Source organism: Gopherus flavomarginatus, chromosome 9, assembly GCF_025201925.1.
Source record: "Gopherus flavomarginatus isolate rGopFla2 chromosome 9, rGopFla2.mat.asm, whole genome shotgun sequence".
In the NCBI taxonomy this organism is placed as follows: domain Eukaryota; kingdom Metazoa; phylum Chordata; order Testudines; family Testudinidae; genus Gopherus; species Gopherus flavomarginatus.
The window spans coordinates 13,331,456-13,475,634 of NC_066625.1; the positions used below are offsets into that span (position 1 = coordinate 13,331,456).

Sequence of the window (144,179 nt, forward strand, 5' to 3'; positions counted from 1 at the left end):
CATGATAAAATGCTTTGGAATGTAGCTAATAATGCCATATGGCTTCCAACGCAAAATGTCAGCGTCATCGCTCGAGACAAAGACTTTGGAGATAGCAATCCAAATCAGTTGCGTAGGCATGCAGAGTTCCTGTTAGGCCGCAGCTTGTACTTTAATTTCCTGGGGGCTGGCCCACTGTTCTTATGGTGCAGTGGCAGCGTAATGGCACATCATCACTCTGAGTAGCACACCCCTTCGTGACTCAGGGTGCAGTGTTGCCCGGAATCCTCATCCTTGGCACTGCTCTGGTGACCACTTCTTTAGCCCTTCAATGGACTGGCCCTCTCTGGGTCATCTGGTCATCTCCAGCCAGGTCTTATAAAAGTGAATCCCCTTCCGGAAAACTCAAAGTTCCAACATAAACAAAAGATCCTTTGCGTCTCCTGGGTTCAGCTCATAGTTCTTCTTGATAGTCTCTTCATTTCCCTGTTTCTTAGAGGCCTTAGCTCAGGACTTCCCTGTGGGCTGCTTCTATTCCCTGTTCCCCTTCCATAACACTGCCCCAGGAGTATCTCCTTGCAGGGCCGGCGCTTCCATTTAGGCTACCTAGGCGGTCGCCTAGAGCACCAGGATTTGGGAGGGCGGCATTTTGGCGGTGGGGGGTCCTTCCACGCTCTGGGTCAGCGGTGGCAATTCTGCAGCATGTCCTTCACTCGCTCCGGGACCCTCCACCAAAGTGCCCCGAAGACCAGGAGAACGGAAGGACCCCCCCGCCACAGAATTGTCACCAATGACTGGGAGCGCGGAAGGACCCCCGCCTAGGGCGCCAAAAACCCTGGCGCTGCACCTGCTTTCTTGGACACCTCGTCTTTTGTTCCAGGGGTCCACCACAGGGCTTAGCGCTACTCCTGTAACTCAGCTCTCCAGCCCCAAACTGCTAGGCCATCCCTGGCAGAAGAGTCCTACAGTCTCTCTCCACACTGAGTTCCCTCAGCCTGCTTATAAGGGCCAGATGCCTAATGGATAATTACCTTGATAGGTCTGCCCTCTTTGGCTGGGAGGCAATCACCCCAGAAGAGAAACATATCTCTAATTTCCCCCCCTTTCTCTTGTAGGTGATGGGAGAACCCCTCACAGGCAGATTTTCATTGTTCTTCCTGGGACCTTTTAGCCCACTCTCTGATAGCTGTCTTTCTGCTAGCTTCTGGGTTAGCCATTGGTTTCTTCAGTGGTCCCCAACCTTTTCCGGGTGGCAGGTACTGGACGACGAGCCATTGAGGACCATGGCTGACGGAGAAGCATCCGCCGAAAGGCCACCAAGAAGTGGCAACGTCAAGAGGCATCGCCACTGAAAATCAGCAGCATTTCGGCAGCGACACCTTTTGATGACGCTGCTTTTTGGTGGCATTTTGGCGGATGCTTGTCCGCTGGCCAGTACGTGGGTGCATATGGATGCCCCGGCTGGCGCCATGGTGCCCGCAGGCACCACGTTAAGAACCACTGCTGCACTTCTTCAGAAGATGGTAAGGTCAATGGGGGGCACGGTCAACAGGTGAGCTAATGTGTGCATCAATTTCCATTGCTTACTAACCCCCACCCAGGTCTGGCTGAATGAATGCCATACTCCAAACAACATGCAGACCTGACAGTCATTGTACTGTATCGGTGAGCCTTAGTTTTGTCATGAGCCAAGGTGAGAAACAGCCTAGCAAAGAGAAGAGTCAGAGCATGGATACACTTGCAGATATAGGGCGCTGGGAGTTAAACCAGCCTTCAGAGACCGCAGCAGGGAAAATGCTGCCGTGTGTTTACACTGTCAGAGTCAAGCGCACTGGTGTGGCCCCGTTAGCAGCTCTTGCAACACCACAGAGAGCAGTGCATTGTGGTAGCTATCCCAGCGTGCAAGTGGCTGCAACATTCTTTTCAAATGGGGGGAGGGGAGAGTGTAACGGGGAGTGTGTTGTGTATTTGTGGGGGGAGAAAGAGTGGGTTTTTGGGGTGCTGAGAGTGTGTCAGTATGCTGTCTTGTAAATTCAGAGAGCAGCAGACCCCTCTCTCCCTCCTGCCTCTTTCTCTCACACACACTCACAGCAACAACATTCCACACTAATGGTTGCTTTGTCCTGGAGCAGATAAGCATGCCGGGGATATCCACATTCCTACAGCCAAGTTCAAAACAATGAGAAGAGTGGCCACTTGACTTCAGGGAATTATGGGATGTATCCGGAGGCTGATCACAGTGCAGTAGTGCAACACCTTGTTCACACTGATGCCCGGGCATTTCAGCCAGAGCGCAGCAAGAGTTAGGCTTCTTGTGGATGTGGAGCACTCCAGCTGCAGAGTCCGGGTGCTCTTAGTGCCTTGCCAGCGTGGACAGGTCAGGATTTAGGCCGCCTGGGGCTGCTTTAATGCGCTCTAACTTACAAGTGTATCTAAGCCCTCAGATGCAGAAGTAAATGCTGTAATTATCAACAGTCAGTCTCGAGGGGAGTCAGTATGATGGGTTGGAATGATTCAGCCTTGTTCCTTTAATCGATGTGGTTTAACAAAGCACCAGATGTGGGCTGTCACTTCCCTCCTTTCAGGGGGCAGGGTACTTCCTTTTTTTTCAGTTTCAACAACAGCTTTCCAGGAGCTGGCCGATGAGGTTCCTTATTTGCTTCTTGGATTCCCCAGTGCTAACAAGGACATGTGTCCATGCTGCTGACAGGTTCTACTTGATAACAGAAAAACATCCAAAATATTTAATAAATTTCAATTAGCATTCCATTGTTTAACCGTGCAATTAAAACTATGATTAATGGTGATTACTTTTTTTAATTGCAATTAATTTTTTTGAGTTAATCGCGTCAGGTAATTACAATTGACAGCCCTAACTGTGATTTAAAAAAATTAATTGTGATTAATCGCAGTTTTAATCGCACTATTAAACAATAGAATACCAATTGAAATTTATTAAATATTTTGAATGGTTTTCTACATTTTCATATATATAGTGTACTCTGTGTTGTAATTAAAATCAAAGTGTATATTATTTTTTATTAAAAATATCACTGTAAAATGATGATAAACAAAAGAAATAGTATTTTTCAATTCACCTCATACAAGTTCTTTGTCATGAAGGTGCAGCTTACAAATGTAGATTTTTATTTATTTATTTTTGGTTACATAACTGCACTCAGAAACAAAACAGTGTAAAACTTCAGAGGCTACAAGTCCACTCAGTCCTACTTCTTGTTCAGCCAATCGCTACGACAAACAAGTTTGTTTACATTTACAGGAGATAATGCTGCCGCCTTCTTATTTACAATGTCACCAGAAAGTGAAAACAGGCATTTGCGTGGCACTGTTGTAGCTGGCATTGCAAGATATTTACGTGCCAGATATGCTAAACATTTGTATGCCCCTTCATGCTTCAGCCACTGTTCCAGAGGACATGCTTCCATGATGATGATGATGCTCGTTTAAAAAAAAAAAGAAGTGTTAATTAAATTTGTGACTGAACTCCTTGGGGGAGAATTGTATGTTCCCTGCTCTGTTTCACCCACATTCTGCCATATATTTCACGTTATAGCAGTCTCAGATGATGACCCTGCACGTTGTTCATTTTAAGCACACTTTCAAAGCAGATTTGACAAAACGCAAAGAAGGTACCAAGGTGAGATTTCTAAAGATAGCACTCAACTCACAGTTCAAGAATCTGAAGTGCCTTCCAAAATCTGAGAGGGATGAGGTATGGAGCATGCTTTCAGAAGTCTTAAAAGAGCAACACTCTGATGCAGAAACTACAGTATCTGAACCACCAAAAAAGAAAATCAACCTTCTGCTGATGGCATCTGACTCAGATAATGAAAATGAACATGCATCAGTCTGCACAGCTTTGGATTGTTATCAAGCAGAATCCATCATCTGCATGGATGCATGTCCCCTGCAATGGTGGTTGGAGCATGAAAGAACATATGAATCTTTAGCACATCTGGCACGTAAATATCTTGTGACACTGGCTACAACAGTGCCAGGAGAATGCCTGTTTTCACTTTCAGGTGACATTGTAAACAAGAAGTGGACAGCATTATCTCCTGCAAATGTAAACAAACTTGTTTGTCTGAGCGATTGGTTGAACAAGAAGTAGGACTGAGTGGACTTGTAGGCTCTAAAATTTTACATTGTTTTATTTTTGAATGCAGGTTTTTTTGTGCATAATTCTAAATTTGTAAGTGCATTTTTCATGATAAAGAGATTGCACTACAGTACTTGTAATGGGGGAATTGAAAAATCCTATTTCTTTTGTTTTTACAGTGCAAATACTTGTAATAAAAAATAAAGTGAGTACTGAACACTTTATATTTTATATTGTAATTGAAATCAATATATTTGAAAATGTAGAAAACATCCAAAATATTTAAATAAATGGTATTCTATTATTGTTAACAGTGTAATTAATCGCATGATTAATCACGATTAATTTTATTCGTGATTCTTTTTTTTTAAATCGCTTGACAGCCCTAATAGAAATACATGTAGCCCCTAAGAATATCCTTCCAGCTAAGCTTTGGGCACAGGCCTGGACGTTAGCCTGCCCTGTGGACTTGCTATGATACTCTAGGGACAAATCCTTCAGGCACACAGGACTCTGACCATAGCTGAGTCAATGCTGTTCTTTGGCTCAGGCAAAGCAGGATTTGGGGGAGCCAGCACAGAAGGTCCATATTCTTGCATGCCATGGCATGCTGCCCTTTGGGGGCTACTGGCATACTTGGATCCACTAGCCCTTCCTTTCACTCATGGAAGGTGGGGATGTAGGGCTGACTCCTGAGTTACTGCAACCTTGATGCTTCAGTAGCAGCCTTAGGGAAAATCCTGCCCCCACTGAACTCCCATTGACTTCAATGGGCCAGGATTTCACCTATGGAATGACCCGCTGTCACTCTGAGGATTTCCTCACTGGGTTATTCAGGAAGCACAGTGACCGTACAGTTTGCCTCATGCCCATGAAACATCCGCTGACTTCATGGGAGATCTGAAAAGCAGCAAGGACAGAGAGTCAGGATTAAGATCTGCCAAGAGGATTCCAAGAGGTGAATTTTTACTTTTAAACCCAGGATGCATTCAGCATTGCACAGAAGCTGCAGGGCAGGGCAGCGCTGAGAAAATCAGTAAGAATGCAGGCCGCTGAACTGAACGAGAAGAAATAGTCAGTACCGGATGAGGTCTGAAGTCACCATTAATAAATATCAATACAAAATGTCAGGGGACTGAGTCAATGAGTGTAATGAGGCTGGCTTAATCTGAGTGCTTTCATTTATTTGTGATAACAGAAAATTCCCTTTTGGAGGTAGCTTCCCTTTTCACTTGGGCTTCTGTGTCTTGGGTTTAGTTTGAGTTCAATTTTTGCAGGCTGCTGACTAAAAGGTGTAGGAAAGCATCATTAATCCTTTGCATTCCCCACCTTGTGCTACATCCTAGCCACTAACAGAGCACACATTTTCAGTGGCCCTTAGTCTGGCCCAGTATGTGTATGTCTCCAGAGCATGAACTCAGATATACTACAAAGGCAGCATCAGCACGTGCCCATATCCTGGCTATATATTTCTGTCCCTCTATCTCTGTCCAGACAATCTGCAGCTGTCTCATCTAGATACAGTAGGTGTTTATGCCATCACACCTGTGAGTACCCACCTCAGTTTATCTCAGCCAGGAGTACCAATACACACATGGTTGCCATCGCTGGCTTTTAGGTAGTACTGGTCTATGTGCATAGACTATGACACTGTACCCTGGCATGCCCCTCTGTGGCTTCTGTTGAGAGTCAATGTGATATTATGCAGATGAGCTGAATTTGGTCTTCAGCTCAGTCCCTGCCTCCCTGAGAGTCTGGGAGCACTGCAGAGGCAGCAAGCATAGCTCAAGGGGAGTGCCTTGCTCCATGTAGAAGTGGACAGCATGGGAACAGTGTTGATCCACTCTAGACAGAGCTACATCCAGCCCGCCTTACCTGGAGAGATGTGTGGTGTGTGTGAGGTATAAGAACCTATGTAGAACAGAATCCATGTAGGGCCTTTCCTTGGGGTAAATGGGGTGCTGGGGGAATCCCAGAGTTCATTCCCATTCCCTCAAAAAGAATCTGGAAAGGGATGATTGAATTTTGCCTGGAATCTCTGTCCCCAGCTTCTTGAATATTCACTCCAGGACAGTTGCAGGAGTAGCTGCTCCAGTGGCAGCTAACATGGCTAATCTAAAGCAGAGAGGGTTCTGGATTGATGGCTTCATCTGAGCTGCCAGTGTGTGTAAGTGATAAGCAGGCTGATGTTGTTTGTTGTTGAATCCTAAGCTGGCTAATATTTTAAATCATTCTGGCACTAGCAGGTTGGGCTGGCTGGTACGGCAAATCACTCAGTGGCACCACAAATGTGGACTGACTGATATATTAAACCCACTACTGCAGTAATAACCTGGGCTGGCTGGAACATGGAATCAAGTTTTCACCTATAACCTGGGTTGGTTGGTTTACTAAAACACTCTTGTAGAGGTCCCCTGGGCGGGCAGCTGATCTGAAGAATCCATGGGTACAAAGAGCCTGTCTCTCTCCTGCCATTTTCTAAGCTGGCTTGGATGACTTTTATAACCTTTTGTAGAACAGTTTATTTTTTTCACCTGTTTATTGTAGCACTGAAGAAGTTTGGCTGCAGGTTCTCACGATGTTGGCTTCATGCTCCCGCATGGCTTTGGCTATGGAGCAGTGCTGCACTCTCTTGCTAGAATGCATCACTGAAAGCAAAAATATTTAACAAATATAATAATGGTACCGCAACTATTTCTGGTTATGTTATCTGTTAGATGCCAAGTTACAAAGCCTTCCCAAAGCTATTCAGACCATTTTGCCCCAGGGTATGAGAAAGGGAGGATTGTTACAGCAACTTGGGACTTAGAGATTATTAATTTTTTTTTAATTGTGCTGAATTTTTTCCACTAAACATTTTTTTGAGGGGAGTGGAAATTGAGGGGACCTTTGTCACCCTTCTCCAACTAGTTCTGCTTCTTTCCTCCTCCAAACAGCCTCTTTCCAGATAATGTTGTATCCACATCAATGCTACACAGTACTAGCATTTAGCCACAGAGGGCAACATGGTCTTATATGTTTGAATGGTTCTGACATTCCAACCAGCAGAGGGCATGGTTGGAAGACAGACTGACACACATACCGCATTATTATAAAGTTTTGCTACTTTTCTCTTCTCTGGCCCAGTTTTTAAAGTCCTTTTTCTGGGATACTAGGGCCAGAAGTAGGGTAACCAGATGTTCCAATTTTATAGGGACAGTCTCGATTTTTGGGTCTTTTTCTTATATAGGCTCCTATTAGCCCCCCACCCCCTGTCCTGATTTTTCACATTTGCTGTCTGGTCTCTCTAGCCAGAAGTGACCTATTGCTACTTCCTTTTTCTCTCTGTCACAGAATGCTCCTGCCATCGTCTGTCTTGCAGGCAGCATTATCACTTCCATGTTCTATATCCTGCATCACTTACAGTAACCACCAGTTCCCCATCTGCATGCACCATTGGCATGCTTACTTTCACTTTCATCTCTGAAGCGCAGTGAGACATTGTGCCATGCAAACGGCTGGTTCGAATGTCTCAGAACTGTTCCCATAAGGATGTGCATTTGAACAGGAAGAGATTAAATTACTGGAATTGAGCAAAAGCAATTTCCCTGATAAGTGCTTGCCTTGTGTGCTGTACACTGTGGAACTTGTCCTCCTGCAGTCTCCTACTCGGAATGAATTGGTGATCGCCAGCACTGAGAAACCACTTCAGCTTTAGTTGAACAAGTTGATACACACTCAGGGTCTGTGTCTCCTCTCTCACTCCAACTCTCCCCTACTGGGCCAATTCTGCTCTCACTTTCATCGCTATACATCAGGAGTAACTCCGCTGAGGTTAGTGGATTAACAGTGGTGTAAATGAGATCAGAATAAGGCCTACTGACTTCAGAAGAGTTACTCCTGGTTTCCCTGCTGTAAGTGAGAGCAGAACAGGGCTCATTGATAGGGCTGGATTCTCAGCTGGTATAAAACAGTGTAGCGCCATCAAACTGAATGGAGCTATACCGTCTTACTCTAGCTGAGGATATGGCCCCTAGGTGTAATATTTCATACATACAAAACTGGTTCTGTTCACTAATGACAAGGGATCTGCACCACTATCTGAGTTTCACGTAGTGTGTTATATAGTTTGTTACAAAGCAGAGGAATACAAATATACAAGTATCCTAGAGGCACCAAGTAACATAATCATCTCCTATTGTTCCCCTTGGCTCTGTTCAGATATCGAGCTGGTTGTGCACCAGCCAAGAAGAATCCACACTGTCACCTCCATGTACTGATTTCCAACTGTAAGTGGATTATTTGGATGCAGCGATACTAGCCAGAGCAGGGATACTGTAACAATTCATGTACTGTGGGTGCTGAAAGCCATTGAACCCAACTGCAAACCCTGTATATGGTGGAAACCACTTCAAGCCAGGGGGTGCGGCAGTACCTCCGGCACCCCTAGTTCCAGCACCAGTGGCCACTAAAGCAGAAAAGCAGCCGTGACGATTAACTTTCCATTTTGTGATTTCCCCTTGAGCACTTTGTATGAATGAGATTCAAGACTCCAAACAGCGTGAGGTGAAAATGGACATGACCCGGGTGCAGCTAAGGGCAGAGCTCATTGGCAGTTATGTTAACAGACTGAAAATGTGGGTTATGTGTCCAATGTATCTAGACAAACCTCCCAGAAGCATCAGAGAAATCAAGCTGTTTTCCTTCCTCCTCCCCACGACCAGTCTAAACCTTTCTGTTCTCTCACTCTTGCATGCCACCAGTAGTCTGGTGAAGTCCTAGGTCTGCTTGTGCGACTGTTAGCTAACGGGAGGACGGGGCTCACAATCAGTCCAGGTCTCTGTGCTCATGGCGCTGTGCTTTTGAGAAGGACTGGGTGCTACTGGAATGCAGTGATGCTGAAATCATATAGGCCTTTAGCCTCCAAGCAGACCCATCTGGGTGGAGTCCTGGATTTACATGGATCCTCCCTGACTTTTGGTACAGGTGCAGGATCTGCCTGGGAAAGCCATTTGCAGAGGTGAGACCAAAGATTGTTACTTTCCTACTTTATCACCCATGCCTAATTTTCCTTTGCACTTTCATAGCCTACTTCATCTTGGCAACACTTGATGTACATGAATCCATCCTTATGACTCCTCATGGGAGGGAGCTGAGGGTTCTTGTCCCTGTTCTATGAAGGGAGATTTGCTCAAGGTTACCGGAGGGAGTCAGTGTCAGGGCTGGGATTAGAACTCAGGAATGCCCCAGCCTGTGTTCCACTCACTGCTGCAGTTCTCTCTGAAATGCATCCTTTGTCTATGGATGGAACTTAATAATCCAAGAAACAAGCATATTTTAAAAAGGGAAACCCCTGAGGTTTGGTCTGTGCAACAGGAAGACCACAGCGTAACTGTTATCAATTCAGTTAGCATTGGTGGGAGGAACTGCTTTTTATCCATCTGCTGATAAGGAAAAATGTAAGGGGGAGGGCTGCCTCTCTTCTGCTCATTGGGAAGCCAACGATGTCCTTTCCAGATGATATAATATTCCAGACAGTTTTGCTTGTATGCAGTTACTGTCTGCCTGAATTATGGATATTTCGGTTTGGCATTGCTGTACATGTATTTACTGTGAACTGTTTACTTGTGTAATGGAGTGAATACCTTTTAGAATCATGTACAGGCTTTCAGTTTAATACCTTTCTACTTGCATAGTCATGGTATTGATTTGGCCATTGCAGGATCGGGGCCTTAGAGACTCTCTCTCAGCTTCTTTGAGTTATTATTGCTAATATGTCCTCTTGGTTTCATGCAGGTGTAGCTCAGATTTCCCCTTTTGGGACAGCGGCTTTTGTAATTCCCAATAACAGACCAATGGAGTTTTATTTTGTAAAACAACTGCTCTCATCTCTTGCCAGTTGCAGCCTAGACAAGATTTTTATGGCCAGTAAAGCCTGAAAATAGAATTTCATAATAGAAGATGCTGACACAGCTGTAACTCTTTAACAGTGCAAATGGCTCCTCCATAATAAAAGGAAAGCAGCCAAAATCCCACAGAGGAAAGAGCCGATACCGGGGAGGAAAAGATGGCCTTTTGGTAGTTTCGGTCAGATATTTTCAAAATATCACCAGAAGGAAGAGACTCCTTGGCAGACAGATTCCTACAAAACCTTCAGCTTTTCTCGGCTTGAGTGTAACTGCCACACCGGCTAGCATTTCCAAAGGTGCTTAGCTCCCACTGACTTCATCACAAGGGCTTGGAGCTCAGCACTTCTGAAGACCAGGCTCATATTAGCTGTTACTAAGGCCGCTATTTAGCAATTAGAAAATATTTTCTGGGTTAAAAAGGTTTAAAATATTTTTTAATTAAATCTGACTACAAATGCTGATTGGCAATGGAAAGACAGAAACCATTGGTGTGAGGACAGCCTAGCACCAGAGCTGGTCCCACCTCCAGTGGAGCTAGTGGGAGCTTTGTGGAGCTTGCTAAAGTACCCCAAGCTGGTTATGCTCTCTGGGCTGATCCAGCATCTGTTGAAGTCATTGGATAGGCTCCCACTGACTTCAGTGGGCATTGGAGCAGAACCATAGGCAGCATGATAGCAGGGCCTCTTCTTGTGTGTTTAGATCCCTCCCTGCCTTTAAAGGTCCCATCATTGTGACTCAGGTCAGTAGGTGATTGTGTCTTTGCTGTCATGGGCCCTGCCATGTGGAACTTGCTCCCCCACCCCCCCTCCAACAACCACAGATCATTCCTCCCCACTTCTGCTGTTTCTGCTTTCACATTCCTGTACGGCAAGCATAGCTGCTCTGAAATCCATGGCATGATGAAGCCAGATCCTCAGCTGCTGTTCATCAGCATAGCATTGTTGGCTTTCATGGAGCTATGCTGATTGACTAAGGTTCTTTAAATCAGGACTGCTAACTCAGCTGAAATCTATGGAGTTAACACAGTGTAAATCAGGAGTGACGCCGGATGGAGTTAGGCTTGTGTAAAGTTAGTGTAAGTGAAAGAGGATCAGGGTCTTTTATTCCCAAAGCATTGACTGCTTTTGTTCCTATAGTTCTGACTTCTCCACCTCCCATTCTCTTCTTACGCTGGTCCCTTTGTCCACTCTCCTCACATGCACTTTTTGTTCTCCTCATTTGAAGTTTGCAGTGGGATTTTTACTATAAAGTTTTTTTGCATTGTGACAAGGCATGCTCCACAAATTATATTATTAGATTTAAATAATGATGACTGCTCTCAATCAATCTTCCACCCCTACCATCCCCCTTTCCTTTATGAGAGGGCTTGTTCTGATCATCTGCAACAGTCCCCATTATATTTGATTTTATTACAAGATATAAATTTCTTTCTGCAGCCCTGGAACACAGAGTGCAGAGAGGAGAGCAGAATTGCCTAGCAACCAGGAGAACAAAAAATTAAGAGAATCAATAAGCCTGGATGGAAAGCTAAACAGGGACTTTAAAACAAAATCTTTTGTTGTTGTTGTTCCTCCTCTGGTAATGATTTGCAATATCTCAGCTGTAGCATGGAGAGGTCATTATGTGCAATAGATGCTTCTGGGGGCAGGAAGGGCCGAGGGACTGGTCTGCATCAAAATTAAAGAATAGATGAAAACCCAGCAACCGGATACAGACTTGCATAATGCCCTCATCCTGCAAACACGCATATGAGTAATTCCACTGACTTTAATGGAACTATTCATGTATGCAAGTGTTTGCAGGCACGGGGCCAAGAGTCTACCTCAGGGCCAGTTCTGTTCTCATTTACACTGGTATAAATCCACAGTAATTCCACTGAAGTCAGTGGTTGTACTCCAGATTGACACCAATATAACTGGAAAAAGAATTTGGCTCTGAGTTTTAAGGAGGTGACAGGCTGTTTGACATATAAGTAGGGGGCCCAATTCTGTAGATAGTCCAGATAAAATCTGTAGTAGGATTACTTCACAGGAGTCAGAGCTGCAGGACTGGACCCTAGGTTAGCATGACAGCCAGGTTTTTCAAAGCTAGATAGAAAAAGCAACCTGTAATGTACAGAGGGTTGCTTCATTATATGAATTTTTTAAAACATCAGAAATTAATGCAGTTAAACTTAGTATATATCAGTAAAAATGGTAAAATAATTTAGGAAAATATTTTTCAGATTAAGGAGAAGTCCCATTGAAATCAAAGGCATTACTTACAGAAGTGAAGTTACACATGTGATTGAAGGATCAGGGTCATAACTTGGATTTAGTGATGGTTTTCTGTTGGGTTATTTGATCCGTGATCCTGAAAACATTTGCATACATGCTTAACTTTGGATGGAAGTCAAATCAATGGGATTCCTCATCATACAGTCAGACAGATAAGTAAGCCTTTGCACGATGAAAGCTTTGATTTTTCTTTTTAAGGGGATGGGGTGTAATTGAACAAGTGGATTCAAAAATTATTCTGGCACAGTAATTTCTAGGTGATGTATGATCTCGATGCAATTGACCAGCAGTTGGGGAGGAAGGATGAGCCAGTATTCACCTACGATGTGGGAGACCTAGCTTCATTTTGCTGCTGGACCACAGACTTACTGAGGGACCTTGGATAAGTCTGTTAGGGCCCAGCTCCCCATCAGTACAGTGGGGATTATAGCACTTCCCCACCTCACGGGGTGTTGTGGGGATATGTAAAAATTGGAAGGTACTCAGGTGCTAAGATGATGAAGAGATTTGCAAAGTGCTTTGAGACCCCTGCAAGGAAAGTGCTATTGAAATAAATCAGCTTTTTTTTTTTTCATTTGAATTTTATCAGTAAAGAAGGGGGAAAAGCAGGAGGGTCAGGGGAAAAGTGTGGACATCAGTCAAGTTGTTTTTTTACTGAGAGGGGTATATATTTTAATTTTACTAAACAAAAATACACTCAATGATCAACATCAAACAAAAATAAAGAAAACCCAAAATATCAACTCCCAAAACATCGGCTAAAATAAACACAAAAGAAGGCCCTGCTCATACTTAACTTTATGCACTGTGAGTCTTCCCCCTTGGTTTCATGCAAACTAAGGCCTCAGCCTTGCAAATGGATCTATCCAGGTCCCTCTGGGCACCCAGGCAGCGCTTCATTGCAATCAGAAAAGTGCCCAGACAGATTCATGTCACCGAGGGCCCCAGCCTGCAAACACTTGGGCAGGGGCTTAAGCTGTGGTCTCAGTGAAGCCAGTGGGGCTACTCGTCTCTGCAGGCTCGGGGTTAAAAGGTGGGAAGAAGGTTTTGTCCTGTCCTCCCCGCAGCGCGCCGCTCTCACGCCCAGGGGGTCCCGCGGGGCCCGGCTGCAGGAGGGAGGATTCGCCACTGGGGGTCGCGGGTGAACCAGGCTGGCCAGGAGAGGGCCAGGCTCGGGGCTCCTGCGAAAGGCAGCGCGTTCCCCGCCGCGGCGGGAGGAATGCGGAACCAGCCCCGTGCAAAGAGCTGCGGCTGCTGCTGCCCGGGCTGGAGGCTGCTCAGAGCCCAGTGAGGAGGATGGGGAAGCGGGAGCCCTAAGCGCCCTGCTGCCGCCCAGGGGGTCCGCCTTGCCCGTCTGAGCCGGGGCCAGATGAAGCAGCCCCCGGCGGCGAGGTAGCCTCTCCAGCGCCCCCAGCCCAGCCCCATGAAGCTCATCTAGCAGAGGAGGAGGAGAGAAGCCGGAGCCGAGCCCTTCTCACTCGCACCGTCCCCATGGCGAAGGAGAAGCCCAGGAAGGCTTTGCAGGAGCTGCTCCAGAGACCAGGCAACCAGCTGTGCGCGGACTGCTCCGCACCCGGTAAGGGCGGGGGACCGCGGGCTGGAACTAGCGAGCTCCCCAGCCGCTGCCCGGGGTGGGGGAGCGGCGTGGCTGGGGCAGGCACCGAGGGAGCAGGAGCCCTCGGCGGCCGCCGCCCTGTGGGGACCGGGCTGCACCTGCCGCCCGGGCAGGGCGGGGTCCCATCCAAGTTTGCCTGGGCCAGGTGGCCGCCCCGCTCGGGGAGAGCCAGGCGGGCTGGGCGCCCTGCTGCGGCGAGCTCAGCTGCCAGCCTGCAGCGGGCGCAGTGCTTGCCCCTAGCCGGGCTATTGCAAAACTGCGGGCTCTGGAGAAAGAGGAAACCGGCCGCTGGGCTCTCTGGAAGGCGGCCGCATGAGCAGGGTCCGAGCCCACCCTCGGCCGGGGGTTCCCAGCCCCCATTGGCGAGGCAGGGCAAGAGGAAGGTCTCCCGGTTGCTCAGCTGGGGGAGGTGATGAAGGCGATGCCCCAGGGGACAGTTTGAGGGGGGGGCGACCCAGGAGAGGGGTGAGCCCCCGATCCGGCAGCTGGCCGGCCAAGCTGTGCTCTAGACCCTAGTGGGGTGCCAGGGAAGAGAGGGTGCCCTGGAGTCCCAGCAGGGAGAGCCGGGGTACCTAGCCCCCCCAGCTCTCTGGGGCTGCCTTATGAATGCTGATGTCATCCCCGGCTACTTCAGCCGGTTTGTGTGTGAGAGCTGCAGTGCAGATCGAGCCCTACGCTCAGATGACAATGACACTGCCAGGGTGGGCAGGCAGGGGTGAGGTTTGCAGGCTTAGGGCTGGGCGATCTAGTCCGTGTCAGGCTGGGGGCTCTGCCTCCTTGCTCCTGTCGTTATTCCCTCCCTGCAAACTGTGTGGGGCTTTTGTTGCCAAGTAGCCAAGGTTCCCTTTCTCAGGGAATCAACAGACCTGGTGCTCCCAGTGCCTGGCTGTGCCACTTCCTGCCAGCCAACCTTTGACCACCACCACACAGGTGTTTCTTCATGCTGCGTAACTATACATGATAAAATGTCAGTTGTGCTCATTGCTGGGGGTGGAGGAGGGGATGGCCGAGGGAGCTTCTGAGCCAGACACACACCCTTCCTTGTCCTTTGAATGGAGAAGTCAGGGGGGCTGAGCCTGGTGGTTTGAATGCCTAGGGAAAAGTCCTGCAGAGTTTAATAGAAAATAACCTTCCGGGGGAGAGTGACAGAGAATGATACCCTCTTGCAGAAATTGGTAGATTGACTTTAAAATATTAAACCTGCAGAAGGGCTATTTTAAGCTATTACACTCTATAGGTTTTAGGACGTTGACAGAATGTTATTACCTTTCTGTAGCATCTCATTGATTTCCACCTTGTTAAATATCGGTAGGATCTGGGATGGATCATTAACCATGGATTTGTGTCCCTCATCTGCATTGAAGCTAAACTGGGATCCCCTAAAGATACTTTCAATCACATTGTACCTGGCTAGTGATGCCTAAGAACTGCTACTACTTTGTGTGTGTGGCTTTGCTGGCTGGTAGAACTCCACCTAGTCACTCCCACCTCTTGCAGTATAACCTTATTAACCCACTTCTTAGGCACCTTGGGTGCTTTCTGACACCTCGGTGACGATCTGCCGGAGCCCCTCGGCCTCACCTTGCTGTACATAGCTTGGCTCTGATTGCAGTAGGAGTCTCCCTAAAAACCTTCCTGAAGGAGAATTTTCAGGCTGGGACTGTTCAGATCGATAGCATAACTGTTAAGGGGGGAGTAATGCAAAGCCCACCCAACAAAATAGGGAGTAGTTACCCAGTATCATCATGATTAAGATGAAACTATGGCTCAATAAAATAGCTTATGTTGTGGTTAGGTTATTAGGGACTCCGAAGGTGGGTTTTAAAGCTATGAAGCCACAGTCTGCTGTTGGTCACACCTGGGTGCAGAGATGTGCTCAGTGGTATCGCATCTTGTAACAGAGGAAAAATTTGGGTCACTGTCTTGTGATGCAAGATGTATTATTATTGTAATTCAATTCCTTTTCAATGTGGTCTAACATAACCTTAACAGGCCGGTTTTCTCCTGCGTTGTACCCCTGCTCTACAGTCATTGACCCTTCCACTTTAGTTTTTTTAACCATGCACAGTAACTCTACTGTAGTATATGCTCAGACTGGGGTTCAGTGATGGTAAACCGACATGCATGTGCGTGTTATGGGTTATTTAGGACAATTAAAGATGAGAGAGAGAGAGAGACACACACACACACACACAGTGTGAATGTGTATTACATATCAAATCAGTGGACCAAATCTGGTTATTTGCATTGGGGTAAAGGAGAGTAGGATATAGGGCAGTGCTTTCCAATCTAGGCAAGGCAAGGAGCAGTGAGATGGGAACAGTTACATGACCCTTGACTTGCATTGCCCTATGCTACATCCTGCCACGTGCAGGTTAAATAGCGGGCGGTGTATTTCCCTGATCCTGCAGTGGCTCCCAATACCGCCAGTCATGTTTACAGGGCTGCAGGGGCAGGCATATCAGCTCAAGTTTCCCTTCTCATCCTGTCTCATTTAGCTCAGGCATGAGGCCACATATAGTCTACAGCAGTGGTTTTCAACCTGTGGTGCACGGACCCCTGGGGCCGCAGACTATGTCTGAGATTTCCACAGGGGTCTGCATCTCCATCTGAATTTTTTTTAGGGTTCTGCAATGAAAAATGGTTGAAAACCACTAGCTGAAAACCCACAGAGTCAATGGAGAGTAACCTTCCTTTTAGTGAGAGAACTGGGCAGGGATGGGGGAGAGAACACACAAACAACAAAATAGAAATAGGAAAGGAAAACAATAAAGAAAACAAGATGAGAATGGAAGAAGAGAGGAGAGAAAACAAACAGAAGACAGGAAGGCTGGTGCCAATTGGCAGATGGTGCAAGGGGACGGAGAGAATAGGCATTCAGCTGCCAGTCCAGTGCAATCAGGGATCTGGTGAAACTAAAGGCTGATATTCTCTAGCATGAAGTGTGCATGTGTCTCTAACAAGGGAGAATTCATGAGCTAGTGAGAATCGGCTCCAAGATGCAGCCATTTAGCTAAGAGATTCTAACAATAGGGTAAATAATAGAGCTGTTTGGAAAAACAAAACAAAATAGCTACTGTTTTCAAATTTTTTTCATTCCATTTGTGTAGAAAGCAGCTCACTTTTCGCTCTTTGAAATTTCCTGCAGAATCAAATCTTTTTTTAGAAATCGTGATTGTTTTTTAAAGTTACATTTTTGTCAATTTTAGAAAAACTCTCCCTTATCATTGATTATTTTTGTTGCGGTAATGCCCCAGAGCCTCAGTCATGGATCAGGACCCCATGGTGCTAGGTGCTGTAAAAACTCTGAACAAAGAGATGGCTCCTGCTCCAAAGAGCTTGCAATCTAACCTCTCCTAGTGGCTAAGCTGTGCAACCTAATGGCGCAGTGAAAAAAACAGTCCCCAGAATGGTAAATGAGGGTACAAAAGTAACCTGAAATAAGCACCCTTCTCTCCAGGATGTACTGGCAACTTGGTCCTCCTGGTCCACGTGCTCCCCCTGCCCTCCCCTGACCACTTAGGTTAACTGCCCCTCCCAAGTCTTATGGAGACCAAAACCAAGGTGAAGACCAAATACCTAAGATTGGAAAACAAACTAACAGGCTAATTTTTTTCATTTGCAGTTTTTATTGAGTGTTTTTTAAAAAAAGGTTTTAGTAAAAACCTAATTGTGGGGGGTTTCTTTTGGGGTGTGTGTGCGTGCACTCGCAAAAGTTCATTTTTGCAGAAAAAAGTAATTTTTGATTATAAGTGCTTTCTATCCAAGAATTCCAACCTGCTATAGCGAACAATGAGAGTGCATGTTATCCAAGTCTTTGAGACTGAATTATAATGTATAAACCATTGTAATAAAACCGTTATTCGGAACACACAGCCCTGGATATCACATGCTGCAGGACTCTTTGTTGGATTGTGTGTCTCACCTGGTGGAAGCCAGGTTGCAGCAAGTCTGTTTCACTGGACCAAGGTGTTTGTCATCCGGGAAGGCGGAGTGCGGTGTGCAGTCTGATGGCACAGTGAATAATCTCTCCTGGTGGCTGGCGTGCACTGTCTCCCAACATGTTAGAATGTTTTTTTTCCTTTTAGACTAAAGCGGCAGCACTTTAGCGTTGCAAGTGTAAACTAGCCCTAATATGGCAATTCAATTGGTTTTAAACCATTCTTTGTCTCCAGCAGTATCTTTCTGCACATGGGAGATGATGGTTGTCTGGGGCCATAGCAAGGCTTTGCATGTTTCTCTTCATATTCCATTCTTATCTGGTTTAGGGTTGCATTTCCGCTGGTTCATAATCTTTTTACATTATCAGGGATGAAGAAACATGGACCTGCAGGCAAAACTGCAAATGCCGCTGGAGTGATGCTACGGCTTAGAGCTTGTCAAGTGCATTTTTATGGGCTCCAGCCCATTCATTGTTAATTTTCTCTCATGCGCTCTCATCTTTCCCATTTGACTGGAACTATTGAAATAAACGGGCAAATGGGTAACTTCCACTTAAATATATACGAATTTCATCTAATTCTAGCAGGATTTGTGATAATGGGAAGGAAGACCAACAGAAATGATAGTGGGGTGGGACCATGTTATTATAGGGCCTGGTGCTGGGCACTCAATTCCCATTGGAGTTGAGGGTATTTAGTATCTTGCTGAACTATGCAACTCAGAACAACCTGAGGGTTGAGGAGAGCGCTTACAGCAGGAGCCATTACAACCGTAGCTCCCACATACCCAGGAACTGGGGCATCTTCCTGTGCTTAAATTGTTGCTCCAGTTAGGCAGAGCCATTTAATGCAATAAACACATGACATAAGGTTGACAAGAGGAAAATGTAAAGAAGTGCAAGAAACCCCTTGCCTTGTTTTGGGAGGAGGAGGGCATTGAAAGAGGTGGGCGGGGGGGTGGTTAAAATCAATCAGAAGGATGGGTAAGGAGCTAGCGGGCAGAGGCGGAGAGGAAAGTGTTCCCATTGCATTTGTGTTTTGCTTTAGACCATCTCTGCGGGGAGGGCTTTTTGAACTACAAGAATGCTTCATGTTGCAGGGGTTTGACTGTCCACCCCAATTTCATAACTCGCTAAGCTTGCAGCACTGCTGTGATCTGCAGATAACAAGCCGAGGGGGGCACTCAGGCCCCGAGTGCTGGATGCAAAGGGTTTGGCATATTTGTAAAAATGTCTGGGTAAAAGCTCCGCTGACAGGGAGTGGTTGTCTGCAGTGTGCATCCTCATGTGTAAAGAGAAAAGCCCCTTTCTACAACCCCAGCATTTTCTCCTAAAGTACAGTAGCCTGGAGAAGCAACAAAATCCTGACTCTGCACACAAATGTCTTCTGATTCTGGTATGAAATCAACCCTCTCCTGCAGCCCAACCCCCTTCCTCAGCCCGGAGTCCCCTCCTGCACCCAAACACTCTCCTGGAGCCTGCACCCCCCCAACACCCTGCCCCAGCCCTCTCCTGTACCCCAAACCCCGCATCCCACAACCCCAGCTGGAGCCCTCACCCCCTGACCCCAACTCCCTGCTCCAGCCCAGAGCCCTCTCCCACACCCCAAAGCCCTCATCCCTGGTTCCAACCCAGTGCCCGCATGCCCAACCAAAGCTCTCACCCCCGTTCTGCATCCCTGCCCCAGCTTGGTGAAAGTGAGTGACGGCGGGGGAGAGTGAGTGATGGAGGGAGCGGGGCTGGAGTGAGTGGGGGCGGGGCCTCAGAGAAGGGGCGGGACAGGGGTGTTTGGTTTTGTGTGATTAGAAAGTTGGCATTTGACATTTGTCTTGATCAGGCTAGCAACAATAATATAATGTGTTGGGTCTTTTTAAAGGCTGAGAAAATGTGTCACTGCTTGTTACTTGAGGCTTTGGGGTTCATGTATAACTCATGCTAAGAGGGTGAGAGTATGTGTTCCCATCTTGTGGCTGTTCCACATGGGTTTGGGTCTGCTACTGGTCCCAGCTAATGGAGTTAGTTCTTTAGCCGAAGTGGCAAAGGCTTATGCTTTCAGTTTGGAAGGTCTTAGATTCAAACTCCGCTTATGGGTACAGGTGCAGTTGGTTATATAACCACCATATTCCTGTTAACTTCCATCCCATCCCTGTTTTTTCCCTCTCTCCTCCTTCAAGTTTGATAAATTGTCTTGAGTCTTATGAGAGAACCAGGAAATCTGTGAGATTTTTTTTTTACGTGATTATTATTTCTTGAAGGACAGTTATGTGTTTTAGTAATGATTGGCTAAAGAGTGTTTATGCACTGTTTTCTTTTGGGATGTGACAGAGGTAGGGGCTGGGGAAGTTAATTTCTGACTCCACTCTGAATTTCCCATATGTCCTGGGTCCTTCTCTAGCCCTTATCTTCATTTTCTGTACTTTCAAAGATGAATGAAGCATAAAAATGCCATCTGAATATCTTGCTCCTAGGTTTAGTTTGTAAAGATAGGCATAACAGCAGATCTGTAGCTTTAAAACCAGTATAGTCGATCAGTAAACACCATAATTATCTGTAGTGTTTTGCAGTGGAAGTAGTCAGAAACTGGCATCTGTTTGTACTGTAGCAATGATACTTAAAGACCAGTGGCTTATTGCATTTGGGGCGATGTGTTCTATTTAATATTCCCCTGTCGATGTTGTTTTCCATGTTAAGGGAACAAAGCCATTTGGTTGGAACTTAGGAATGCCTGGAGGTTTTCTTTTATCAGGTTTTACTGCTATTTACTAAAGGGAGAAGCTTGATAATAATTGTTTTTTTAATAGCGGTCATGATGATGGTAAAACTAACAGCAAGAACTGATTCAGTCAAACTTATCTTGGGCAGACATAAAGCTGCAATAAATCAAAATGAATGGAGCAAAAAGTGCATGTGAGTGACAGTATTTGTTACTGGCTCAAAAGAGGCATGGCCCATAAGTCATCTGAGACACAATTATTTTCGAACTACCTAGATTTACATTAGGCAGCCTGAGCAATTGCGGTTTAACTACGGGGCACTTAAAAAGAACCTTCTCTTTCAAAGCATGGATTTAGTCAATGTGGTTAACTACAACTTGCTGCATAACTTCTTTACTTCGTTGGTGTCTCGTCTTTAAAACAGCTTCATGCAAGCGTGCGGAACTCACCCCTGCGGCGCCTCCTGTTGGTCGTCTCAGGGAATTAGCTCTCCAGCCTCCGGAGCGCCCTCTGCAGGTTGGTGTCCCACTGCCGCTTGGCCCCCTTGTCCCTCCCAGGACTTGAGTGCCCCATTATCTGGGATGCTGCCCCTAGCAGTACACCCCTCGGTCTCAGGGTCTCCCCTCCCCGTGGAACCCCCACCCCCACCTCACCTCAGTCATAGGCTACTGCCAGTCACCAACTAGCCCCCACTCCATGGGGCAGATTGCAGTATAAGCCACTCATCACAGGCAAAGGGGTTTTGGACCTGCTGCCTTTCTCTGCAACCCAGTACCTCTATGGGGCCTTGGACAAGGCCCTGCAGCCTGGGGAGTTGCCAGCCTGGAGCTCACCAGCCCCTCTGGCCTTTCCCCAGCCCTGCCTTGCTCTAGGTACCCTGAGCTTCCCAGCAACCAGGCCCCACCCCGAAGGGAGAGAGAGAGACTGTCTGCTCCTTGGTCCACTGCCCTCTTATAAGGGCCAGCTGCGGCCTGACTGGGGCGTGGCCCAGCTGTGGCTACTTCCCCAATCAGCCCAGCCTAAGGCTCCTAGCCCTCTCCAAGGGCTGGCTTTTAATCCCTTTCAGGCTGGGCGTGGGTGACCACCCTGCTACACTTCAGCTTCATGAGTGTAGTCATTTGCTTGGTCACATCAAATCCTGTGTCTGAAATCTGATCGTGGTCCATCAAGACAGCCAACTGCTGGGATGAAACCTGTGATGACCCCAAGGTCTGGGCATGTTTTAGGTTGCTGTATGTCTGAGCGGAGAATTTTTCAACATGTTACCCTGGGGAATAGTAATGAAGACAGTGAGGCTCTGAATGGTAGTTGTTGTTATAGCTTCCTTCATCCAAAAGTAGAGCAAAGCACATTACAAAATAATAGATGCAGAGCTGGGGACCAAACCTATAAACTGCAGGGAACTCTCTGACTCCAATGAGAGTTCCCTGTATACTCCTGCCCATCCCTCCACCCCCCCCGCTGGCTTCTCTCTGCCTCCTGGCCGGACCCCAGTGCACCTCCGGCTCTGGGCAGTCTCTGCTTCCCACCACCTGTGGGGCACCACCTGTTTCCCTAGCTGAACTGCCAGGGACTGGTGCAGAAGCCTGGCCAGTCTCAATCAGTTGGCGGGGGGTGGAGGGGTGGCACAGTGTGCCAGTTTGTAAATAATGCCCTCACACTGGGCTGGGTGGGGCAGGGCCATCCCTGCCATATCATGCCCTGGTTGGCTCCTTGCTCCGCCCCTCCCCCCATGCCGTGCTCCACGGGGGCCCATAAATATGTTTGGCGCCAGGTCCACAAAAGGTTAATTCAGCCCTGCTATGCAGTAGCAGAGGCAAGAGGAGGAAAAAGAGAAGCAGCTGGGGAGGGGGAGACCAGGGAGTAATTGGAGGATGGAGAGGAGTGGAGAAATCAGTAGCAGATTATAGAGTTTCAAGGGCCAGTTCCTCTTGCGGAGCAGTCAGTCCTGGAGAATTTTAATTCTCCACAGTTCTTTTCTGTCCTGGCTTAGGTTGGCGGGAATTAATTTTACTCTTGACACATTCTGAGCTATGCTCCTTTCCACTCATCCCGCTGGCACCAAAAACAATCACCAAGTTATGCTGTGAGAGGCCAGTAGCTGTCGGTGTTCAGCAAAACACAGACATCAATGCACATCTCCCCATTTCCCCCCTCGCCCTCCTCCCCATTGAGATTCTGTGTTTAGAAGCAGCTAAAATATTTGAAAACCAGAAGAGCAATAAACAGAAAGTCACTGCTAACACACAGCACTGTTAGGGAGAGCTGTCCAGCATTAAAAATGAGTCCCTGTGCCTTGTTGCTGACAGGTCCGATAAGCAGAGTGAAATATGCAGCTCTCATCATGCTATAGAAAAAGTTAACTTGCTCTGCTGCAGTTTGGTGGGACTTGAGTTTGGAGCAACACAGCCTCCGTTGTAGGTTAGAGCTGAACAGACAAGGTTGAAAGGAAGGTGGCAGAGAGAAAGATAGCTACAGCAGGCGAAGGCTTTATCGGGTAAACTGGTACAGTTGCTCCAAATGATTGGGTCTTCCCTCCTCTCACACTTTTGCCACCATCTGTTCTTCGGAAATAGAAATGGACTGTAAGGCTCTGGAAAACATGGTTCCTGCTAATGGCCCAAATTCTGGATCCTTAATCAAGAAAAGCTGCCACCGAATTCAGTAGGGGGTTTTGTTTGATTAAGGACGACAGCATTTGGTTCAAAGAACTGATTATTTGCATAGGGTAGTGTCTAGAGGTCCCAACTGAGCCTGGAACCCTGTTGTGCTTGATGGTGTACTAGCATATGGTAAAGGACAGTCCCTGCCCACAAGAACTCATACTCCGAATAGGCCAGACAAAGGGTGAGAAAGAGGTAGTGTAACCCTCCTCATTTTACAGGTGGGGAGCCGAGGCACAGAGATATTAAGGACCGGATTCTGAGCTGGTGTAAATCATTGTGGCTGAGTTATGCTAATTGAGCATCAAGCCATACGGGGACTCGACCGAGGCAGAGCTGGATACTGAAACCTGATCTCCTGTGTCTCTAGTGCCCAACAGTTCTCAAACTGGCAGTTGTGAGGGTATTATGTAGGGAATTGTGAGCTGTCAGCCTCCACCCCAACCGCTGCTTTGCCTCCAGCATTTAGAATGGTGTTACAGATTAAAACCACTTTTTTTATATTTAAGGGTGGTCGCACTCAGAGGCTTGCTGTGTGCAAGGGGTCACAGATACAAAAGATTGAGAACCCTTAACCCAAGAAGTGATCCCATCTCGAATACGGATTTTATTCCATTGATCTGCGATACTCTGTCCTTCCTTTTGTGTCCCACATTGCATCAATGGCAAGTTGCAAGCTTTGAGCTTGAACTAGTGGATGGAGTAAAATGTGACATCTCCCATCGCTATAAAACATTTTAACAGAGCTTTTCCAGAAAGGTTTTTGAAAGCGTGCACCTAGATAGTTCATATAGTGTAAAAACATCCCCCTAAATATTCCTGCGCGTTTAAGATAACATTTGTTTGTAAAGAGACAAACCTGGTATTTTTTTTAATCTCTTCTGACAAAATTCACACAGTCTGATGTGCACTTTGGTAGAAATTGTGCTGAAATAGGCACTGCTTTGATCTGATCTCATTACTCTGAGAAATCTTAAAGCACAATAACATCATTGCAGAATTGCTTTACTGAGACTATGGTGCCAACCATCACTTGAGTCAGCCTCTGACAGGTTTATTCTTGTGGTTAAACACATGCTTTGCTGCCGGTGATGTTTATATTTGAGTCTTCTTCATGTGTTTGTGAAAGAAAATCAGTTAACCGCACTTTCTGCACATCTTGGATGTGCAAGAGCCTAGCCAGGCCCCAGAGGGCCTTGGTTCAAAGAATAGGTTAGGGGTGCCCTTCCCAATTCCAAAATCTAAAATTTTGCTTTCATTTACCAACTTGGAAAATCAGAACATATCCATCTTTTCCACAAATCCATGAACACAATATCTAGGCTGTTCCTATACATTTTTGCAGGGTGTCTACACACACAAACATTCTATTTACATATTTATATAAAATTTAACTAAAATTGTTGTTTTCTGGGTTTTGGGTTGAGAACTATATCAAGCTTTTCTATCTTAAAGAGTAACTTGCAAAGTAACCATCAGGAAATTCAAAACATAAGGCTTCTGTGGCAACATTAACTCAGCCATGTGGCACATTCGTAGCAATTTATATTCCTTTCTCACTCTTTACTATATATTTTATAACACTTTTTTTTTTGTCAAAGCTATACAGTCACAGGTAACGTTGTTGTAATGCTTATAAAGATGAAAGTGAAAAAGGATTAAATGTTTCATTGCTTCTAACACCATTGTAGAGTAAGACTGAAAGAATTTTAAACATCTAGTTTATTTCTCCACACTAAAGCATATTGAAATGGAAAGAATAAAAAAAAGCCAAATAATACATTCAACAAAGCAAAAGTAAAGGATATTGGAGAGTCTGTGAATAGCCCCATGTGGAACAAATGGGGAATTCATGGGGAAAATTGGGGAGCTCATCACCACAGATTTATGAGGTTGCCAGATAGACAAAGGCAAAATGGGAGGAATAATGTCTATTTTTATTGGAATTTTTGAAGTTTAGCATTTATAAGTGCTACTTCCTTCCTCGGATATTAGTTTAGGTTAAAAATTGCTAGCGGACTATTTAAACATTGTTACTATATAACAGGGCTCGGCAACCTTTCAGAAGTGGTGTGCCGAGTCTTCATTTATTCACTCTAATTTAAGGTTTCATGTGCCAGTGATACATTTTAACGTTTTTAGAAGGTCTCTTTCTATAAGTCTATAATATATAACTAAACTGTTGTTGTATGTAAGGTAAATAAGGTTTTTAAAATGTTTAAGAAGCTTCATTTAAAATTAAATTAAAATGCAGAGCCCCCGTGACTGGTGGCCAGGTCCCGGGCAGTGTGAGTGCCACTGAAGATCATCTCACATGCCGCCTTTGGCACGTGTGCCATAGGTTGCCTACCCCTGCTATATAAGGTTTTTGTTCTCTGGGGTTACAGGTTAGCTTGATGATAAAACTGTGTCAACCATGTAAAATTGCTTAAAAGCTTGTATGAAAAACTCTTAAGTGCACTCCAGATTTTTTAAGAGCCTCTCTACCGAGAGAGAATATTTATTAACAAATTGATATAGTTCTTTATAATAACTACACACAAAACCCCCAAGAGGCCAAAAAAGGGTTTAGAAGAGTTTGTTGAAAGGACTTTCCTGTAGTTTCACTTTTTGTTTTGTCACATGTGTAAGTGGGGGAATGGTCCCACTATTGTGGGGAACTTTCCTGGCTTATACACTACCCCAGTGAAGTGAGCTAGCGAAAGGATCTGAATCCCTGCTCCTACTTCCTTTATCCAGAGCCCTGCCTGACCTCAAGGGCTCCCCTTCCACTCCCCTGTGTGGCAGAGTCCTTGTAACCCCAACAAGGCTGGGCCCAGGATTCCTGGGGGCTCAACCCCCAACCCTGCTGTGGTAACTTAGGACAGGGGCTAGGGTGTCCCCACTCCGGGGTGCTCTCTCAGTACTGGATGCTCCCCAGACCCACTGAGCATTATATACAATTCAAAGCAAATACAATTTATTAAACAGCAATCAATAAAAAAACAAGAAAAAAATGGGAAAGGTTAAAGGAAAACACATAACCCTGTCCTGTGGCATGGGGACATCACAACTGGCGTCTCTGGAATGTAAGGGAAGTTCAGTCTGTTCCTCACAAGTCCCAGGCCCCTTCTCAAGCCCTGGCAATGCTGCAGGGATGCTGTGGGTCGGACACTTGCTCTGATGGTGGCCACATGCTCTCAGGCTCTAGATGGCTGGACCCTTCTTCCTAGCATCGCCCCCACCCCATCGGGGTTATGATCCCCCTCCAGTTCTGGCCTGCAGGGCCTCTTGGCTGAGGCGTCTCCCTGCGCTGGGCCTGTTGCCCAGGGTCCCCCTCGCTCTCCCTAGCTGCTCACCGCACCCAGCTCCGGACTGCTCCAGCCCCAGCTCCACTCTGCATCAGCTCCAGCTCCAGACTGCCTCAGCACAGCTGCTGCTGCTCTGCCGTCAACCCCCCAGGCTGCTTCTCTGGCCCCTCTGGCTCTGGCTGCTACAGTTCTCAGAGGCGGCTCCAGACCCCAGCACGCCAAGTGCGTGCTTGGGGCGGCAAGCCGTGGGGGGGAGGGCACTCTGCTGGTTGCCGCTAGGGCCGCAGGCAGGCAGCCTTCGGTGGCATGCCTGCGGAGGGTCTGCTGGTCCCGCGGCTTTGGTGGACCTTCCCGCAGGCGTGCCTGCGGAGAGTCCACTGCTCCCGCGGCTCCACCGAAGCTGCGGGAGCAGCGGACCCTCTGCAGGCACGCCTGCGGGAGGTCAGTCGGAGCTGCGGCACCGGCGACTGGCAGAGCGCACCCCCGCAGCATGACGCCATGCTTGGGGTGGCGAAATGGCTAGAGCCGCCCCTGACAGCTCTGCTCTGTGGGCTGCTTCTGTGACTCTGCTCCCAGCACTGATCTGCTTCCTGGGCTGCTTTTCTGGCCCCTCTGGATCTGGCAGGGCTCTGCTCCCCAGCTCAGCTTGGGTCCTTGCTCTCTCCTTAGCTTGACCCCACTCTGTCTGACCCAGGCAGTTCCAGCTAGGGTGACCAGACAGCAAGTGTGAAAAATCGAGATGGGGTGGGTGGGTAATAGGAGCTTATATAAGACAAAGACTCCAAAATCAGGGACTGTCCCGATTTTATAGGGACATCTGGTCAACCTAATTCCAGCTCACACGGAGCGTGGGACCCCTCCTCCGGCCACCTGACTCCCTGATTAGCCTGTCCGCCCTGTCAATCAGGCTGACCTGGAGCATTGGCCTCTCCCCATTATTCCTGGGGTCTGTCAGTCTCAGGATCCTGACTTCCCATTGGTCTTCCCCTTTCTTTTGGCACTGGGAATTAGCCCACCAAAACATCTCCACTGAATGTTAGTAAGGAGACAACACCCCTTACATATGTATGCTAAGTGCTTTGCTGACAGCTCGGTATTGTAAATGCACAAGCAAACTTGCAACATACTTTGCTACATATACTTAATTTTGTTTTGATAACTCATGAATTAATTTAGCACCAATTAAGGTTTGTTTACACCAAATTAGACCAATGATTCATGCCACTGTCTGAGACAGGATACCAGACTGCAAGTACAAGATGCTTCACCGGAAGGTGTAATACCACAGCGAACAACCACAGAATAACCTCTCCATAGGGAAGTGTGTTCCAAATCCCAGCAGTTAGTCATTGGTTTAAACACTGAAGCATAAGAGAGATAAATATTCATTTTTTAAAAATCCTACGTGAGAAATTTCAGGGAGATCTAACAAAGCTAGGTGATTGGGCAACATGATAACAGACAGATGAAGTTCAGTGCTGACAAATGCAAGTTAAGGCACGTTGGAAAGAATAAATCTGAACTACTCATACACACTGCTGGGTTCTACATTGCTGACTACTAAATTAACAGGACAGAAACCTAGGCATCCCTGTGACAAGTACAATGGAAATTGGAAATCTTTGCTCAGTATGCTGGGGCAATCAACAAAACAAAGAGGTAGGATATATAGGGACATCCCACAAAATACTAACGTTAGCATAACACCATAGATGTGGACACTGTGTCCTCAGCTCAAATAGTGTGTGCAGCCCAGGTAATCCTCCCCCCGCCCCCCAACCTCCGAAATAGAAATAGCAAAACCAGAAGGGGTTCGGAGTGATAATGAAAGTGATTGAGGCAGGCAGAGACTGTTGCATGAAGAGAGAATTAAACTGTAGTTGACAGAGGAAATTAATCAGAGGGGACTTAAGAAAGGTGCACATAATAATTAATGGTAAATTGGGGGCTGCTCTTTACTGCCACCCATGCAAGTGGGACGCTCATGGCATTGGAGAGGCAGCAGATTTAAAAAGGCTACAGATATTTTGCTTCACACAACATATTGTTAAAGTTTCACAGTTTGGTAGACAACGAACAAGAATTATCCAATTATATGAATAACTAGAAGATTCACGGTTATTGTCAGTAGTATTTAAAAAATGAAGAATTTGTCCACCTGAGGAAATTGACTGGAATACCTGTTCTGGAATAAAGTGATTTTTATTTCAAAATAGCTGGAAGAGCCGCCCTGCTCTGTTTCCCCTTGTAGTCTTCCAAGAGTTTGTCTATGAAACCTCATGTTTCTGGGCACAAACAAAGCAATAAGTGGGGCTTGGGTGGATGCACCTTCCTCAATGAATGGATTCCCATTTGCTCGAGTTTCTTGATCTAGTTCTGAAGCATCAACCCCAGCTGGAGGCAGGATAGTGGCCTGGCTGCTGTGTAGGGCAGTTCTTGTGTCACAAGCTGGTGTCCCCGTTGCCAGGCAATGTCCTGCGGCAGGTTGTCCTGCAGACTGCTCACATGCGGGCTGTAAGTGCCTTGCACATCCTGGGTAGCGCCAGTTCCCCGTTGAGCACCTGGGCTGCAGCAAGGCAGCAGCTGTGGGGCTAGTGGTTTGTGGGCGAGAGGGTTGCAGCCTCATGACAGAGACAGTGGTGGGGGATGGGCAGGGGCTGATTTCTAACACACACACTGCTATCAGAATAAGAGACACCGATACCGATATGTGTCACAGCACATCCCTGTGGGAGATATCAGAGAAATTGACTGTCGCCCCAGACATGGGCTGCCCTGGAGATGGCCCCACCCCCAACAACCTTTTCCCTGGAGCCATTCAGCTCAACCACAGTTGGGCCTGAGGATCCCCCTTTGGTCCCTTGCACTCCACACCCCTGCCCTGCACCCCCAGTCCAGCTTAGCCTGCACCCGCTGGTCAGCCCCCTGTAACATCCACACCACCCAGTGCACCTGCCACACTTTTCCAGATGAGCTCCTCACTGCCTCAATGTGTGAGTCCAGACAGTAGCGGCCGGGGCAGGGGCTAGGGTCTTCCTGGGCAGCAGACTTGTGTGGGGATTGGACACGGACCAGTGGGTGGGCAGGGCGCTGACCTGGAGTCAGGTGGTTGCTATACTTGTGGCTGAAGCCCCAGGTAGCAGCACACTGCTGGTACTGGCAGGAGCAGCTCCTAGCCACTCGATGTCTGAGGAGTTGTGGCCTTGATCTTACTCATGCTGGGGATGAGGAGTACCTGGGGTGGGCGCGGAAGCGTTTCCCCGGCGGGAGGCCACATTCTGCTCTGTCCTTGGAGCCTCTTCTGCCAATAGGTAGACTGTGGCCTTACTACAAAGGAGCTGAAGGTTGAGTGGGCCCCTCAAACCTCATGGGCACTATTATTGTACTTTGAACTCACTTACTGTTTGAAGCACATAGATTCTGGGAGGTACCATAGAACAGGATTTAATTCTACTGGTATATACTGAGATCACCTGATGCAAAAAATTTAAGTGTCTTTGTTTACACGCCTCTCAAATATTTTAATTACCCTGCAGGTATGTCTATAATCTAGCCCAGTAGTTTTCAACCTTTTTTCATTTGCAAACTCCTATAAAATTTTGAATGGAAGTGTGGATCCCTTTGGAAATTTAGACATAGTTTGTGGAACCCAAGGGTTTGCAGAGCACAGATTAAAAACCATTGATCTAGCCCCTGGTAGCATCTTTGTTACCTTTGTGGTGGAAATATATGGGACCTGCATCACTCCACCTAACTCAACAGAGTAACACAAATGTAAGTGGGAGGAGAACCAGACTGGTGGTGCTGGCTTATGAAAATTGTGTTCCTCTCTTAGGGCCTGATGCTGCAAAGTGCTGAGCACTTGCAACTCCCATGGATCTTGATAGGGCTGGAGGGTGCTTGGTGCCAGACAAGATGTGCTCAGCATTTCACAGGATCATGGATATAGTCCAGGCTTGAGCCTTGGTTGTGTCCCAGAGCCTCCCAGGATGGTAGACTCCACAAAATGAAAGGAGCCCATAGGGTCTGGAAGCTGGATTCCAACCCTGTGACAGTAGAATTGTCACTGGTTCTTGGGACTAGGGTCTCCCTGGGAATAGGATTTCTCCTCCTGTGCAGATGTGACAGAACTTGTAGAATAAAATGGGGCATAGCGGTCATAAAATGAGTTTGACCAGGCAATTCATTTTGCTTAATTGGTTTTAAATCAGAACAACAAAACTGCAGGTTGATGTGGATAACCCATATTCCTCTTTTGGCATGTTCCTGGGGATGCAGCTCATGGTCCTCTCCTTAAGACAGACTCTGCCAGTGGATCCCAAGGAACAGCTCCAAGCTAGCATGAGAGAACCACAGAGACTACCTACAGTTGAGTTTCTTTGTCTAACCCCTCCTAACCCGATTCCGGTTGTTCAGCTGCACTAATTGCAATACAAGGGGGCCATTAAATATGCATAAGGAGAAAAAAGCACAATCTCTTGCCTTTAATAAATAATTACTGCTCTGTATAGAGTAAATGTTTAGCATAATTACTACAAGAGAATAAACAAATTATATCAGTTTTCCAGAAAATGATAGTTCACCATATTCATTAACAGCCTGATCCTGTGAGGGGCAGAGTGCCTCACTGCTCCTGCTGACTAGGGTGGGGTGGGGGGAGGGGTTAAGAAGGAAGCTCAGCTGCTCCAAGGAGGCAATTTGCATTTAAGTTAGAATAGCAAGTGCTGACATTTATTACTGGGCATTCAAACAGAGATCATTGCATTGGCATTAGCACTGACGCAGTGCAAGACGCTGGCATGTGTGTCCTGCTGTAACGCCTGCTATTTTTCTCTGTTAATCTCCTTCAATTACTTTAACCCTGCATTTATCAGTAGAACGTGACGTCTCTCATTTGTGGTGCTAAGGAAAAAAACCAATTCAGTGAGAGTGGAATCAAGTTTAAAGTGCCCTTGCTAGTTGTCAGCTCAGAGGCCGGCACTGTAAACAGTGGGGTGTTGCTCAGCAGAAATTCAGAGCTGTAGCTCAAACATTCATCTTCTGCTCAAGCAAAGCCTGAAAACCCTTATTATTGTGATGTGTGTGTTATAATAATTGTTTTCTGCAGTGCCTGAGCAGCTTAGTGGGACATAGGTTTTATCATAAAAGTTAGAATTTCTTCTCTTCGTTTCATGAACAAATGCTGACAATGAAGAGAGATGAACTTTACAGTGGTTAGGTTCACTATGACTGTGCATGCAAATCCAGTGACTGTGCATGGTCATTTTCAATGTAAATGAGACACATAACTTGTCTGCCTTTTGCATGTACATTAGCACATCAGATGCCTTCAAAATCAGGCTCTGTCTCATAAAGCCCTTCTGGTCTCTGGGGGATCTCCAAATTCCACTGTCTTTTAGTCCACTCGCTAAATTCTGTACTCCAATAAGCGGTACTAAAGCAATACTATTTTCTTTTGTCTTTCAGATCCAGACTGGGCATCGCATACCCTAGGAGTGTTTATCTGTTTAAATTGTTCAGGAATCCATCGCAATATCCCACAAGTCAGCAAAGTGAAATCAGTCCGTTTAGATCCGTGGGATGATGTTCAAGTTGAGGTATACATTATTTTTTTAACAAGTCACAAAAAATGTGATCCCATTTTTGACAACCTCAAATAAGTAGCAATGTTGGGCATGTTTTATTTTCTCCCACAGAAATCTTGACTTTTTTTCTTTTTTGGTGTGAAAATTGCAAATTTCAAAAACTTTTAACCAGTCCTGATGCTAACTCATGTAATTTTAATTGCATTCTGTCATCTCCAGTATGTTGGCTATTTGGGCCTGAAAGTCCTCGAATCCCATCTTACAGAATTGGGCTCTTACATTGCGCTCTCTGTAACAGAGACCTTAACTCTTCTCTGTATGAAAAACACCTCGCTAGCTGGCTGTGGTGTCATAATAATAATTAATAAATCTAACTAGAAAACCTGTAGGCTCTCATGTATATTGTACTCCAAGGTATGAGCAGTGCTACCAACTCTCAATTTCATCATGAGTCCTATGATTGGTGTTTTTTCTTAAAGCCCCAGCTCTTGGAGTCATGTGATATATATCAGAAAATGAGCTTTCATTTAAAAAAAAAAAAGTTTCCAGCCTTCATGGCTATAGAGAAAAGTTAGAATACAGGAACCCTAAAGCCTCAAACCATATAAAAGAACCCTAATGTTGTTATTTTTAGAGACTTGTGATTTTATGCAAATATCATGATTTTGGGGGTTTTACTCATGTTTTTTGAATGCATAAGAACCTCTGGGAGGAAATACAGCTTCATAGAGAGCAGAGGCTTTCTCTATGTTTATGTTTATCATTGAATTTGTACTGAATTTTGTGAGCAGGTATGTGTCTATCACTGCACAGTTTTCAGCTTAGCAATTTCTATCCTCGATCAGAAGGGAATGAGGACAGATGCTGCCATGACAGACTAATTAACAAGTCCATGTTCCAGCGTTGTCGGTTCTGATGTAGTTGTAGGATGAAGGTTTAAAGTCACTTTGAAACTAAACTGTCAACCTGCGTCCTGTAGTTTCTTCTCCAGGAGACCAAGGTTCTAGCCTTCCTTGTGATGCTGCTTTCGGGTAAAACTTTGGACAAGTTATGTAAGCCTAGGGTTTCAAAAGTGGGTATTGACTTTGATTCTTCCATTCCAGGGACCAGTTTGAGGCATGTGGGATGTGATTTTTTCCAGGAATGATGAGCATCCATACCTCCTTTATGGGTGCTGAGTACCACTGAATATCACACACAAGGTGCCTTGAGCTGGTCACCCAAACTCAGAGGCCACTTATGAAAATATTGCATGAAATCCTGGCTCTTTGATGTCAATGGAAAAGTTCTCATTGACTTGGGTCAATGGGGACAGGATTTCATCCCTTGATCATAACCTCTCTGATCCTCATTTTCCCTGAATGTGAAATAGGGGTGGTGTGTTGATCAATTACATTTTGCCTGCAAACTGCTATGAGTGCAAATTACATTTGTGCCATTGAGTGTCAGAGGCAGGGGAACAGCTGCTTCTCCTTCTCTCTGCGGTATAGCACCAGGAAGCGCACTCCACAAAGGCACGTACCTATGGGGAGTGAGCATAGTGAGACCTAGAGGCTGGTCAGGGTAATCATTCGCTGGTGAGTATTGCAAGGGCTCTTGTCAATATAGCTCTTAAATTCTGCTTCCTTGTATAACAGTGGGGCTGGAATTGGATTAAGACACAAACTAATTGCTGAGTCCAGCACATCCTCATGCACCATCAGCCACAGGGGACTCTTCCAGGAGATATAGGTTACTGGAGTGGCTTTGCACAGAAGCGTCACCCTTCTTTTTTATGCTGATCACTTAATGTTTTGCAGGGAGCAAAAGTACGTACAGATTTCTTTAAAACAATAATAAAATCAGAGGATCTTTTTCTGACTGTGTCATCTGGCTAGGGTAGAAATGTTAAGGAGCAGATTCAGTGCCAGATTCTGCCATTGAACATGCCCAAATGAAGGCAGAATTCGGCTTGGAGATCTGCCCTTAGTTACATGCATTGACGTACCATTGAAACCAGTGGGGATCACGCATGTGACCAAGGGCAGAATTTGGCCCCAGGGATGTTAAGGGGATGAAATGTCCAATCTTGATGGAAGAGGTTGTTCCCAAGTTTGTAGCAGCCTATGTAGTCACCTGCCTGAGACATGGAAGCCCACTTAAATAGCAGCTGGACTTGAGTGACTTGAGGGCACTCCTTCTGTATATGAGAAACAAACTGCTCTGGGCCATTCCATACCAGATGTACATCTGTTGGTGTTGAGAAAGCGGCTCTTTATCTTCTGTGCCTCTCTTTCCCTATCAGTAAAATGGACATAATGATACAACCTGGCAACAGAGAGTGAAACGAATGGAACATCTACAGGGTGCTTTTCAATCCTCTGATGTAAAGTGCTATAGAAGTGCAATCTATGGGTGCTATCATGCAGATACGCTACTACAAGATCTTCCATAAGATGCCCCAATGGACTGTTGTCATACGTGTGTGCAGAACTGGGTACTGTTACTACTCTGTAGAACCAGACACGGGTGAAGGAACCAGAGCTAAAATTGCTTAATTTTTTTCTCTCTCTTTTTTTTCCTCCTCTCTTACAGTTTATGGCCGCAAATGGAAACAATGTAGCAAAAGCAAGATATGAATCTAAAATACCACCATTTTATTACAAGCCAACATTTCCTGACTGTCAGTAAGTAACTACATATTTTCACTGGTAAACAACATTTGTTTGTGCAACTGCAGTCTCTGTAATATTTTAGTTTTCAGGGTTTTGTTTTGTTTTGAATTCACAGCGGGGTTTGTTATAAAGGGCCTTGAGAAGTTCCAGTCCTCTGGATTTATATGGTAGGCTAGTAATAACTATAACTGGATGGGGCAGGGAAGAGTCAATAGATTGCTCATTCCCTAGACCCTTTCAACTTTCTAAGGCTATAAAAAGGTCAATTTTTCACTATGATTTTTAGACTCTCCCACCTTTTTAAATAGCCCTTCTGCATGAAAACATGGACCTAAATGTGATATACTAGATGCTATGTAGTTATTTGTAATCTCAAGATGCTCTTTTCCGTAGTGCCAAAGCTAGCATCGTATCCCCAAGACATAATCTTCCAGGATAGGACAATAAAAGAGAGATTCTACACAGTACTGTGCGGGTAAACACTTAGAGTGGTGGAATCCAACATGATGAAGGTGCCGTTGTATGTCCAAAATTACCCTGCTCCGGCATTTCGAGGGAGGGGAGAAAATCGGTTTGTTGCTTGTCTGATTAGACTCCTCCCTAGGGCCTGATCCTGCAAAGACCAGTATGCTCTTGACACCAATTGAAGCCAGGATTGGGCCCCTGGAAGTCAGTACTTCCAGGAGCGAGGTCATAGTGTTGGCCAATTGGCAAATGACAGCACCACTTTGTCACCTGTCATGGATCGACAAGATGTGTGCTCTGCCCTAGCTTTTAAACTGTCCCTTGGAGGAACCCCTTCTGTGTGGCAGACCTTCCCCTCCCCTCAAGAGGTCATACTTGTACTTAAGGTTGGGCCACATGGTCTCACTGCCTCTGAGACTGAGGGTACAGGCTGGTCTATACTAGGGGAGGGGATCGATCTAAGATACGCAACTTCAGCTAGGTGAATAACGTAGCTGAAGTTGAAGTATCTTAGATCGAATTGCCTACCGTCCTCATGGCGCGGGATCGACGTCCGCGGCTCCCCCTGTCAACTCCGCTACCGCTGTTCACGTTGGTGGAGTTCCGGAGTCGACAGGAGCTCGTTCGGGGATTGGTATATCGCGTCTAGATGAGACGCGATATATCGATCCCCGAGAAATCGATTGCTACCCGCCGATACGGCGGATAGTGAAGACATAGCCTACGTCTACAGTACGAAATTAATTCTAACTTATTTTATTTGAATTTTTGGAAGCGATTTTATACATTTGGTTTTGTGTGTCCCCACTAAAGCGCATGAATTCTTCAGAGTGCATTCACAGTACTGAGGCTAGCATCGAATGTCAGAGTGGTGCGCTGTGGGAAGCTATCCCACAGTTCCCACAGTCTCTGCCGCCCATTGGAATTGTGGGTTAAGCTCCCAGGGCATGATGGGGCAAAAACATTCTCGCAGGTGTTTCTGGGTGTGTGCCATCACTCGCTCCTCCCTCTGTGAAAGCTACAGCAGATGCCATACTACCAGCAGACCGTGCAACACGATGCACCACCTGTTTCCTGGTACTATGAATCCACCTCGCATGTCCCCTCATCTTTCTGTCTTTCCCTCATGGCCTGGAGACTTCAGCGTACATATTTGCATTCCTTTTTTTGGAACGTAGTTCTGCCATAACAGACTTGTCTCCCCAACATGTGATGAGATCCAGTACCTCCCGTTCGGACCATGCTGGAGCTCGTCTGCGAATCCGGGACTGCGTGATCTCCTGTGATGTTTGATTACAGGGCTGGGCACTCAGAACATGCCAGGATCTGTTCCTGCCTCTGCCTGGCCTTAATGCTTTGCTTGCATGCATCAAATGTTGAGCCAGACCTTGTAAATCCTGCTCGTGTGAGTAAGTCCCATTAATGTCAGTGGGATTTCCCCTGTGATGAAGAGCTACGTTCACAAATAAGTTTGGAAGACAAGGCCTATTATTTAATCAGGCCTTCTAGTCCCCCCGGGAAGCTATGTAAATATGATTGCATCCCAGCCGAGGTTTGGAGGAAGTGAAGTGACTTGTCCAAGGTCGCACGGCCCAACAGTGACACAAGCTGGTGCTGCCTGCCTGCCATTCCCATGCTGAATTGACAAGAGCACAGCGCCCACCGCCCCCGCAAGCCACTGAGTCTTTTTGACCCAATTTCCCTGTTCACAAGTAGTGACAATAATATTTACATGATCATCCCCAAGGTTTCTCATGCAGTTTTGATTGACCTTTGGTTAAAGACACGTCTTGGTGGATAGCCAAGTTTTTGTTCGCCCCTGGGGTGGTCCCTTCAGACAGGTTGCACTGTGCCTAAGGAAGGGACAGGGCTCTTCTAAGAATGGTGTTTATTGACACCAAGCAGGGGCGGCTCCAGGCACCAGTGTACCAAGCGTGTGCTGGGGCGGCAAGCCTTGGGGGGCGGCCTGCTGGTTGCTGTGAGGGCAGCAGTCAGGCTGCCTTTTGTGGCATGCCTGCAGGAGCTCCGCCGGTCTCGTGGCTTCAGCAGCAATTCGGCAGTGGGTATGCCGAAGGCGTGGGACTGGCGGACCTCCCGCAGGCATGCCATCAAAAGCCACTTGACTGCCGTGCTCGAGGCAGCAAAATACATAGAGCCACCCCTGACACCAAGCAAGGGATCCAATCGTGTCCGGCTCCCCAGGTGCATATGGAGAAGAAAGGGCACAATAGCCTTCCCTGTCAACTTCCCAGCCACTCCTTTTCCCCATGGATAAGCAGTGCTGGCCATGGAGGGGAGCACCCCTTACTGAATGGTTTAACAGCCTCCATCCTCTTACAGACTGGGTAACACCCTTGAAGCATGTCTCCCAGAGTCCCCACTGGAGCGGTGCAGCTCTGCACTGCCCCAGTGCAAGGCTGCAGCTTCCTAACTCAGCTCACCCTTATGGATTAACTGCTGTGGGAATGGTTGCCATCATTCGGCTCTGTGAATGTGCGAGAAGAAACTGCTGCTGATTTTCTCTCTTGGGTTGGTGGACTGAAATCAACAATCTATTTACAGCTTCTTGAAAGATTCTGTGCAGAACGTTAGTCATGTTCATTTTCCTGCCTTAGCATCTCTTGTGATACAGATGAGGAAAGTGATCTGAAATCCAGTTGTCCTACCAGTATAGACAGAAATTACTTGATTCCAGTGCAATTGAGACTCCAGGATAGTCTGTAGGTAGAAGAGCAAACTGTCCACTTTAGGGCCTGTGGCCACGTCTGCAGCTGTTTCCAAGCCCAGTTAGTCTAGCTCTGTTTGCTGCATATCAGGCTTTCCTGGGCAGAGCCTAACACAGGCCAGATGCTGGCAGTGTTTCATCCATTGTGTTGTCTGTACTTACTCTGAGCAAAATTAGACAATACTGTGCTTTAAAACACACTTGGACACTGTCTACAAATGCACTCCATAGCATCCTCTCAGGCGATTCCATGTGCTTTGGGTGTTTACATGCTAGCTTATTAAACTGCCTAGCAACGTCAAGAACAGTAAGGCAACAATCCATTGTTCCTGGTGAAACTGAGAGAGGCTTTCAATACAGTTTAAATTACAGGTGAGGTACATGAGTGGCCTGAGGCAAGCGACCCTTTAGAGATGGGCTAGGACAGGAAAACAGCTATCAGTCATCTGGCAGCCCACAGGCATCCAGGTTGGGTGTTCATTACTCACATTGATTTGCTACAGTATCTAGCCACCCCTTCTTGCTAGGGAGCAGAGGGCTATTCAGGAAACATTCAGACATGGAGGGTGTGATTGACATGCCTGTTCCTGCAGCCTCTGACTCGCAGGAGTGGTCCTACTGGGAAAGACTACACACTGACTACTCACGCTTCGCTATGAGCAAGGACTGCATGTGTGAGTAAGGATTTGTAGGATCAGACTCTAACCTGAGGAGCCTTCCAGCCCTGTGGACAGACTCACGCTAGCTGGAACTAGCATGATAAAAATAGCAGTGTGGACTTTGCACTTTGGGAGGTAGGTCAGGCAGTGGCTGGAGCCCTCAAGTCAGGGGCGCCAGAACATAGGATCCAGGGGGCCAGGACCCCATCGCTTTTACAAGTGGAAGGGCATAGTCTTAAGGGAGAGTAGGGGAGGGGGACAGGGGCAGAGAGGAGCAAGCGGCATGTGGGACCCGGGGGAAGAGGCAGGGTAAGGGCAGAGGTCCAGGGAAAGAGATGGAGTGGGGAGGGGTCCCCTTCTCAGGAGCTTCTGGCGTTCCTGCGTCAAGGCCACCTGACCCCCAAGGTCTGAGCTCAGGTGGTTAGCCTGAGTCTCCACCAGAGCTGCAACATCCACACTGCTCTATTTAGTGTGCTAGCTTGAGCCTCTGTAGTGTGAGTCTGTCTGCCTGGGCTGGGAGGCTCAGTCCCAGCTGCAGTGTAGACATACAGGTGAGCTGTGGATGAAGAAGGAAGCATACCAATACTTCTCAACAGAGGCAAAGACGAGTCTTAATTTGGCCACACAGGTGGTTGAAAACTGATTAGAAAAATACAGAAATGCTCCTCTATATATGGCTTTACTTTCTGTGGATGTAAATCCACACCTTCACTCACTACTTAGCAGCAGCAAGATGTTCAGATTGAGTCTTAATCCTACGGTGGCACTCCATGAGTTTGGGTGTGCCTAATGCTATAAGGGAAATCTAGTGTGTTGCCTCAGTCTATAAAGTTCTTTGGACCAGGTTTTGATCTTGATTATTCCAGGCTTTTGTTAATGTGAGTGAAAGCAGCGCCAAGCCCTTCATCTTTAACAACAACATATTTTAATGAATCAGCTTTCAGTGCCCAAGTGCTTATGGTGGGAGTGGAGGACACATTAGATTTAAATAAAAGCACAAAGTATCGTGGGCTGTTGCCATACCTGGTGTGCGATGAGATGACAAACCAGAGCGGTCAGGTGCTTTCAAATCCTCTAAGAAAAGCAACGTCCCAGTAGGGTCCATGCCCTGGATAGTCCTATGGATATAAAGAGAGATAATTATAGGTAGAAAAAAAGTGGTTTCTAATATCATTGCTGTTGTGCAATTATAAGTACTTTTAAAATATGTTCAGTCATTCAAAGCGCTGTTCTACTTGGAAAAGCAGCTATGTATATTTATTGATTTTTTTCCCCAGGTTTAATGTGCTCAATTTACAGATAGTTAGATGCTCCCTTATTCTGTTCTGTGTTTCTTTTTTTCCCTAACTACCAGCCCTGCAAACCCATGCTGGGCTCTGAAAGTAAAGCTGAGTCCTCCTCTGCCCATGCAGCAGCTGTAGCAGCATCAGTAATGTGGTTTCTGTTGGGCAGAATTTGGCAATTTTTTTTCCCTTTTGTCTGTGCAATCCCATTGTTTTTAGATCATGCCATCAGTTACAGCTGTGTAACTCTATTGCCCTAAGTGGATTTGCACAAATGTAACAAACTGGAATGTAGGAAGCTAGTCTATTGATGTTCTGCAAACAGAGCTAGGATCCAGCTCTCACACTTATAGCTGGGTCACCTCTTCAGACCTCACAAAAGCAAATGCAGTGGACTCATATTTATGTCTCTGAAGGCAGCAGGTGTGAAAACATGCATGGAACAGATCTGCTAAGGGAGAAGACTATCTACCCATTTCCATAGCCACCTTTGGGCCATAACCAAAGCCCAGTGAAGACAAGGGAAGGACTGCCATGGACTTTAAAGAGCTTTTGGATTAGGCCTATTAAGCGAGGCTCTAGCGGTGCATTCTGATTTGTGTTGTGCTTTCTAGCCATGCCACTGTAGTCTGTCTGTGTTAAGCAAGATTGTGTTGATTGCCCTCCACACCAGCTCTGGGATACCAGGTGTGATTTGTGGAGGACAATTATTTTATTTGGTTGTGTCATATTTTTTTAGAAATAAGTAAGTGAGAACTTCAGAAACCATCATAAATGGGCATTAGCTAATGTAGGTAACTATGGTGATGGTGACCTTGTCTTCTACATTTTGTACAACATGGAGCAGTTGTTGGGGCTCGATAAATCTTCAGGATATGGAGTGTTGCGGAAGATCTTTTGTCTCACAGGCCACATGCTTCTTTTAGCCAGGTCCCATGTTTGTGCCATTGTGAATTTTCCATACTTGAATCACACAACAGGTGGTCTTTTAACAAAAAACACGACTTTTTTTCTCATTTGGGTTTTTGTATCTTTAAGCAAGGCAGTTCTCACACAGAAGATGGAGTTTGAAAATTTGCTTCCCCCACCTATTAAAAAGGGTGCTACAGGGGGACTGGATGGTAACCTAAGCCACAGAGGGTCTGTGTCTGGTTAGTTGGCCTGTGGCACTTGACTGTGAAAACTGTAGACAATTAGCAGAAGTCTTGTGTCAAACTTAAAAAATAATAATAATAAAAAAATCCTCCATTTTTATTTGCCTCTGTGCTTCATCTGTTTTGTAGTGTGAACACATCCCATTAGGAGTCTTTTTGCATTTCACCTACGTATTCAGGTCCAACCTGAAGAGAAACATCATACAACACCGGCACCAATTTGGTGCTACTACACCTAGCCAGAACTACCTCTGCTACATCGGCTTAAGCTGCTCTGAGAAGAGGCAGTGAGGTCCAGTGAGTGAGACCCTGGACTGAGAATCAGGAGAACTGGGTAATACTCCCAGTTTACCACTGACTTGCTCTATAACCATTGGCAAGTCGTATCCCATCTCTGCTTGTGTTTCCCCATTCATGCTGTCTGTTGAGAGTGTAAGCTGTCCGAGGCACAGATGCTCTCTTGTTAAGTGTTTGTACAGCCCCTAGCACAGCAGGGCCCCAGTCTCAGTTTGGGGCCTCTAGGTGCTCTTGTAATAAAAATAATATGTCAGAGTAAGTCCTGCTTAGCACACAGAAGTGCAGTCCTGGTAAGGCAAACAGCAACATAGGTTGGTCTGAGAGGTTAGAATCTTCAAGGGCTGTGGGATACCTGCAGGTAGATGTGAGCCACAACACACTGCATGTGTTGCAGAATTAACCAGTTGTCGTTCTCCATAGCTTTACTGCCATACTGTCAGAAGTTCTCTGTGCAAACCCTAGTTGTTATCAACATATGGCTCTGAGGCACAGTTTCCAAATTGTTGCTTCCCCAGGTGAATGTTTCAGAAAGTTGTAAGCCTATGAAAACAAGGGTATGTCATGGAAACATGACAATAACCAGTACTACTGGAATCTGGTATCAGTACGAACAAGATCTTTCCTTTTAGCCATAAAACTTTATGGTTAAAGGGTTTCATTTTATATCTGACTCCTGCCTACTTACTAAGGTATTAAGGCCAATATTTTCAAAAGTCACCATTGGCTTTTTTGGGTGCCCAACTGGAGACTTTGTAAAATGACCTGTTTTCAGAGAGCAGATGCTCAGCACTTTCTAAATCAGAACTCTTTATGGTTTCTCAAGTTGGACATCCAGAATCACTGGTCACTTCTGAAACTCTTGTCTGAGTTTGGAAAGTTCTACTGGTACGTGATTGCTTGTCATCTACCCACTTTCCTTGATTCGGTGCTATGGGAATCTCCCCCCATACAAATCATCTTGTCTTTTGTCATAAATTCTAACAGCTATTCATTCATATCGATTCATTTAATTCACAGAGGAGTTCTGTGTTACAATAGTACAAATACGCAGGCTGTTTCCTGCACATTTCTAACCCAAATGCTCAACAGTCTCAAAAGTAATGCTGCTGTGAGCTAGATGTGGTGTTTAATTGGCCCACCTCTATGCAATGACTTTAACTGAGCAGGTGTTGTTTTTAACCAGAGTATGTGTTTTTTGTTTGCTTTTCTTTCTTCATATCTGTGACACTGAAGCTGGAGGGAGACCATTTATTCAAGGAAAATTGGCATTGGACTAGAGCAAGTTGAAAATTTTCAATCAAAAGAGTTTCTTGAAGGAAAACTGTGTTTTTGATTAAACAAAATTGTTTGTGAAATGTGTCTGCTTTCTGTGGAAACTTTTTTGTCAAAAAAACCCAGCACCTGAAAACCAAAACTTTTTCAATTCAGAAAGGACATGTCCCAAATCCCAATGCTTTGTTTTGGCTTGATTCAACATTAAACTGCACCCTTATGAGCCATCACAGTGCTACGTGGGAGTCATAGTTTTGGTGCCTTATGCCTCTATTTTCCTATATGGGCTAGATTTTTCTAGGTGAACTACATATCCCTAACCTACCGACCGCTATGCCTACCTTCATGCCTCCAGCTTCCATCCCGGGCACATCACACGCTCCATTGTCTACAGCCAAGCACTGAGGTACAACTGCATCTGCTCTAACCCCTCAGACAGAGACCAACACCTACAAAATCTCCACCAAGCATTCTCAAAACTACAATACCCGCATGAGGAAATAAGGAAATAGATCAACAGAGCCAGACGTGTACCCAGAAGCCTCCTACTGCAAGACAAACCCAAGAAAGAAACCAACAGGACTCCACTGGCCATCACATACAGTCCCCAGCTAAAACCTCTCCAATGCATCATCAGGGACCTACAACCCATCCTGGACAATGATCCCACACTTTCACAGGCCTTGGGTGGCAGGCCAGTCCTCGCCCACAGGCAGCCTGCCAACCTGAAACATTCTCACCAGTAACAGCACACCGCACCATAGTAACTCTAGCTCAGGAACCAATCCATGCAACAAACCTCGATGCCAACTCTGCCCACATATCTACACCAGCGACACCATCACAGGACCTAACCAGAACAGCCACACCATCACCGGTTCATTCACCTGCTCGTCCACCAATGTAATATACGCCATCATATGCCAGCAATGCCCCTCTGCTATGTACATCGGCCAAACTGGACAGTCGCTACGGAAAAGGATAAACGGACACAAATCAGATATTAGGAATGGCAATATACAAAAACCTGTAGGAGAACACTTCAACCTCCCTGGCCACACTATAGCAGACCTTAAGGTGGCCATCCTGCAGCAAAAAAAACTTCAGGACCAGACTTCAAAGAGAAACTGCTGAGCTTCAGTTCATCTGCAAATTTGACACCATCAGCTCAGGATTAAACAAAGACTGTGAATGGCTTGCCAATTACAGAACCAGTTTCTCCTCCCTTGGTTTTCACACCTCAACTGCTAGAACAGGGCCTCATCCTCCCTGATTGAACTACCTCATTATGTCTAGCTTGCCTGCATATATATACCTGCCCCTGGAAATTTCCACTACATGCATCTGACGAAGTGGGTATTCACCCACGAAAGCTCATGCTCCAAAACGTCTGTTAGTCTATAAGGTGCCACAGGACTCTTTGCTGCTTTTACAGATCCAGACTAACATGGCTACCCCTCTGATACACTACATATCCCATGATGCCTCAGAGCCACATGACCTCCACAATGCAAGAGAGAAGGCATGGGGCATCATGGAAGATGTAGTCCAACCAGGGAGAACAGGGGCATAAGGTATGCCAATTACACCTCCCATGAAGCACTGTGGCAGTGCAGGCAGATACAGTTTGTCAGACTGCTCCAAAATGGAATGTTCTATTTGGATTGACCCAATATTTCATTTCAATTTTTCCCAACCAAAACTTTACGTTTTCAGCCAAACATTTTTAGGCTTTCAACAATAAGCCTAAATGTTCCATGGAAAAATTGTTTTGATTAAAATGCATTTTTTCATCAACATTTTTCATGGGGAAAATACTCTATTCTCCAGCCAGCTCTTCATTGGACACGTCTGGTGTTTTTGCTTTATATTTTCAATGGAAAATGGCTTTGAAGCAGTGAGGAAGGGAGGAAGACATCTGTGACTTTCCTATTAATTTCATTTACATAAATATATTTTTCCCGTGATGTGGTATTTTTTAAAACATCATTAGACAGAGACTTGTCCTGAATCTATTCCAGCTACTTGTTTCATTTTAAATGGCATCTGACTCAGAACTAAAATGACTCAACTGACTCCATCTGGAACCTTTACTGCTGTCTCTTTGACCTGAAACCATCTGTTTTGTCAATGGCACATTCTTCATTTCCAAAGGCAAACAAGTAAACAAAATATTATGAGATTTGGAATTCTCAAGCACAACGCCATCTGACCCCTTCTTAGACCTCTAGTTCTGCCATCTCTTTCATATGGTAGCATATTCATGTTCTGTTTTCTCTTTCTCCTCCATTAAATGTTGCTTTCATTTGGATTTTTGATTTCTGTTTGCTATTGTGTTGATTACAGAACAAAGAGCCCACTACCATCTTTCTAGTGAGTTGCCAGGAATGACACGTTCCCTGTATCTAACAGTCTGGCAGACTTTAGGTGGGCTGCAAGTTTTGGATCAGATTGCAAATGCTGTGTATCTTCCTAGTTTAGAAATAGAAATTGGATCATCCCTAGAAATATCAACCTAATTAGTGGGCCCACTGGTCACTATAAACCTAATAAATGGCTGCAGTTATTTCTGCTTAGAGAACTCCTATTGATGTTAATGGGAGTTTTGCATATTTGGTCCTGTGTTGGCATGTATTGTCTGTTCCAACTTCTTTAATTCTTTACCCTTCAGTTTGGTTTATGTAGAGCCTGTGTCATGGTAAATACAGCTGAAATCAAACATGCAGAAATAAGTTTACAGCACGTATGTAGAGCAGCCCCAAGGGTGCGTTAAAGTGAAACATGGGTCTCATCCAAAGTCCAGTGAAAACAGTGGAAGGCCTCCCATTGGGATCAGTAGGCTCCATGTTCTGAAGCCTTCAATTAAGGCATGATCCTCATTGGTCCTAACCACTTGCAACTCCCGCTCACACCAGCGCAGAAATCCAGCCACGTAGCACTTTACAAACATAAGAAGACAAGATCTGTGCTCCTCTGTAGAGTGTACAGTCTAAATTAGCTACAAACCTAACAATTAAGGATCAGATATGAAAATAAGATGAAAAAGGATTTGGAGGCAGAGGGGGAAAGACAGACCCAATACATTTATATTGCAGTAATGCCTAGAGTTCACAACTAAGATCAGGCCCTGTTGGCCTAGGCACTGTCTGTATACACAGGGTATGTCTACACAGCATTTGAAGGTGTAGTGGTAGCACGGTTAGGCATGCTCATGCTAGCCTAAATTTGGGTAACAGCAGTAGTGTAGACATGGTGACATGGGCTTTGGTATGGGCCAGCCCCCAGAGTACATATCCAAGTTCCCTGGCAGGCTTGAACTCAGGTGGCTAGCCCAGGCCACCATGTCTACACTACTGTTGTTACCTGTGCTTGCTATATTAAAGATAGCATGGATATGCCTACCCGTGCTCCAGTCACATCTTCATTTGCGGTGTAGACACACCCATAATGAGAGTCAGCCCCTGCCCCAAAGAGTTTATAATCTAAGTAGATAAAACAGACAATGGATGGGAGAAAAGAAATATCACTATTCTCACATTTACAGACCAGGAAATGATTATACCTACAGGTATGGAGGGATATTCTCTTGTAAATTTGATTAAGTCGTTCACTGAAGCTAGAAATGAATTTTTTATGATGAATTTTGTATTTTTCATAAGGAAACAAGTAAAAACAAAAGATAAATGAATTACAGCTTGTATGTGCCACCCAAATACTGCACATTTCACAGGATATCCAATAAAATTATGCAATTACGCAACTTTACAACTTGTCAAAGTTGCAAGACCAGACAATACAGAATCAGGCAATATTACACAGACATAATACATTAGGGTGGGGTAACAATAAAAGAAAAAGACATACACAAATAGGCAAAAAAGGAAAAGAAGGAACAAATGGATGGGAAGAGGGAGGTGAAAAGGCAGAGAGGTCAGATGTAATAGAAGTCTGACATCATTTGAGCTATCTCAGCATTCTTTATCCAAATATATCAATTTTAAAAAAATTAACACTTTATTCCTCCTCTGAAGCATTTTTTGAGAATGAGGAAGTTATGCTAAGCAGATACTGTGTTTAATTTTCATAAAAGCATAAATACATGTTGGGTTTCCTTCCATGGACACATTATTTGTTTATTTGGTCACACAGATGTGATCGGGTTGAAGTGCAATGTGTTCAGCAAATGATGGGCAACTCTAACCCCATACGAAGCGATTGCTGAGTGATATTTTTGCTGAGATCAGTATAACCTGCTTCTAAATGTTCCACAAAGAAACAAACTTGGAGTAACATGTGCTGCTCTTAAGATTGTAGGTCAATAGACAGTTAGGGCCAATTAAAACAGTCTTGAGGCTATAGCAAATTCCCGGCCAAACTCACATACGTCCCCTGATTAATGCTAGCAGTCACTTTTTTTTATTTTAACTTATTTGTAATCTTTGATCTAAATGGTTTTTCTGGAAATAAAGATCTTGTGTGCCAGATAAATGACACCAGTTTCCTTTCTGGAGATTTCAGTTGGAAATGTAGGGCACTTAACAATAGACAGATGGTTTTCTACAAAGTTTTCTGCTATGCGCTTTGAGTTCATCTCTTTCACACTGTGGAGTACCTTCTCATGTTGATGCACAGAGATCTCTTTGCATAGGCTCCAGGCATTGAGAAGAGATGATACCTCTCAATCTTTAATTGCTAAAAAGTCAACCATTTGAATGTATTGTCATAGGCATGCCCGATTTCTGCTGTATACCGTCAGCGCTGAGACAATAGTCTCCTTTTGTTCCTGGATCGATCCCCCTTGTTAAAGAATTCAATCCAGCAAATGTATTTCCTGGCCCAGCATTCCAAACTGAAATGAAATAATATTTGAAATTACTCCTGTGTTAAGAAGGACATCTTGCACCGAGGCTAGGTGCTGAGTTACTCTGCTAATTTTTGCATATACATTTTTAAAAGTTCCATTAGAATTGTGTGTACAAGAATCAACTTGTGGTCTAAATGACAAACAGAGGAACAACAAGCCAAACCAATGACTCTGGCTGGCGTACAGTTTAATGTTTGGAGGGCTTTCAACTTGCACTCTCATTTCCATTGAAGAATTAATGATCATAAATTCTTTTTTAGCTTATTCTGGACTATGTCTCCTTTTCTGTGTGTGTGTGTGTGTTTTTTTTTTCAGACTGCTACGAGAACAGTGGATCAGAGCCAAATATGAAAGAAAAGAATTCATTTACACTGAGAAGCAAGAGCCTTATTCTGCAGGTAGTGAAAGAAATTCTCAGCAGATGATTTTTGCTGTGTACAAAAGCGTCCATTTCCTTTCTATGTTCTCCTTTTCTATAACACTGAAAAATTACATCGCCCTAGACAGGAGGAGAAAGTGCAACTCTTCGAGAAGAGACTCCCCTTGGGATTGGGTCAAGACTTTAAAGTCCGATCCAAAGCCCGGTGAAGTCAATAGAGGGGTCATTTCATTGACTTCAGTGGGCTTTGGACAATGCCTGTGACCAGAAAATAAAGTACAGATAGGATACTTTCTGGTAGCTGAGTGTGTTAATAGGAATTAAAATATAGGTCACTACTTGGTAAGAGTTTTCCATTGGGAAGAGTTTTCCATTTGGGTTATTAACTCATTTGGTTTTGTTGTGATGTCTTTGTACATAAGAATTTGGGGACAATATCTTTAAATTGTTTTTCATGCAAGGTGATGGTATATATATATATGTGTGTGTGTATGTGTGAGTACCATCCTCGTGTGTGTGTGTGTGTACACACACGTACATTCTCTTGTGAGTGGGGTCAAAAATTCAGCCCACATTTAAGTGCCATTAAGTGCAAGTTGACTGTTGTTTTTAACAAAATTAATTGGGGGGTTATTCTTTAGAATTATCACAATGATAGCTAAGCCATCTGATTTGATTCAAAAGTTGTGTGGCTCCTTCCTACCTCCCCATTAACTTCAGGCCAGGAGGTTATTACTTATGTATATAGGGACTGATCCTTCTCCCATTGCGGTCAATGGCAAAACACCCATTGTCTTCAATGGAGCAGGAGCAAGCCCATGGCATAGCAAGTTTACTGTTTGAAAAGGCTTCCCATGCAGCCATCAAAGTCTGTCTTCCAAATAGTTCAAATCTGTGCATGCAATGCAGTACAATACAGCGAGGAACCGTGGTGTTTGTAGATAGATTGACTTGTGGAACAGATGGATCTTCAGAAGAATTTGTTGGGGACCTTTTTAAGTGGAAGTTTGGGGTTTGGCGAACATTACTTTTGAGGCTGTTGTGGGTGAAGTAAAAGAAGGCAGAAAATTGGCTGGTTTCCTGCTCTTTTCTTTTCACCAGATGAAGGTGGCATTGAATTTATTCTGTATTTATATTGTACTGTTTTTTGTATTTTTACACCAGCTATGTGCATGGATGACACCGGAATAATTTTATTAACAAGGACCATGTTAGTGACGAAAAGGGTAAAATATTAATTTCATGCTGCTTGTGGAGCCTAATAATAAGCAGGTAGCACCAGTGATTTGCTGCTAATTGAGCCACAGTTACAATTTGACCTCATATATACCCAGTTTCTGTTCAAAGAATTTCTGCTTGGCCATTTTATGTTTATATGTCACTACATATAATGTACATATTAGAGAGAGAGTGAAAATATATATATAAAGTGATGTATTTGAGATTTTCAAAGCTAATTTTAATGGATTTTCAAAGCTAATTTTAATGGGTGGTATATATATCCTTTAAAATGGATCTATATATAAAAATCCCCTAGACAACTTTACTGTGCACCGAATATTAATCTTTAGTGTTAAGGCACTTTAATTACGTCTAACTTCAAACGCGTGAGTAATTTCGTTAACTTCCATAAAATGATTGGGGTTTAAAGTTAAGCATGTGCTTAAGTGCTTTGCTTTGGATTGGAGCTTAAGTGTTTTGAGAGTTCTAAATAGGTATTGTAGCAAGGATTCAAACAGGAGTTAATTTTAGCTGCATATTTTACAGGCATTGTCTGATAACTTCATTAGTCAGGAAAAGCTATGCATTGTTTAAGCACATATTGATGCACTCTGGTGTTTTTCTTTTTTTTATTTATTTTCGTATTTTTGGGTTTGTTGGTTTGTTTTTTGCTTTTTAAAAAAGTTTTCATGAAAAATTAAATAGAGAACAAAATAGAACAATGAGATATTTTTAAATGACAACCATTTCTGCCAGTCTCTAGACAAAGGAATGCCACTACATGCATATGTATTGCTTTATGCTTTTAGCTCATCTTTTTTGGAGGGAGGGAGAGAATTTGTGACAGTTAAGACCTGACACAGGCCCTATGTACATTAGCCACAAATGTAATCTAGAAATATTAGCCAAGATCTGCAGCCAATGAATGCACAATACAAATCAGCCATGGGCTTGCAAAAAAAACATGTTAGCCACTTTACTGTCCCTCAGTCCTGGGCCAGCTGCATGCCAGTCTGGTCATGTGGCACAAGTTAGAACAGCCTAAGAGCTGCTCTAATTTATACTGCCTGCAAATGGCTCCAAGATCAACTGCAGTTTGTCAAGATAGAGGAAAGTTCTGACTAGAGATGGTTGAAATTTGGAATATTCAGTTAACAGGAAATTTCAAAATTTGTTCTTGGTCCAAATCAGAATGAAAGCAAATATTTTCAAAATTTCCCATGAATCAGAATTTCCAAAAGATTTGTGTTTTGGAAAATGTTCCTTTTGGAATTCCAAAATTTCATTTTTATTTGTTCATTGTTATATTTATAATTTTTTACATTATTTCACAACATGGTACTACTAGTAATGCATAATATGTGCTACTGCTGCTGACTTGTCATAATATGATGTTGTAATTGAAATAGTCTTTTTATTTATTAATTTTCAGTCATTAAGGGTGGCTGCTGCCTAGTAAACGTTGAAATATTTTATCTTGCTTTTCTAGATCAAAGTTTCTACTGTCCCTGTTCTTATGAAACAGTTTGACACTTTGTGTCAACGACTCAACAGGAGCCACAAATTATGCACTGCTACTACCGACGTGTTATGAAATAATGTAAAAATAATTTGAAACTGACAAAAACCCATACAATAAAAATGAAACAAAATTTTGGAGTTCTGAAATGAAACTGTACCTAGTTTCATTCCCTGAAATGAAAATTGTCCTAAGGAAAAAGCTTGTCATTTGAGAATATTTCTTCCCATGGGACTGTTCTTTGAAATCAACAGAGTTTTTGAAATGATTTGATTTTGAAGAAAATGGCATTTTTCATCAAAAAAAAATGTTTCAGTGCAACACTTCCAACTAGCCCTAGTCCTGACCACAATGCATGCTGTGGCCATACCCTTCCCACCAAATGCTGAGTGAAGTGGCTCAGGAACCACAATGCCAGTTTGGTCAATTTCCCCTATGCTGGAACGAGCAGTATGTGGCTGGCAGCCCCCATGCATACGGCTTCTTTGCACTGCAGGAACACATCAGGGGATCTGGGCCGCTGGTGGTCATTAATGACCTCCTATACAAAAGGTGTCTTATATCACAACCATGCATAACACATCTCACTGGAGTGTGCATTTTCCCTCTTTTGTCTTCCAAGTAAAGTTTCCTCCTTAACGCTGTGTTTGACTATTTTTCTCACCATTCTGAATTCCCCAGAGAGACGCTAGATTGCCGGTTTCCAAGTATGAAACATTTTGCTACTAATAGAGACATCAGGATCCATTTCCTAGTGTTTGCTGGAAGATTTAATTCCATCTTCCAATCCCAGGGGCAATTTTGTGCTCTAATATCTTTGCAATAATTGCATTAAAAATAAAAGAATGCTCTTCTTTAAGTAGCTCCAGGCAAGGTCCTTTTCCAGCCAGTCTAATAATGACAAGTATTTTTTGAAGCCCTGATCAGAAATTCAGCTTACTCTGTTTCTGAACAGCCTCTGGGGAGAGATTGTCTAGAGTCTGTAAATGCCAAACAAAAACTACTGCAGCCTGACTGACAGTCACAGCTTAAAGGAGTCTCGGGACTGGAATGTCAGATGTTGCAAGTCAGGACTGAGGTGCACAGGGAAGCAGGAACAGAGTCTTCCAGGAGGATGTAAGTAAACCAGTGGCTCTCAAACTTTTTTACTGGTGACTCCTTTCATGTAGCAAGCCTCTGAGTGTGAGCCCACTTATAAATTAAAACACTTTTTTATATATTGAACACCATTATAAACGCTGGAGACAAAGCGGGATTTGGGGTGGTGGTTGACAGCTTGCAACTCCCCATGTAATAACCTTGCAACCCCCTGCGGGGTCCCGACCCCCAGTTTGAGAACCCCTGGAGGAAACCCTACAGCTACCAGAGAACAAGAAGAGGAAGGACTCTGGGCTGTACAGGAAATAAAAGGTTCCATCGCTGCTCCCATAGAGGTTTTGCAGAGCACCTGAGCCAGCTGTCACTGGGCCTCTTTGCTAGGTTAGTCTGCCTGGGGGGATAGGAGAGGTGAGGGGAAATTCACTCTTACAGCTAGAGTAAGATGGGACTTGTACCTCTGCTCTGATTTCATACCCTAAGTGCCATCGGAGCACGTCCCCTGCACTCCCCGAAGGGTCTGCAGGCTTCAGAAATCAACATCCAATGTACCTAGTTTAATGTTTATTAAAATAAAACTCTTCTTTTTGATTGGGGTGGATGGGGGAGGGGTGAGGTTTGGAATTGAATGTCTTGTCTCCAGCATCTAGCGATAATGGTGCTTTTGGGATCGTCATTAGTAATAAATAACAACCTCCAAGTACAGGACGCCTTGTCCGGAATCTGGAGCGTAACCCAAATACAGATCAATTCAAGCTCCCCCACCCGCCATGCTCCCATTTATGCGTTTATGTTGTGATGCAGCATATCCCCTTTGAGCACCTGTAGAGTTTGCTGGCCAGATCCTGGCCTTCCATGTGTAGGTTATACTTCTTCCCTTTGGGTCTCTGTCCCCCTCTATAGCTGGACTACACAGACCCTATGGGTCTGCTGCTGGATTTGAAGTAATACACCTGGGCCTTCTAACGCAGGCAGTAGAAGCTTGTGCTTTTTAGATCCCTGGGTTCAGTCCCTGCTACCGATGAGCTATCCAGTGACATCACGTCACACATAGAAGCAACAGCCATTTCCTCCTTCCTGCCCCTCAATGGGGGAATGCACTGGATAGGGTGACCAGATGTCCTGATTTTATAGAGACAGTCCCGATTTTGGGGTCTTTTTCTTATATAGGCTCCTGTTACCCCCGCCTCCACTCCTGTCCTGATTTTTCACACTTGGTATCTGGTCACCCTAGCACTGAAAACACCATGAAAGGAATTTTGCAGAGTTTCTCTCCTGCTCTGCAGCTGTAAGACCCCATGGTGTTCCCAGCTACATCCATATCTTTCAGCTCCCATGCTTTGATTCTCCCCCGCCATGCGCATACACACTCTGATGGTTTCATTGCTGCAGAAGGACCATCATTAATGAGTATACTAGCCCCATAGATTTTAGAGTGAGGAGTCAGTTCAAGTTCAGATGGCGCAGGAAGATTAGCAAAACAGCAATTAAATGCTTCAGTGATCTGCTATGGATACTTAACTGAGTTATACCTTTGATCTGTGGGAGCTGTTTAATTTCAAATGTAGTATTAGAGCTAAATAACTTGTTCACCCTCGCCAAATTTTGAAGCAAAGAACTATTTGCATCTCAGTAATTTAGATTAATACTGAAAGTTTGCATTCCTCGGGCAATTGAAACATTAGTTGCACAATGACATATAATGATACTAGTTTTAAAGTGTCTCAGATCGTTGTGTGTGGTTCAGCCTGGCTTAGTTCCTTTTGATAAATGAGCTGATTAAATTACTGTCAGTCTGCAGCTCGTTATTCCCTTTAACTCAGTTTAATGGAGCATGAGCTCTGGATTTGTTTGGAACTGGGAATGGAGATAATCCCAAACAAAGTATAGGGAAGATCTGGAACCAGAAGTCATTAGATAGGGTTTCGCTTTTCCCTTAATCATTTTGAAAAATGTAACGTTTTCCCTTGGAATATCATAGTTAGCTGTCGGCATTTAGGGGAACATTTTCAAAAGTGCCTTAATCCCACTGAAAGCCAAGTCACTTAGGTGCTTAAGGGTAACACTTTCAAAATCAGCTGCATGTATATTTGTGCCAGAGAAGTATGATGAGAGGAGGGAGAGGGTGCCAGCTTCAGGGTTAAAAGTATTACAATATTTTGAAGTGATGAAGGTTGCAGCGCTTTGTGCATGCCAGGCAAAGAGCAGGAGAACAGTGTGGATGTATGACTTGGAGTTGGTGGTGGATACAAATGGGAAAAGTTAACTGATCTGAAAATGACCAAACATTCCAACTGTCCCTTTCATTGTCCCTGGATAAATCACTGCCAGACCAGTGCTGTTTGTATGCTGTGTTACTGTGCATGCAGGTAAAGGGGATACTCTGGAGGATGCATGTGCAGCTCATCTTTGTACTTGCTTTAATATAAGAAAACAAGAAGGGGACAGCTGGTGATTCCTCTCTTCAGTGGGTAGTAAGTCACTTGATCCTTGCAAGGAGAAATGACTTGACTTCACTTGTAGGATCTTTAAAGCATCCCTTCAAAGGCTTGGTATAGTGAGTGCTCTCTCTGAGAAGGCTAATCTGTCTTGGGAAGCTAACAGAACTGCCTCTGTATGTGTGTATGCCGAGGAAGGCAGTAACATCTCTCTCAGCTCTCTTTGTTGTCCAGCATTAGGTTTGAGGAGTCCAGCACATTAATGGGATCCCTACCTGTAATGTACACTGTATGTTCACCTGTACAGACAAATGCAACCCACCCTATGGACATCAGTAATTTTATTTAACAATTTTTATTCTCTACCCATAGGACCAAACAAAATGAATCTATTGTCTAACTAAACACTTTCCCCAGCAAACTAGAAAGAAATGACTGACGGCAACTAAACCAGCTTTAAATGTTCCCTCCAGCTTTCACTCTTGTTTCCCTTGTCCTTGTCCTATTGTCCTTCTCTGGTGGGAGCAGCCATCCTTCGCTTCCCTCCCCATCTCCTCCTGTTTCATCATCGTCATGCATCTTATACAGGCTGAGATTTTTCAAAGATGCCTAAAGGGCAGGTGCCTAACTCCCTTTTGCCGTGGAGATCACAGCCGATGCAGTAGAGGTGTTCTCTTTGGGGGTCTGTAGAAGCTATAGTCAGTAACTTTCATCTGTTTTGACAAGATTTAAGATCATCATAATCTTGGTGGCTGACCCAGCAGTGCTGCCGTATAAGACAAGAGGCTATGTTGTCAGGAGTCAGGGCTTGTTGGCACTCCAGCTGCTTATTATGCATTGGATTTATTTTGCATTGCGATCGCTCTGCAGGAGATAGCATTACAGACACTCCAGAATGTTGTAGCCTGGAACATGATAAACTGAGCGGGGCAGATAAATGGATGGAGCATCTATGGGGCAGAATATATATAACATATCACTGGGGAAAAAACAAGCCGTCTTTGAATTCTTCAGTATAAAATGGAAGGCTGATTTCAGAAGGCTCCAATTATCCAGACCCTTGAAACTTACCCCCAATTATCTTCTGGCCTTCATTAAACCATTCATGTCAGGGCTGTCACTTGCTAACTGTCACTGTGGCTGTGTTGCTACTAAGGTAATGCGCTAAGGCTGAGGTGCTGCTGCGGTGCGAGATGTTGTGAAGCGTCACAGGTTGTGCTGAGTGTAAGAAGCATTGCATAGTTCTGTCAGTGCCGGTGCTTAAATCATTTCGATCTTGATGCGAGTTACCCATATTACAAAAACCATGGCCGGATAGTGCAGTGTAGCCCCCCCTGAACCATGCCGTGTCCCTGTTGAGAGCTGTCCTGTTAGGAAACATTGCTGAAGAACCCTGGAGCACTGCCACTGAAGTGTATTCATAGCACCACTAGGTGATAACTGTGGGCGGTCGGGGCAAATTTGTATATTAGCTGCACTGAGAGTTGAAGAAAGCTGTAGTGGCTGAGTGGAAATAGTGTGAGGGGAGTGGGGACTGGTGCAGTACCATCTCCGCTTCTCCCTACATCCTTTGTAAACTTGACTAAGGGAGTGGATGTGTCGAAGGGAAAGAGGGAGCGGGGCAGAACGTATAGCACTCTGTCTCCTTCCCAGCTAGCTGCAGCTGGGGTAACCCAGAGCAGTCCTGGGGCATCCCCAGGCCCACCTGTGCTAGTTGTAAACTCAGCACAGCTTAGGACAGAACTCCAAGGATTTCGCCTGCCAAAGGGACGCTTGTGTAGATGAGAGATCTTCTGCCATCTGCTGGTGTAAATGTGGTTGGGCAGAATTAGTGAACGCAAGTACCTTGCATCATATTTGTATGTGGCAGGTAACGGATAGCATGGACACAACACTTCTGGGTGTGTGGGGGTGTATATGTGGGGGTGTGTGTAAAACAATCTCCATGGAGAGTGGGAGAGGAAAGATTTCCCAGTGGTCACAGGCCTAGCATGGGATGTAGGAGATCCAGATCCAGTTCTCTGCTCCATCACGGACTTCCTGTGTGACTTGGGACAGTCCCTTAGTCAATCTGTGCCTTAGTTCCCCTCTAGAACATGGCAATAATAACATGGCCTGCCTCACAATTAAGTATATTAAAGACTGAGAGCTGCTATTAAAGACTGGGGTACCACAGAGTAAGTGCCAACAAGGAGAGGGGGACATTTTAAATGTTACATACCTTATTACCAGCCAAAGGCATATGCATAGTAATTGGATCACATACTGCTCTCAGTTAAACTGGTGTAAATGCAGAGTAACTTCACTAACTTACAGTGGTGTTAGAGAGAGAAGGATCTGGCTCATTTAGGGTGACCAGACAGCAAGTGTGAAAAATCGGGACAGGGGATCGGGGGTAATAGGTGCCTATATAAGAAAAAGCCCCCAAAATCGGGACTGTCCCTATAAAATAGGGACATCTGGTCACCCAGCTCATTGTTCTTAAAGGGCCAGAGTTCAGGGTATAGGAAGGAGAAATCCCATTGGTGAGCTACAGATGCGGGAGAAATGTGGACTGTGTAACAGTTTATCTGGTGTAGAGCTTTGTTGTTTAATAAAATCATTAACACAATTCAAGAAAGTGACTTGTGTGTTTCAAATCAGAGCATCCAAGAGCTTTTAAATACAACACAAACTGACAGTAAAACAGCTTAGTCTAATGAAAAGTTCAGCCTTCTGCAATTTTCCTGGGGAATTTAATACAATGCTTCTTTCTTGTATTTTTTTAAAGCCTATAAATCACATTGATGTTAATTCCCATACCCCTTTTACCAGGCTACAGAAGAACAATCAATGACAGGAGAGGATTTAGTGGCAGGAAAGGTGGATAATTGCACTGCTACCAAACCTGTGTGCTGGTGTGAAATTGCTCTAACAGAATAAGAAAACAGTGGGCTTCCCTTAATCACTCCCTCCATTGTTACTAAGTATCCATAATGAGACATTTTGATTTCAAAGAGCTTCAGTCCAGACGCTGAATTGTCACAATCATTTGCCAGGGGTGGGGTATAAAGATCAGTGTCCATCTTTATGTGGAAGTCACCTTTCATTACTAATAAGCTACCTTGAATCATGACAGATCAGATCCTCAGCTGGTGTAAATCCAGATAGCGCCCTTAAAATCTATGGGGCTACTTGGATTGATACCAGCAGAGGATCTGAAATGGGACCTTTAAGGTGAAAGTCAGAGCAGGTAGAGGTGCATGTGACTATACACATATAGGATATTATATAATGTGGAGGCGGTGTTCATAGCATGGGCCAATTTTTACTCTATTCAAGCCTATTGAAGGCAATGAGTGGGTGGAAGTGAAGGCAATGTTTAGCTGCGTATATGTATGCACTTCTATAACACTTTTCCCAAATGCTGTCTAGAATAATAGTGTATAAGTTAGTCCATATGTTGGCTATATGAATATAATATTAATGTAGAATTTGGGAAATATTACAATATCCTGGAATACCAGCAAAATCTGTTGGTCTGTACTGGAAATATTATCTGTTTTCTGCCTAAAAAGATTTTCACATGACTTGGGAAATGTAGGTGGAATTCTTTCTCTTTTGCACTTGAATTTGAAGGAGCCTTTTCTTGAAAGGAAATAGTGACAATGCACGAGACATAAATACACTCCTCTTGGCTATGAGAAAGATGCTCTTATTAGCTCTGTCTGACCTGCTAAGACACGGTGCAGTTTATTTTGGGCCTGATCAGACAAAGTGCTGAGCAGCACAGCCGCTAAACCCCAATTATTTTAACTGACAGACCACATCCTCTGCCTTGGACCTGACTGCCACTAGCTAGTGAAAGCGCTAAGTGTCTGAGCAACACATTATCTTCAACACACTCAGCCTTGTAGTTTTGTTATATTACACACAGCCTCAAAACTGAAGCTCCTCTCTCCTCCTACTTAGCTTCTCAAGCTGTGTGTGTGAAGGCTGAGTTGAAGCAAAGGAACAAACAAGCCCTAGTGCTAATCTAATGAGGGCAAATCTTACTGCTCATCAGACACAGCCCATAACATAAGATGGGCTATGTTAACCAACCAGGGCAAAGAAAATAAAGAGCCGGCTGGGAGGCACAAAGTCATTTGTCTAAATGTGAATGCCCAGGGTTCTTAAGCAAATGCTAATGCAAAGGGAGCTTGCAGTGCTATCTGAACCAGTGCCATCCATCTTGGCAACGCAAAGGTTGGTGCAGTACAGTGCGAAAAACATGCATAACGCCTCACTCTTACCATTGTCCCTAAAGCCCAGCAGCGGAAACGTTAGAGTAAGAAACATGGTAATAGATGAGGGCAGTAGACAAAGAGATGAATTGTTGGTAAGAGCCAGTGTCAGCGTGTGGAATTAGATGGTAGCTGCAGGTGGCAGGGAAGAGCTGGTTGTGAGCTGTGATTTTAAAAAAGGACAAGGAAGCAGAGAGGATGGAGGTGAAAAGACTGTTCGAGCTGCTACTGCAGGGAGGCAGGCAGCACTGACCGCCAAAGGGAAAGGAGGACTGAGATGAGGCTAGAAGTAGAGTGGGATGGTCATTTTTGGATGACATTTTATCATTGGAAAATGCCAGTTGATCAAAACTGAACCTTTTCATAGGAAAGGGCCAGTTTTGACAAATTTCTTCTTTTCAAAAAATGTTTCAAAGTTGTCGAAACGTCCCATTTCAACACTTTCAAAATGAAAAAGTTCCCTGTTAGGGGTTGAAATGAGTTCACTCTGATATTTAGGTTTTAATTTATAGTCTTTAAAAAAAGACAAAGGGGAGAAAAATGTAAAAGGCTAAAATCAAAATGAGACATTTTGAAATTATCGAAACGAAACATTGTACTGGATCCAATCTGCAATAATGTTTGGAGTTTTGAGATTTTTGACTTTTTGGGTTGGGGGAAAAATTCAAAATATCAAATCACAAAATCAAATCACAATGCAGGAAAACATTTCCTGCCCACCTCTAGGTAGAAGAAGGGAGGCAGACTGGGGCTGTGTCTCCAGATGCACTTTACAGGTACAGGACATAGCAGGCAAGAAGGAAATCGGAATAATGGAACTTTAAGGATTATGAGGCAGCTGTTTTCAGGAATGCTGGGATTTGTGCCTAACTTGTTAGTGACAAGTATCAGAGGGGTAGCCGTGTTAGTCTGGATCTGTAAAAGCAGCAAAGAATCCTGTGGCACCTTATAGACTAACAGACGTTTTTGGAGCATGAGCTTTCGTGGGTGAATACCCACTTCTTCAGATGCATGCATGCATCTGAAGAAGTGGGTATTCACCCACGAAAGCTCATGCTCCAAAAACGTCTGTTAGTCTATAAGGTGCCATAGGATTCTTTGCTGCTTTGTTAGTGACATATGTCATGCATTTTTAGCCCTAGTGGTTTCATGATATTGTCACTGGACTGATCACTGGTCATAAAGAACAGGCCATGCTTTCAGCACACGGGGCAGTAAGGACCCTGCTGTACCATCAGGTAGCAGAGTTTCTAATTGGAATTGATGTCCAGAGGGGAGGGGAGTGGCTGCAGAATAGGCTACCTCAGTCTGTGATGTTCTTGGTTGGAAGAGCTCTGCTCAGGACTGAAAACTGCAAGCTGATATGAATGGTGTGTTGTCATACAGTCAGCAAGTTTTCATATTGCAACCCACAGGGGGAAAGTAGCTAGACAGAGGAAAATCCATACCCCAGCTAGGGAGATATTGAACAGAGAAGAGAGAACATCGAGTTTAGAGGGAAGGAATTTTCTCCAATGTCTTTCATTATCTCTCACTCTGCTTCCCTACGATATAGTCTACACATACTTGGCTGCAGTTCCCTTGGCAGGAGGGAGGAGGGTCAGAGCGAAAAAGAAAACAATGCTTGAGAAAAGGTCTTTGTGAAAGAGGCAGCTGCAAAGTCTCAGTTATGGACTTTCCAACAGTGTCAAGCGTAGAAACCATTTGTTCATTCTGGTTTCTGCAGTTGATGCTGGAAGTAGCATGCACTGTACTAGCACCATACACTGGTTGTGAGGAAGGTGCAGCAATACAGCTGAGATTTGTGTCAGAAAGCATGCAAGCTTAGTGCACAAGATCTTGAACAATTGCTTGTGAAACAACTCTATTTGCAGAAGCAAAGGAGTGTGCTGTTCACAAGGGAGAGCATTTAGTGATTAGCGCTCAGAATTAGCATCCTGGGTTCTGGTCCTTAACCTATCCCTGCCTGGCTATTGAGCCTGAGCAGGATGCTTATGTGCCTGTATGTCCAGTTTATCCATTTGTAGAGTCATACTTTCTCTCCCATGCACAATTGATGTTGTGCAGAATTAGTGTTTGCAAAGCACTGTGGGTTCCTAAGATGAAAAGTGTTACACAGATAAGTGCAAAGAAATTGGTGGTGGTATTTTCTGATTGGAGCTAACTCCCCTGCAGAAAGCTACATGAAAATAGCATCCATGTTGTGAGAAACTCTAGTCCCTTGGTTTTTCCTATGAATGTGTATCGTGGCTTCTGTTTTCTTTCTATGTTTAATCAAAGATTGCCCTTTTCTGAATCTTTCTGCTAATATGGTGCCTGAATGATATGCACTGAAGGGCTTGATTCAGTTTGTGGGGAACTCCTGCTTTTTTGGATGCAAGTATTTTCAGTGAAAGTGAAATGTACAGGGGAGTAAAGGGTTGGTTGTATTAGTGGCTCTGTAATAGACAGGTAGCATTTCTAAAGCTCTGATGTTCATACTCAGACACTTTGCGGAGGGTGAGATGACAAAGAAAAATACAGTATGGTTTCAAAAGGGAAATTTGCAAAGCGTTGTGGGTAATGCTATTCTAATTAAGGCAATGGAGGTGGTAAAGATTTTATATATATATATATATATATATATATATAACACATATACAATTTATTTATTTCAAAGCAATAAATTGTGACTATGTGGTACCTGTGTATCCTGTCAAAGCTGGAAGAGAAACCACATGCACAGGTGTCGTTTTTCTCAAGGCTATGCAGAGAGGTGCAGCTGTTACTCCAATAAGCTGACACTTTTCTGGCTGAGAGAACAGCTGCATCGTGGTGATAAGAGTCAAGAAGTGTGTCAGGAGTTGCTGTTAATTCAGTCAGGGCCTAGGCTTGCATCTGTTGCCATTGGTAGGGAGTAGTTCTTAGCTTGCTGTCCTCATGGCAAGACCACTATCCACCATAATGCATGTGCTTTTCAATCTTACTATAAAAGTGTTAAACTATAATACCCAGAGTATTTGTAGCACCTTTCATTCAAGGATCTCAAAGTGCTTTATAGACATCAGTTAATTCACGAGGGCCTGATCTTCAAAGGTGCTGAGCGCCCACAACTCCAGCTGAAGCCAGTGGAAGCTGTGGTTACTCAATGTATCCAAAATCTGGCCCTAAGCCTCACATCACCCTTTTAAGGTGGCTGTTCCCATTTTACAGATGGATAAATTGAAGCAGACAGACTGAACTTAAGTGTCTTGCCCAAGGTTACTCAGTGAACTAGAGATGGAGCTGGGGTTAAAATCCAGGGGTCCTGTTGTCTAGTCCTTTGCTCTAGAGACTACACAACACTCTTTCCAGGCCTTAATTTAGATCTTGATTCTTCTGTTCCTCTGTCTGTGTACAGCTATTTATTCTGAATTGTGTGAAACTTCCAGTGTAAAGGATAGGGTATTAAAAATAGTTCTTACTCCTTGTGGCCTTTGGAGTGAAATGTTCCAAGCAGGAGATTGGAGCTTTTAGAAATAAATGAATGGCAAGAGATGGACATGGCCTGTCTCGTGAGTACACATTTCTGTAAATAGCAATTCAGTGCTGCAGTTAGACTTGTCTAAAAGCCACCTCTAAAGTGCTGCTCAGAATATCACAGTGACATTTCTGTTCTCCACAAAATGCTCTCTAGTGGCAGAATGGAGCTTGTTAGTCTGGTATTTGCTGGGCTCCGCATTGGCCATAATCAAGTTTTATCAAGCATTGTGACCCTCCAAATAGTTCATCTTTTTGGTATGGCATCTGCTCCAGACAAAGGTCCAGATTCTCAACATAGCTCCATTGAAGCCAGCAAGTAGATTTAAGCTAGTTGACAATGTAGAGACCAAGATGATCAGTAGTCTCTCCACTTACAAAATGTGTGTTTTCATAACACCGTGGCAGCATCTGTCTACAGCTGCATTCCCTTGCACAGTCCCTAATGACACATGATCAAAGGGTGGTAGGGAAACCTGAGGGGCTATGTTATACGTAGTTCACTAGGCAGCTTTGTGAAATGAAACCACCTATTCTCAAGTGGCTTGAAGAAGTGTGGATGTTATCGGCCGAGCATCTCTACTGTGGTCATAAAGCTTGATGTGTTAAAACAACACAACCTGCCGCTCAGAAACTACACTCTTGCAAAACTGCCAGCAGCTGGAGAGGAGGCTCCTTTTAGCATGATTTCTTTTTTAAATGTCAGCTGGTCCTAATCACATTAGCTATCTTATCTATTTTTTCCTAGAGGACAAAAACAACTTCACAAACATGTCTGTTACAGCTATCCCCCTATTTCCCCATACTCCATTTTGTTTTTGTTCTCCTCCTGTGGCCGCCCTGCCCTGGCTGTTAAGTTGTTTACCAGGGCCACTGCCCTTCTCAAAGGGAGGGCCCCTTAAGTTGTTTAACAAAAGCCATTGCCCTTCTCAAAGGGATGGCCGCTTGTGCTGCATGCTAAATGGGACCACTGCCCTGTTCAAAGGGTTAGTCCTGTTATCACCTCGTTGAACTTGGGCTCACTGTAGGGCAGGCAATGTCCAGAGCTGCAAGACCTATTGTGTTTTTAAGATCCTGGGCATGAGTCATAGTCTCATGTGCTTTTGAGTCACCTATTGCACAGGACTCTGCCCAGACATGTTTCTGTGCTTAACCTGCCTGGTTTTTCCCTGTGCCTTCTCCCCTGTGACAGAGGGAGCCTATCAGGATTACTGGCAGGAAACTGCCTGAGTTTGCCTTTAAAAACAGACGTTTTTGGAACAAACATAAGAAAGGTTCCTGCATTGCTGCCTGGTCTGATCAGCCAGGGGTTCTGGGGGGTCCTTTCTCCGCTCTCGTTTTATTTTTGAGCGTACTCCCTGTTTTTTGAAACCTCACCCCCCACGAAGAACGAATTGCTACCTGAGAGAGCTCCTGATTATTGAGACTGTACCGAGCCCTCCTTGCCTCTTCTGATGTTGCTGCTGCTTCTGCCTTTGCTGCTGCCTTGGGGACTGGTAAGGATCCCTCTGTGAAACTTTCCCTACTTTTATTTTATTATTTTAGCTGCTGGCTCTGTTCACTTGCACACAGACTCAAGCTAAACCTTGGTCTGTGTCTTAAAACCTCTCTTAAACTCCATGGTGCTTTGCTGCTAAAAATAAGTTTGTGCCGCTGCTAAGCTCTGCTCCTGTGGGCTTTGCCTCGGGGCTCCCTGCTTTCAGCTGTATCCCTTGGCTTCAGCCACCATCCCTTGGCTTCCTTGGGAGCTGTATCCTGGGTACATACCACTCTGCCCTCTGTGACTTCCCCATAGCATAAGGTGCACCATAGGTTTTGTTTTTTTTAGTTTAATAAGTCATAGTTTGTTAAGATTGTAGAGCTTGTAAGTTCACTTGCCTTGTTATAGTTTACTGTTTTGTTGCTCCGTATAGTTGCTCGTTATAGTTTTGCTTAGAATTATATTTGTTGTTTTGCCTAGTCGTTGGTTAAGATAGATAAGGTTTTTGCTGCTTAAATTCGTCTTCCCGCTGTCCCGATCTCTTCCTGAACTTTCCCGTGTCTGTTTTTCCCCCGCTCCAATCTCCCCCTCTGTGTGCTTGTCCGTGTCTCCCTGTTATAACCCTTTGCTGCTTTTTTCCCTGCATCTGCACTCTCTCCCAACTCCCCAAACCCCTGCTTCTCCCCCTGTGAAACTTCCCAAACCCTTTGCCGCTTTTTTTCCTTTATTTTTGGTGTCCGCTTCTTGCTTAAACCTCTCTCTAGCCCTTCTCCACTGCCCCTCCCCTACCGAAGATCACCATCACGCTGCTCCATTGTCCTTACCTTGCAGGGCTTCAGAGTCCCTCACTGCTTCCAGCCGCACTCTCCTCTCATCAGTTGCCACTAATCATTCACTCCCCTCCCCCCTCCTGTTCCTTGACAGATTATCTGCTATCCTAGCCTCACAAATTAAGTCATTACTTTTCTTTTATACCGTTACATTGCATAAATTCACTTATATTTACATTTTACTTGTAATTATAACACCCCATTGGTTGCTTCCACTTTTCTAATATACTTTGTATTTGCATTGATACCATTGTGTTACGTTGTGTATAAGGCCACCAACCACTTAATACATTCTATCTAAGTTTGTTGACCATTTTATATAGAAGCTGCCATTTTATTTTTCATTTCTTTTTGATACGCTTATTGACTGTACTGTACCCCATTGTGCTGAACCCCACTTACTGTACCCCACTGTTAGAACTCCCTACACTGTTCAATAAGAAGAACCCCCCCCATCATTGTCTATTGTAAACACCCTATACACCCCATCCCATCGTATTTCATTGTTAAATTCCCACCACTTCCTTTTTCCTTTAATAAATTAATTGGCACCCCATCTGTGTGGTAATTGCTCCCCAAGATCCCATATACCTGCAGGCAGGGACAAAACATAGTCTGCCAAAATTGGCCTGTGGGGCCAGATCCTCAGCTGACGTAAATGGGAGCATCTCCATCAACTTCAGTGAAGCTTTGCTGATTTACATCATACAGTTGCAGTGATCTCCTCTTCTCATAATAAGTTTATTATTGATACATATAAGCTCATATAAGGCCCAGACCCATTGTACAGAACACAAAGATGGTCCCTGCCCCACAGAGCTTACAATCTCAATACAAGGCAAGAGAGAACAAGTGGACTTACAACACATGGGAAACCAACACATAGATATCCCATTAAGGACCCAGTTCAGCCAGGTGCTTAAGCACGTACTTAACTTAGACATGTGAGCTGTACCATTGACCTACTGCACTGAAGCCGTGCTGTACCCCTTCTATAAAGCTGGTATGGACCCACATCACACTGCTTCTGAGCTTCTCTAATATATCAACACTGTTTTTTATGGTGGGGAGCAAACTATGGCCTTACCAAGTCCGTGCCCTGCAGTAGTCCTTCTGGATAAAATATTTTCAGATTCAGGGCCTGATCCAACTCCCACAGAAGTAAATGAAGTTACCTATGTTGCATTCAGTGGACATTGGCTCAGTTTTGTGACTCAGAGATCAGTCTTTTATCAAAGCAGAGAAAAGAATAACATCCACTTGGGGTGGGAAATGGAAAAGACTAGGGTTGTCAAGCGATTAAAAAAATTAAATTAATTGCCCGATTAACCGCATTGTTAAACAATAAAAGAATACCATTTCTTTAAATATTTGTGGATGTTTTCTACATTTTCAAATATATTGATTTCAATTGCAACACAGAATACAAAGTGTACAGTGCTCACTTTATATTTATTTTTTATTACAAATATTTGCACTGTAAAAAACAAGTAGTACATTTCAATTCACCTAATACAGGTACTGTAGTGCAGTCTCTTTATAATTAAAGTTGAACTTACAAATGTAGAATTATGTTCAAAAAATAACTGCATTCAAAAATAAAACAATGTAAAACTTTAGAACCTACAAGTCCCCTGAGTCCTACTTCAGCCAATTTCGCAGACAAACAAGTTTGGTTACAATATGCAGCCCACGTCTTGTTTACAGTGTCATCTGAAAGTGAGAACAGGTGGTTGCATGGCACTGTTGTAGTCGGCATCGCAAGATATTTATGTGCCAGATGCACTAAAGATTCATATGTCCCTTCATGCTTCAACCACCATTCTAGAAGACATGCGTCCATGATGACGATGGGTTCTGCTTGATACCGATCCAAAGCAGAGCAGACTGATGCATGTTCATTTTCATCATCTGAGTCAGATGTCACCAGCAGAAGGTTGCTTTTCTTTTTTGATGGGTCGGGTTCCGTAGTTTTTGCATAGGAGTGTTGCTCTTTTAAGACATCTGAAAGCATTCTCCACACCTTGTCCCTCTCAGATTTTGGAAGGCACTTCAGATTCTTAAACCTTGGGTCAAGTGCTTTATCTATCCTTAGAAATCTCACATTGGTACTGTCCTTGAATTTTGTCAAATCTGCTGTGAAACTGTTCTTAAAATGATCATTTACTGGGTCATCATCTGAGACTGCTATAACATGAAATATATGGCAGAATGCAGGTAAAACAGAACAGGAGACATGTAATTCTCCCCCAAGGAATTCAGTCACAAATTTAATTAACACATTTTTTTAATGAGCATCTTCAGGATGAAAGCATGTCCTCTGGAATACTGGCCGAATCATAGAGGGGCTTATGAATGTTTAGCATATCTGGCACGTAAATACCTTGCAATACCGGCTACAAAAGTGCTATGCAAATGTGTGTTCTCACTTTCTGGTGACATTGTAAATAAGAAATAGACAGCAGTATCTCCCGTAAATGTAAACAAACTTGTTTGTCTTAGCAATTGGCTGAACAAGAAGTAGGACTGAGTGGACTGGTAGGCTCTAAAGTTTTACATTGTTTTGTTTTTGAGTGCAGTTATGTAACAAAAAAAATCTGCATTTTTAAATTGCACTGTCACAATAAATAAATTGCACTACAGTACTTGTATGAGGTGAATTGAAAAATAATATTTGTTTATCATTTTTACAGTGCAAATATTTGTAATAAAAAATAATATAAAGCGAGCACTGTACACTTTGTATTCTGTGTTTTAATAGAAATATATATATTTAAAAATGTAGAAAAACATCCAAAAATATGTAATAAATTTCAATTGGTATTGTGTGATTTAATGGTGCAATTAATATTTTTATCGCAGTTAATTTTTTTGAGTTAATTGCACGAGTTAACTGTGATTAATTGAAGCCCTAGAAAAGACCTTAGGTGAAATCCTGATTCTACTGACATCAATGGGTATTTTGCCTTGTTACTCATAACACCGACCGTACCTGTTTTGCCCCCAATAAACCCCAACCATCCAAAACAATACAATAAAATGAAACCAAAACCCCTCCTAAAATAAATCAACCTAACCCACTCCAAATAAATAAAAGTAAATTCATAAAATTAAAAAATCCCAAAACTCTACCCCAAGCAGTGTTTTCTGCCCCAAAGAGGCAGAAAGTCCAGAGACTTCACGTAGTCCAGTAGGGATGTGTATGGAAGGTGCTCAGAAACAACATGAAAAACCCAGAGACAGATGGAATTTCATCTGTACAGTCCACCCTCTGTAAGGGCAGGATGATTGAGGGCAAATCCCATCGGAGAAGGAAGACTTTCCTATCCCCTACATCTGCGATCTTATGGTTTTTCATCGAACAAGAAAGAAGTTAGCAATTAAAAAAGGGAGAACTTCTCTCACTGACAGTGCTGTACACACTACAACTTACCGGCGAAACTCATTTTGCTCAGGAGGGTGGGGGGTTTTTCATACTCCTAAGAGACGTAAGTTTTGCTGACATAAGTGGTCGTGGAGACATTGCATAAGCCTAACATCAGGCACAAAGCTATGGAACAGTTGCAGCCTGCAAAGTAAAAAGAACTCTCTGACATCAGGGAAAGAAACATATGCATGTGTAATGTGTACACATGGGAGGCTTAAAACGAGAGCAGGAAATGAAATGTGACATCCAGACTCAGCTATAGAGACCCTTAACTTAATATTTTATGTGACTAGGTGAAAATCATGAATAAATCCAACCCTAGATATGTAATCTAAACACAGGAACTCACAAGCCTCTATAAAGTACTTGTGAAAATTCTATCGCAGACACATCCAGGCCGGTATTTACTTTTGCAGAGCATCAAGTGTAAGGAGGTCCGTGAGAGGAATCTGACACCTTTCTTCATGGGTAATGTGTGTGAAGTGAACTGCTTTCATTTCTGAGCTCTGGCTTTCATCCTGTGCATCACTTAACAGTAACATTGTTGTTAATGCTGGGGGTGGGTAGGACTGGATGTGGTACAGCTGTGTGCATCTGGAACTTGCCTCCATTAGGGAATACGCAGTATCTTTCTCATTATATGACCTGGTGAGATCCTTTTGCATTTTTTTTCTTCTCTCCAAAGAGTTCACAACTCCTTGTCGTTTATTTTTTTTTAAAAAAGAGACCCTTGTTTCATTGCTCAGCTGTACGAGGCTGAGCAGAGACCCTGTAGATCTGACTGCCCTTTGTTTTAAAAGACAACAATGTAAACAAGGGAAAGGCTTACAGGAATATTAAATCCTGGAGCAGATCATGTGGCTAACGTGGCATGCTTTATAATGGCAGCTAGGAGCAATTTATAATAAACCGTCAATATTTTTCCCCTCACTTAACAAAAGCCAATTTACTACAGATGCAACAGTTTCCAAATCTCCAATTCCTGCTTCCTTTTGAGTAATTTGGAAGTAACTAAATAGCAGTTGTTGTAATTTTTACCTAAGTAGCCTCTTTTATCCCATGGTCATCAAAGGCTTGATCCAAAGCCCTGTGAGGTCAGAGAAAAGATTCTCATTGACGTCAATGGACTTTGAATCGGGCCCCAAGTGTTTTGCAAATGTTAAGTAACATTCAACTGTAAGTGTTATGGCATATATTATAGACTATATAAATATAATGTTAGACCATAAGCCTTTCGGGCCAGGGCTTTGTCATCTTCCATGTCTGTAAAGTGCCTAGCACTCTTCTGATGCTGCATAAATAATGGATCTGATTCTCTGCTCACTCTGGTTTAGCACTGGTGTAACTCCATTGATTTCAGTAGAGTGACTCCTGATTTACACCACTGTAAATGAGAGGAGAATAAGGTCCGGTACAGGAACAGCTGAATCGCGTACAGAACTTTCCTGAACCTGGCTCTTTTGTTAGGAACATATAATTTTAAACACTGTTTTCGTGGATTTTAGCACTGGTTTTAAACTGTAAGTCTATTTGTCTGGAAAGTGGTTGTTCCTGTATTTGGTACATCACAAATGTTGTGACTGTGCATTCTTAGCTTCCTTTATTAAAGATCCAAATAGTTAGAGCATTGGGCCAGACTGTGTGTGGTGTGTCACCGCCTCCCAGGCAAGTTCTGGGAGAGTTCTGTGCCTAAAGAGGAACATTTCCAGCAACAACTAGCCAGCTGGCGGGTGAAGTGCACTCACTGTACACGGCCTATGGCTGTTGCAACGTGCTCCCCTCGGCACACCTCTCCAGTTCCACCAGCCAATGTGGCAAGAGGGCGGAGCCATGGCAGAGAGTCAAAGCGAGCAGCCTCTGTAGCTCTTGGAACACACACACACACACACACGTACAAATAATTTTTCCTCCAAGTTTGGATGACTTTAATTCCCTTCAATTCTCTTCCTCCTTGAACCTTTATATGTTTTACTCTCTATCTTGAATGTGAATGTTATTTTTGGTGATATTGTGAGTTGGAGCTGATCTACACAACAACATAAAGCACGTCCAAGGCACTAGTCTGTTTACGCAGCAAAGAATCCTGTGGCACCTTATAGACTAACAGACGATTTGGAGCATGAGCTTTCGTGGGTGAATACCCACTTCTTCAGATGCATGTCATGCATCTGAAGAAGTGGGTATTCACCCACGAAAGCTCATGCTCCAAAACGTCTGTTAGTCTATAAGGTGCCACAGGATTCTTTGCTGCTTTTACAGATCCAGACTAACACGGCTACCCCTCTGATACTAGTCTGTTTACTTGACTCTTGTGCAACACACTTAAGTCCCATCCCACTGCAGGTGTTGACTGTCTTGCGATCAGATGTTGTTATAATTAGGGCTGGCCAAAACTATTTTTCAATGGAAAATTGGGTTCTTGACTAAACAGATTCTTTTGTGAAAAGTGTTGGCTTTCCATGGAAAATGTTATTTATTATTATTTTTATCAGAAAGCCAAACTTCTTCAAACTGAAATATTTTGATTTGGAAATGCTGCTGCAGTGCCTTCTGGGAATAGTAGTTTGGTTGACTCATATCCTCATTTTCCTTTTATGGACTGGGCTTTTCATCTGGACTACTTCTCCCATGATGCACTGTCGCCAGGGACTACCAGGATGCAACACCTCTCCTCCTCAAGAAAATCAAAACTTTTCTGTAGAAAATTTAGACTAAAATTCATTGAAATTTTTTGACCAGTTGTAGTTATAACTGGATCTCCTGTGTTGGTTTTTTGTTTTTGTTTTGTTTTGTTTTTTTAAGGTAGCGGATCTGGATTTCTGTGAATAATTTTGGCCCAGACAAAAAGATCTGAGTTTTCATCAGGAGTATATGACTAAATCTTTTATTTAAACAAAAAGAAGTGTGACCTACTGACTGACAAATAGTAAGAGTTGTCAGAAATATTGGGCTTCAATCAGCGATCGTAGAGTGGAATTTTGAATAACAAGTAGCCAGTTATTTCTCCTAGTTAGTTTCAGAGAGGAGTAGTTGCTTTGTTTCGCTTGGCTTTTAACATCACTGCTACCTGATCTTAGTCTCAAATTGGCTTAAATGCTTTTCTCATACTCAAAAGGGCTGAATATTAAAGTTGTATTATTTGAATGATGCTCAAGCATTTCCTGCCATTGCCCCATTTTGATAGCAAGTTTTGTTTGTTTGTTTGTTTTTACAGTGTAGGCCTAAAAATTGTAGATAAGTGGGTAAAAACCATGGTGGCACTAGTATTTTGTATTTGTTTAGCCCTATCATATTTTATACAGTGTTTGCTATTGTAAAAGATTTTTTGCACGTTTCTCTTAAAATTCAGATAAAATTGCTACAGAAGCAAAACTTTTTGCATTCCATATGTGTTAATGTAAGAATTCACATTTGTTTAGTGTTTTCAATCCAAGGATCTCAAAATACTTTACAAACTATTAAACCTCTGTGATAGGTCAAAGAACACTTTAACCATCCCTGAAATGCAGCCATCCCCGGGGTGGAAAACAGCAGTAGTTTTAACACTCTCTACTTCAATATAACACAACTGTTTCTGGTTCCTGATCATGCCAGCACTCTGTATATGGCACACTGGCTGACGTTCATTGGTTCTGCGTACAGAGTACTTACAGCTGTGGACTTGCATCTGATCTGTCTTCCACTAATGTAACACTATTGATGTTGATGGGTCAAACTCTTGATTTACATTCATGTAAGGAAAGTGGAATCCGGCTCTGGGTCTGACTAGAACTGTAGGCAAGAGGTAATTGGCGATTTACATACTGAAGTGTAGGCAGAATTCCCAAGTTGGAATTTGGCCAGGACACTCAAGTTAACAGTCCTGCTATTACAAACGTGCCCATATGATGTGCACGCTAAAGAAAAGGATCTAATCCTCAAAGTGAAACTAGTGTTTGATTTTCATAATCTCTTTATCATATGGCAGATGTTTGGGGTCTGTGTAAAATACAAGGTGCAGTTTGGAGGGGTAGGGGTGTGAAGAGAGATTTTTTTTTTAATGTGTACAGCTGTTTATTAAGCAAATCAGCATTGTTTCACTGTTACCTGTGGAATAGTTCCAATGAAATTCCAGCTGCACAGCTGGCCTGTGTATCAGTTAAGGGCTGAACCAAAACCCCAGCTTCAAACATACCTGAACTTTGGAAAAACTCTGAACTGTGCAGGCTTGCAGCTCAGTTCCATCCTTATTTAAAAGAGCTCAATCATTCAGCCTGTAAACCTAGATACTGTGCCTAATCCATTTTCATGTACACCAGCTTATATTAGGAGTACGTCTGCTGATTTGAGAGCAGAATCGGGCCTCTTAATGCTGTTTCCTTCCTGAAACAGCTTCCTTTAGCGGAGGGGCATCTCTTCATGCCGCGCACTAGAACATGATTGCTTTAAGTGCTCCCAGAGCCCAGAGAGCCAGGTATGGCTCAGAATTTGGGTCTGGGAGGGATCAGTGGGTAGCTAAGAGGTCCAGCTGGACTAGAAGCAGCAAAACATGCACTAAGGTGAATCAGCTTTGCAAATGAGAGCCAAGACCTAGCTGGGTGAAGCAGCACTGAGGCATCAACCCCCGTCAGAGGCTGTGCTTTCAGTGTACCCGTTGCTAAACAGCTCTGCTTGTTTTAGCCTTAGCACACACCTGCAAATTGCATTTTCACCCTGCCTCTCCATACAGAATCTGCAGTAATAGAAGGCCTGGTCTCTGAAGGCAAACTGACCTTTTCTGTATTCACATTGAGGTGAAGTAAGCTGAGATCAGAATGCTGGGCCCCTCTGGGAGGTCTGCGTGTAGGAAAATCTGCATAGGTTGGTGTCTTGAGCACGTTTATCATGGATAAAGGACACTTCAGTATTTAACAGAGAGGGCTCTGTGTCTGTTGTAAGTCAATGGGAAAAGCTTGGTCTTTTAAAACTTATCTGCTATTGACTTTGTTCCATTTCGAGTATTAACAATGACAAACTTTTATACCAGCAGGAATACAGAGCCCCCAAGGCCCAGTCCCTGCGTGACAAATGAGCCCAAACTCAAAATACGGTGGGACTTGAAAATCTGAACCCAGAAAACTTGCAATCTGTGGGCCCAATCCTGCAAACTCTGCCAGGTGCCATGCTTCCTTCTGTGCATAATTCCACTGAAACCCACTAAAAGTGTTTGCAGAATCAGACCCTACACAGTGAGACAAGGAGGCACGGGGAACAAAGGAGAGCAGAGGCTTCAAAAAAGATAGGAAGATTTGATGGAGACGAGTGAGGTACTATATGCCCGGGTTGGGAGAGGCAGTTTCAGGTGTATGACCTGAAAGAAGGTGTGTGGAAGAGGAGAGAAGCCGAGGAGCACAAGGAGGTGAGAGCAGAGGGATAAATGGGTGCAGCAGAGCTGGGCAGGACCTGGAAGATCAGGATGAGGTGCCTGAAGAGGTGGCTGGTGAAGGGAGTTGAGGAGTGGGGCAGGAAAGGTAGTAACACCAGAGCATCAGGAGAGGAAGTATGATCCAGGTCCCTGCTCTGCCATAAACTTCTGTGTGTCCCTGGGCAAGTCACTTAGAGTCCATTGACGCCACAGCCAGAGATGTGACTGCAGCGCTTGGCTCTGGCTAGCGCAGATAATAATAGCTGTGAAGCTGCAGCACGGGCTGTACAAGGGGAATGTGCTCGAGCGGCCAGCCCATGCTGACGTGCTGCCTTCACACCTCTGCTTGCAGCGTAGACGTATCCTTAGTCACATTCCCCATCTGCATAATGGGAATAATAGCGCTAGCCTACCCCACCGGGGTGTTGTAAGAATAAGTACACTAAAGATTGTGAGAGGTTCACATGCTGTGATTCGGGTGGGGGGTTAATATGTCTGTGTCATTAGATAGGTAAGATCGGGCTGTGACATTTTGCATAGGTGGAAAGATACAGAGAGAGAGATGTTATTATGAGGGAACAGTATTTTCATATCAAAGCAATAAACAGCTTATGCAGGGTCCATCACTGGCAGGGTACTAGCAATGGGGCACGGAAACGCAGTTTCACTGAAAAGAAATCTAGCAAAGAAAGGAATAACACGATCCAGTGGCTGGAAATTGCAGCTAGGCAAATTCAGACTGGAAATGAGGCATAAATTTTTAACAGTGAGAGTAGTTAACCATTGGAACAACTTACCAAAGGTTGTGGTGGATTCTCAGTCACTGACCATTTCTAAATCAAGATTTGATGTTTTCTTAAAAGATCTGTTCTAGGAATTGTTTTGGGGGAGTCCCATGGCCTGTCGTACAGGAGGTCAGACTAGATGATCACTATGGTCTCTTCTGGCCTTGGAATCTATAAAAAGAAAACAGCAAGTGTGTGTCATTTATCCTGCACTTTGGGGCTTATCAGTTTCCAAAGAGGGGGTGTGTGTGTATTAAGTGTCTATGTTGTGGTCTAGGCCTGGACCAGGACTCCATTGTGCCAGGGCTGTATAAACACGGAACAATAAAAAGATGCTTCCTGCCCCAAAGTACTTGCAGTCGAAGTAAGTTTTACCCTCCGCGAGGATGTGCACTATAAAATCTCTCATGTCCAGGTTGAGAGTTTAGATCGTGTGCATCTACATGCACGTTCACGATGACATTAAATGTTGGTAAAAGAAAATATCTAAAAGCAAACGTCAAGGTTATCGGATGTACAGGCTTTAAAAAAATACTGATGTTCTGTAGTCAGGGATGGTTTAACATGCAGAAATTTCCCAGCTGAGCAGGGCAGAAGTAATAATGCATTACTGACAAGGCAGACACCTCCTGTACCTGTGGCAGGGGAGCTGGAGAGAGAGCTCGTATCCTTTAGTCAATTACATCACTCTGCCATGCAGGGGAAATGACTCATCATGGGAAGCAGGACTGGACATCAGGGAGTTGGCTGCCGTACACAATACAACATGCTTTAGTGCTTCTAATAGAAGAGCATTTAGACATTTCATTTAGCACCAGAGTCTGTGTGGGTTCAAAGAATGCATGCACCTAATATGGTAGTTAAAGCAAAACCCAGTCTGTCCGTCAGATTAGTCACACACAAAAGCCTCTCTGTTCTGTGGAACTAGGTGTATGAAAACAAGGATGTTAAGTGGGAGTTGAGAACTGACTATATTGAATATTAATACTGTCCACTCTGAAGAGATTATCCCACCCCACCCCGAAAGAGAGCTTATTATGTAATAAGAAACCCGTGGCACCAAGTCTCAGAGCCTGGGTCAGCTGACTCAGGCTCATGGGGCTTGGGCTGTGAGACTAAAAATTGCAGTGTAGACATCCAGGCGTGGGCTGGAGCCTGGGCTCTGAGACCCACCCCCATCCTAGGGTCTCAGAGCCCAAGCTCCAACCCAAGCCTGGACGTCTAGACTGCAATTTTATAGCCCCAGGACATGAGCCTTGTGAGCCTGAGTCAGCTGACCAAGGCCAGCTGCGGCCGTGCCACCGGACTCTTGTTGCAATGTAGACATACCCTTTAAGACTTACATTATCTGCATTTTAGACTGCAGTAAAGACTTGTGTGGGCCACAGTTAGAAGAGCAGAGTCTGCTATTGTGTTTGCTTCTCTCCAGGAAACTAACACACTGAACACATGCCAAAGTGGAAAGAAATCAATAGTCCTCTGACAGTTAAAGTAGAGTAAGAAGGAAATTGGCATGAGTAGGTATATGAGCTGATGCCTTGAGCTAATGTGAAATATGGTGGTTCTTAGCAGGCAGAAAGGAGGGATCTGATTCACTGTGCTACAGTAAAACTAATTTCAAATCAACCAGATTAATTCAATGCTGAATCGGGTCCAAGGCTTCTACAGGTACTCACAACAGTAACTTTTTTGCACAGATTAAACCAATGGCTTCATTTGCTACAGTAGAAGCAGAATTGTTTTAAAAATAAGGAGGCTTCGTGAGATGTAGTGAACTCCGCTCATAGAAACTATAACTGCTCAGAAATTTTTTCATCAGTGTTTTGTGGCTTGTTCTCCTCCTCTGCCCCCAAATTTTTCTATTTGCCATCCAGATAATTGGAATGAAGTATTTTGTTTCAGGTTGGCTCATTCTGAATTGAAATATTTTGTTTTGTGAACCAAATTAAAATGTTTCATCTTGGGTCAGTTTGATGTTAGTCTGTGTCTGCCTGAACTTCACAGTATCTCATGGGACTTATAGTTTGGGTCTGTTCTCCCCGCAGGCTAAGCTCTCTACATGTCCCATGATGCTCTTTGGCTGCTTAGCTGTGGGAGCACCGTGCATCAGAGGAGATGTAGTCCAGCCAGGGGACCCAGCCCATAGAGAAGAACAGGGGCACGAGGGACCTGAACTATAGCTCCCAGGAGGCATTGCAGTAGCTCAGGTTGGCACTGTTTAATATTAATCCAACTAGAAACAAAACACTTTGGTATTGCCAGAGGGTGTCTAAAGCATAGGCACCAACTACATGGGTGCTCTGGGGCTGGAGCACCCACGGGGAAAAATTGGTGCGTGTTCTGCACCCACTGGCAGCTCCTCGCCCTGCCCCCCTCCCACTATCTCACCTCCGCCTCCTCCCCTGAGCGTGCCGCGTGCCCCCTTTTTCCCACTAGCTCCCAGCGCTTGCCGCCGTGAAACAGCTGTTTCACGTGGCAAGCACTGGGAGGGATGGGGGAAGGGGGAATGTGGCACACTCAGGGAAGAGGCAGCGCCGGGGTGGGGATTTGGGGAAGGGGTCCAATAAGGGCAAGGAGGTGGCGGAGTTGGGGCGGGAACTTTGGGGAAGGGGTTGGAATGGGGGCGGGGCAGGGAAGGAGTGGAGTTGGGGTGGGGATGTGTGACCACCCACCAACGTCGGGAAAATTTGGCACCTATGATCTAAAGTGAGTCTTTGGGAGGCTTAAAACGTGACCCGAGGCTGCCCTGTCTCTATAACAACAGGTTTATATTGTTTCTATTCAGACATAATGGAAGATACTAATACAAGGAAATAATAACGCTTGTGTGCATATGTCTTTGATGATACACTTTTAAGTGCAGACTAGCTGAGCCCCTGATGTTCCTGACAAGTTGCCAACAAACCCTGCAGCATGGTCAGTTTGGGGATCTCTGCATTCAATATTATTCGGGGTTTAAACACCATACAAAGCACTTTTCCCTGCTTCCTAATATGGAGCCAAAAAGTTGGTCTACATTTACAATGCAGCTAATTCTGTTTTAACAGTAAGGGAAAAGCGAGTAGACGAGTAATAATATAACTAAGTACTGTGACAAATTTAATTTCAGTGCAACTTTTCTTCTCTAAGCCTCCTGTAAGCAAGGACTGTCTCTTACATTTGAGTCCTGTGCAGTGCCAAGCAGGCTTTTGGCTCTTACCAAATAAAGCGTTCCTTGGGGCAGGGGCCACGGCTTCCTCTGTAGGTTGCTGAGTGTATAGTTGGTGCTTAACAAATAACAGGTCAAAACTGATAGCTAACAGCATTTTGCTACATTAATGCTTGTATGGAACCATCCCATCTCTCCATATATTTCCGGGATCCAACAAATAAAATCATGTAAAAACACAGTTATTGCAGACCGTAGAATAAGCCCTCATCCTGTGATGTGCTGAAGCCCCCCCATAACTGCCGTTGACACTTGTTGAAGTTGTGTGCCGCTCAGCACCTCTTGAGATCAGCCCTGAAATGAACCCCAGCCCTTTTCTTGAATGGGAAAGAGAAGAGTGAAACAAGGCAAACATTCATTGATTTGGGGGCTATACGTCTGATAGCATCATGGGAAGTAGGTCAGCTTGCTAGAGCTACTGGAATAGGTTTGACTGTTGCTATATCAAAGCTTCAGGCTTGGAATGTTATACTAGGATGACTGCTGCTAGCTATGCTAATGAGAACAATATGAAGGCGTATCCGACAGTGGTACAGGGCAGAGAGGTGCACTGCATTCAGCCCCTGCAATAAGCCTGTCTCTGTTTTCACCTTGAAATCTCTGATTCAGCAGATACATCTGCAACAGTAATTTCTTTCTTCGGATGCTTGTAGAGAAGTAGTTGCGTTGCTGAAGAAGCCGTGGTCAGCACTGGATTGGAAGATACTTTGTCAGCTCCTCCGAAGCTGGGATTTAAAAAACTTTTTTTGAACCAGCACGCAGTGGCCACCTTGCTGAGCTGTGAGCGCTTTTCCCGGAGAGTGCCTAGCTCGGTGGGAATCTCTAACGAGGCCTTTAGAGCCCACGGCAGTAACAAATATTAATGGGGTCCATTCCCATAGTATCAAAGGCCATGTCTGCATTGCCCCACGGTTCTGACTACGAACTCGAGACCTTTTAAGCTCATGCCATAGTGTCCCCATGGGGGAGGTTTGGAGCTCAGTGCTTTAGTGCACACTGCTGTTGGACCCCCTTAGGCTGCCAGTGGGGCAGGATAGACATGCTCTTAAAGGCAAGAAAGTTACACAATGGAGAGGGGAGTATTAAACCTTCACATAAGAATGGCCATACCGGGTCAGACCAAAGGTCCATCTAACCCAGTATCCTGTCTACCAACAGTGGCCAATGCCAGGTGTCCCAGAGGGAGTGAACCTAACAGGTAATGATCAAGTGATCTCTCTCCTGCCATCCATCTCCACTCTCTGACAAACAGAGGCTGGGGACACCATTCCTTATCCATCCTGGCTAATAGCCATTAATGGACTTAACTTCCATGAATTTATCCAGTTTTCTTCACAGAGTACAGAAGCTACAGATGAAATCTTGGTCCCAGTGAAGGCAATGGGGGGTTTGCCATGGACTTTAGTGGAACCAGGATTTCACCCTGGGTCCATACAATTGGATTATTCCATAAAATCAGATTACACTATTTTTTGGCAGTGCTCCTAGAAAAGTAAAACAAGAAAATTGTTGCAGCCGTGCAGTGCATTGAATCACCTAAATCAGCTTGCTAGTTACCTGCAGTTTGAGCCGATGGCTGGAACAGCTGCAGAACCGGCAGAGGAGAGCAGAATGATTCCTACATTTAAAAAGTTTTTGATATGTGCACTGCATAAAGCAACAGTTTTGACTCTAAATGTGAGGTACACTCAGTCATCGATGATAAGGAGCCATTCAAGACAACAACAGATGTGCTGAAGCCCTTTGGATTGCTCTTCAAAGCAAACAGGGAATGTTGTCTGCATGAGATCTCTGGCAAGATGTTTGCCTTGATTTGTTGCTGTACTGGACCACTGCGAGTGGGGGGAGGGGAGGAGCACTTAATCACTAATTTATTCCAGAGTGAGTGCTCTGGAGTTAGGGTCTGATCCTAAGGCCATGGGGATCTTTTCCATTGACTGCGGCAAGCTGTGGATCAGGCCTAGTGAGTGAGTCCTTCCAGTCGTTGCTAGTCCTGATCTACGCGAGCAGCTGTCCTGGACCGAGTTTTATTTACAGACGTGGCTATGCAGAGATTAATCTAAAACTGTTCCTGGCTTGGAGAATAGTTTGGACTATTTCCACAACTGTGGTTTGAACAGGGCTACACTTCACATAGGCTATACTGCTAAATGGAGCTGTAGACGTGTCGGTCCCAGGATATTAGACAGACAAGGTGGGTGAGGTAATATCTTGTATTGGACCAACTTCTGTTGATGAGAGAGACAAGTTTTTGAGGCACACAGAGTTCTTCTTCAGGTCTGGGAAAGGTACTGCAGCATCACGGCTTAGCATAAGTAGTTAGCACATATTCTAAGGGACCACCCAAGGTAGGCCCATTAACACCTCTGAAGTCATAGGACAAAGAGGCGGGAGGAGTTTGGGGGGTTACAGATTGTTGTAATAAGCCATAAATCCAGTGTGTCTGTTCAGTCCGTGGTTTTTAGTGTCTAGCAGATTAATGGATTTAAGCTCCCAGGCTTGTATTTTGAAAGAGTTGTGCAGGTTTCCTTTGAGGACTAGGACTGATAGTTCAATATCACTGTAACTGTAGTTCTTCTTCAAGTGGCCTCTGCAATATTCCTACTGCACCTGAATCTCCTTGTGGGAATATGCAGAAGCCACTCAAAGAAAAAATATTTGATTTCTCTGTAAAATTGGATTCCATGCGGCAGTGCTCAGTAATACAACCACAGACTTCCAGTAAAGAAATTCTCTTTAGGAGAGCACTTCCGAATCTCCCAGCAGATCCAGTCTAACTTCACTATAGCAGCTAATTGCTGTGTTATCTTTAATATGTAACACTTAGTAATCAAGTTATCAGGAAAGCTACTATATCAACAATCAGTTACAGGATAAACTGATTGCAGCCACCTTCTCCTTTTCTATCTCCACAGTACAACTGTATCGAATATCTCTGAAATGATCAGATAATGAGCTGGAAACATACTTTAAGCTTCAATACATTTCATCTCCCTCTCCAAGCTCCCCTTCACCCAGCATTTTCTGAAAAGTTTAGTAGTGGCTGAAAGGTGATTTTTTTTTCTCCTGGAACACTGTAAGTAAAGGAATCTCTTTTCTCTCCCATAGTCTAGGGCCTCTTCTGAGTCTGAAGTTCTGGCAATCACTGGGTGAGATTCTGGCTGCTCTTGCATGATGTACAAGCGAAGAGAAAGAAGATGGCATAGAAAGCACTTTGCACCTTGGCTCACCTGGGCAGGGGGCAGCCAGAATCTTGGTATTTGCACTCCCAGAGTCCAAGGTTGGATAGATATATAGCAAACCCACATCCCCAGGGACCAGGACCAGTGTGTGCATGCTGTGTCCTGGTGCATGGACATACCTTCTTGGGGAGTGCATGCAGGGTGCAGCATGAACTTCCCCAGTACCAGCCCTGCACCCTGTGGAGTTTCTAGTGCCATTGGGGGTTCTGTGCTTTTCTCCCTTTGTGTTCAGTGAATGCAAGTCTCAGGATTCTGGCTGCCTGCTGCACAGGTAAACAAACCCCTCTTCCTCATCCCTTGGGTATTCATGGAAGCTGTAATAACCAGGAGTGCATCCACCCCTTCCAGCAGCTAACCGTATAATTGCTAACCTGTACAGTGCAGTCTTCTGGTCACTTGAATAGCTGCCACCTTTCACCCCAGCAGTGACTTCTTTTCATTTCACACCTGTGCACCTTGCCATATGTTATCTCTTATGTGCCAACTATAGATTCAATAAATGAAGGAACAATAGGATGTCATCTCTGATACCATCAGGGAGTGTTAATGAAAATATTAATTTCTTGTTTGCTGAGAGCTGCTCCAGTGGGAGTCCTAACGTGTGATTAAAGGAACTAGCTAAAAGCAACTTATAAAGCTGGATTAGATACACGATCTCCTATTATGTTCCCTTTAGCTGAGAACTATCTGAGAGAAGGGGGGTCTGGATTACTCTGGGTAACATCAGAATTGGCAGGAGTGTTTTCTGACTGTTAGGTTTAGTTGATGTCATGAATGATTTTAATCAGATTTAAATGGTGGCAAACATCACAGGCTTAAAGGATTTTAGCTTTATTGTTGGAGATTTAGTTAGAAGCAATTTGGATTTTCAAACATGAGCCTGCAATGCAAATTTGTTCATGATGACGTTCACAGGACCCTAAATCTCAGGAACAGACCTTGTGTTTCAATACAATACAGATCCACATAGGAAAGGTCCAGTGCTCTTAGAAGTGAACCAAGGACTCTAACATTCTGTTAAGCTCTGTCTGATGTTTTCCTTTAGAGACACTGTATTTTGGCTCCATTTCATTCCATTGGTTTCCAACAGATGAGTAGTGGGAAAACTACACATTTTTCATTTCAAAATGCTCTCTTGATTAAGAAACAGCAAAATAGCATATGTATTTTTGCCCTGATCTATATAGATGTAGTTTTTTCTTCCTTACCTACCATTCACCTGGCTCCAGCCCAAAAGTCAACCCGGATGTGGTCTAAACTTGTCTCCATTCTTGCTTCTGAGGCTATTAGTTCACCACTTGAACTCCTGGAGGTCAGTATTTGTGTTTTGCTCTGTGTGAAATTGCTGGGAACGTACTGTCTCTTGGGCTAGTGTTTGATCTGTGATTCATCCAGACCAGTATATAGGCATCATCCTCTCCAGAACCTATGTACATTGTCTCTAACTCCATATAGTCCTGACACTGCCTGCAAGTCCGGTCTTTAAGTGGTTCTGTGTTACGTGGTGGCAAAGGATACCTTGCATGAAATCTGCGTTCAGATGGTTTTGTAAAATATGTTTGGCTTAACCTGAAGGACTTATATAGTGTAAGGGAGAGAGCCTGGAACCAGTAGCTTACCAGTTTGAGTCCAGCCAGGTCACTAGTGATTAAATGCTGTCACCTCCTGATAGCTGTTCTGTGGCCTGTTGGTGTTCTCAGTGCAGCGTCACATGGGCTGGTGGGCCACACCCACGCACACAGAAAGTAACAAATGATGTTACTCTGCTCCCGTCTTGGCATTCTCAGCAGAGGCGCTGAGCATGGAAAATGAACAAACATTTTGTGTGTAGAGGATGGGTCCTCCAGAACCAGGTGGAGGTGCTTTGCCAGCATGATGCGGGGAACCTCATTCCGACCCCACCCCCACCTGCGCAGTGGATAATGACCAATCTTCCATCTCCAGGGGCAAATGACGCATTTCCCTTTGTTATATGTTATGCACAGTGTTGTTGTAGCCATGTTGGTCCCAGAATATTAGAGAGGCCAGGCGGGTGGGGTAGTATCTTTTAGAAGTTGGTCCAATAAAAGATATTACCTCATCTACCTCGCCCATTTTACCTTTCCCTTCATCAATGACACGTCAATTTTTTTCCTAAAATCTTGTCAGAAAATAGCCTCCGTGTGCATGCAGTCTCTCCCCTCCTGTCTTCCATTTTATATTTCAGCTAAAACCGCAGACATGCCGATTCAGGTTGCTCCAGTACTGATCTATACATTAATAATGACGTTATCCCTTGGAAGGCCACAGAGATGTCCCTAACATGGCATCTCAGTCACCTTCCAAGACATCTCTTCCTGCATGATTTAGCCATTCAAGTGCTAATTGCTTCTGATTAAATCAATCATTTGCAGAGTGAGTGGGTTAATTGGATATAGTGGAAGCAATCAATTTAATCAGCAGCTTGGTTCCATAGCTGAGGCGCCACAATGCAGCAGGACAATAATTAGTTTATTAGCTCCTGGAAGGCAGCAAAGACAGACTTGATGGCAATGGGAAACTCTTTTCTGTTTAAAATGGTCTTCAGGAAAGATAATTTGCATATTAAGTGATGGTTAGAAAAGGACTGATCAGTTAAAAGACTGGAAATTCTTGCATTTGAAATATATTCATGTATAAGAGACCATTTTGGTGCCAGGGTGTGGAGACCCGGGCCTTGGCAGCCAGTTACAATGTGAAGAATATGCATCTAGTCTCCAAGGAGACTTGTTGTTTCAAGTATTTGAGTGATCCTGACGGGTGCCAGAATGGCAGAACTAGCAATGGAGGGTTCATTAAGTCACAAAAAAGCGATAACGCAAGTAGCTGCAGTGCCTCCCACTGGCCTGGCGAGTGTGCCTCAACCTGATGTGTAGTTCAGTCTCCATGCTCACTCTGCGTTTACTTGTTTGTCTTTCTGGTGAGACTCCCATTTTATATAGGCCACTGAACAACCTCCGCTGGTAACAACTATCAGTTGCAACTGACCTGGTCCAGATATGGACCAGTGACCTAGAGCCAATATCTCTCATTAGCCAGTCCCTGAGCCACTCACTCACTCCTAATTGACATGGGGATGCTGACATCTCCAATAAAGTCTTTTCTACAGACCAGTAAACACTTAACTGGTAGTAAGTGTATTTATTCAAAGAAACGACTATGCAATTATTTGTAAGAAGCTGTGCAGCCTAAACTCTTTAGCACCACTACAGTAAGAGAAGAAAGAGCTGGAGACATTCTGTGGTAGATGAAGAGACCATTTAGGGCCTTATCCCGCAAACCCTTGCTTAGATGATTGTGATTAGTCCTTCGTAACTGAACAAGTCCATTGGCTTACGTAGGGCTACCCCTGTGAGTCAGCACTGCAGGTTGACCTGGTCGGAAAACAGATTTTCTGCTTCTTGGGAAATTCTGACATTAACATTTGCTTTCATTCTGAATCAGTAAGGTTTCGTTTTCCAAACCTAATAGCTTTCCCTGTACAATGCTCTGCTTTTAGGAAAGCCCCTCCCAACCCCCATTCTGCAGCCAGTATTTAAAGTGCCTTCTTGTAGCTGTTTTCAGGATCTTTCAGACAGAGGCATTCAAATCAGAGCCTCTTTCTGACATATTTAGTTTGCCTAGGAAACTTGGATGAGTTCATGTTCAGTTCAAGTCCAAGTCAATGTTTTTTCTACATATCAGTGTTGACAGGGGTGCAGACTCCCATTTTGGGCAGGCCAGAGAAGTAACTCCTAAGGACATTGCTTTAAAGGAAGGAAGAGAGAAATGAAGCGAGCAATGTGTTTATAAAAATCTATGCCAGTGCATAATGGGGATTAGCAGCTATGGCGATACAGCAACTAGGGTTCTCAGGACAAATTTTTTGGTGGCCTCAGAGTGCGGCCACCAACTGGAAGAGAAGAATGAGGCAGGATTTGATAGCTGCTTTCAACTATCTGAAAGGGGGTTCCAAAGAGGATGGGTCTAGACTGTTCTCAGTGGTACCTGATTACAGAACAAGGAGCAATGGTCTCAAGTTGCAGTGGGGGACGTTTAGGTTAAATATTAGGAAAAACTTTTTCATTCAGAGAGTGGTGAAGCACTGGAATGGGTTATCTGGGGAGGTGGTGGAATCTCCGTCCTTAGAGGTTTTTAAGGTCAGGCTTGACAAAGCCCTAGCTGGGATGATTTAGTTGGGAATTGGTCCTGCTTTGAGTAGAGGGTTGGACTAGATGACCTTCCAAGATCCCGTCCAACCCTGATATTCTATGATTCTGTGATTCTATGATTCTTGCTAATGGCCGCCCTTATATTTGTTCCTAAAACACTTAATTAGCTTTAGGAAAAACAAATAAATATGCACATACGCACGTCCAAATCATCGTCATTTATTTATTGCTGGCGAGTAAGTCCATTGTGAAAAGTGATATTGACAAACATTTCACCCCAAAATTCAACAGCTGTAGTGCTAAGGGGCAGCTCCACATTGCCTCACAAGCTTTGTGGGCCTCTTGCTCACCCCACTCAGGGATTTGCCCAAGGAACTCCTGCTATTAACGGCCACAGAGCTTCTACCTGTGCTCATGGGCTGCACACTGACACTGTGACCCCACCTGGTTAGGGCCTGGTCCTTTGGGCCCCTTCCTCTGCAGTCATGGAGAGGCTCTTGGCAGTGGAACCAGTGCCTGTTGGCTACCAGTATGGTGGGGGTGGTACAAAAGGAGTGTGCACTCCTAGCTGGCAAGGAGAGTCAGGTAAGAGGATCATTTTGTGCAGGAGGGGAGGTATGTATTGGGGCCTAGGAGCGCTACTTCAGCTAGCAAGGTGTGATAGCCTCCCCCCAGCAGCTCTGCCAACATGCAACAGGCATGGGAAGTTTGTTGTGGGGGTTCGGCTTGTAGGGAAGGAGGATTGTGAAGCCTCCAGTGGTTGAGATAATCATCATCTAAACTGTGTCTGAACCGCAACACTTCCGAGCAGCCCTGGAAACTGAGAGCCCAGCGGCCCCCAGCTGTCCTTTGTCCGGGACAAAACATCTGAAATATTGGCAACTCTGAAAAACTCGAGGTGAGATTTTAAAGGTGTGGGGGGGAATGCTTCCCCTCTATGCTTTGTTGGCTTTGATATTGGTCACTGTGTCAGGCAGGCATCAAATGTTCTTTCTGTTCACTCTCTCCTGGTAATATCCTTTCCCCCCTCAAATTCAGCCTCTGGCTAGCCTGTCATGCAGCTTCTTAAGAGGTGTTATTGTTTCCCAGATGCCTCATATTATTAAGTGCTGCTGAAATTCTGGAGCTGCCTCTCTAGTTTAAAGGGACGAATAGAAATGGCTTCTGATGTATTCTCCAATCCCTTCCATTAGCTCCATGCTGAATATTGATTTCCTCAAGGAAATACAAACACTTTAAATATCTACCCTTGATCTGTAAACCACATGGCAAATCTTTGAGAATAAGCTGTATAACATTTGTTATTCAAGAGAGCAACCAACAGACACAGACCATCAGAACCCAGTACGTGTTTCTGCCTCACGTGAAGCAAATCTAGCACTTTCATATCATATCAACTAGGCATCACCTACAGACTATCTGTCTTCTGTCAGCACCCTCAAAGGAGAAACACATTATTCCCATTCAGATCCATCGTGTACAGAGTATGTAGCATTTTCACTGATGGATACAGACTTGACAGGTAGATGTGTCTTATTAGGAAGCCTTCAAAGCTTCAGTTCCTCATGAAGTCAAGTGAATTAATTTGTACCATGGCGGTGATGAGAGTCCTCTGGCATCAATCAGTTTATTTCATGCTCTTCTTGATATTCTCAGCTGTTGCAGTTGTTGGCCAGGTTGACACTAGGTACTAGCGGGCCACATACAGGCCAAAATTAGGTGTGGGATTGTTCAGCTTGCTTCTTCTCTTCTTCTTCTGACTCTTGAGCTTGCTACTGGCTCCCATTTCTACTGCTTGGTGAAATGCATCCAGAGCTTCAAGTGCCTATTTAACTCAGATATTTTTTTTTCCATTAAAAAATGAAAGAAAAAGAGAGAAGGAAAAAATAATGCCCCTGTAGTTTGAATTGGATTCTCTGGCCCACTCTGTCCTCTGAGGACAGGAGGCCTGTAGAGGTCATTGCAAAGGAAGGACTAATGGTGCAGAACAATTTTGGTTCCGACTCGCAGTTCTATTTGTGTTTTTTTTGTATTCGTTCTTTGGAATCATACATGTCTCCGTTGCTCGTGCTCGTGCAGTAGATCATCAGAGGTTTAACCTAAAATGGCAGAGCTTTTCCACCAAAGGAGGGAGGAAGAGGGCTGGAGGGAGAAGAATTTCACCGACTACAGAATGCAAAGACAGTAGCCCTGTTGGGGTGATCTGGTAGCTGTAAAGGAAGTTGTGTAACACACCCTGGTGATCCCATGGGAGCAGGCTGGCTAGAAGCATGGAATAATGGAGCCAAATTTTGCTCTTATTTAAATTACTGTAAACCTGGAATAACTCCATTGACCATTTACATCAGTATACCTGGGATCAGCCCTGAGACTCATTTATCCTGGATTTAGTGCAGGTGAACAAGGCACAGGTGGTGGGTGGTGGGCTACGCAGAGTCTGAGGAAAACCAGTGAGCAGGATTTTGACTGTAAAAAATTAGTGAGGGGTTGCACACACAGGTGGTGAGCAGTTCCTCAAGAGATTTACTCTGCTGTGGTCTGAGGGACCAGCTGAGACCCGCAGAATGGCTGGCATCAGGATAGTGAGTCTGTGGGACTTGTGGCACTTGGAAGTATTTTGGTTCAACCGACCTCAGGTAACGGGGATTGTACTGTGCTGTGTATGAGTGGGTACTAGCTCCAAGGAGAGATCCTTTCTGTTACACACCTGCTTCCATAGGCGTCAACTCCCTGAGTGCTCTAGCCCTGGAGCACCCAGGGGAAAAAAATAGTGTCTGCTCAGCACCCACCAGCCACCTGCCGATCAGCTGTTCAGTGGCGGGCGGGAAGAGGCGGAGCAAGGGTGGGGGTATGCTCAGAGAAGGGGGTGGAGTGGGGGTGGAAAGAGGCGGAGTAAGGGGGAAGGATCTTGGGGGAAGGGGTGGAGTGGGGATGGAGCACCCACCCAGAAAAATGAAAGTCAGCAGCTGTGCATGTTTCATAGCTGTGTGTGTGTGGCTGTTGACAACCTGTACTAATTTTAAATGATAGGACTGTCAATGTATTATGGGATATACCGAGAGATGGGTGAAAATGCAAGTGCTCTTCCCAGAGTGGTTGCACACATCTGTACCTACTGGCAGCCAAAGGGGTTGTCGGGGACGGCACAACAGGGCCCAGCATTTTAAAAACGAATCACGCTCCAATATCTGACCCCGACAGAGGGACAAGGAAAAGAAAGCACTGCCGACAGGCTCCAAATAGTTCCATCACTTACATCTGTATCAAGTTATTGGCCCATTTATCATCCTGCATTCCAGCAGTCTGATGGGTATTTTGGATTTATGCTGTGCTGTGGAGTTCACATTCAGGATTAGCAACAACAGGGTTTTCACCATTGCGTTTATTTGTGCCTAACATTGATCGCTTTGATTAACACTTCAGGGAAGGTCCATTTCAGCTTTTGGGAGACTGGTTGGCCTTTGCTTTCATAAATCCAGAAGGGGTGAATATAGTTTGGAAAAGAAAGTTGTGTGATACTGGTTTACAGACTATAAACATTTAGGGGTTTTGTTTGTGTCTTTAGCAGTAGCATATACAATTAAATTATCTTGCTTCAACCTCTCATCCATACAGAATATATTTATGCAGTTCATACCTAGAAATCGAATAGCACTTTTTTCTCTTTCTTTTTGTCTGTGGTTTATATAAATTTGATGTGGTGATGGACATTTACAATAACAGTCACTGGTAGAAATTTCTGAAATGCACTCCCAGGATGGCATTTCTGTAAATTGCCGTTTTATAATGTGCATACAGATAATAGTCTGCCTACTAATACTGTAGCTACTTTGCATATAGAGAAAGAGCTTAATTACAAGTTAAAAAGCATTTAATTTTTTCAGTTTACAATCCTAGCTACTGAGAGTCAAAAATAAAAACTAAATAGAACAGAGAAGAGAAATTGAGAGAGAAATCTTGATGGAAATATTTTTATAATTAAGATCTCACACTGAAAGAGAGCATCAAACAGCTCAATCAGTATTTATAGTGATTGCATAGGAAACTGCCTGTAAAAAACAAACAAACAAAATGTTGTAAAGTAAGGACAATGCTTAAAATGTTATCCTTTGGCTGGCTAAGCTGCATATTCTGGCTCTTGTGCCACTGGAGAAGGGCATGCCGTGGTTAGTTGCCATTGTGCTTGCTGTTTGAGAACACTAAGATAGGATAAAAATCAGCCTTTTCCTGATTTGTTTTGTTTTAAAAATAATCAGAGAAACAAAATCCTTGAATTGACTTTAGTGCTGGTGAAAGCGGTGTGGGGAAACTGAACAGGAACAATATGGGTGGTGAAAGCTGCTTCTTCTAGTGATGGTCCATATTGTATTCCACTGAGGGTTATGCACATGCTTCCCTGTGATGTCTTGCTAAAGAATCGCGGAGCTGGATGGAACCGCTCAAAGTGGGACAAAGTAGTTGATTGTCCCATGACTCAGTCAGGTGCTGATTCAAAGTCCGCTGAAGTCAGTGGAAAAGTGGGGTTTTTCCCTGTTTTTTTTTTTTTTTAAACGTATTTGGAAATAGTCCCATTGGCTTCAGTGGGCTTTGGATATGTCCTGTCTGAGGAGACAGACACCAAAAGCAGTCAGCTATGTCCTTGTGGTTTTCTGTGTTATCAGCAACTATCCACTGGGAACTGGGTTTTATTTTTTCCCTCTGATTCCTTAGTAATGTCAACACTTGGGGCCAGATCCTGCTTTCCTCAGTTATGCTCCAAAGGGCTCCTTGCACAAGCAAAATGAGCAAGATTCATGAGGTGAGACATTCTGGTGAGGTTGGTGTATTGGGAACAAATGAAAGAAGTCAGCAGTGTCTCTAAAGGCTTCCCCAGTGTCTCTGAATGTGATGTGCAGTGCGAATCCCAGACTGCCTGTCAAATCGTGGTATCAAAGACTGGCAACCTTTGAAGCACAAGATCCAAAAGAAAGAGAGAGAGCAGAGCGAGGAAGGCACGTCAGAGGGGAAAGGTGGCTCTGTGGCCTGTTGGCTCTGTGTCTTGTAAAATGTTCATTTTTCAACTTTTCTCTTTAAAAAAACAAAACTTTTCATCCGTGATTCTCTGTATTTCTTTCCTTTGCAGGGTACAGAGAAGGACTTCTCTGGAAGAGAGGACGTGACAACGGGCAGTTCTTAAGCAGAAAATTTGTGTTATCAGAACGAGAAGGTGCACTGAAGTACTTCAACAAAAATGATGTAAGCATCTGGGGCCACAGCAGTCACCAGAGGTTTTATTCACATGGGTTTGTCTTAGATCAAACAGTCCCCACGGTACCATTTTGTCATAAGGAGTCACTAACTTTTCAAAGATGTCAGGTCATTTATTCTTCTACTGCTCTAGGAACAAAGCCAAGGCCCAGATTTGTAAAGGCATTTAGGTGTTGCTGGGCTCAGTGGTGCAATGCTGAACTGATTTAGGAGCCAAAATCTCATCTTAAAAGGGGATTTGGACATTTAGGAGCCCAAATCCCATCAACTTTCAATGAGAGTTTGGCTCCTAAGTGCCTAAATCCCCTTTCAAAATGATATTTGGGCTCCTAAATTAGTTATGCATTGCAACACTGAGCACAGCAACATCTAAATACCTTTAAAAATCTGGGCCCACATGTGTGGAGTACTGCAGCTCCCTGCTCCCATCATCTTTGTTTTCTGGGAGCAAGAAGTTTCTCTTGGCTCTAGCTCTGCGATGCTAGATCATAAGGAGCCGCCAATCCTCTCTACATTGGTTTTATGTCTGCAGCCCCACTGTGGTGGAGGCAATACCACACAACAGAGGAGAGGCAGCAGGCCCACTGTGTTGTTTGGATAGCAGAAGGAATTTGAAAACCTACGGCAGCTGCAGTCCTTGGTTTGTAAACTCCAAGGGCACAGGGGGCAGGCAGTGAAGAGTTCTCTGGAGTCTGAATGCTCGCTTAAAGACCATGACAAAACAGTCATAAAGGAAAATGCATCTGTTTTTTTATATTTTAGTGTCATGCTAGGAAGTATTTGTCTTCTCAGGAATGGATCTCATGTAGTGAAACGTGGAGCCTTTAAAAAAAAATTACATTTGTGATGAATGGACAGGAACTTTACTGTCATGCACTCACCAAGCAGAGAAATCCAATGTGCTTTCGTGGCCTTTTTACATAAACCCAGAGGTGCCTTGCTGTCCTTGTGAAAACCTGGCACCTCTGTGGGCCCCAGTCAGTAGGGAAGAGAAGCTGATTTGCCACCTGCCCTACTGCCTGCTCTTGACACATAGCTGTGCTCTGTCTCTGAACAGTATTCCATGCCGAAGGCAGCACTGCTGTTAAATGCATGATGGTGCAGCTAGTCTGTATGAATGCTGGATGAAAGTACGTGGTGAAATATGGACACTGGACATGATTTTACTTGTTTTACCCCCAAATCCTCTCGTTAGTTTCCCACACTACAGTTCTCCTTCTCACTCAAGTAGAACTTTTGTTAATGTCAAACCCAAGCAGTGCTGTGCCCCCCTCTCTCCCCCCTCCCCTCACAACTCCCCAACCCCAATCTTAGTGCTTATCTGTAAGTACCATTGGGCCAGTTCATTTAGTGGTGTCAGGAGTGACATTCAGATTCAATACTAACCATCGAAACAGTGTCACTTTTAATGCTGATCCCTTTCCCTCACGCCTCAGGCATTATCCCTCTGCTCTCCTGCAGCCTTTTTTTAATGTCAGCCTTATTTCCTCAATCCTAAGATTTGCCAGCCGTTTTGTGTACGGGCTGAATGGTTGTAAGATCTTTTGTTAACAAGCTGTGGGCAAAAATTCTGTTAAAATAATAGTGAATTGAACCAGCAGCAGTCTTTTTTGGCTGCTTGATGAGTGATGGCGTCATGGAGGGGAATGGTAATGGAGGGAGGAACATCTCTCCCGTTACTTTCTCCTCCATTCCCAGCAGCTAATTTAGAGGGGTATTGCTGTCGTCATCTCCGCCGCATGCTCTTTGAGGCAGTCCTGGTTTGTGGGTGGCAGAAATGCAATCACGGCCTAAAAGGAAGTGAGAGTCTCTGGTAACCCAGATGAAGTTGCTTTCGCCCACTCCAGTGGTTTAAAAAAAAAGTTCTTTCACAGTACTCAATGTGATGCCAGCACCAACCATGGGTATGGGAACCATACTGTCCACACACTCTGCCCTGCTTGGATTTCACCACCACCTTACACATCCACATCCACTTCAAAACCACAGTAAGGCTTCATGAGCCCAGGGCTGCACACTTGTATCTGCTGTGAGGTAGGGACTTACCCTCTGGTCACTGGGATACAGGAGCTCAGCTAGTCTAACCATATGCACATGGTAAAAATCAGCTGCTCCAACTTTGCAGACGTCAGCACTTGCCACGTTGTATTCGGTGGTGGAGTGGTGTACACCAGTTTGGAGTCGATTGTTATACATCAAACTGGTGGATACACAGTTACATTCCACCATGCGCATCATCTCCGGCACCCTGCATCCGACTCCACTCCCATGGCTCCCAGTTCTGAGCAATATCACTCCTCCTCATATCAGATGAGAGGTTGCTACTGGCAAGTTATTGCTGCTGCACAATGATCTTTTTAAACCACCAGCTGCATGTTTGCCATCACGTCGCCCATTATGGTCTCATCCATCACGCCAGGATGTTAGGGCAGGAATGCTCTGGCAAGAGGACTGGATCTGTTACAATCCCCAGCCAGTCCCTCGTCGCCGACCCCACAGTTTGCCTGCCTGGTTTTGACCTGCCCTGTCGCCAGTGGTCCCTGTTGAACAGGTTCCTGACTGGGCGAGGTCTCTGTGCAGCCAACCAGTATTGCCGGGGCCTTTGTCACAGCCCTTTGTGCAACTGCGGCGCGACACAGACGATGCCGCACGTTGTCAATGAATGCCTGCTTACTAAATTCAGCAGTGGCCTAGAAGACCTGCGTCACACCACTGAAGATGCCATCGCTTGGCTAGATGACCATGCACATGCTAAATAAATAAAAGCACTTACAGAGCAAGATCCCTGACTGACGTCAGTGGGGCTACTTTGATTTGCACCAGCTGAAGTTCTGATGCACGGTGCATAGGACTTTTAAGGCCTGGTTCTCCATTGTCTTACACTAGTTGCACGCAGTTGTAAGTGAAGGGAGCTACAGTGGCATTAAACCAGTGGTACCGAGTGGGGTCCTTAATCTTCAAAGAGCTTTATTCACCTTCAGTAGCTAAATCCACAGAGTGCCCCTTTGGGGCAGGTTAATTGTTAGACCTACCTCATATGAGTGGAACCTGTGCTGCAGAGGTTCAGTGAGCTGCCTCAGAGGGAGTCTGTGTCAGCCCTGGGATTAGTGTGCAGGAGGTCCCAGCTCCCAGACTCCTACTTAGACCTAATCCGTAAAACAGATCTAACCAGAGAAATAAATTATTTTCCTCCTTTGCGAGAGTTGGAAAGTGCTCTGCTATTTCTTTCTCTGCCCAAGGACCTCCCAGTGTGGGGGCAGATAAGAGCAATGTGAGGAGTTCAGTTAAAAGCAAAGAAATGTGTTTGTGTAGAAGAGAAAACATGACCCACGTGGAAACTGGCACTTCGTGTCCAGACAGATAGCATGGCAATAAGAAATTCATTGTCGTTGGCAAGGCCAGGCCAGCAGTGGACTGGTTCAGGATGCTTAGGATGCTGAAAGCATCCTGGTCTATTTGGTAAGTGGTCTGTGTTTTTTGCCTGGCTGAGCTCATTTGTAATAGTGCTCAGCCAGGCAAAAATACAGGCCATTTACTAGTCTGGTGAAGATGCCAGTGAGAATCTGGAGTCAGGAGGAAGGTCACTGAGAAGGGCGTGGGAGAGGCGGTTCTTGTGCTAGGGAGGAGGCATGTCTGAAGTCACTGTGTTGCACAGCATCCTGTATTGTGACCTAGCTGGTTCACCCCTCTTCTGGCCTGAACCTTCCCCCTTGTGCTATATAGTATTACACCAACTCTGCTGTATTTCCCAGAGCTGCAAAACGCTTTCCCAAGCTGACGGCAGCCATTCCTGGTGGGCTAGGTAAAGTTTGCTGCATAATCACCAGGCCATTTTGTTGACCAGCAGCCTCAATAGGGAGCATTTCTGATTACGTGAACTGCATGCTGGTTTGAAAGATGCTTTTCTGGTTGCTTTTCAGATGTTTATTCATTCAACTGTGTTTTCCAGGCAAAAGAACCCAAAGCAATTATGAAGATTGAACATTTAAATGCGACTTTCCAACCTTCAAAAATAGGGAACCCACATGGACTACAAATCACTTACTTGAAGGACAACAGCACAAGGAATATCTTTGTCTATCATGAAGATGGCAAGGTGAGAGCTCAGAGCTAACGAAATAGGCTGGTTTAGGTCCCAGGTGACATGGGTGCATCCACAGAGTCTGATCTAAGGGATGCACGTAGGGGGACCAGATATCAAGTGCAAAAAATTGGGATGGGAGTGGGGTAATATTGGGACTGTCCCTATAAAATGGGGACATTTGATCATTCCAGCCGAGATGCAGTAGAACAGCCACATGTGGTGCCTAGCCTAGCGCCTTCCAAGCAATGGAACCACAGGATTAGTGGCAATAAAAATTCTCTTTTTATTTAATAGGAAGCAAATAGAAGGGGCAGAGGAGGCAGAGCCTCCTGGGGAGGGGGATGGAAGAAACCAAGTGATCCCTGAATGCCTCTAAATAAATGCATGTACTGTGTAAAAGCTCAAAAGTTTGTCTCTCTCACCAACAAGTTGGTTCAATAAAAAGATATTACCTCACCCACCTTGTCTCTCTAAATATATGTAAGATCAACACTGCCCATGGGCACCCCAAAATGCAGTCCTAACCCACTTCCCCCTCAGCTGTATGGCAGCCATATTGGAGAGGCAGTTGCGACAGTTTGGGGATATGTCTGCCTCCAGTTATGAATTCCGTTGGGTTGTGTGAATTGGAACCGTCGCTCTGGATTAGATCATCCACTCTGTAGCACGAACGTGACGTAGAGGGGGAAGCTGTGTCTGGAAAGCTGCTACAGGCTGCCATCAAGGGCCATCCGGACTGAATGGCTCTCTCCTGGTGAAACAATGGGGATGCCCCCCATAGGGCCAATGAAATTGAATAGACATTCGATGCCGAAATCAGCTGGAGGGTGGAGGGGTCTGGAATTCCTACCCTCCTCCAGCCTGCGCACCTGGCTGAGAGAATTGTTGTTTCCCTGTTTGACCACCTGAGCCAGAGGGGCACAGATTGTTTGTTTCAAAAGGTGTGCTCCTCCTCCAAGCCAAAGGAAGCTGTTCCATCTCCAGGAAGAGAGAGCCCAGCAGAAGAGTGGAGGCTGGAGGTACCATGCCTTCCCTGAGGACCTATCTTGGGCTCACAAAAGGGGATGAGATCAGCCGGAGAAGGGTGTTCAGCAGTTTGTGGTTTTCCATAGATCTGTAACTTTCTTTTCCTTCTTACTTAGGGAGAGAGAGAGAGAGAGAGAGATCCCTTTCCTAAGCCTGTGTGCCTTGCTTTATTGCCATGTGGTCCCTGAAGGGTATAACTAAGACCAGAGCTCCCGCAGCCACGTGGTCTCTGGCAGGGAATGTGTCCAAACACCTGGGGGGCTCAGGAGGACAGAGGCTTCAGGGTCTGCAACTCAGAATGCACCTGAGAGACTCAGACTTAGAAGCAGGGATCCAGAGATGACAGGTAACTCTTGATGGTGGAGGGAGGAGGTGGATGTGACCGCCCACGTGTTGTCTCTGGGCTGAGGGGCAGTAGCGAACAAGCGCCAGAGAGCTTCTAGTGGCAGCCAGGCTCTGCAGGCAGGGGCCAGCTCCAGAGAGCGTCGCTGGCTGGCAACAGGCTCTTCACAGGAGAGGCAGGAATGCATCAGAGGCACAGAGCGCATTTAGAATAGAAAGCCAGGGGCCCGAGTGGGCCAGGAGGCTCCCACCAGGTTCTGATCCACCGTTTCGTGGCAGGAGGTGACAGTTTTCTGGGGGGTGCGCTCCACAGATTGAAAACTTCTGTGCTAAATAGAAGGGAGAAATCGGGGGTTGGAGGGATGACCCTGTGTTGCCTCTGCAGTGGTCAGTCACTATCCAGACCCAGGGAGCTTAGCAATTCATAGGATCCAGTAGTTGGCTCCCATCACTGGTGTCTTTTCAGAGAGTGGGACTGGAGTGACAGGAGCCATCTCGCAACCGTATTTCTTTCCCCCAGCTACTTGGAACCCACTGGATCATAAGGCCAACCCAGAAATGGTCATGAAATTAAAGCCCACGGCTGTCATGTTTATGGATTTATTTTCCTTTGGCTGTCAAGGTGCCTTCATCCTTGGACACTGCATGAAACTAAGCAGGGACTGTCAGAATAGCACAGCAGGGTTTCACAGTACTAGCCGCTCCTGCAGGAGAAGGATCACCCTGCTGCTTAACAGTTGCTCACTATCTGTCCACACAGTCCTCGTAAATCCAACAGCTTTCCTAGTGGCAAGCAGTCCAGATGCAGGGGAGATTCATTCCCCAACTCATCTCCAGACAAAACAGGCCCGTGGTGCTAGTAGGAAACAATGCCTCATTGATAGATCTGTAACAAAAGTGATCTCTCTTCCCCTGTGACAGATTCAGGGTGAGGTAATTATTGAGAACACCTTTCTGATTTTGTGCTGCGCTGCAGTAGATCTGAACTGGCTTCCTGCTGAGTTCTGACCCTCCTTGTAGGCAGCAGTTAGTGTGTCCGGTCAGATTAGTCAGTAAAATGTGCACGTCCATGGTGTTAGCTCTTCTGGCTAGCAAAGGATGGGTGGATGGATGGATGAAAGCAAACACCGATTCCCCATTTTTAAATGGGTAGGTGTTGCCGTAGGCAGGAAGGGGTGCTTGATTGTGTCTGCGTACCTTGCGATTGCTTTGGTGATATATCTAAAGAGCTATGTTTCTTTAGCCTAGTGGTCTGAATCAAGTGGTGGTGGCTTCTCCGTCTTAGCGCGCTGCAGTTCATTGCTCAGCACACCAGGAGACTCAGTCACAATGAATAGTGCAGTGTGTTTCTGAATCTCAGTGAGCTGCCCCCTCAGGGGCTCTCCCTAAAAACTCCCACTGCCCCACATGTGAAAGCTGTGACAAGGTATCAGAGTCCTGTACAAGGGAGGTGATCACAAGATAGCTGTTCAGCATTGCAAGGTGTCACTCATGTCATGGACAGTCAATTCCCTGGCAACAATTTTACTCCAGCGACTCCTGCTTATGAAAGATGTAGTTGTTATCATGACTATTTATGATTGGTTTAGTGCTGACGATCTACTTGGCCCTGTACAGCACACAAAATAGAAACATTCCCTGTCCTGAACAGCTGAGAGGCAGATACAGACAAGATGAATAATACGGGGAAACCCAGACAAGGCCAGTTTTTTTCTTTTAAAATGATAAGCTCCCTGCTGAACAGCCTCATAGAAGAAGTGGTTTGTGTGCCTTTGTCTGTTCTTTTGAGAAGGACCTAGTGGTCTGATTCTCCTCTCGCCCTGGAGTTATTCCTGCGTTACAACGGTGAGACAAGGTGGGTGAGATCATATCTTTACTGAGCCAACGTCTGTTGGTGAGAGAGACGAGGTTTTGAGCTTACACCGAGCTCTTCTTCAGGTGAGTGAGAGGAGAGTCAGACCTCCGATGTAACTGTTGTTTTTGTGTAGATTATGAAGCAGCAGTTCTCAAACTGTGGGTCTGGACCACAGAGTGGGTCACGACCCCCTTTGAATGGGGTCACCAGGGCCGGCTTAGACTTGCTGGGGCCCAGGGCTGACGCCAAAGCCCGAGGGCCGAAGCCCTGGGTGGTGGGGCTCAGGTTGCAGGCCCCCTGCCTGGGCTGAAGCCCTTGAGCTTCAGCTTTGGCCCCACAGCAGTGGGGCTCAGGTTTTGCCTGCCCCCCCCCACCCAGGGCAGTGGGGCTTGGGTGGGCTCAGGCTTCGTTCCCCCCTCCTAGGGTTGTGTTTGTTGTCAGAAGGGGGTAGGGGCTGCAGTGCAATGAAGTTTGAGAACTGCTGCTATAAAGGAATGATCTGATTTGGGACTTTTCCCTCTACTGTCACAAGGCCTCATTCATCCCCAGTGTAACCACCGATGTAACGAACTGAATGTAGCCCAGCTCTAGGGGAAGGTTTAATTGATACAATGTCGGAGCTCAGTCGTACATCAACATGCAATGGGTGGGAGGTAAACTGACTGAGAGCGCTCTGGGATTGCTCTCCAAATAGTTCTAATGCCAGAACACTCCTCTCACGAGCTTGGGTAGTCCAGAACGTGGAGAAATCACATGCCCACCTCAATGTTTATTCAACCAGTTAAATAGTTATGAAAAGAGCCCCACTGTTTCCCACAGAGTTTTCACTGCAACAAAGTGTTGCCATCTCAAATAGTGCTAAACGTTAAAAGCCAGGATTAAATTTTAGATGGAAAATGTATTAAAGCTAGAGGCGATATTGTTTAGCTTTAAAAGGGACGGGTGGTCTTCTGGCCAAAGGGCAGGATGAGACTCAGAAGGTCAGGGTTTTGTTTCTGGCTTCCTGGGTGACCTCATTCGAGTCACATCATCTACCTGGGCCTCAGTTTCCCCATCTGCAAAATGAGGCTAATAGTCACTTCACCTCTCTGTAGCATAGTTTCCTCTCCCAGCCTTTGTCTGTCTTATCTGTTCAGATGCTAAGCTCTTTATTGCAGGGACTGTCTCTTATTGTGTTTATGTAGCGAGCCTAGCGCAGTGGGGTCCTGATCTTGGTTGAGGTCTCTGGGTGCTAATGTAATACAAATAATAGAGGGACTCAGGTGCTGTAACCAGGAGATGTGTGTGGCATAAATACCTAGGGCCTCATCTACATGGGCAAGTTGCCCTGTTTTAGCCTAAGGTGAGTGTTTAAACCAGTTTACTTAAACCAGTGCAAACCACTGTGTGGGTGGGTGAGATTCTGTGGCCTGCGTTGTGCAGGAGGTCAGACTAGATGATCATAATGGTCCCTTCTAACCTTAAAGTCTATGAGTCTATGATTCTTATTCCGGTATAAGGGTGGCATTTTTCGTATTGTTTTGGTTTTTTGTGTTGTTTAGTTAAAGTCTACTAGGAACAGGTTTAAGTTAAACTGAAATAGGCTTGAATAAAGACTGGGAGTGGATGGGTCATTACACAAAGTAAAAACTGTTTCCCCGTGCTAATTTTTCCCCCTACTGTTACTCACACCTTCTTGTCAACTGTTGGAAATGGGCCATCCTAATTATCACTTCCAAAGTTTTTGTTTCTCCTGCTGATAATAGCTCACCTAATAGCTCACTTAATTGATTTGTCTCATTATAGTTGGTATGGCAACACCCATTTTTTCATGTTCTCTGTGTATATATATCTTCTTACTGTATTTTCCACTGCATGCATCTGATGAAGTGGGTTTTAACCCACGAAAGCTTATGCTCAAATACTTTCGTTAGTCTCTAAGGTGCCACAAGTACTCCTCGTTCTTTTTGCTGAAATAAGAGCACGCACACAGGAGTTTGCACTAATGTAACTATATTGGTTTCAAAACAGATTTAAATTAAACTGGTTTAGCTCTCTCATGCAGACATGGCCCAGGTAGATGCCTACTTGTCTCACACGTGTGAGGCTTAATTTATTAATGTTTGTAAAGTGAGTTTGGCGCCTCAGATGGAAGGTGTTGTGGAAGGACAAAGTCTTGTTTGAAATATGCACGCTGCTTGGGTAGGTAAGGCTGAGGAGTGGGAATTGATCACTTTTAACAATCAATCTCCTGAGTCTATTGCCCCACTTGCCACCCCCCCCCGCCCCGTCCCCGGGCGGCCCTGTGAGTTACTGCCAGGCTTGAGAAGAGATGAGTTGGGGGAGCCCCTCCCCCCGAAGCTGCCCTGTTTCGAAGCCATACACCGAGCTTTTTGTAAGGTTCTGAAACGTTCGGTTACAGGACTGTGCTGGGTCCAATAGAACTGAAAGAGGTGTCAGCATAGCATCTCTAAGACAACTGGGGGTGCTGATATCTTAAGCATCTGTTGCTTGAGAGCCAGCTATTCCAGGTACTATCAAGTAGGAGGGCACAGTGGGAAGGCTGTATGTTTCCCTGGGCTCATGAATCTGAGGCCGGGCCCACAACGTATGGATGTTCAGATTCAAGCCTGAGGCTGGAGGCACAATGTAGTTGCTTAGAGTCAAGAATCTGGAGTGGGAGTCTGCATTGGCAGGTGCTCTTTTTCTCCTTCACAAGTGAGGTGGCAAAGAGCTGAGACCCCACCAAAGTCAAACGTAACAGTCAATAGCTTAGTTTCCACTTGCTGAGGATATTAGAGGCATAAAGCGGTAAATGAGTCTCTTTTCTTAAGAGGCTGTTGAAAAGACATTTTTTGAGTCATAAAAGAGGCAAGGAATTTTACGTGTTTCTCTAGTTGATATGTTATTTTGAGCTTATTTCCCTTATATTTGTAATTTAATTTCAATTCCTGATGGTTGGTCTTCCTGTCTTGCCATACTCACCTGTAGATTTTTTTCTGACTTACTAGAATAAACTTGATTTTACCATTGCCCCACTTATGCTAGGATAGCTGTTTAATAAGCTAAGAAACAAGTCAATGGAGCAATGACAATTTACCCTAGCTGGGGACCGGCCCCCATGTAGGGAGGAAAATGTCATAAAACACTATACATATGATAAGGGTCAGGGAGGCAACCCTCCAACCTGAGATTCCAAGCAAATAATGATCCATTTGGTGGCATTGTATTTATTCTTCATCTGCATTTTGATACTAAACCTCCCCCCTCCCACAATTTTAACTCAATTTGCTCATCACTAACATCAGATTCCACTGCCTTCTGCTCTTCCTCTTTCTGGTAGTATAGTGAGGGCTAGATCTGTTTAGTTACTCCAAATAAAAGAGTAAAAGACGACTAAGTAAAACCTCAGACCTTTGGCCAAGACTTTCCAAAATGCCTAGCAATTTTGAGTGCTACTATTTTTGCCAAACTTGAGACGCTTAAAAGACCCGTGAGTTTTCGAGGGCACATCATGTTCTGAAAAATCAGGCCTCTTTAAGGTGTCTCAGGTTGGACATTCAATAATGGAAGCCTTCAAAATCACTAGCTGCTCTTTAAAATCTTGGCTTTGAAGCACAGAAAAGTTTAGCATCCCTAGAAGTTGGCTTCAGGTTTGATTTATTCTCTCCTATGCTGAAACAACCTCACTTGAAAGAATTCAGGATGTTTATTGTAAGTTCAAGTCTCACTTAACTTAAAGTGTTCCAGACTTGTGAGTAAGTGAAGTCTTCACATGTATTAATAACATGTAGTTATTTCAAAATCTTTCTCCACACTAATGATTATTGAGATGCAGACAGGTGTCAGACATCCCTTCCAGAACACCTTCCATTGTCCCTACCTTTGAATTGTAATGCAATAGTTGAAAGTGCACTGATGCAGGTAATATACTTTAAATTCATTTAAAATTTCCTGAATTAAACTTTAAAAAAGTCCAACAGCACAAGATCTGGAAATCTCTCCAAAAACAAATCCACAAATCAGCCTGGGGAAAAAAAGGAAATTTAATAAAATCTAAATAATTAAAGACATAACCCAAAGAGAGAATTTATTCCAAAAAGGAATAAGTGCTAGAGACTCCAGGAAGTCCATTAAGGATTTTACTATTACTATAGATTTTACATAGAAGGGGGTCAGAAATTACAGTGATGGGTGGCAGTATAAAACCCTAAAATAGGCCCAAATTCAGCAAAGAATTTAAAATATGCGCTTCAGCCCCATTGGCCTCAATGAGACTCAAGCACATGGTTAAGTCCTTTGCTGAATTGGAACCTACCTATAGTCTCTCATTCACTATTGAAATGTTGACTCCCACTTTCTATCAGCCAATGATGCCAGCCTACATTGCCCACTTGTGTTTTCAAGCAAGCATTCTCCCATACTGCCACTCATGCTTGGGATGAACTCACCATAAATAGCCACAGAGCTCCCTCATTATTCCCCTTCAGATCCCTTGTTAAAACTCTCCTTTGCTGTGATGCTTACAAGAAATTTTACTACAGGCTGCTGGTGTGCTGAGACCATTGCCTGTCAGGCTGACCAACACTGTCTCCTTGTTTCCTTGTATTTCTCCCTGTCTGTGTCCACCTGTTGTCTTGCACTTAGATTGTAAGCTCTTTGGGGCATGGATTGTCTTTTTGTTATGTTTGTACAGTGCTTAGCACAATCGGGTCCTGGTCCAGACCTGGGACTCTTTGGTGCTATGGCAATGCAAATTATAAACAATAATAAATGCACCTTCTGAATCACCAACTCACTTCCTGCAGCACCTGGGCATTCCTCTGGAAACCACCCATCCTAGTCAATCCCAGGCCCAGCTTCACTTATTTTACATGGCTAGAGATCAGACGTCTGAGGTGTTGAGCTGCAGGCTAGGAGCTATGGATTATGAGTCGTAGTAAAGTTTTTCTCAACCCTAATAGAACCCTAATTGTTTGTTTGTTTTGAGAAATGAAACTTCCCAGTTCTGCATCACTGTTTTATGTTGTGGCATCTAGAGACTGCTACATGTTACCAAAGCGCTAATAAAATGCACTCTGTCAGATGAAATGTTGTGTAAGAATCTTTTATGGTAAACTTTGATGCAGGGACTTCAGACATATGTACAGTGCAATGGTAGCTGTACACTGTGAGACTGTGTGTTCTGTATTGTCCAGTCTTCGTCATAATATCCCACGTAGGAGAGAAGAGACAGGGCTCTGTTGTAGTGAACATAGAGGGGTTTTCTGTTAGTTCTCTGACTCTGTAGCCTCCAGTCTGACTAGAAGAACATGTGTTGCCACACAGGGTCTCCCCATGGCCTGTCCTGAGCTAAGCAGTTGTAGAAGAAATTGCCGACTACACCCCATGTGTTAATGAAAACGATTACTGCATAGTGTAGGCGTGGCCATTGCCACTTGCATGCATATTTCGTCCTGTAGTCAAAGGGTTAATTGTCATTCCATTATTTCCAATAGAATATGCACGCTGTGCTGCAGAACGTCACCAGGTCTTTCAAGCTGATCATTGCTGGCTAATGGGGAGCGGGGGGTGGAATTCAAAAGGAGCAAAACTAACTTCTTTTTAAATAGAATACAGTGTTCAAAGAACTCCAGTGAGACGAACGTGAGAAATACTGGGTAGCACAGTTCAGCCAAGGAAACCGAATTACATTCTAGATTTTGATTTAATTTTGTTTGTACCTTTAGGCTGCAATTCAGCAGAGCAGTTGAGTATGTGCTTAACTTGGGGCACGTGCTTAAGTCCATCCCTCTTCGGCAAAGCCCTTAAGCACCCTTTGAACTCAGTGGGGCCTAGGCATATTTTTAAAATCTCTGCTTTTGCCTGGCCCTCCCTCTTCAGAACCACAGCTCAGCTGAACCCTGTTACCGGAAACAAAATGATGATAAAGACAAGTCAGAGCTACATCACTGCAATGATCACTGTGTAGATTGTATGTTTGCTGACTCCAGCCTCTCTTTTTCAATATCAGGAAACAGTGGATTGGTTCAATGCCATCCGTGCTGCACGGTTCCATTATTTACAAGTGGCGTTCCCTGGAGCTAGTGATGTTGATGTGAGTTTTTCCTAGTTGTTTTTAGCATTTCCTTAACAAGCTGGAAAGCCTGGCAAACGGTCCATTCTTCAGAGTCTGCTTTACAATTATTGTGTTAAAATGATTTTACTGGGAACTAGCATCAAGGTGCAACATCTGCTACTGCATCTAACCACAGAAACTGCGGTGGGGGTGTACATTTTAATTCCTGCATTCTCTGTATTGTGCCAGATCCTATTTCTGTGGTTGTAAAGGGCTGCTTGCTACAAAGCTACGCATTTAAAACAGAGTTTAAAATAAAACAGTGAGGGGGAGAGTGTCTTACCAAATCCTGGCCTTCTGGCTGAGACCAAGTGCAGTGTTGCTTTACAATTTGATGCAGTTTCTGTTGCAAGAGTCTGCCTTGCATTTCCTGGAGGCTGGAATTGGTGATCTAGCTACAATTTGCAAGGATAGTCAGAAAATTTAGTATAATATTAGGATGAGTTACCTTTATAATATGAGTGTATTACATTGTAGTTACACTGCAGTTACAGTTTAATTACATGACAGTTTTGCTTTTAGATATAAGTAATTACCACGAATTCATATAATCATCAAGTTAACAACATGATTGAGTTATCCACTATTACCTCCTTGGTTTTATATCTAATAAATGTATTTTAGAATCCACTTGCATTAACATACTAATGATTGTATGAACTAGTGGTAATATTGGTACTGAAAAGCATCACCAGAGCATAATTACTCTGTACTCGCAGTGCAAATGCCGCATAATTATAGTCACTGTAGTGTAACCTTTGTCTAATAAGACTTTTCCATCTCTTAAGTTCTTGGTTCTGTTTAAATTTGTTTACGCTGCCATATAAAATTCTCATGAAAATTCAGAAGCCCTAAACACAAAATCTTTTTGCCTGGCCATTCACATGATGATTAATGTTAGAAATCTGGTGGCTCTCCCAATACCACTGACAACAGAAGAAAAACTAATGAGATGTTGTGTGCCCATCAAAATAAATGATTACCTGGTGGGGCTAGGTTGCAAGTAGAATTTTGCAAGCCTGGATGTATGACCTTGGAAGGTAAAATTTCTGTATTTTTATGCTGGTGGAAAACTCTGTCGGACCTTATTGTTGTTTACACTAAGGTATTACCGGAATTTATACCTACTTCCGGACTCCTTTACATTGCTAGCGTGGTGTAAAGCAGCCTAAATGTAAATGAGAATCAGGCTAAGTGCTTCAGGAGACAGGTATGGTAGATAATTTGATATAGACACAAGAACCACAAACTACATCTTTTAAGAAACCTGCAGCCTTTGATAATGTTTTAAGCAGGCCCGTCCCTGCTACGCGAGGAAAGTCTGTGTCCAACAGAAAGGACACTTTGCACAAAATACTGCACCCTGGATGCAGCTTAGCACGATGCTTGGCGGCAAAGGGTTAAGAATCTTGAAGTGATAACGGTTCTTTCCAGTCAAGACAAAACTACTTTCTGAAAGCAGCTGGCTGCCAGTCTGAAGACTGGAGATTAAGATATTCAGGATCTCTGCAACCTGGCTGTGGGATTCTCCAGGGTGCTTTTTGTGTGATCACATAACTGGTTTATCAGAGCCTTTTGTTAGAGGGAATTACATGTCACAGGAATATAATTTTTAAAGCTTTGCCATAAATAACTTGTCTAAATGCGAGGCTGGGAGTGGGGGAAGGTGAAAAGTGTTTAATCAGCCCTGTCAGCTCCATTTGCTGGTGAGTCTCACTTTTCTTTTTAAAGAGCCTCACGCATCCATCTGCAGAGATCTCACAGCTAACAACTCATCTGCACCAAGCATTTTTAAAAATAACCTAGGCCCTGGTAATTATTGTTGAGTAGATCTCAGCAAAAGGGGAGTTCACAGACATGTGTAATAGCCTTTAAAGGCAGATGCCATATTAGAGCTTGTCGTTCTCCTGTATGAGCCTTTGGGTCATACTGATCTGAGAACAGGTAAGGAAACGAGAGAACAACTGGGTGTCTGGGGCTCATACCTGATGTGAAAATGATCTGGGACCAGTTCTTAGGGGCCGATCCTGCAGTTCTTATTCTGGCGAGTAGCCTGTTGGTGTCCCTGGGGCTACCTTCCTGTTTAAGGGTTTACAAAACCAGACCCTAAGTTTTACTTAGCCCTTACTCCAGCAAAACACCCTTTGCAATGAGATCCTCCCAAGTCTGTATTAGTAGGAACATTGCCAGCAGACTGAGGGAAGTGGTCATTCCCCTCTATTTGGCACTGGTTTGGCCACACCTGGAGTCTTGTGTCCAGTTTTGGTCCCCTCGCTACAGAAGGGATGTGGACAAATTGGAGAGAGTCCAGCGGAAGGCAACGAAAATGATTAGGGGGCTGGGGCACATGACACTTGAGGAGAGGCTGAGGGAACTAGAGTTATTTAGTCTGGAGAAGAGAAGCATGAGGGGGGATTTGATATCAGCCTTCAACTACCTGAAGGGGGGTTCCAGAGAGGATGGAGCTAGGCTGTTCTCAGTGGTGGCAGATGACAGAACAAGAAGCTATGGTCTCAAGTTGCAGTGGGGGGGTCTAGATTTGATATTCAGAAACACTATTTCACTAGGAGGGTGGTGAAGCACTGGAATGGGTTATCAAGAGAGGTGGTGGAATCTCCATCCTAGAAGTTTTTAAGGCCTTGCTTGACAAAGCCCTGGCTGTGATGATTTAGGTGGTGTTGGTCCTGCTTTGAGCAGGGGATTGGACTAGATGACCTCCTGAGGTCTCTTCCAATCCTAATATTCTAAGTCGTGTTGATCCCAATCCCATAGGAATTATTGTGAGTTTTGGCACCGAGTTCAGTGGAAGGAGGACTGAGCTGGAGGATTTCATGAGCGATATCCATAGGACAGTTAAACCATCAATGGGGCTGCCTAGAATGATTTGTCTCTTTACTTTAACCAGGCTTAATGTTTAAGGACATAGTGTAACTATCGAAGAGTGAGCCAGGGAAACCTGGCATGGCCCCAAAGCTGAGGGATAGTGGGCATGGGAAACTGGGACATGGGAAACTGGGACCATCTCAGGGCTTCTCTGGGGTCTGCTCCCTCCTCAAACTCTGGAGCAGGGATCATCTTTTCATTATGTGTGTACAGCACCCAGCACAGTGGACCCTGACTAGGGCCTCTAGGTGCCACTGCAATACACATAATGAATAATTAAATATTATCGCTACATCTTTGGATATAACCCCAATTCTCACAATATCTGGAGACAACAGTCTCCTGGACTGCAAGCTGATTTAGCTTTCTTTGAGGTCAATGGGAGTTTGTGCTGTTGCCTTTAATGGGTGGGCAGGATTAGGCCTTAGAGAGCTCTCAGCTAAGAATTTAACAACTGGAAGCTTCAAGTTAGGTCCTAAGTTCATAATTTGGCATTTAAATAAGTGGCTTGATTTTCAAAAGCGCTGAGCGCCTAATAGTCCTCATGAATGTCAGTGGAGCTAGTGAGTTCTCAGTACATGTGAAAACGAGGCCACTTATTTAGGTGCCAGGCGATGGACAAACCTAATTTAAGGCCTCCAGATCTCAATATTCTGACCACCCCCCTCACCAGGTTTCAGAGCTCAAGCAGGAATCTCTACGCTGCTGTTTTTAGCCCCGAAATGCAAGCCCGAGTCAGCTAACCTGCGCTCTGAGACTCGCAGTGGCTGGGTGTTTTGGGGTTTTTTAGCAGCGTAGTCATACCTGTATTACAAAGCTAACACGAGGGCAAAGAAATTGAAAAATTCTTAGAGGAAGATGAGAGAACAATAGGAATAAATAAATCCACTTCAGTATGCTTTGAGAGCAGTGTCATAAGCTGTCCCCAGCCTGTATGTGGGCCAGAGGTAACTCTTTCTCTTGACATTTTTTTTTCATATGCTCCCATTGAAATGATAACTGGGGGCTCTGGCATGACATCACATAAGCCTGTGTCTGCAACATATCACGTCTCCATCTGTCTAATGTGCACTAACATTGTACTTTTTTTTGCTTCCTTATTTTGACAACTCTAGCTGGTGCCAAAGCTTTCTAGGAACTACTTGAAGGAAGGTTACATGGAAAAAACTGGGCCAAAGGTGGGACATCATGTATTTTGTATTCATACCAAAAATGAGTTTGTTCTGTACTGCATTGTGATCCACATAACAGTGGGGCCTAAAGGTAAAATTCACATTCCCCCGTGCAATGCACGAGTAAAAGAACTTGGTGTGGGACTGAGCGATTCAACCTGTCTCTCCCTGCATCAGCCCCACGTCAGAGGTAGCATGTGCAACTGTTCCATATCACTGTGCCCCCATTACATGGTGTTTTGGACCAACAGATCCACCAGCTCAACCCCCTCACCGCGCTCCTAGCAAATCCCATGCACAGAGCGACCATTGCTCACTACTTTGTAGTGCCTTTCCCCCCTCTTGGAATGGAGGGCATGTGGCTGGCATGCCTGCAGAATGGGACGTTCCCCACACAGCTGACAGCCAGGAAAAGGGGTATCTGAAGGCATTCAAGGCCTCTGTGAAAGCACAAGGAGTTGCTGCGTACGTGGGAAATGCCCACATCACTGGACTCGCTGCCAGTCTCAATCCAGGGAGCGGGTTTGGCTTTTCAGGCATCTTTGTCAGCAAGTGCAAAAGAGAGAAGAAAATCTCCTAGTGTGCCAAGAATTGAGTAATGACTTTTCTCTTTGGGCTTTATATCCCTCTGGGGAAAAGAAAAGGCAAGGAAATGCTTCCGCTGTTGAAGCTGGACTCTCACCTTTCCTGCCAAGTAAATGCCCATTTTCACATTCTCTAGTATATAGACTAACCGCTTATGACTCAGAACCCCCTCTTCTTGGTAGCTATTATATGAGATCACCCCACTCCCCCCAAACTCATTAAAACAGGAGTGCACAGCTGCAGTGGGGACACAATCAGGTGAAGGAGAAGCATTTTGAACAGTATAATCATCTCTTCATACATGAGTTAAATTCATTCCCATGCAGAGAGCTAGCACATGGCGTAAACACTGCTTAAGCCCACTAGGCATAGACCTCATGCTGGCCTTCTTCATAGTGGTAAATGTCATCTATGTAGGAAAGAACCTTTAGGCCTGATCTGCACCTGGTTTTTGTACTGGTATCACTATGTTCCTTAGGGGTGGGATTACCATTATACTGGTACAACCCCTCGTGTGGACACAGTTATACCAGTATAAAGGTGCCTTATACCTATAAAGTTTATTCCCCTTCCCGTACTGGAATAAGCTACATCAGTATAAGCATTCTGATACCAGTATCACTGCATAGACACCAGGTACCAGTACCTCTTTAACTGATATAAAGTGGTGCAACTATTGTGTGTAAACAAAGCCTTAAAAATCACTGTGTGAAAAGGAGGATGCCATAATTTATGGCAGGCCCTGGATAGCAGTAATGTATGTACCATTGCTTTACATGACTTACATCTATTCTTTTTATGACTAGTTCCCCTAACAGCTGCTGCATGTTATGGGGCCTGTCTTACTAAACAGCAACAGAGGATCGCCTTATATAGCTTGGTTAAGTGTTGGGAACTTCCCCGTCTTCTGCAGCATTTAGTGGGTGGAGGTTGAGTGCATCTTTCTAGATGCAGGAGCATTTCTTTAACATTGTGGAACTCGGTTTCTTATTACCTTTTAAAATTCTTTTTCTTCATTTTAAAGTGGGGCAGGGGAGCAAGAGATTTTAGTTGACAGAACAGAAACATTTCAGAAACCAAGGCCAGGTAAATTGGTTAGGGTCATTTTTGTTTCCTTCTGAGGTCTATTCTGTGATCAGCTCTTATAGGACTGGGACATCTGTAATTAGCTCAACTGAGAGCTGCATGGGCAGGGCCAGAGAGCTTCATAAAATGCATAATTTGCATGACATGGAGCAGATTACAGCCATTCATTTATATAATACAGAGCTGAGGTCTCCGGAGATTACAGATCCCAGCATGCAATTCTACAACTTGATCATGTGGATGGCTGGGTGAGAACGTTCCATGCTGGGTTCTGCAAGGTACAGCTCCACGTTAAAGATAAGGATGGCCACAGTCTGCTTTCTAGAACTCTGAGGGCCACATTTGGTCTCCAGGCTATGCTTTGGACCTCTTGTTTCAGGGACAGGCGTTTGCCACCAACCCTGGTGACTCGCACACTTGAAGAGCAAGCTGCCTTCAGCGTCGGCTCCAGCCATTATAGCACTCTGCAAATGACGGAGCAATGAGGATCCTCAAACAGCGCTTTGCTTAGAAAAGCCCCGTCTCATAGGCGCTGAACTTTTCCCCAGGGGTGCTCCGCTCCCACTTCACCTTGAGGCCTTGTCAACTTTCCACCCCCTCCCCCAAGTTCCTGCCCTCGCTCTGCCTCATTCTACTCCACTCCCTCCCAGAGGCTCCGCCCATCCCCACACCCGAGTCTCTGCCCACGCACCATTCGCTGCTCTCTGCCTCCCGCAAGCCCCTTCCCGAGCTGCCAAACAGCTGTTTGGTGCACCCCTGATTAGCTGTGGCTGGTGGGTGCTGAGCACCCACTATTTTTTTTTCAGCACTCACAGAGTCGGCACCTATGCCCTGTCTTCATGTCTAATAGAGGTAAATTGGCATTCCAAGAAAAAGCACAATCCTCTCCTAAACTAACCAACCCTGCTGGAGATTTAGAGCTGCAAGGGCCACAACATACCTGGACCTATGTAGAAATCTGCTAATCCGATAAAAACACCAACCAATCATGAGATTTCCCAGACCTTCTAGAATTCAGTGGGATCAGCTGGTGAATTGACTAATGGTGACAAATCCACTGAAATTAATGAGGCCAGTAGCCTGGCCCTTTACTGCCTGTGCTACAATCTAGGGATCTCAAACTCCTGGGTTGGCTAGGTGCTGGTGGCGCTGCAGTTGGAATGGAGGAAGCATCTTCTGCCATTCTCCAGCACTTTTCTGGCTGTTAGAGGAATGGCATTAACATACTGGCTGGGAGGAACAGCTCTTGGATCGTGAGGAGCTGGAAGGAGGGAGATAAAAAAAGCTTAAAGGCATCCTGCACTGAGAAAAAACTGACTTAGGTCTTTTTTTTTTTTTTAAATAAATATGGCCTTGAGTTGGTTTCCATTCCCCCACCCCCACCACACACACACACTGCCCCAAAAGCAGAACATTTGAGGGTTCTGCTTGCTTTCCGTATGAGAAATTCAGGTCTTTTCTACAACTTCTCTTGAGGTCGGAACTTCAGTAAGCTGTGTTGCTATGAAACCCTGAATCTATTTTACATTGGAAAATCAGGGGCTGTAGGATAGGAGGTTGCAGCTGATCAAACTGCAGATTGTAACCACACAAAAGCTGTGCTAAGATGGTGTCTCTTTCTCCTTGAAACATACATCCCCAGGCATTTGTTCATCATAAGGTGCATAGAGGTCATTTTTCTCCTCTGAATTGGCGAATGCTGTACCTATAAGACCCAGTGTGGGAAATGTTGATAAGGAGGAACTGCGAGACAGCAGTGCCAGGGTGTGGGGAGGCACAGGCTGAGTGGTGGAGGAGGGGATATAAATGTATCTTAAAACAATTGTCAGATTAGCCTGTCAATTCTCTCTCCCTAAAACTCCCATTGAAATGAATGGCCCTGTTGTACTGGGAAGTATTAGCAGTATTATCACCCACTGGGAGATAATAGCTACTCTGCCCATAAGTTAATGTGGAACCGGCCCTTTCTGAACTGACTGAGTACGTCTCTCCCACCAGAACTACCTTGAACGACACCAGTGCCCTGTAAATTTCCTCAACTTCTCTCCTTAGAAGCAAGCCGGGTTTCCCTTTGCCGTTGCTCAATTATTTTTTCTCCCCCCAACTCTTTAGCAAACGGAAGGTTTCAAGAAGCGATGGTTCACCATGGACGACCGAAGGCTGATGTATTTCAAAGATCCTCTGGTAAGGCAAGGGCATTGGAGCTCAGCGTGCGTCTGCATGGAATAGCCTGTAATGGAGTTTGATCTAACTGGAGAGTAAAGTGAAAATACTTGGGGCAGGTTGTTTGACTTTGGTCCAAAGCCCAGTGCACAATAGACTGGTTTGCAGTTAGTCATTGAAACATCCATGAACCCCTATTTAAATGGCTGTAAATGAGTCCCTTAGAATCATAGAATATCAAGGGTGGAAGGGACTTCAGGAGGTCATATAGTCCAACCCCCTGCTCAAAGCAGGGCCAATCCCCAGACAGATTTTTGCCCCAAATACCTAAATGGCCCCCTCAAGGATTGAACTCACAACCCTGGGTTTAGCAGGCCAATGCTCAAACCAATGAGCTATCCCTCCCCCCTTCCTGACCTTTATTTCATTCACCAGATTTTTCTTTCCCTCAGCTCTTTTGCAAGGCTTTTCTGTGCTTTGTTGCCATCGGGGCTGGGATTGGTAAAGGATTTCAGGGGAGTCACTTGCCCAGTTCCACTGGGTTCCTATCTCCATGAGGCTTCTTTGAAAATCCCAAACGAAAATCGGTGCTAGTAATTTAATGTTGCTGTGGTAGTCACATTAAATTACCACTGAGAGGAAGGATGGGCCATGGCAAAGGCACTAAGCTAGGACTTAGGAGACAGATACCCACGCTAGCTCTGATCGAGTTAGTGTGCTAAACGTAGCAGTGCAAGCAGTAGGACTACGTACATGCATAGGACTTTTGATGGGATTGTACTTGGGGCTAGCCTTAGACCACATGGCACCACCTCTTTGATAACTTTTGAATCTTAATTTTTTATTGCAATTGTAGCCCGTTTCATGACTTTGATGCACGATTTATCCCTGTCCTATAAGACAATAAATTTGCACACTAGGATCTGTAAATCTGCCAGCCCTGCACCCCACAAACCCAGCACCACAGGCGCTCTCCTGGGTCACCTGCCCCTAACTCCAGCCGTGGGGCTAGCCTGTCCCACTACTCACACAGCTGTGGCTACGCTGCTCTCTTTGGCTGGGGTCTGTGTACCACAGCTGGAAATTACACCTCCAGGTCCAGTATAGACATATCTTTAGTTTCCCATCTGTAAAATGGGTGCGATAGTGCTGCCCTACCTCATAGAGGTGTTGTGAGGATAAATACTTTAAAGATCGTGAGGTGCTGAGATACTCTGGGAATGGTAAGACAGTTAGACAGATGTTTATACCAAACACCAAGCTGTAAAGATTTTCATGTTGACTATGGGACCTTTCAAAGCACTGTAAAAACACTCATCTGCACCTCCTCCTTCCGGCATAGGCATGATGATTATTATCCCCTCAAAGGGCCTGATTCTGATCTCATTCCACTGGAGTCACTTCTCATTTATTCTAGTGTGTGATCAGAATCGGGCCAACCATGATTTATGTCACGTGATGAGTGCCTCATATCAAATCAGTGGCAGAGCTGGGATTAGAATTCCAGGCTCCTAATCTCATGTGCTAAGCAACTGGCCGCCCACCTTTTTCTCTTTTGTCTTGACTGACAGATCTGGTAAGAGAATAATTGCCACACAGTCAGACCTTTATAACAGTACATGCAATGTTTCCACTTCACTGGAATTAATGACACTAAAGATTATATACGAGAGAGAGAGAGAGAGAGATTTCTATCTTGCAGGCTAGAAAAACATCAAGCTGAAAAGTTTAAAATGCAGCAAGGAACGTGCAGGTTAAATGGTTGGAAAACTTCAAAAATAGAAGAGTCTGGAATTGGGGAAAGCTCCCGAGAGGCTGCAGAATCCCTGGGCCCAATCCTCAGATGGTGGAAAGCAAAAGAACCCCACTGAAGGCATGGAGGCAGTGAAATCAGAAGTCAATGGAATTGTGATTATTTACATCAGCTGAGGATTTGATCCACTCAGTGCCGCCCAGAGGATTCAGGGGGCCTGGGGCAAAGTGGGGGAGCTGCACCGCTTGTACTCACCTGGCGGTGGTGGGTCTTTGTCAGCATTTCGGCAGTGGAGGGCCCTTCAGTCACTCTGCGTCTTCGGCAGCGCTGAAGGCCCCCCATGCCAAAATGCAGCCGAAGACCCAAACTGCCACCGGGCCAGGGCTCACGGGGCCCCTGTGGGGCCCAGGGCCTGGGGCAAATTGCCCTGCTTGCCTCCCCTCTGGGCAGCCCTGGATCCACTGTGTCTTGGAGCTGATCCACATTAATGAGGAGTTTGGAGGTTAGAAGAATAGAGGCAGTAGCAAGTCTCTCTCTCTCTCTCTCTCTGAGAATGAGGTCAGAGCACAAAATATGTCTGGATTTAGAACACCTGAAGTTTGGGGGTGGTGGTGGAATCCAGGGGTTTGGTTTGGCTCATTATTAAGTAGGAACTACAGTATTTGCAAAACTGAAATCTGATGGATTTCAAACACCTCTAATCTTTGCAGGTGTCTGACCTTGGGAATTTGCTTCGTAGGCCTCTCTCACTGTTTTCTGTTGATGTGAGTGCTGGAGGCTCTGCAGGGAGAACATTAATGTTAGTTTGCTGCATGATCCATATTCCATATCACCTTGACAAGGAACTTTGAAAGGGCTCTGAATCATTTATTTATATCTTGTAGGATGCCTTTGCTAGAGGGGAAGTATTTATTGGGAGCAAGGAAAACAGTTACAAGGTCCTGGAAGGACTCCCACCATCCACCCAGGGAAATCACTGGCAGTATGGGATAACCATTGTGACCCCAGACAGAAAATTTCTCTTTGCTTGTGAGACAGAAAGTGATCAGCAAGAATGGATTACAGCTTTTCAGAAAGTCATAAGCAGGCCAATGCTGCCTCAGGAATATGCAGGTAAGTTACCCTGCCAGACTGAGACCCCTGGAGAATTAAGGCCTCCATTTATCCACCATACATTAGAGAATGGGGAGATTGAAGGAGAGACAGAGCCTTCCACCTCTAAATCTAATCCAGTCTGTGTGGGAAGTCCTTATCTGCTGCCTGTTCAGTAGCTTATGCAAAATGTATCAGTTTCCTAGTAGATAGGTGTCCACATCAACGGGACGATAGCAGTCCCTTAGTCCCATCCTTTGTCTCCTTGTCTTTTTGGATTGTAAGCTCTTCAGGGCAGGGGCTTTCTCTCCCTATGTGTATGTACAGTGGGGCACAATGGGGTCTTGATCACATTTGGGGTCTTTATCTGCTACTGTAGTAATAATGATCCCCATCATCACCACCTTAAAGTGGTACCACTCTCAACAGTATCAGCAGGCTGAGGAAATCTACCCTGGACGTGGTGCAGCCAGTCCAGAATGGAGGCCCATTGGTAGGGGCAGCATAGGGGAAGCTCTATTGTGCTCTACCCATTCTCTGTGCCAGCCTCTGGTACCTTTATGAACACGGCATTCAGTTGAAGTTAAAAAAAATAGTTTATAAGTAACCTTTCATGGGAATCCACTTCAGTGTGCGTAAACCTGCTTTTTAACAATCGAGTTAAGTGCTGACAGATCAGTGTAGACAAGGATATGTCATGTTCAGTATCTTGTGAACGATTATCAGTAAACACTTCTGGGATCAGGGTTTAGCCACAACCAGGTGACGTAATGATGAACACGACTCTTTGCAGTCGTGTTCTAACACAACAACATTCTGCAGTGAAGACGAGCCCCTACGGCCACTCGTTCAAAGCTAAACCCGGCTGGTGAATTGGATCCCAAAGGGTTGCGTGATAACCTGTGTTCTAACATCCATTGTATTGTCATTTTTGGTTTGTTTGTTTTTTTCATTTCAGTGGAAGCCCATTTCAAGCATAAACCTTAGCTGGGACTGTCGGAACAGACCCAAGGAACGAGATTATGTTTACAACACAAGATGGTTTTATTTGAAATGTTTAAAAAAATAATAAAAGAAAATTAGAAAAAAGTCCTTCACTTAATCCTGTTGGAAGCCAAGAAGTCAGCGGCAAATGTCACACGGAAGCTGCTGAGCCATAGCAAAACCAAACCTTGCACTTCTCTAGGTAGGCGCTGTGGGGCTCTTGTTTACGGCACTACCTAATGCTCATCCATAGACTTCACTTCCATATGCCACCATTTTGTGTATCTCACTACATTAGGTAAAGAATTACCACAAATACCTGAGCATGTTGTCAACATAGTAGATTCTGAATGATGTGCACCAGGATGCCCCTGGGTCTGTGCTAACCTGTAATAATAACACAACCCAGTCCAGAGTGGTCCAGAATGCTTTGTGAAACAAATTTGGCTGTATTCTGTAAGTAGCATTTTCACAGGGTATTGATGATTGACTTGAAAACATTAATGGCACATCCCAAAGATACGGTGTGCTTGACAGTCTGCAAACATGGTCAATGGCTAGAGTAACTGATGCAAAACATCCTGTGGAATATGAAAATGAGCAATTTAGCCCTTGATGAGAAGGGAAGAAAAAACGCTTCATATTGTATCTCATATATATATAGACCTCTTCAAAAAACAGTTATACTAATGACAACTGGGTTTTGGCTGCCTGCCTTTTATCTTCCGTAGTGATTCAGTAGTTTAGATCAGGAATGGTTCTAATTTGGTCCTAGTTTTTCAGATCTGAACTTTCCCAACATTCTGGAGAGTCTGGACTTGGTATTGTCACAGGGGCAAATTTGTGAAGTTCTCATCCGACTCTGAAGTCTATCGAAGTTCACATCTCTGGCCTTGCTCTCAGTCTCTAGTTTAGACACATTAGTCTTTGGGATACCTTCTCCTGGCAGGGCCAGGGAATTCGAATTCAACAGGGTTTTCCCTGGTGAACTCACTGTCCCAACTCTCTTTTTACAAAGCATTTTCTCATCTCCCAAGAGATCATTAAGTCCTAACAGAATATAGAGCACAAGCTTAAAAAACAGAGTGAAAAACTCCATTGTCTTTAAGTGAAGGGAATGATGAATTATAACCAGATAGGGGAGTTTGAAGTTAGCAGTGACATGTCAGAAAGCAGTACAATATGCTCTGTGGTGTGGATGGTGCAAATGCTTTAAAAAGCAAGTAACATAAATACTGCCCTTTAGATGCTTAAATTAAGGGTCCCAATGGTAAATTGCTTCTGTGTTATTCCATACAGACCGTGTATACTGGACAGGGTCTCAGATGCTTCCTTTTTTATTCTGTATGGTGATGAAGTGACTAAATGTTTTGCTTTTGTTCAAAGTGTGATGATGAGGAAATAATTTGCCAAGAAATGTTGTTGACTCCAGAGCATTCTCCTCACAGCATAGTTTGGCTCACTGTTGCATAAAGTATCACTCCAAGTGAAGAGCTTTCACTGACATCCAGGATGCTGACGACAGGGCTTGACTACACTACCCGCCGGATCGGCCGGCAGTGATTGATTCAGTGGGGGTCCATTTATCGTGTCTAGTCTAGATGCGATAAATCGATCCCTGAGTGCACTCCCGTTGATTCCTGTCCTCCACCGCCGCGAGAGGTGCAGGAGGAGTCAATGGGGGAGTGGCAGCTGTCGACACTGCAGTGAAGACACCGCGGTGAGTAGGTCTAAGTATGTTGACTTCAGCTACATTATTCACATTGCTGAAGTTGTGTAACTTAGATCAATTCCTCCCTCCCGCCACGTGTAGACCAGATCTGAGGCAGAGATATGCAGCATACCTTGGAGAAATGAACTTAGCCCACACTTTAAACAGAATCCATTTAAGACTTGATCCTGCATCCCTTGCACAATGGAAGCACCTTTGGACTCCAGTGGCGGGGGGGGGGGAAGGAATGCAGGATTGGGGGTATATTTAGGGCATGATTTACAGTGTGCAGATGTGCATGCCAGTTGCACAGATCATTCCTTCAAACAATTCCTTCTGTATTGCCAGTGCCTGTCCATGACCTTAACAAGCTATCTCGGCATTTCTTCGGTTGTGGAGAGGCTGAGCTGAATGAGGTACTACCCAAAACAAAGGGCTCTATTCATGGCAGGTCCAGCCAGATGTCTGTGCAGTGCATTGCAGAAGCACACAATTGCCATGCCTTGAAGAATATTGCATGTGCACTTCCTCGGAAGCTCAGCCAAAATGGCATTTGAAATAGTTTGGCTTCCGTGGTCTTGTGATGTGTAAATGTTGCTAATGACTCATTCTCAAGCTATCATAAAGGTGAATTTATAAATAAATTGATGTAATGTAGGTGACTGTCACACCTTGTAAGTAATGCTAACTTTATGTAGGCTAGTTTCGAATGGGATTTTAAAAAGAAATCCATGGGGTTGGCCTCCTTAGCTGCTTATCAAAGTGCACATCCAGGAAGTGCCCGTGACTGACAAAGGAATGTCAGCTCAGAGAAATCCCACAATGACTGTGGCGTGTCCCCCTAGGAATACTGTAGGCCTACACAGTGGAGTATGAGAATTCAGCATTCGGAGTCAGACAATCAGCACAGACAAAAACTCCTGGTCCTTCAGCTGGGCGCATGCAACTCTGGACCTGTTTGCAGGGCATCATGGGTCTGATTATGGTTCAGAGCTTTCCAGTTTTACTCCCAAAACAGATCACTGCTCTAAAGCTGGAGGGATTGAGCAATACCCTTCTAGTGCATCTGCATGTTGCTATTTCCGTGCTGGGATGGGACCCAAAAGTCAGACCAACTTTGAAATACACACTTATCCTCCAGGACCATAAATCTCCTGATGACCACGTTCCATGGCCTCAGACCCGTCAATGTTTGTTGGGTTTTTATATCTTCTCAATTCACACTTGAGCAATGATCTCCATTGTTACTTATTCAGCCCAGTTCAGAGGCCCAGCATGAGGCTTATGCACTGCTTATGTCCAACCCTGAGGATTTAAGCAATGCATATGGCTTCTGTGGAACCTCTGCACAAGGGTAAATTTAGCTTTGCTAAATCATAATAGAAGGAAGCATGGAGCCTGAGAGGGAATGGAACAGACAAAGAGTACGTCTACACTGCAAAAACGGGCAGACCTGCAGCAGTCAGTCTCAGAATCCAGGTAGCTGACTTAAGCGCCTGGTACATGGCTAAAAATAACAGCGTAGATGCTTAGGCTGGAGCCTGGGCTCTGAGACCCATCCCCCCTTGCTGGGTTTCAGAGTCTGGGCTCCAGACCGAGCCCAGACATCTACACTGATATTTTTAGCCCTGTAGTGTGAGCCACGAAAGCCTAAGTCAGTTGACCTGGGCTCTGAGACTTGCTGCCGCAAGCCTTTTCTGTGCAGTATGGACCAACCCAGACAGTCTAGTGGGGAAAGACGATTATGAAAGGGGAGAGAGAAAAATTTCACTGAAAAGGTAGATCCAGAAACGAGCAAGGCCACCCAGCCGATCTTTTGCGGGTGCTCTTCTATCTTTGGTCCCTGATTCATGTTTCTTTATCAAGCGTTGATTGCGGCAGTAAATTTCTCTCTCTCTGCCTCGTACGGCAACAAATCAGAGGAGGGGGATGTGAGCCCTCCCCCAAGGATTTAACCCCTCGGGTCAGTACAAAATGATGCCATTTGAGTGGTTTAGATTTGATATACAGAGTTGGCTGACATTAGTGGGCTTCCCAAGGCTGTAAGGAGGAGGGGAGGGTGTGTTGAAAGGCAAGGAATGGGGTGGGGGGCTGGATGCGGGAGGGGTTCTGAGCATAGGGGCAGTGTGGAAAAATTCAGGAAGGGAGAGATAAAGGAGGTAGTAAGGCAGGATGAATGGGGCCGTGTGGAGAATGCAGAACCCATCCCACAACGCTAGGCTATGGAGACTTCACATACGGGGGGAGGGTGACTCCCATGGCCTGGAGCAGGAATCCACCTGTGTACGTGATGCTGGAATTGGGCCTGTTGTTCTCCATGGCTGCAGTCCAGTCCATTATATGTCAAATTAAGTGGGGCCTCGGCTCAGCAAAAATGTAGACAACCCTGCCCTAGAAAGTCAACAGAGTCTCTAGAACTATCTCACATTCATTTCTTTCTAGCTAATCTCACTTACATTGTGCCCATACCTGTGGCATTTGAGCTCAACCAAGGCTCATTCATAGGCACAGCAAGCTATAGACCATCTGGCCAATGGCAGGATTAAAAATAGGAGGGCTAGTTCTCAGTTACAACAAGGCCGTTTTATACTGCTCTGTGGAGCTACCTTAAAAGGCCTCCCTGAAAACACTACAGGGCCTCCATGGCTGGTAGAGGTCTCCCTACCACCTCCCCCTGTGGCAGGGCTGTGGCAAGAGAATGGTACACTATAGCTATTCTCTATTTACCTGTGCCATAGGGGCCCTTGAGGCTGCTCTAACTTGCTCCCAGGGCTGGCTCCAGACCACAAAGGTGGTGTGAAGCTAAGTTCCCCGCCACCAAGCACAAGAACAAAGTAATTGAGTGCCAGGATATGTAGGAGACAGTCACCAGCCTGAGGCTGCCATGGTAGTGAAACCAAGTCAGTCACAGTGATTTTTTTTTTAAACTGGATAGAGTGATTCTGTCCTTAACCCTGACCACACTTTCCTTACAGATTTTTTGGGGGGGATGGAGGGAGAGGGATCTTTTTAATAACATACTTAGCCTGTGCCAAGAGCCTTGCATGAATGATTTGTCACACAAATCAAAGGTTTTTGGCAAACAAATATTGCACTCCACAAAAGGTCGTCATGACAGATTTACTTACCGTAAGTATTCATTATCAGGCACCCCACTGGTGTCCAGAGAAGGCTCCCCAAGGTCTTAGGTCAGTTATTTTGTGTCACTCGGTTGTGAAAAGAGCTGAATTTGGTTTAGGGGGAGGGGGAGGGGGAGGGGGAGGGGGGACTCCAGCTTGAGGCATGAGATTTGATCTTTCCAGTTCTTTTATACTGACAGGTCCAGCACAAACAGTTCGACCCATTGTATCCTATACATTCCTTTACAGCTCCTTGGCCAACATCAGGTTTGCTCGTGCTACAAACTGGCTGTTGCACTTTTTTTTAACTATAATTCTCTTTATTTTATTTGTCAAAAGCTGCTTAAAGTGACATTTCAACATAGTTGCAGAAAATTGTGACTAAAGGAAGTCTTGGAATGTCCAGGTGGATCTAATGGATATTAGTACTGTATATAACATGTTTTGAATTTTTACCTGAACTAATGAAACATGTCCACTTAAATGATGGAACAGTACATTTGAGTGTCAAATGCATTTCTTAAGTTAGTGTTTGTAGTTGGAACGCCATCTTGTCAGTTGTATACATTTGTTATGTCACTGGTAATAAAACTGTGGTACTAAATGGCATTCGAACCAATAAAAATTATGTCAAGTCAATGGGAGATGTGTCATGTTAAGTCTGTGGCACAGGTGATATGAAAGGAGATAAGAGCTGTACATAGACAATAGATTCATAGATTACCAGGGTTGGAAGGGACCTCAGGAGATCATCTAGTCCAACCCCCTGCTCAAAGCAGGACCAATCCCCAAATGGCCTCCTCAGGGATTGAACTCACAACCCTGGGTTTAGCAGGCCAATAGGTCGGTCTTAATTTATAGGTGCTGGAAACTGCCGCATCTCCTCCCAGCTTGTAGTTTTCATCCTATACAAGGTTTACAGTTTGGGCCAATGGCTCTTAACATCCCCCGCTGTACAAATTGTTCCAGTGCCCCATCCAAATAGCCTCTTGCAGCAGTGTCTATGCACTGTCTCCTGCAGTATGCTCCTAACTGACCTCACATGGCCTGGAACTGTAGCATTTGACTCAGGACCGTCAAATACAAACGCATAAGCCTTTGCTGCTTGAGCCTCGGTTAGCAGCTGGCTTAGGCAGTTTTTGATTCTCCTACTGCATCTTGTGGCCCAGCCCATAGAGGGGGAGACATACCCACATTTTGCTAACGGGGGAGAGGTTACATATTTTTCTTCCCTTTTGGTCTGGGTATCCTTGAAATGGATGGACTGCTTGATTCTAGCCAGTGCTAGGTGTAATGCTGGCAGCCAGCTGTGTCTGTGCCCTACATCAGGAAGCTCTTGAACCTTCCTTGAGCCAAACTGGTCAGTGAGAGGACAACTGTATGCCTTACAAAGGATAGTAATGAGCCTCTTATGCTTATCAGTGGTGTGTGGGAGCCTTTGTGACAGCCCAGAAGCCCACTGGGCTAGGCATTGGACCGTCCTTATTGTCACCTGCAGGAGTAGCCACCTCGGCTGTGGTAGTGTTGGCTTTTTACAAGCTATTAAGGGTTGGGCTTGATTAATACTTGGATGGGAGCAAATGTAAAGTACTGCCACAAGTGGTGGTGAAGACTCAGGCTCTTCCTCCCATGGAGTTGCTACTGAACTGTGGCTGTGGGTGGTGGTATGAGGCACCATGCTGCCTCTTGCATGAGCGTTACCTTTAGCACAAGTGGTCAGTCCAGAGCCCGGGTCCCCTTTTCACCCTGGCTACACTTAAAAGAACTCTTTGGCCAGTATAAGCTGTTTCTCTGCAAGGCGGATTTACACATCGAGCCATGGCAAGAGCCCTTCTTAGAGCAGACTCTTCACAAGCATAGGGCTGGCAAAATTCCAGTTTAAGTAGTGTTGCCACTACTAATTACCCAAAAGTGGTTTTCACTTCCTGGGCTGATGTGTGGGGTTCTGCCGCTCAGCAGTATTAACTGATTCCTGTCTCTTTATATGACCGTACCTATAACTTGGCAGTGCCAAGGGATTAAAAGGCTTGCCATGCATGAATTGTCTCCAAAATGCAGGATTTGAAGCGCCCCCACCTATCTCAGCAAAAGCGAGCACTAGTAGAAACCATGAGAGGGTCAGGTCTGCCAAGCCAATGCAAGGAGCTGGCTAAGGACATGGCAAAAGTGGGTAAAAATACCATGCTGCCCCCCCGCCCCAGGTGTCTGCAGACCATTCAGACACCAGTCACCAGGTATAGGTTAGGAAGGCCTGACTTCCACCAAGTAAAACCATGCTGGTCAAAGCTGAGGGGCTCGCCACCCCACCACCACCACCACCACCACCTGACCCCAGCATGCCCTTTTCAGTGCCATTCCCCCACAATTATTGACGGCAGCATATACCCCATAACTGAGTAGCTTGCTTTGCTAATTTGCAGTTTTTCGAGCGGCGGGAGGGAGGTTGGTGGGTGATGAATACAATTGACTCAACCACCATGACTTGCTTTTCAGTAGAAAATTTTCCTTCCTTTCTGAAAGCTGGTTCTGGGGAAGATGCCAGGAAAGGGCATTCGCTATCCTGAAGCAGTGGCATTAGAAGACCTCGTCCCTCAACCCCAATGGACGGTTGTGAAGTGGTACATGTTCCAGTGAGCAAGCTGGCACTAGTATTAGTGTGAGAGGCAAAGCTCTTGCTATGGCTTTATATAAAGAGAAATGTAATGGCAGCTATTCCTATTGGTCCAACAGGCATAAATCCCTGTTGAGGAAGGAACATTGGCTTCCTCTGGGTCGCATACAGTATGGGGTAGCGCGTCTGTGCTTAGCTTTAAGTGACGCTAATTAGGTCTTTGCTGTTGAACATCCAGGTACTTCAGAGGCAAACCTCCCAGCATTAATTCTGATTCCTGCCGCCTCCTCCACAACCTCACGGAGTTTTGCTGTTTCCTTTTCTCACTGTAACCTTTCTATAGGCCCTGGCTTCACAAGAAGGCTGATCACTTCCTGCCCCAAATAAACTGGGCATTCCCCCGCACTCACTGACTCTTTCAGAGGACAGGGGGCAGTAGGCCATGGCACTGCCAACACAGCACCACTGCCGCAGTTGGTTTGTGTGTGCGCATGCGTGCACGCAAGTCACTGCCAGTTTGCTTTTCACCTGCTGAAGGGTAAATAATCCAAGCCAGCTGGGGCTGAAGGGAGTGGGGAAGAGAGGGGACTGGCTAACATGGCAGACTAGGCCAGTGGGCAATGATGACCGGCTTGAACATGAAGCCCTAGAGAAAGTGCAGCTACAGCCAGCGGTCACAGAGCTTGAGTTGCAGCTTGCCCTTGTCCAGGCACTGGGTGGGCCTCGTTTAACACTAGACTACAGGTGAGGCTAACTGAAGGGGTTGGCCCATGGCAGAGTTTGCCAAGCCACTGTGCTGACCTGCTGCGGTCATGTGACCCAGGATCTATTCTGGGTTTGAAGCGACTCCTCCAATGTGGGTCATGCTCAGTCAGTCCTGCCCCACCCCTCGCCCCATTTCCTCTAGAGGCCCCAGAGTCCAACTGTACTAGGCACATGCACATCCTGTCCTGAGGTGGTTACAGTCTAACGTGGCAGGACAGATTTTTTTTGGGGGGGGGGGTCGGGGGGAGGGGGAATATCAGGGGATCGGTGCCCTGTCTGGCGCCTTTCCAAGCCCACAGGTAGCAGGTAGGCTCCAGCACAGCTACAGAGCAGCGGCACGGCATGCATGTCTTGAAGGGTAATGAGGCCTATTTGGCCACATGCTACTGATGCTAGACGGAGCTACTCCGACACTTAGCCAGCTCCGGCCCTTACCTGAGCACAGCTTAGCACCAGCTGGCTGCAAAAGGCAGAGGAGCAGCCATGCCAAAGTGTACCCGTCACCGTGCAGCGCTGCTGCGCATGGGTTATGGGCCCATTACAGTTCCGACAGCCTGGCCTTGCTGAGGCAGCGCTACCATTCAGCTCACCCTCAAGCCAGCACTTTGTCCTGCCAAGTAGGGTTGCCAACCTTCTGATTGCAGCCTTGCCCAGGCTTCCACCTTCCCTGAGGGCCTGTCCCTGCCCCGCCCCTTCACCAAGGCGCTGTTTGGGAGGGGGGGTGCGGGCTCTGGGGTGGGCTGTGAATGAGGGGTTCTGGAGGAAAGGGTGTAGGTTCTGGTGTGGGGCTGGGACTGAGTGGCTTGGGGTGCAGGCAGGGGCTCTGGGTTGAGGCCAAGAGGTTTGGCGTGTGGGCGGGAGCTCAGGGCTTAGGGTTGGGGTGTGGGCTTCAGGAGGGAGTTTGGGTGCAGAAGGGGATGTAGAGGTGGGGCTGAGGGGTTCAGCGTGCAAAAGGGAGCTCACGGCTGGGGTAGGGGGTGAGGGCTCTGGGCAGCACTTACCTCAGGCAGTTCCTGGAAGTGGCTGGCATGTCCCTCTAGCTTAGGGGTCCCAGGGAGCTCTGCGTGCTGCCCCAGTCTGCAGGCACCACCTCCGCAGCTCCCATTGGCCACAGGGTAGGAGCAGCATGCAGAGCCGCCCCTGCACCTAGGAGCCAGAGGGAAGTCAGCCGCTTCCGGGAGCCATGCAGAGCCAGTCACTGTGGCCACCCGGACTGTTAATGGCCTGATCAGCTGTGCTGACTGGCGCCACCAGGCTCCTTTTCAACTAGATGTTCCGGTCGAAAACCTCTAAGTGCTGCAAGATTGCGTGATTCCCATGGTGGCCCAAATAATAAGCAAAGCTGGATGACAAGCAGTGAGACTGCAGCAGAAGCTGCCAGCAGCCTCTTGGCATTTCCCAACACAGCATGTTTCACAAGCCCCTCGCTGCAGAGACACATTTCCTAGTGGGGTGAGCAACAAATGGTGCAAATAGCACGTGTGTCATTAAGAAGATGCCTGTCCTGCTGCCGGATGGCAGATCAGCTTGAATCCCAGACAGGCTCCTCTGCAGCTGAACTGATGGGATATGGCTATTCCTCAGCTGTTTACAGGTACTTGCTGCTTCCTTCCGGGTTAATATGATCTGCTCTGCCCAGGTTTGGCAGCATCCCTATCTCGCCGCTAGCCTATGTCCCATTTGTTATTCTTTGTATTACAATTTAGTGCATTGTTATGGGCATAATGAGCTATGCACCTGTGGCCAAAGGGTAAAAAACAGTGCTCGACTCTTTGGCTAGCCACCAGTGGCAGGTATAGCGTCCCTAGGACAGCTTACTGTATGTAGCTGTTGATTCCCTGGGTCTCTTCTTTCCCAACTGAGTGGCAGATTGCTACCCAGGGGCAGGCATGGTTTGTTATCATATTTGGATGAGAAATCTTTTATGAGCCCTGATAATTTGAGACACTCTCTTTTCTCCTACTTCCTGGTGTGCGACTGGGCTCTCACCCACTCCTCTGGCACGTCAGCAGCACGGTCGCTCTTCAGTGCTTTGTGCTGCCCCGTGACAGGAGCACGCGCAGGCCCCAGTGCCGATCAGGGCACCACTCTGCGACGGGCTATACACACACACAGACTGCGAGGCAGCCACTGCCCCCAAAGTGCTAACTAGACGAAGGGCAGAGGGGGAAAACCAAGGTATGAAGAGGTGAAGGGATGCACCCATGATCCCACAGTAGGTCAATGACAGAGGTTGAAATAGAACTATGTCGCCTGCCCTGTGGCAATAGCCACTAGAGAACACTGTCTCCACTGAAACTGCCCCCAGCCCATCAGGATTACTGGGTTTAATCTCTCACTCTACATATCAATTATTAAACCCTAGTGCTCATAGCACATCAGTATTAATACATTAATTTCTAAGGTGCCCAGCACCACAGTGTCTAGGCATACTTTATATGCAGTGCTAGAGTAAACACAGATTGCATTCTCCCCCAAGCCCTCAAATATTATGGCACCAAACTCTCTAACCTAGCAGTCTCATGCAGGTGGATGCAGCAGGCTAAAATCCAGAAGCGTCTAAAGCCCACTTAAGCGAAATCCCCTACAAAGAGAGGCATTTTACACTGTGCGCTAACAGACACATATCTAGGGGCACCAGCACCTGAGGACTTGCCCCTCTTCAACCTTAGGAGATGGTGTGCCAGCCCAGAGTAGGTACCATGATGTGCATTGGGGCAGAGATGGGCTCAGATACTTGGGCCCCAGGGACACCTGGGCCCTAGGGACAAGGGTCCAGATCCTCAAAGTATTTAGGTGCCTAATTCCCTTTGAAATCAATGGGAGTTCTGCACCTAAATACCATTGAGGATCGGGGCCAGCACCTGAAATTCCTTGCAGCAGAGAATAGGCAGACAGTGCAAATTATGTAGAAGAGGTTAGATACGCTCTCTGTTTTGACCTACTTAAAAAGCACAGTTAGTACCCCATACTTCAAAAGATAGGTCAGGAAACCCAGCAGTAGGCAGTTCTAGGATAATCTACTTGTGTGGGGGGACAGTTTCTCCCTAAAGCCTGGTGCATTGTGTTTGAGAAAGGGTATTAATGTGGAGCATCTTGTTCTTATGTCCCTTGGTGTAAACACAGAAAGTGGTCCTTCACTCTTCAAAAGTGTGAATGCCAAGCCTTCAGTATCAGCACCATCTACTGGTGAAATTCACTGGGAGTAGCAACAGCAGCCCTTGATTCTCATGCAGTTCTCTCACTGTCTTCAAAGCCAGGCTTAAATCTGGTTGGCTGTAGGCGTCTCTCCCACATGTAGTTAAAAAAATCCCCAACTGCTAAATGTCAGCAAGAAGTGGGAGTATAATTGTGAATTTTAATCAGGATCAGCCCCCTGCCAGAGGTGCTGGATTGCTATTCAGGCCGAGTACAAAGTGCACAAGAGTCCCTGAGACTGTGACATTCCAGAATGTGCCCTACCAAACACCCATGGCTGGGGAATAACAGGACAGCTTTGCAGAGCAGACTGTACAGTGTACATGTCACACTTTGCTACAGAAGAGCTCGACCATATTTGTAGCTCGTGCACTCCACCACTCCCAGGACATAAAGACAGCGTTCCCTAGCATAAGGTGGAGGTAGAGTATAGAATCAGTGCAATACTTGGGAGCCCTCCTCCCCCTCTGCCCCCAAGCAGCTGGTATAGGGGGTGGGGCAAGCGAGCCCCAGCTGTGAGAACACACATAGGGGACAGGGCCAATTCTGGAGCACTTAAGGCTGCTCTGAATTACACTCCCCCAGTCTTTCCCAGGATCAGGATTATGCAAAGGTGACATAAACCCACCTTTATCCACCTACATCCTATGCTGAGAACAGCTTGGCCCAGTGACTTCATTCTGAGCACTAGAGACAAACACAGCAAATCTATGCTAATGAAGCATTAGGGTTTCATAGCTAAAAATGAAAAGGAGTCAGGAACTGCACCAGTTAAAGCCCCAGGAACAAAACCAACTCTGTCACATTTCACAGCTGCCTGTTAGATCTTTACAACATGGAGAGTAAAATGTATTAAGCTCACATTGCAGTAAAAAAGCCCACCTGAATAGATCATTTGTAGACTGAAGTAATGATGCTGAGCGAACATCACTACAGGAACTTTTTGTATTTCCTGACTTGTGCAGTTTTAACAGCTTCAACCATAATGCCACACTACCACGGTGTTTTGTCCCACTTACCTAGATTTTTTTAAACAGTATGTATATACAGAGAAATAGCCTTTGCTGACATGTTAGCACCTCCAAGGTTACGAGTAGGCTTCTGAAGATCACATGTGGTTTTGAGGTGAACTTCTCATTTGTGCTGCTGCTGCTGTTTGGCTGGAGATTGTTTTCTCTGCTATGGTCTGTGCTAGGGGGAAAATGTTTACCAGATATCAAATACCATGTTAAAATCTTAGTGTAGACAAGGCAAGTTGTAATTTTAACCAGCTAGAGTTACCTCAATCTACTGACATGCTAAAATTATAACTTGCCTTCACTAGGATTTTAATTTAAGAACACACATTTTTTCCTAGTGTAGATGTGGCCTAAGAGTTTACACATTCTGATAGCTGAATCGTTGAGTGAGTGAACAATGGTATCTTTTAATGGAAGCAATTTGCCGAATATCGCAGAATGCATCAAAAAGCCTTTAAACTAATGACACATCTGTGATTTTTTTGGGCATGGGAGGGGGCAGGAGATAAAGGCTTCTTAATTGAAAATGAAGAGTTGATTATTTCCAAAATAGATGAACTGAAGTGTTTAAAACTGGGTTTTTCTCTTGCCACAGTCAGCTTTGTAGATTATGCTTGTGGGGACCTGCAGCTTCACAGCGTTAGAGTGCCAATGTCATTCAAACCTCCACTAGGAGACCCCACTGCTATTTTTGATGACTTGGCACCATTCAGATACGTTGTAGCAAGAGTAACCTGTAAGAAAAGGCTATTTCTCCCCTATGCCTGGCATAACATGAATTACCCTGATCATCATTTTAATCAGATTTAGACAACTGGAAATGCTATTGTGATTTCAGTTCACGATCCAAGTACCATGGAATTATGCAAGTCCACTAAATGGTGACTAACCCATTAGTCTGAAAGCTAATTTACCTTTTTAAGGAAAAGCATATTGTAGGTCTACATTCCCCCCATTATGCTTAACGTGTCATTTCATTTACATGCTTTAGCTGCAGAAGATTTGGGTGGTTGTTTTTTTTTTTAAATAGACACTGTTAGCTGTTACTGTAAATATGGACACAGACAAAATACACAATGAATAGCAAACGGCACAATGATGACTTTCCACACTCCCACTTCAAACTGAAACATTAGGAAACATGAGCAAAGAGCGCTGGTTTGCAAATTAAAATAAATTGAGGCCAACAATTTACCTTGATTAAAACCCATGATGATAAAATATTCCCAAACATGAGAAGGCTAAGGATTCAAGAGTGTTTTAATACATCCCAACTAACAACCCAACCCAAAATATTACACTTGCCTTACAAAAATTCTACATCTTTACAAAGAAAATCTGGAGAGACAGAATTAAGGTAACCAGTCAGACCCCCTCTACCATAAAATCCTTCATTACCCACTATAGCACCTGACTCTCACTGGACCCACTCCAGGGATTTTTTGATCCTTAATCATGTTCTTCTGTTTGTTAATTTCCCTGTATTTTTTAAAGACCAAACCTTTAAGGTGGGTTGGCACATCAGCAGATAGGGAGTCTCTGCTGACATGCTGTGCTGACATGTTATCAAAGCAGGCCTCCCCTGAGGCTCATGCTTAGGTTGGACATTGCAGGGAGGGAGGGCATAGATGGTGGGGCTTGGGATTTATTCTGGCAATTATAGTGGTATAATTATGGTAAATTTCTCAGCATAGGCAAGCCCTAGAACTCTGCTATTTTTTAGGCTTCTCCCACTGCACCTCTCTTTCTACATTTCCCAGTAGCCTGAACCCCGTAAATTGTGCTCCATGTCCCAGCAACCTCTGGCCCCCTCCAGACAAGCAATTTTCCCACTCTCTCCCCATTCTGAGATTCAGAAGCATGACTCCCTACCCCTGTAAGGCCCCCTGCATCTCACTCCCAATTCATGTCTCTCACTGCCCCCTACCCCTACTCAGAACTGCTGCCCTTGGGAATGCCACCATCCATAGGCCTCCACCCCACATTGCTGGCTTGGTCCGGCAGCTCAGCCTGGAGTCAGGAGGGGCATACGTATGTCTGTAAAGGGATTAAAGTAATTTTCAATGTTGCTCTGCACACATGTGAAAGCAGCAACCCTCAGGGAACGGAAAAAACAAGCAGGATCATAGAAGTCACTTTAAGGTACACACCCTCCTTTGTACGACATCTCCCTGCCCAGGGCCCATGCAACAGGAGTCAGAACCCAGCTTTCTTCAGTCTGATCCAAAGAGAGAAAAACCACCAGACAAAGGGTAGCAGGCCGCAGCTAGGCAAAATGAAACACTAAGTCCCTTGCAATCATGTTATGTGGGCAACCTGTGTAAAGCAGATGGACAATATTTGAGTTCCTCAGGTGCTCCTGATCCTCTCTCCTCCCTGGGCTAGAGGACTTGCCTCTTCCTCCTTTATAGGATCCCTACTCTAATGAGGCTCTAGTTTACTCATTTCCTGCCTTTCTCAGCATTTCCTCATCAACTCTTTATGGGCACTTCAAGCTGGAAGCGTAACTTTCAGCTGGACGAGAGACATACCCATGATAGCGCTGATCCAGCTAGCATGCCAGCATATAGACACACCTGCACATGTGACGGGGTTGTGTCCAGGAATTAACCAGTATTGGAAGGAAATTATTAGCAAGATTCATCTTCTGACAAAGTGACAACTTCCTAGAGATCCCCTTACCTTCTTACTTAATGCTCTAGTCATGGATCTACATTTTAAACAGGACAAATTATTATATTTTTTTATGGTGAGTTGCAAGCCTTTATACTGCACATTTTGGAAAAATGTGACTTCTTTGGAAGTGTGGTATAGTAAAATATGGACTGTCCTTGTAATCAAAAAGCTGTCATGGCAAGTATGTTCACAAGAGAAGCACCAAATTGAGAAATTTGGTCACTCTTTTTAGCAGAGGAGGCTGGATCCCTAGTCAGCAAGCCCAGAATGTTTATCCATGTTCTTGGAATATTAACCTGATCCTGAATGAGTACTATACAATAAATATTAACATACTATGTTGTAGCTGTGTCTTAATAAAAAGTTTTTTAAAAATACTGACCACGTGAGCGGGTAGATGCTCAGGGTATGCACCTAGTGGCTTGGATGGGATTGCTCTCAGGGTGGCTAGCCCTTCCCACTGCCACAACTACACTGTTTTTAGTACACTAGCTCAATCAGAGCTAGGGAGACCAGATAGCAAGTGTGAAAAATCAGGAGGGGGGGTGGAGGAGCTTATACAGGAAAAAGCCTCAAATATCAGGACTGTCCCTATTAAATTGGGACATCTGGTCACCCTAATCAGAGCTAGCATGGATATGTCTCCTTGAGCTGGACTTTACACCTTCAACTCAAAGTGTAGATTTACCATGTGTTCTGCAACTTCCCATTGCAAACCCACCCCCCCCACACTCACACCAAACTCCGCCCATATCTCCCTCCACCCCCCATACTAAGTATATTTCTCCACAGTGAGGCCAGAAAATACAGCTGAAGCTATCTGGAGACATGGCAAGGCAAATCATTAGGAACATTTTCAAGGTATCAACAGAGACATTAGTAATTCACCATAACTCAACCCCTCTGCCCCCCCTCCCCCAAAACCTTCTTAGAAGTCTATCTTGGGAAGAAATGAGCCATGTGCATTATACTGGGGGCGGAGGGGACGGCAGAGACTTTGGGGGAAGCTAGGTATGGGTGGGTGGGGTTCTTTGGTAGTGGGTTTTTACTGTAAAGCTAGTTTTAACCTTTATATGGAGCGGGTGCTGCTGCTCTATAATACCCTTGCCACATAGACAAAAACTGAAGTTCTGAGAGCATCTCGTGTACAATTGTGCATTGCTCTTGACTGGTGATTGTAGCTGATGTGCACTAGTGTATTTCAAATTCTGTCATTCCTAAATTGTTCATTCCAACAGCCCAAGTAATTAGATGCATCTATTCCACCCAATGAAACAGCACTGGGAATGAGAACACTAGATGGGGGTAAAGCACTGCAAAGCAACAGTCAGAGAAAGGCTCTCTGGGTTTCTTGTACCTGTTCTGCATTGCTGGCCTGGAATGGGCAAAGCAGGGGGCAGAAAAATGAGCTTTGCGATTCAGAAGAGCAAACGAGAAAAGACCCTCCTGCTCTATAACATCATCTCAGAGGCAGTGGCCAGAAAGGGCCAAAGCACTTGGTCTTGGTTGGGGAGCAATGGGAGATGGTGGCTGCCCAGCAGAGCACCTAAACTCCATAGGAATGGAGCCTTGCATGGAACACCAAGTGGTAGTTGATTTCTCTCAGAAGTGTTAGATTTTTTTGCTCCTCATGTTGCTCCATGTGCCCCCTTTCCCCTGCAAGCCACTCTTCCTCCAACCCCCTCTTCCCAGGGCTACAGAGTCCAAAAAGACTCCCCTCCTAAACCCTGCATGACTGGTATTCCTGTCACAATGCAAAATGATTTCATAACCACTTAACATTGTGCAGCTCTGCTGCACAAGGAGTGTTGCTATATAATTTAGTCATTTATAGTACACGGGGGCCATAAAAATTATTCATTAAAGCACCAATCAATCCTACCAAATGATGCACACAGGCCCATTAACCTCAGTTGGGCACTGCAGAAGCCCATCTCCACGAATCTCTTTACAGGCTCAGAGCTTTTCAAACTTGTTTCTCAGGAAGCTGGGGATCCCGGTTATTCCGAATTTGAAAGAGCCCCTACAATTATTCCCTCTGCACTTGGCAATAAATTCACTTAAACTAGGCACTTGCTTTAAACATAATTGATCGGCATGTAACAACATCCCAGCATTAAAAATCCCAAAATCATTTGGGTGGGATTTTCACAGGTGCCCAAGTGACTTAAGAGGATATCCGATTGTCCATGCACTGGGAAGTTATTCCACCTTAATACTACTGGGGTCACTGCTAAGCTTCTGTGTTAGAGCGCAGATCCACTCCCTCTATTTTTGGTAAAGTTACCCGAGGTATACTGTCCAGAACTCTGGATTGTTCAGGATATGTTGAGGAGCTCCATCTCCAAGAGGTGGTGCACTGTCTGCAAATGAGGGGTATAGGGTGGGCTTCAGGAGGCTACACAACAAGTGTCTCTAGATCCGTTCATAGAGCCTATTACCTCAGACAGTTACAGGCTGCATCTCTGAGCCAGCAAACACTGGCACCTGAGATTATGGTTTGAAGCATTTTTCCCAGGTCACCCAGAATGTTTCTTTAAGGGAGACCTGTGGTATCATATAGGGTTTACTGTGGATCTTCTCCTGATCCACGTTGTTCAGAGAAATACATTTAAGCTTCCAGCAAACAAAAAGGATTAAGCAAACAGAAGGCAAACTGCCATCTAAGACCACCAAACAGGTAGGGTTCCTTCCCATTGCACCAACTCTAATCAAGGTAGGAGGGGGAAAGCGATTAGAGAAGCAGAGCTCGACTGCTGGAAAGCATGAATATACAAACTTCCTATTGACTGCCTGACACAGTTTGAGGAACTCTGTCAGTCTGTACTTGTAGCAAGCATATCCCAGAACTAGTTTTAACTAAGAGCTATTGACTTCTGGAGGTATGAAGCAAGACAAAACTGCAGAAGTTATCCAAAGCCTAAGATGAGAACTACATAATCAATGGTTATGTCATGGGAAAATGCCTTAAAAATATGAGACCTCCAACTGTGAAACTGTCAAAAAGCAACAGTACTACAGATCCCAGTATAAAGTATTTATTTAATACTCAACAATTAACACAAAGTCCTCCTTTAAATTCTTTTTTTTTTTTACAGTAAATAAAAATGTATTATTCCCCCCATGCATGATCACTGTGTATTAATCTAAGCCTTTTATTTTAGATGTGAAAAAATAAAGTGTTTCCCCGATTTCATCTTTTAATCATAGAGCTATCACATGGTGCACTGCATTGAAAGGAGACAAGAATTATTATGCCTAATGCACAGTTTGTGGTTATTTTTTACATAAAGTGTTAAATGAATCAACCACCCAATAAAAATAAATATTGTATCTTAAAGAACTGATAGTTTTGCAGTATCCCTTTTCTGTAAATAGAACTGTGTTTCAAAGATTTCCATGTGCTGCTTTTAGCAAACAAAGAAAAGGAGTGGTTTTGTTTGGTTACTAAAACAAAACCTCAAACTGTCACCTTACACACTATTGCAGACCTACCTAAAAGACTCCATTCTAAAAGAAAAAAACTAATATGTTGGAGGATGTTTTTTAGCTGCTGAATATCTATGTATAAAACAACAAGGCTAAAAAATTCTGGTCTAATTAGCAGCCAATCATCTACATTCAAATGATTCATTCTTGAAAGTGGTTGCTCACCTCTCCTCTGATAAAGGAACATCTGTATAAGAATGGTGTAATTTGGAGACTGATTTTAGATACACAGAATTGTTCTGGAGTGTGCAAATTATACTAATTGCTGTGACAGGAATGAATTTCAGGGGTGTGTGTGGTATTGAAGTTTCCTGAATGTGCACCTTTAATTACACCCTCTCTGGGTTGTCTTGAAATACTTTTGGCACTGGGTTTATAGATCAGCTATACAACTATTTACCCTGCCTTTCAAGACATTCCTTTGTGACAGCAAAGGTCAAGCATTTTTCATAATACACTAGAACAAAACTGGTTTAAAAATGTAAAGCAACAAATGAATGTTTATGCTTTATCTTGTATTGTTGTGAAAAAGGGAATACTGCATTTGAAACTGTAGAAGACTATATATCTTAATCAAAGCCACCAGCCAGCATATTGGAAGTCTGATAACAATCATTCCAATCAGTTCTACTGGCTATTTCTTTTTACATAAATAATATAGACCAAACATCATAAAACATTTCAGCAACCTTCTTTAACAGAACAGAGGAGCCCTTTTAGTTGTGGAGAAAATTGTAGGACTCAAATTCTGAAATTGTCTTTTGAGTTACCAGATTGCCAAATTCATGCAGCTCCTAATGAAAAAAAATTCAATCAAGTTCAATAGGACTGCTATCTTCTTGACCATCTTCTGCATCATCATCTTCCCCAGTTCCCATCAGACTGTTTAAAAGATTTCCTATAATTAAATACAGGATAGTTAAATTTTAATTTTGGAAAACTGGTGGAGTAAACTATTTTATTTTGAAGTTCATTACTGTAATGGAGTGGATAATTAAAAATATAAATATAGAAGTTAAAAGGTATTCCTCAAATTACAGCAGCTTCACAGTAGGGTACATTGCAGGCCCAATCTGTGTTTCTTATGTCCCTTTAAGTTATTCAGGTGCTTACTGTTATAGGAAAAACTTTTACTTCAGAATTAATCATTGTTAAAAACTGCATGTGAAAAACATTTTATCATTAATAAAAAGTAATTACAGAAAACCACAGTAATCATCTCAAAAACTGCATGCCAAAGCGAGCTAGAGCACTTTAAAATCTGAACTAGAATGGACTAGAAAACTAGAGTTGTAGTTGAAGCCAAACATTGTTCTATAAAAAGTCTGAGCATCTGAGTCTCCATTTACAAATAAAACAAATCAATATATTTTTAAATTAAAAACCATATAAGCAGTGAAGTTATTTACATTAATTTTGAAAGCTACTTTTTCCAACTGAAACATTGTCTAAATATTACTCCTGGGGGGATTCTGCGGCACAAAATTCTGCGCCAAACTTCAAAAAATAAGCAAAATTCTGCAAATGTTATTTGTCAAAATAATGCAATATAATATCACTAGTTTCAATTGTTTTGGTAAGTTATTTAAAGTACAATACAGAAAAAAGTCACAATAACTAACTATTTAGCATTTCCTAAACACATTAAAGTTAGTTAGAAATACTTGCTAACTGATACCCTGCATTCCAGTTATAATCCTGGATTTTCATTTAAACTGCATTACAGAACACCAAACATGGGGGGGTGGAGTGGGGTGGGGAGAGTGTAGAATGTCATTTTAAAATTGCTCAGACTTTCACACATGAAAGTCATACAGTTTTGTTCATCATTGTTCTGGACCTAGCTGGGTAGTTTGGAAAGGGGTTTAGTTCTGATTGTCCCAACATTTTATTGACTGCTTGGTAAATGTTTTATTTGCCCTGAGAAAGGGAACAGTTAACTAACAACAGAATAATTAACAACGTTACTATGCAGACAGGTTGCTACATTTCTGCTTCAGAGAGTGAGATCAATTAACAATCAACAGAAACATTAACAAAACGTGTTGGGTTTTTTTTTTGTTGTTTTTTTTTTTTTTACACACAAAAGCTATTTTCTTTAACATAAAAACAATTTTCAGTAACATGATACTAATATTTAATTAAGTGTTTTTTCCAGTTCTCAAGAAGTTACATTTTACTAGGCAGGCAGGGTGCTACACTTCTGCCTCGGGGACAGAGCCTTCCACCTGAACAACAAAAAGACCGACCCTCCTCCACCCCCTCAAGCGGCAGTATCGAGAGAAGGATAGTCTCTCTCTTGTTGGCCAGCCTCAGTAGGCACACACATGGAGCCCCTCTCCCCTTGCAGTGATCTGCGTCTCTGGAACAGAAGCACCGCCTTGGCTGCTGGGGAAGAGATGCATGTCTCCCCTCTGATTTCTTTTCCATTTTTCTGCATGGGGGGCACAGAAATAGGAGGGCCATATGAATTCTGCACCCATGCCCCCATGGGTGCAGAATTCTGTCAAGAATAAACTATGAAGAATTCTAACTTCAGTGGGATTTGAGGACAACCAGCACTTTAGTGACCAGCCCCTAAAAAGACATCTGAGAAATTACAAGTTTTTAGATATATCAGAGTGATTGATTATTGACATGCTTTTTAGGTTCCAGCTTTTACTGAAGTTGCCTCTGTTAACCCTGGAAAAGTTGCTGAAAGCACTGAATGGCAGAACAGATGTACATTGTAGCATCTGCCTTAAATACAGGAATGAATCTTGGGAAACAAAATTGTGATTTATAACATAGCGTTTGCATGCCTTCCATCTCACTCTCACAGATTCAAACTTCTGAAAGCCTGTTTACATACTGGATCAATTACAATAGTGATATTTTTACTAAACTTTGGGTACCAGATAAAGGAATTAAACATGTATTTATTATAAGCCAAAGAAGTTTCTGAGGGAGAATTTATTTCTTTATGGGAAAATATTGTAGTCAATGATTTTTTTTAAATATAACGTGATTCAATGTGTTCCGCTGTGATTTAAAAAGCGGAGAACAAAACGTGAATAGTACTTTGTAACTGATGTTTTGATTTCTTCTTCCAATAAGATTTTTGTAGAAAAAACTGTATTAATATTGATTCCTCATGCAGAAATAAACATTTACTACACAAACACTACTTACTTTGAAAAATCGTAGACTTCTAAGGTCCCAGTTCCGCAAATACTTCCAGACGTACTCAACTTTAAGAAATGAATATTCCCATTGAAATTAATAGGAATACTCATATGCTTCAAGTTAAGCCAATGCATAAATTTCAGCCGGAGGGTCTACTTTGCAATTTACTATTTAATCTCAGATTTAATATTTATAGGGATATTATACCATTTCTTCCCTTTTTTTAACCAAAGTGAGGATTTTACAAACTTCATATCCATTACATTACAAGTGTAACTGATTCATTTTATATTGGTGACTAATTTTATCTATGTTTACTTGTGTCATAAAGACATTATACATAAATTAAAAATAATTTAATAAATTAGGCCAAATACAATGAGTGAGTAATAGTCCATAAACTGGTACTATTTCCAAAAAGATTAGAAGTTGTATCCATAGACATTTCATTGTTATAAATTACCTAGTAATCCTCCATAGGATGATGTCTGCTTGGGTGGAACTCCAAAGAAGAGCTGTCCTATTCTATCTAAGTACTGAAATGACAAAAAACAGACATTAATTGTTTATACATGTCAAAGTATCTAAACAAGAAAAGTCAAACCCTATAATTTTCTAGCACAGGGGTGGGCAAACTTTTTCCATACCCAGATGTGCCAAATTGTATGATGGGCCATGAATGCTCATGAAATTGGGGGTTGGGGTGCAGGAGGGGGTAAGAGCTCCGGCTGGAGGCTGCAGGCTCTGTGATGGGCCCAGAAATGAGGCGTTCAGTGTGCAGAAGGGGCTCTGGGCTGGGGCAAGCGGTTAGTGTGCTGGGGGGGGGTGAGGGTTCTGGCTGGGGGAGCAGGCTCTGGGGTGGGGCTGGGGGGTGAGGAGTTTAGGAGGGTGCTCCGGGCTGGGAGCAAGGGGTTCGGAGGACAGGAGGGGGATATGGGCTGGAGGTTGGGGGTGGGGGTGCGGTCGGAGGGGATCAGGGGTTCAGGCTCCGGGCAGCGCTTACCTCAAGCAGCTCCCAGAAGCAGTGGCGTGTACCCCCTCTGGCTCCTACGTGGAGGCGCAGCCAGGCAACTCTGCACACTGCCCTGTCTGCAGACACCACCCCTGCAGCTCCCATTGATCGTGATTCCCAGCCAACGGGAGCTGCAGGAGCGGAGCTTGGAGCAGGGGCAGTGTGTCGAGCACCTTGGCTGTCCCTAAGTGTAGGGGCCAGACGGGGGTCGTGCCACTGCTTCTGGGAGCTGCGTGGAGCCACGGTACGCAAGAAGGGGGGCAAGCCCCCGACCCCACTCCCCAACTGAAGTGGGGGAGCAGGCAAGCCCCGGACCCTGCTCCCTAGAGGTAGCTCAAGGGCTGGATTAAAATGCCTGAAGGGCCAGATGCAGCCCCCAGGCCTTAGTTTGCCCACCCCTGTTCTAGCAACACAACTTCTCTCTCCGATTTGCAGAGAAACAAATGCTTTTGAAAAAAATAGAGACAATGTGCTTTACATTTATGAATTACCCTAACTGCTCTCTCAAAAGGCAATTGTCCAAACCTCAGATTGTTCCAATGACAAACACTTTGCACAGTTTCAATCCCATTTGATAAAAACCTGACAAAAAGTCATCTGTTGCATTTTATTACGCTATATAATATAGGGTCACCAGATAGCAAATGTGAAAAAATGGAATGAGGGTCGGGGGGTAGTGGTGGTGGTAATAGAAGCCTATATAAGAAAAAAGACCCCCAAATCAGGAGTGTCCCTATAAAAATCGGGACATCTGGTCACCCTAATACAATATAGCACGTGTGTATGTTATGTTGAAAAGGCATTATTTAATCTATTCTACTGGGCTGTGTTACAACTAACTACTGATAACTCACCTCATTATACATAGGATCTCTTTTTAGTGAAGGTTGATACTGTTCACACAATACTGTAAATACTGTTAGTTTTCCTCTAGAAAGGAAACAAAGCACAAAATGTAATCGTAGCACAAAATGAAAAAGTTAATTAGAACCAAAGTAATAAAAAAATCATACCCATCAACAGCCAGTAACAGAAACCAGATGAAATTTAGCAATGGTTGTACAAATGGAGGCCCCTTTTCTATTGAAGGATGTTTCTGTGTATATGTTGTAAAAACCACTGATGCACTCGTCTTATTTTTTAAGCAGAGAAATCTGAAAGAGGAAGCAGTAAAACAGATGTTAAAAATGGTATTTGGGAGCTCCCATGAATTTCTTTTAAACTAAGAAAAAAAGTCTAATGTTCACTTTGATCTACAATAACTAACTTAAAAAGCCACATCAGGCTCAATAGATCAGTTAATAACAGAAGCTCTGTTAACTGAAAATGAAGAGCTCTAGCAACTGCTTAAAATCAGCCAAGGAGAAAATTGTTAGATGACTTTAAAGAACAGCAGAAGCATTTGCAAATTAATAAGAGTCACACTGTTAGCTTAGATAGTAATAGTTAGTTAATGAGAAAGTTAATCTAAAGGAAGACATGATTCTATCCAACTTTATTCAACCTCTATCAGAAGCTCATGAAAAATTATAATGGGTGCCACTTTTTATGCATAATTCAGGTTAACTGGGACTGTCTTTACTATGACCAAAAGTTTATCCCATGGAAATAAATTTTAATTTCAGCGCATACCTCATTTTTCCTGATATCCAAAATAATCACCCCCCTCTTTTGTTGTGCAGCTGTTAATCCTGAATGACAAAACAAATTTCTCTTCTACTCTTGGTACTGATTCAGTGCTAGTACATCAAACAAGTTCTGTCCATATTGTGTCTACCAGTCTTATCTTAAGTAAATAGAGTCAGATTCTCAAACAGAATTTGTCACTAGTTAATGAACTGATTGATGACCAAGATCATCTGATTCTTGAATAATGCTAAGTTATTTCTAGTTATAGTTTTTGCAAGACCCGCACACTTACTGGGAACTTTGTGCTCAGGTGGTAAATGCTAGTAAGTATTGAGACGGCTGTAATGAGAGACTTAATTTTCAGTTCTGTATTAGCCTCTGTACCTAAACCATTAGACATTGTGGAGGTTTTTTATTATTAATTATTATTGTTCACTGCTCAAGTTACAACATCAATTTTGCATAGGATTATAGCTTGTGATAAATCCACATATGTTGTAAGATTTATTCCAGCTATACATCTAGGTCAGTAAAAGATTTAGTTGCATAAATACTGCTTGGAAGAATATACCTTTATAAATGCTTTTCAACACATGTAATTGCCCTGCCTGTACTGGAAACCCATAAAGGGACTGCTCCAGTTTACAGGTTGGAGAATGTTACAGTAAAAGCAGAAAGACTAGGCTTGAGAGGTGTTTCAGCATGACAAAAGCAACTACTGTTCCAACCCGCCCAACATGCCATATAAGAGGCTTATTATAATAAAAAAAATATAGAGGTGACAGATGAAAGGGAAGCCATTTTTACTGGCAGTTAGGCAGGCAACCTGGGATCTGCTCATGTTCAGAGTGTGTTAGTTAAAACAGAGTTAAAGCTGACACAGTCCAGGCTAGTAAATCAAAGTATTTGACTATCAGTTTGTAAACCTGCATAATTATATGTATTCCTTCCTCCTATAAAACAAATACTTTAATGATCTTAGGAAACTGGCAGTAACTCCACTCACTGAAGTACCCTACATTGCCATTGAATGTGCTTGATGAAACAAAAGTAGTTCTTAGATGGCAAGCTCCCAGGCAGCGACCACATCAGCCTTTTATGTTTGCGCACAGCCCAGTGCAACGATCTGGGCCTCTGGGCACCACCATTACATGAATAATAATGAGTAGGACATATTTTATCATCAGCCTTTCAGAGGGTATTATGAAGAGAAGGGAATCTTACAAATGATCACAAATTCATTTTTAACATAAGGGAACTAATACTACCTCTTAAAAGGAGAACTTTTACTTTAATTATGAGGATGCTACTCTCAGATTCAGATGGATTAGTTTAGTTCTCCCAATAGTTAGTGTGCTTTCACATCGTCACCGTCAATTTTTTTTTTTTTTTTTAAACACACAAATATATAAATTGTAGGAGTGGGTCACATACAATCTTTGAATCAATATACAAAGTTTTTCCATCTCACTAACTACACAAAAGACTAAAAAACTGTATTCACTTTTACAATTTCTTTTGCAAAAAAGATATAAAAGTTTATTAGAGAATATTTAAATAAAGATGATACAAAGAGTTCAAAGCGTCAGTTGTTACTCGTAGTTACACTACTTAGCTTGAGACCAGACCCCAGAATGCAAATAGTTTAATCCAATGCTTTGCACAGCAAACGCTTTTATAACAAATAAATGTTGAACACCTACTGTAAGACTGCCTGAGCCACAAACATGTCCACCTCACTGCGATATCCCCTGGATGAAGAATATTCTACTAGCATATTAGCACATCCTTCGCCATCTGTGGAGTGCAAGAAGTGATACCGAGATTCACAATAGTTTTGCTCTACAGAAGAAAGACAAAAAGAAAACGGCTGTTAAGAAATCAGTTTGTTATGCTAAATTCAAGAACATTTAGTAGGTTTGTTCCTTTTCCAAACAGATGTGTCATGAGAGCTGTTATGTAAACATGGGTATATACAACAAATATAAGGAAATGGCCATTTCAAACAAATTAAGTACATTTAAAATTAGTAATATTTAAAAACTGTTTGTATTCAGACATTGCGTCCCCATCTAAATCGGTCTTACTCCTCGAATACACAAAATTACAATCTTGACCCTCAGCATATTAAATATATTACCAGTAGTGAGATGATGGGGCAAGAAGATTCATCTTAAACTCCAATGCCATTACCTTGAATTGTGCGGAGAAGAGGTTTCGCCTAATTTTAGTCTGACTCACTCTATCAAACTTAAGTTATTTCTATACTGTAGCAAAAGTTAATAGGAAATAAAAGTTTACCAGAACTTCATTTCAGGCAAAGCTGTATTTTAGCCAATGGCCATGGCACAGTCATGATATTAATTATATTTTGAACCCAAAAGTCCCATTTTAATAATCCAGCCTTCTTCAAATTAAAGTCTGAAAAGATATGACTTAAGAGAACACATATGGATGGCTAGCATGTCATCTGCTCTAGTCTGAGCACACTCAATTTTAAGTACATGCTGTTTCCTTCACTCATCACGTCCACACTCCTGCTGGAGCTTCATTGAGAAACCAACACTAATGCTTCAGAAATATTCTCACTCGGCAGCTGACAACAGCAATACCCATCAAACACCAACCAATAACTCACACAATTACATCACTGAGAAATAGTACGGCACATCAAACAAAGGCAGTCTGAACTTTCGACCAAGGGGTAAAGTTTACTATTTTTGACTAACATCTGGACTTCAGAGCTGCAGAAGAGCAGGTCTGATTTTGTTTTGTTAGAAAGTTCACTTAGTATACTGGTGTTAGTAGAGACCCATGGGACATCAAAGAAAGTGACTTTTTGTTCAATTATTCTCAAACTAACATTTCTGTGGGCTGTATATAACACATCTTAAATTCATGCATCATCTCTGACCGAAGTAAGAGTTTTATGCACCTCTCTCATCACATTGTACATTTGATTTCACGCATAACGAAACCACAATAAATTCAAGAAAAGGGCTCTGAAATTAGTTATGTTAAGTAAGCCTGATGGTCAGAGTTCAATTTCATGTAGACACTAAGTCAAAAACCTAAAGACTACTGGGAAGTGTTGCCATGTGCTGAAACTGTCTCTGGCGAGTTTATCTAGGATTCTTTTTTTAAAAAAGCAGACACTGAAATAACTTATAATCGATGGTATCTTAAACTCTCTTGTGACTAGCCTGGGTTTACTACAGCACTAGGTGGAAGCCTCACTCTGTGCTCTGCTCTCCAACAGGTTCATCAAGCAAAATTTTAAATTACACAGTAAGAAAAGAACAAATCCAATCTATACAAATTTATATTTCATTTTTTCACCCTTAAGAAAATTAAGTTATTGATATAATTATCTTAAAAGATTTCTAAAATCTCAGTGTTACAAAAATGAGCAAAGGCAATTGTTCCTACCTTTCCACAACGTGATGGCTAATAACTGATGTAGTTTCGGATGACCGAGTTTCCCTGATCCACCACTGGACCATTTCAGTGCTCTGGACACGAAAGCTACTCTTTCAGGAGAATTTGGATCCATCAAACTAAACACTTTAGCCAAGTTTTCTAGAAGCAATACAAATATGCAATTAACATTACCAGGTACGTAGCAAAGTTTCTTCTGTTATCAATAAACCTTTGTAAAAACATCTTGAAAGATTAGTTGTTCTTCTTAAATGAGTGACCGAACAATGTACTTCCATGTGTAAAAGTCAATCTTAGATCTGTAAATCAGTAACGTCCAATTGACCTCTCCGCTGCAGTGCCAGAAACCACACCTTGCCTAGTAACTGGCACTAGGTAGGAACAGCTTCCCATGTCCCATGGCTTAAGACAGATGTTCCTTTGCTGTCAGGGAGTTCCATTGAGGAGACAAGGCTTCAGTTAGGAAGGTGCACACCAGTCATAAGAAGTGTCAGGGATGGGAGCCTCTAATTAGGAGCAGGGCTGTCCGAGGACCGTGGAGTGAAATGCCAGACTGGATCTATGGAAACCAAGTGCATTCCCTATCCCATTCTCCAGTTGGTCTGCAGGCCCCTAGAACAGCAGTTGATGTGGAAGGGACTCTTCATGCGATTTCCAGCTGGGCAGCTCAGAAGAAGGGCTTTATGAACTGCACGCTTACCCGACAAGCAAAGTTTCTTTGACAAAATGGCCGACCCGCAGGCAATGCACACATCACCACACTGACTGGATAGGAAGCCGCTGTCCATCAAAGCGGCGGAGAGGTCAATTACTGTGCAGACAATACTTGTCGCTCCTGTGCTGGGGAGAGGACAATGCCAAAAATCATGCTCCACCTACAAAACATAGTGATGTTTGCTCAAAGTATGTCCGTATGCTTAGAGCCACATCAATTACTGAGAATCCATTATTTTTCCAGCAATTTTGTCTGCATGTCACTTCTGGAACTAAATTAGCCCCTTAGCAAAACAGGAGCCCACAACTCATGGCACAATGAAAGGGATTGAAGGTTTAGGAGAACTTTACATTTCTGATAACACAAATTTCTCTGAAGTGCAAATACACTTGAAACTCTGTCAAACTAAACACAAATGAGATAATCTCACCTAGTAGTTCATCTGTTACTTTTGCGTCCGATTTCTCTAAAGACTCTAAAACCAGCATGGACAGATCAGCAGCACTGTTTTGCTACAAAATGTGCACAAAAACAAGAAATGTATTATTAGTGCTGAAGCTATCATTAGTTGCTAGAATAAGGTCAAGAAAATGCTTAAAGAATTTTGTGAAAAGCAAATTTTCAGATGGAACAGGGACAATTAACCCTGTTTCACCCTCACAAAAAGTAGTAGCAATTTAATAAAGTAAACCGAAAACCTGCATGAAAATACAGCATAACTGGCTTAGGCTGCAAATGCAGTGTGGACACACATGAATGTCACAGTCTCTACAAGTGATGCAATTCACCTCTACACAGAAAAGACACAGGACTCGTGCACTAGGAAAAGACTACATAGCAACTTCCCACAATAAAGACTTGTCGACATGGGGTCATTCGGG

At 44.4% G+C, this 144,179-nt stretch overlaps 2 protein-coding genes across 3 annotated transcripts in view; one reads left to right on the top strand and one right to left on the bottom strand.

The window, feature by feature from the left end:
- Positions 1-13,435: 13,435 nt before the first annotated feature.
- On the top strand, positions 13,436-115,408 carry ADAP1 (ArfGAP with dual PH domains 1). The gene is made up of 11 exons (XM_050966354.1): positions 13,436-13,839; positions 31,952-32,082; positions 34,645-34,736; positions 47,759-47,841; positions 89,505-89,617; positions 93,579-93,725; positions 102,929-103,012; positions 107,032-107,094; positions 110,872-110,943; positions 113,560-113,788; positions 114,726-115,408. Exons 1-11 carry the CDS (start codon positions 13,755-13,757, stop codon positions 114,752-114,754), a joined length of 1,128 nt encoding a protein of 375 aa, XP_050822311.1. The 5' UTR covers positions 13,436-13,754; the 3' UTR covers positions 114,755-115,408.
- Positions 115,409-132,872: 17,464 nt separating this feature from the next.
- Positions 132,873-144,179, bottom strand: part of GET4 (guided entry of tail-anchored proteins factor 4) — a 19,250-nt gene continuing 7,943 nt past the window's right edge. The window contains exons 3-10 of one of the 2 annotated variants that reach the window (XM_050966352.1): positions 143,729-143,810; positions 143,284-143,418; positions 142,575-142,724; positions 140,849-140,987; positions 138,530-138,670; positions 138,371-138,446; positions 136,968-137,040; positions 132,873-134,237 (exon numbers count right to left, since the gene is read on the bottom strand). In XM_050966352.1, coding sequence (XP_050822309.1) covers positions 134,149-134,237; positions 136,968-137,040; positions 138,371-138,446; positions 138,530-138,670; positions 140,849-140,987; positions 142,575-142,724; positions 143,284-143,418; positions 143,729-143,810 — 885 coding nt within the window. In that variant the 3' untranslated portion in view covers positions 132,873-134,148. The remainder of the gene's footprint in view (positions 134,238-136,967; positions 137,041-138,370; positions 138,447-138,529; positions 138,671-140,848; positions 140,988-142,574; positions 142,725-143,283; positions 143,419-143,728; positions 143,811-144,179) is intronic. The other variant, XM_050966353.1, reaches the window with a different exon arrangement.

Excerpts from the sequence above, each read along its gene's own strand:
- ADAP1 (XM_050966354.1), top strand. The coding sequence starts at position 13,755 with ATGGCGAAGGAGAAGCCCAGGAAGGCTTTGCAGGAGCTGCTCCAGAGA. Across the intron at positions 47,842-89,504 it reads GCAAGAGCCTTATTCTGCAG|GGTACAGAGAAGGACTTCTC; the intron begins GTAGTGAAAGAA and ends TTTCCTTTGCAG. Across the intron at positions 113,789-114,725 it reads GCTGCCTCAGGAATATGCAG|TGGAAGCCCATTTCAAGCAT; the intron begins GTAAGTTACCCT and ends TTTTCATTTCAG.